This window comes from Lissotriton vulgaris, chromosome 7 (genome assembly GCF_964263255.1).
Source record: "Lissotriton vulgaris chromosome 7, aLisVul1.2, whole genome shotgun sequence".
In the NCBI taxonomy this organism is placed as follows: Eukaryota; Metazoa; Chordata; class Amphibia; order Caudata; family Salamandridae; genus Lissotriton; species Lissotriton vulgaris.
In genome coordinates, this window is record NC_141695.1 from 891628468 (window position 1) to 891772646 (window position 144179).

General features: G+C 46.7%; 1 protein-coding gene across 1 annotated transcript; it reads left to right on the top strand.

The window, feature by feature from the left end:
• Positions 1–16089: 16089 nt before the first annotated feature.
• LOC147702640 (uncharacterized) lies at positions 16090–109283 on the top strand. The gene is made up of 3 exons (XM_086929428.1): positions 16090–16132; positions 19480–20048; positions 109074–109283. The coding sequence occupies exons 1-3, from the start codon at positions 16090–16092 to the stop codon at positions 109281–109283; spliced, it is 822 nt and encodes a 273-aa protein (XP_086785554.1).
• The last annotated feature ends 34896 nt before the right edge of the window (positions 109284–144179 follow it).

Consider the following 144179-nt stretch of genomic DNA (forward strand, 5'->3'; position numbering starts at 1 on the left):
GTTGAATCCATCATTCCTTTGCTCACTATGCCACCCCAGTTTGGACCCAGCCATATGCAAATCAGTTTTGACCCTGCTCCTCATGGGAACAGATTAGCCTGAACTGCCAGGCCAGGTCCTACCTGGAATGCAAACAAGCAATCGGGGACCAGTTTCAGGGTATAACCCCTCATCAGTCAGGCTAACTTGAATCCAGTGGCACAGCTTGCAAGGGAACCATGTCCAAGCATACCCTTGGGCCCTAAGGACAAACATAGCAAACACAAAAAGATGATGGACAGAGTGCTGACAAAACAATCTTTATTAGAAACCTTAGAATCATCTTGCATTTCACAGATTTCTGATTAATGCACTCAACCACAGCCACCACATTATCAGACCAGAACACAACTAACTGGTTGCAAAACTGATCCGACCAAATAGAGAGTGCTATCAAAATAGGGAACAACTTTCAAGGAAGCCTATATTGATAAGCAGCCCCGATTGCACCCACTCTCGGGGCCTCTGCTGCGCACATCAAGCTGAACCTAAAATAGCTCTAGAACACTCACTCCCTGCCGCATCGGTGAACAGACCTAGCCCGTCGCTGCTTTTGGGTTACCCAGGCCACACCACCAATCCCTTAAAGTCCTGCAGAAATAACTCCCAGATTTTCATATACTCCCAGACTTCACTATACAGCCTGGTATGATGATGCTCAACCTTTAGGCCAGACATGGCTTGGGAGATTGATTGAGAAAAAGGGCGGCCCATGGGAATAATCCAAAGGGCGAAAGTTCAGCGGCCCAACCAAGACCTGCAATTGATGCAATGTGACCTCTGTACCCCCCAGACATGATCTCAGTGCTTAGGAGAAAGCTGTGACCTTCTCCACAGGAAGCCTGGAGACCCCAGCCAATTAATCCAATTCTATTCCCAGAAACTCAATTGTGGTGGTAGGCCCCAGTGCCAAAGGCACTCCGATCTTGCGTATCAGCTCTTGGAAAATATGCAGTGCCTCTGCACATTGCCCCAATCCTTGCAGCCCCAAGAAGAGGAAATCATCAAGGTAATGCAGTACCCAACAATGACCCCACATGCGTGGAATACCCATTCTAGGAAGGTGCTGAATTCCTCAAAGAGGGAGCCAGATACCAAGCTGCCCCATGGGCATACACATGTCAAAATAGAAGGCATCCTCAAATTGGAAATCAAGCAGACGAAAATCCTGTGGATGCACAAGCGGCAAGCAGAAAATGGATTCAATGTCAGATTTAGCTAGCAAAGTCCCAGGTTCCAGCTCTTGCAGCATCTGAATCACCAAAATGAGAGAGGCATATTTAACAGAGCACAGAGCCCCATTAATAGCCTTATTCCCTGACTTCCCTCTGAGTGCTGACAGGTTATGGATGAGCCTATACTAACCTGGCTCTTTCTTAGGGACCACCCCAGGAGGGGAGTATCTGAAACCATCCAAGGGGCTCAATTCCAAATGGCCCCCCACCTTGAAAGACCCAACTTCTTCAGGACTATGCCTGGGTGGTAAACTCCGCTCCGTTTGCAAAGTTTGTGGAGTTTTCTGCACTCCGCACCCTGCGGAGCATGCAGAGTTCTGAAACATTGTGCTCCGACCCAGCTGAGTTTTTTCCTCGCTCGCATTTGCCAACAAGTTGGTGAGCACGAGTGAGGGAAATTCACCTCTTGGTGAGATGTCTCAACACAGGCATTTCTCAATGCGGGCGGGCGCGGATGGCCGTGACCGCTCGCGTTGAGAGACCTTCCCTTCGCATTGAGAATGCTGCTGCTTGGGTAGAAAATCTACTTGAGTGGCAGGAAAGAAGTAGCACTGTCTTGCTCTGTGAATGGTGCAGTTCATGCTGATTTTACAGCACAGGACAAATACCCGGCGCTGAAAATCAGTTGAACGGAGTGAACCAAACGCATTCCACGGCTTGCAGAACTCAGCGTAGTGCGGCAAAGTTTTTGAGTTACTTCTCAGAGTTCCGTTTAGTGGAACTCTGTAAACTCCATCCAGCCCTATTCAGGACCTTCACACTGGCCACCTCTGGGTGGGGAACAGCGTTTACAACGCAACTTTTACCACGCAGTACCTTTACTACGCAACATTTACAATGCAAGTCGTTACAACGACTTGCGCTGGGGGGCGCTGTAGAATAGGGAATAGTTTAATTTACTATCCAAAACCTTCCCTACTATCCACGGGGACTGGAGTTGGAATAGTAAATTAAACTATTCACTATCCAGCGCCCCCCAACGCAAGTCGTTGTAACAACTTGCATTGTAAAACATGCGTGGTAAAGGCATGTGTTGTAAAAGCATGCGTAATAACGACATACATCCCCTCTGAGTTAGCCCTGAATGACTGCTTATTGTTACAGTAAGAGGCTCCCTATAACCCACTGCATTGCTCCTAAAACTTTCCTTGAAGCCCTCAAACAATATCTGCGCTGCCACTCTTTTATTGTACACATTGAGCCATGGAACCATTGTGGACAAGATAACTGGTGGGGAAGCCTAATCTAAGACCAGGGAGTAATCCTGCTTCTTGGCATCTCTGTTTCTGGATTTCTTAAAGCACTTGGATTCAGGGTGCAAAGATAAGCCACAGAAGGAGCAGCAATGCTTAAAACTACAAGTCCCTCCTGGCCTGGTACAGGTGAACTGACTGAAATCCCAACAGGCCTCCTTCTTTGCCCCCTGCCTCCCCCCACACTGGGCTGCTAGCAGACCCTGTTCTCACATGAAATAACTGACCGGTGATAGTGTCCGCCTGGGAATGCTTTATGTGATGGAGCCATGTGATCAGCTCAATCTGATTCCATGCCAATGCTGGAAGCCTTATCCCTCCAAAACTCATTATCATACTTTGCCAATATGGCCTGATAAATTGAAAAGCCTCTAATAAAATGCCCTAAAGCCTCCTGTACCCTAACCTTGTGAGACCAGTGATTACGATCCCTAAAGTGTGACACAACTTGCCCTGCTTGGCCTCTCTCTTGTCCAATTTGCCTACCAGTAAATCAGAGATATCCACATGAGCCCCCTTCCAAATTTTCTACTTGACCTCGAATAAAAAGTGACTTCCTAACTGCCACGGCCGGACTGGGAACCGAAACCGGCCCTGTCAAGCAGCTCGGTCGGCCCTGGGGGGCGGCTGAGCTTTTTGCCATGGCCGGTTACAGCCGCTTTTGTTACAGGGGGCCGATATTGCTGCAAAACCGGCCCTCGGTACCAGAAACGCCCCCCCAGGTGATCCAAAACCGGCCCCCACCCTGGCGGCCCACCAGGGAAACGCCTGGTGCCCCCTACGGCCAGTCCAGTCCTGCTAACTGCTCACGCTCCGACCCCACTTCATCCAAACTGACGAGCGGTAAAGGAGCCCCCGTACCTGGATGAACCACTGCCTGACCTGGGGGAATCATTACTGTCACTCTAAGAAATCCTGGGTGCGCTGCCCCCCAATGCAGGGCCCACTGCTGACAGCACCAGGCCTGCTGCCTGTGGGGACCCACCCACGAGTCCGGACTTGGCATCCATTGTGCTCCCTTGAGTCCCTGTGAAGGAGGTGCAACAGCCACATCCATGCCACTGCTCAGCGCCGGGCCCCCACAACCACAGCAGACCCTTGGGTCACCTAAACCCTCCCACCAAAGTGACCTACCAAGCGCCTGGCCTTTCCTAGGTCATCAACTAGTGCCAGCCAGGGCCCCCCCTACCAAAGGGGCTGACAACATCCTGACACTAGAGAGCCACAGCAACAAACTTGTTAAACTATTTACCAAGTGTGACTGTGCAGGTCCAGCTACTGGTGCAGCTCTGACGGCTGTGGACCTAGCCCCATTCTGGACGATGCCCCCGCCTGACGTCAGACCTATTATCGCGGTGACTACCACCTGCACTGAACTTTGGCCAGACTCACTAGGCCCTGGGGTATGACCCACCGGGGAACTCCTCAACATGGTGGGGTCTGGAACACTTGACAACCCAGTGGCAGTCACTGCCTGAACCTGCTGTGCTCCCTTCCACTTACCTTGTACCATGACCCTCTTCGGGACAGGGGGAAATGCCTCTTTGGGAGGCACGGCAGTCCTCAGAGGTCTCTCCACCTGCCTCTCCGGAGCCACCGCCCCCGAAGGCTGCGACCTCAATGCAGCAATTACACCATCCATTTTTTTGTGGGGGGGATATCTTTATTTGCATTTTGTCAAACATACAGGTAACAGAAAAATATAAAAGAAAACATATATGAGGCAGGGAACAAGTGACCTGTGCAAGTGCAACAAAAGTTGTAATACGTTTTGTTGGAGCAGTAGCAAACCATGACCAGTATTAGTTCTGTACAACAGATAAAGAACAGCAGAGTGTTATTGTCAAGCAGTGCATCCAAGGTAATCTCAAGAAGGGTCGCACTGTCATGGCCGTTCTGATGACGGAGCGTTCACTTTGTCTCGACCTAGCGTCGTTGCTGTGTTCATGTGCCCAGATGTCCTTCCACATGCATGTCTGCGCCTAAAGCAATCTCACCATCCTTAGCGCCCACCCTCCAGATCAAGGCTTCCAAGAGCGCCTCAGTCCTGGACTGCTTCATAGCTGTACGCGTTCCAGTCATAGTGGCCGCTCACGGAATGATACTCCCTGGATCACAATGCCACGGCCAACCAGGTAGGATTCCCAATCAGAAGCACCCTGCACACCCTACTATCCTGTTCCCAAATCACGCTTGGACCCAGAAAGCACAATGCCACCGCCGCAGAGCCACAATAATGCCACCCACAATGTATGGCCACAAACTCATGCCCCTCACCAAAGTACCAACATGCAAATCGCCCCTCAAAACAATTCCTCCAAAATGCTGCTCCGGCGAGTGCCAGTAGGCTTCCTGCGGAACACACAATGCACACCACCCAACATAATGCCCACCGTGTGCCCACAATGCACAGTGCCCCAGTCCAGTAGTGCCAAACACAATGCCCCTACCACTGCAGCCCCCCTCACCTGCAGGAACCGCGGGCCCTAGCCAGAGCCACCACCGAGCACAAAGTGCCCAGGTCAGGTGAGCTAGGCTCAAACGCGTGCGGACCCCGGACTGGAGAATGTCTGTGCTGCTGTCCTTGACGCCAAACAATGCAGAGCAACGTGCAGAGCGGTAGCGCGCTGAACCTGCGGACAAAGAACACACAAGAAAACAGAGAGACAAGGGAAAACAAGCATTTACAATGCAATGGTTTTGCCTTTGTTAAAGTTAGAGCTATTGGCATTGCTCTTGACATTATTTTTATTTATGTTTTTTTTAACATAAATAAATGGCATTGTCATTTACAATGCCACTAGCTTTATCTATCGCAAATGACACACACAAACACACACAGAGCCCCCCCACACAGAGCCCCCCACACACAGCTACACAGAGCCCCCCACACACACAGCCCCCCACACACACAGCCACACTGAGCCCCCAACACACGCAGCCACACAGAGCCCCCCACACACACAGCCACACAAAGCTTCCTACACACACAGCCACACAGAGCCCTCCACACACACCAACACAGCACAAGCAGGCAACAGGGGCACACGGAGGCACAAGCAGGCAACAGGGGCACACAGAGGCACAAGCAGGCAACAGGGGCACACAGAGGCACGAGCAGGCAACAGGGGCACACAGAGGCACAAGCAGAAAACAGGGGCACACAGAGGCACAAGCAGGCAACAGGGGCACATGCAACAGGGGCACGAAAACGGAGGCACAAGCAGGCAACAGGGGCACGAAAACGGAGGCACAAGCAGGCAACAGGGGCACGAAAACGGAGGCACAAGCAGGCAACAGGGGCACGAAAACGGAGGCACAAGCAGGCAACAGGGGCACACGGAGGCACAAGCAGGCAACAGGGGCACACGGAGGCACAAGCAGGCAATAGGGGCACACGGAGGCACAAGCAGGCAACAGGGGCACACGGAAGCACAAGCAGGCAACAGGGGCACGAAAACAGGCACAAGCAGGCAACAGGGGCACGAAAACAGGCACAAGCAGGCAACAGGGGCACGAAAACTGAGGCACAAGCAGGCGACAGGGGCACAAGGAGGCACCAGCAGGCAACAGGGGCACACGGAGGCACAAGCAGGCAACAGGGGCACACAGAGGCACAAGCAGGCAACAGGGGCACACGGAGGCACAAGCAGGCAACAGGGGCACACGGAGGCACAAGCAGGCAACAGGGGCACACAGAGGCACAAGCAGGCAACATGGGCACACGGAGGCACAAGCAGGCAACATGGTCATGAAAACAAGCACAAGCAGGCAAAAGGGTCACAAGCATGAATTGTAATTTAGACGGGGCTGAAGTGGAGAACGGTCAGTAGGGAAGTAGTGCGGTTGGTGCAGTGGTACCAGGCCGAAAGGTGAGAGGGGCTGTCTGCACCCCAGTTTGGACAGTTTCCACTACCTAACAGGGATTGGTGGGAGGGGGGGCGTACTTCTTGCTTGCTTTAGGGCTGTTACTTTGGCTGTTACCTGCAGGAATTTGTGTGCAAACAAGGAGAAAAAACCTTAAATGTAAAATACAATTATCTTCTTACATATGGGTTTTAGTGGGAATGTGTGGCACTAATATCTAGCCAGGGTGCTGTAGACCCTACAGCAAGCAAGGCGTAAGAGCCCCCTGCCCTTCTGTCGGTAGTAGAGACCACTCATTTCTCACAGATCTGGCCCCAAGTGCCACCGCGCCTGATGCAATAGCTATGCCCCTGGGCAATAATGCTCGCATTCTAGGACTCCGCAGACAGAAAAACCCGCAATCTAAACGGCACAAGGTCAGAGTGTCCTCAGAAGCCCGGCTCTAAAATGGAGCATTCGCACAGAGCACTGGTCCGAAAATAATCTTCAAAGGGTCACCATTTATGTCAAGCTTACCGACCAGCAGACCTTCGGAATCCGTGATTTGTCCAGTGTTTACAGACCATTAGATCTTTTTTGGGACTGCCTCCAAAACAAAGGTGAAAACGTATTTTTGAAAATATCCCTATTAATGTGGCTAAAATATGACGAATCACTGGACATCAAGCTGCTCTCCCAGAAGTAAGTTTACACCACCATTTATTTTTATGTGCCTGCTTTAAATAGTATAAAGTGAATCTATTTACAGATATGCTGCACGTTATGTAGGCAATGTTTATGTTAGCAACCACATCTAAGGATTAATGCAGATCAAGGGCAACGACAAAAGTAACAGTATCAACATAAGTTTCATTTTTGCATTTCGCGTAACATAGCACTACAGTGGCAAACCGCATTACTAACAGTTCAAGCGATGACAAGCAGGGCACGCCCAAATGATTGCTTTGAATTAATACTTGTATTAGCATTTTGCAACATTAGCTTCCAGGTACCAGCTTACTAGGCAGGCCTCACACTACAGTTAATGAACAATCATTTCTGAGGGGACGATTCAATGACACTGTCAGCGGGGGGGGGGGCGGGGGGACTAGAGGGCAGGCTAACATGATGGCCGCACTGTAGTGAGGCTCTGTCAGCCCTGGAGGGAAAATGCATAAATACCTTGAATTTGCGGAGGTACCTTCGCTGCAATCACCAGCATAAAGCGGTGGAAGGTCCGGAGAGTCAATAACACCCACTGGTAGTGCAACAGAAGCAGCAGCGAGCCTGCTGGGTGCCGGGACTGGTTGCGGCCTTGGCGGCAAGGCGCCGGGCGGTCGGGCTGGGATTGGAGAGAGCCTGCTGTCACCCGCGCAGCGGGTGTGCTGGTTGGGGTGGCGAACGGACGACATATACCTGCTGGGAGCTCCGAAATCTGGCTGTGGCGAGGCAAGTAAGGCGCAGGTCCAGCAGCGGGGCTGTATCTTCCTCAACACGCGCCTATGCCCTACATTGGCTTCGGGTCGGGGCGTCACGGGCTCTGCAGCACTAATTACCTTTCAGTGAGTCTGTGACGGTCTGAAATAAGGGCTCTACAACACCCGCTGCTTGCGTCGCCTACCCAGCCGCACAGTGGAGGTGCGAACGCACTGCCCATCTGCTGGAGGAGCCACATAACGGAGAACGAGAGACACCTACAGAGCAACCCAAGCTCGCCCGCGCAGCAGTAAAAAGCAAACAAAAAAATCAAGCACTCACCTGGACTTCTTCCGGGTGCCTTCAATGGCGGACCAGATTCGGGGGCGTTCATAAAACAGCAGATCTTGGTTCCCCTTGGTGATTTCTGCCCATTACCCAGTGTAACTTAATGGTCCACTTGTTGTTCTTCTAAGCCCTCCCAGGCTCATAATGCAGGAACTGGGTGCAGTTCTCTGACAGATTTATCATTATACTGGTTAAGGCTCATCAAAAACGGCATCGGGCTCTGTACCCAAGGAACGAATGGTAATGCTAGTATCTAATAATCCAAAAAGAATTGAGCCCCGTTAGATGCATGCAGTTTACAGCAATTACTGAAACCACCATCACGTTCAGACACCATCCTTCTTAACGCCATCTCCATTACACTTAAAACGCCAGTCACAGACTCGATGTAAAAACCTATCCAGGTTGACAACTTGTTTAAGTGTTTAGCCCTCTTGCTGCACCAAGTGACGTCACAGCCATTTTCTGTAGTACAATTGCAGAACTTAGCCCCATGTCCACCGTACCAATTTAAGACACATTCCCTCTGCCTGCAGCATTTGTTGTCAACCCCCAACCCCAAAATGATCCCCCTCACTTGTGCAGTATCCAAGTGAGACCCACAACACTTACAACGGAATCAGAGGTCGCAAGAATTTATCGTTTGAAAATTCGACTTGCAGGCATATCGCTGTAAATGAAAATGACACGTTTCCTGATGAGAACCATGTCGATGGTTACATAATCTACTTCACGTTAATGCACGGTTCAAGTTGAACGAATAACTGCACAAAAAAGGTGCACCTACTACAACACTTGTAATAACGGTTTTGCTTCCAACAACTCCACCGAAAGCAAGCACCACGTCCTCCACAGGACCTAGGACAGCAACTTCCTCAAACTCCCACTACTCCCTCCTCAACACACCCAAAAAATGCATCTCCATCCAGAACTCACGGCACTACACAAACAAAAGATGACGAAGAAGGAGAATTTCTGCAGACCAGCTGAGATGACAGCACCTCACCTCTCACGACATCCCTCCAAGGTGGTACTTCACACACATAAGCACACAGGACAACGCCTCTCCAAGGCAGGGGTGCACTTATACTAAGGCACCAAGGTCCAAAACAAAACCAGATAAACTGGCTTCCAGAAAGCAGTTCCCAGTCTGATCAGATCTGCTCTTTTCTGCCTTCCTGACCCTCCAGGTTCACCCAGTCTATTGCCATCTCACCCGAAGTGCCCCCTTCAGCCTCTATCCCTGTACGTCCTTCTTTCAGTCTCCTGTGGGTATGCGCTTCCAAGTCTCCGCTCCCTCTACAGAAACCATTCCGTTGTCCCGTCTCTCCCTCCCTGCCCCTTTCCCTAATGAAGGCTTACCTCTCCAGGATGCATACAGGCAGCGCTGGGACTACTGTGCTGCTGGCTGCGGACGACAGCCCCGGCCTTGCTACTGGCTCCAGTGCCTGCGCTGCCGCCGCCCCTCTTGTTCTTCCTGCGCTTGGCTCCTCGCTTAGCGTCTGCAGGGCTCATGATCAATGGCGGGGCGGGCGGGGAGGCTGGGATTCAGCCGGCTGGAGGAGACCGGACAGAAGAAGCTGTCAGCAGCCAAGGGTTCACGACAGGAACTTCCAGCCTCAGCGCCAGAAGCAGAGTTGGACTTCAATATGGAGGACACAAGGGGGAACAAGAACTACCGTGACAGGGCATCTTGGCTGATCTAATCCCTCGGGCAGCTCTTCGCACGGCGACGGCGAAAGGGGGAGGCCAGCATCAGGAAACAAGCGGGAGGGAGCGGGAAAGGGGGAGGAGAGACGCAGAAGACGGCCGGAGCAGGAAGGCGGGTGCCGGCAATGCCGGAACAGATTCGGGGGCGTTCCCGGCTTTTGGCTGACGTCGCGTGACGTAGCCAAAAGCCAAAAATTCTCGGGAACGCCCCCGAATCTGGTCCGACATTGACGGACAGGCCCGTCTTCCAATGGCTAGCCTCCATTTATGGAGCTAGCCAATGAAAGACGGAGGCCGTTCCTGTCTCCCGTATACAACTCAAGAGGTTTTCGCCTGCGCGAAAAAGATGCGCAGAGCGCATCTTTTCGCCAGGCAAAACCTAATAAAGGACATTCCGCTGGCCCTTGTGGCAGGAGCAGCAAGGGCAGTGTCCCTGCCAGACGGCGATCGGGAGCGGACAAACCTGACCGCTGCCTCTGGCCCACTTTTATGGGTGGGAATTCGTGGTCCAATCGGACAACCGTCCTAATGCATATCAAATGCCTTCCAAGATCACAGCCCCGCACAGAGGCAATCGCTGCCCTTAATGTTGAGGGGCGGCAGCCGGCCCGGCGAAACAACTCTTTTAGAGTGATCTTCAGACTTTGGGTCGCAAGCTTAGCATTGTTCTTCCACTTGGCCTGTGCTTGTCGACTGCCATGCCTTTAAGAAATAGCTAATGCCTCCCTGCCTCGTCTAATGACCATTTTAACTTTCAGTCCTTTCCCTTAAGAACCAATAAGAACACTCAAACATAAACAAGGCACCTGCATTCTGCACATTTTCAGAATGGCTCATCAAAGACCTCTACGACACTGGAATGAGCTGTACCACCGATGAGCAGGAGCGGTTCCTTTGCTATGGCTTTCAAGCAGTGCAAAGTAGAAACAAAAAATGATAATGACTTTGAGTTATTACCATTTTATGTTTGTGCAGCTTTGCGGGTAGACAGGGCTGCTCTGCTCTCAGAGCAGGGCAGGGGAGGTGAGGTTTGCTCACTCTTAAGTGTGCAATAACTGTTTGGTCAGCCCTCTTGGGTCGCCCAAACCAGTCATGCACACTTCCCTGTTTTCAATGCAAGCTACATTACAGCCTGTGTGGAAAACTTGCCCAGACCCCTCATTCCGTGGTTGAGCGTCAAATCAGGATGCTCTAAACCAAAGTCAGGAGAGCCTGGGTGGCTACTAATCACAATGCTGCATTGCCCGGCTGTGATTGGTCAGTGGGGCCTGGCTGGGCTTCCTGTTCCTCGAGGAGAGCAGGAGCATAGACGCCGGACCCAGCAGCAAGGTAAGTCCATTTTTTTATTATATGCACCCTCCAAGTCCACCCTCGCGCCCTGCCACCCACGAGCCATGCCGGCCGCCACTGCCGAGGAGTGAGTCAGTTGTACGACAGACTATTGCTAGCAAAGTTATCATCTGACTATAGAAGAAGACAAGTCTTCAAACCTAAAGGATGGTTAAGAGACTGTGCTCTCACTCTATGGAAGGGACAAACATAAGAATAGAAAGGCAAGCTGTCAAATAAGAAGCAAGCTTAGGGAGCTGCAATAAAGCCATCCAATGGTAAGCCGTTGGCTGGCTCTAAGCGCACTGTATGTTTATGGGATGTTTCACAAGAGGTCGTTCACCTCCAGGCTGCTAAAAACGGTCTTGTAGATGAGATGGAATGATCTAATGCTCAGTACAGAGAGTCTGGAGTGCGACCCCAATGCCACTTGTCTACTACATCTGGGACTGAAAGAACCGTCTGTTCCACGGCTGCAAGGACAACTTTGGCAGCGCAGTTGCCCTTCATGAACCTGATAATCAATATAAAGGAGCTTTATGATCTCTTCTGCCGCCTTCCCTTACTGAACTCATTTCAAATCCGAAGAAAGACCAAGACAATCAAAATTTTACAATCTTCTGCCAAGAGGTAGGGTGGAAACCCTACATTTGGGAAGCTCCCTCCTCATTTTGAGATGGTAGGCATCAGTGTTCGAAGAACAAAAATAAATGTATTGGAACTATGGTACAGGATGCAAAGCCGGGGGGGGGAGGGGGACATAGCATTTGCCATTGGGGTGGTATGTGTACATAGAGAAATTTATCCTGGATTTAAGTATTATGTTGGGCATGTAAGTGCACACAGAATATCTAACATAAAGCCAGAAAGAATGGTGCGGTTGCACATTGTTTCCACCCTTCACAGAATATACCAAATGTGCTTACAGGCAGAACCATGAGCTTCTTGTATTTTTGTTGTATGTCTTGTATCATCAGCATTTATCCTGCCCATGTATTTGTTGATGAATTGCTGTCCTATGCAGGCGATAGTCAGGTCTTTGTTAAAGCAGAAGGGGACAGTATGAATGCCCATACAGTTACCCAATGTTTTGAAGAATTACAACTCAGGATGGACTACAACTCCCTTAAGGAATACAAATGCAACAGAACTTCTGGTGAGAACTAGACATAGACTACAAAGCACAGATGCTAAAGTGGTGACCGCTACATTGTTTGACCAATATACCAACTCAAAAGAAAATGTGAAAAGTCTCGGAATTTGATTAGACACCCAGGTGTCAAAACAGGAACAGCTCCCACACGAGGTACAAAGCAACCCACCTAACAGTTCAGGAAAGTGTCATAACATTATGGGTGGAGGCAAGCTTCCCACAAGTAGAGGAAAAACTGTAACAGAGAGCATAGAAATAATAAAGACTGTGGGGCACATTTACAAGGAACTGACGCATCTGCGTAGGCTGCATTGTTTGCGCAGCCGTTGTGTAAACAAACTTGACTCAATGGTGGTGCAAAGAAGCTCAAGGGGCTTGTAAATCTACCCCTGTATTAAAAAGATGTCTGTATACTCATTTACTCCAGTCCTGAACCCCTTGAAGAGCAGCTGCACTCTTTCCCCCCTGGCTCATCACATGATCTTGGCTCCTTGAATGCTATATATCTTCTGCAACATTTCAACAAAAGGCTTTGTCCCTACTATTATCTGGTACTGCCCAGGCCGCCATCAGCAAGTCTGTCTGTAATTCGGCCTGACAGCAAGATGAGAGCCCACCAGATGACATCAAAGAAGGGATGCTCTTATGGGAAAAGAGAAAAACTGCAGGGTAGAACAGATGCACAATACAGCTGTAGACTTTAGCCCTCATACTGTAACCCCACCGAGGAACACCTTTAAATTCCACAGATTATGTTCCCCTAGATGCCTAGTGTGTTCCTTCCACCTCAAAACTATTGCTGCTTTATCGCCCCCAAAGCCCCTAAAATGTTAGAGGTTCAACTCATTTCCTTCCTGATGGCTCACACCTACCTAATGCGACACCTGCGCTTCCTTCGGTACAGCACCTTCACAATCACCCTCACAGACACCTTCAGCTCGAACTTTGAGGCCACCTCGTGCCCACCACGCTGAAGGTTGCAGACCTGGTGCTGAAACTCAATAGCTTATGTACTCCCTTTACCAGGGTATTTCTGTGATGCTGGAAAAGTGCTGGCACTCTCTCATTTAAAAGTATTGAACTCCCCTGATAAATGCAGGCACTATTCCTTACTAATTAAAGAACTGCAGTCACTCATTAAAAGCGAGTACTCGCCCATTTAGAGCTCTGTTGCAGAAAGTATCATGAACACTCCCGTGACACTAGCGTACAATGTTCACCGTAATTGCCTGGTAATGCATCACTCGCGCCCTCTTTTCAAAGTACCGGCTTTTGTTCCTCTGCGCTGCTGAGCACTTGTGCGCCTCTGCGATAAGGCATGTGCGCAGCATCTCTGTTTGAGAGGCACACCAAATAAATATTGAAAGCACTCATTAGAATGCTTCCTCCTGCTGCGCAGGCCGCCTCCCCCTCCCGCTTCCTCCGCGGCCCCCACCCCCGGGACTCGCTGTTCTCGCACTTCCCACGCTCCCCACACACGCCACGTGCCGAGGCACCCGGCGCTGCGGGCCCGAGCCGCCCACCCCTGCCCCAGCAGACCCTGTGCCATCCCAGCTCCAGCCCCGCTTCTCGGAGAATTCCTCGACTGCGGCTTCCGGGAAATGGGGGTGGCGGGAACTGAACGGCGCGCGAGGTGTGATGAGGCGCGCATTCCATCGAGAACCATACTGCCACCCACGAAGGGGAAAGGCGGGGCAGCGACACAGAGGCAAAACTCGTGGGTGGAAGAAACCGAAAGGAAATGTGGGGGCTGAGTGTGGGGGAGTCGTCCCTGCCACCCACCATTTATTGGCTGTAGTGGGGCGGTGCGCAGGACTCGGGTGTACTGGGTGTGTGGTGTGCCGGGCCCCGGGGGAAGCAGAGTCGCAGACTAGTCTTCCCCCGGGGTCATTCGCGCATGGGATAGGCCAGGTAGGGGAAGGGGAGGAGTTAGGGGGTGGGTATTTAGGCGCAGGGGAGGAAGTGAACTTCCTCTTCCTGCGCCTGGCACCATCGGGAGGGTTCAAGAAAGGGAGGTTAGTTAGTGTGCAATTTTTTGGGGAAAGTGTAGTGTAGTGGGGGCATTTTTGTGCGAGTCATAGGCGGCGTGGGCTGTTTCACGGCAGCCGATTCTTTCCTCACGCCGATAGCGTGCATTTTGGCGAGATGTCGGGCGTCTCAGCGGAGGAGGTGCGTCAGGCCTTATTGCTTCTTGCGCGGGCCGGGAGGGAGGACCTCATACTGCCGGGGGTGTTAGAGCAGGCCTGGGTGGGGGCCACCAGGGGCACGCGCGCTGCCTCGGCCGGTGTGAAGGCCGCAGTCGTGGCTTGCCAGGAGGATGAACAGGACGTGAGGGGGCAGGGAGGCGATCGGAGGGGGGGCGGAGCGCCCAGGGACACGGCGAGGGGGGGAAAACGGAGGAGCCTGCCCACGCGGGCTTTCCCTTCCCTGGAGTTTCTGCCTGGGGCCTCGGGGGCTGCTGTTGGGGCCGCGCCCCAGCTCTTGGGGCCTGAGCACGTGCCGGCCGGCGACGTGCAGGGTGAGGGACAGGCAGACAGCCTCACTGGGCAGGTGGTAGTGCCTGGGGGGGTTCTAGGAGACCAGGAGGCTCGGGATTTCGGCGGTGAGGCTGGCCCTTTCACACTGGGGGTTGATTTGTCTGTGGGCACCGGGAGGGCGGGGGTAGGGCAGGATGTGCTGGCCCCCATCGACCTGTCCACCAGCTCCAGGGTGGGCACCCCTGCCCCAGCAAGGCAGGTGCCGGCTGGGGACCTGGGGAACAAGGGTGGGCCTTCCAATTTTGTCACTTTGGGAGGGGGGCCCGGTTGGGCCCCTGTTTTCCCGCAGATGGGGTTTTACCCCCCGGGGCGTGAATTTTTTGGCTATGGCCTGCCCATCCCCCCCCCCCCAGATCTGGGGCGCCACTTCCTGGGAAGACAGGGCCCGGGGAGAGAGGATTTTGGAGCAGATTCAGGAGGTCAGGTGGGCCGAAGGGTCCAGAGCCAGGGTGGGCGCGGTGTGGCACCGGGAGGTGGATGAGTGCCCCTCCCCGACCTCTGAGGAGGAGCGGGAGGCGGACAGGGAAGAGGAACTTAGGAGAGTCAGGGCAAGGAAGTCGGTGGAGGACCCCCCTCCCCCGAGCAGCATGGCAGGTGTAGGGACGGCCAGGACGGCTACGAGGCCCGATGGTGCTGGGGCCCACTCAGGTTCGAGCGACCTGAGGGGCGGGAGGGGATCCAAGCCGGCTGCTGCTGGCAGAGCTCGGGGGTGCCTGGCGGAGCGCAAGACGGCTTCGAGACGCAGGACAGAAGCAGCAGGGCAGTCTGCGGCGGCTGTCCCTCCACCGAGGGCTCGGGCTCCTGCGGCGAGTGGGGAGATTGGCGTGCGTGTGCAGAGGAGTGTGCAGAAAGGTGTGAAGAGGGCAGTGAAGGAGGTGGAGAATGTGGGTGTGGATCTGGACCCGGTGCTTGAGTTGGATTATGGTGCGGAGAGTGATGAGCTGGAGGATGGGGAGGTGCGGGATGACCTGGAAGGCGTAGGGCGCGCGGCGGACAACGGCGACCTTGGTGTTTTACAGGCCCCAGCGCAGATGAAGCCTAAGGCGAGGACGGCGGAGGTCCAGACGACTGTGCCCAGAGGCCGACCGAGGGTCCGGACGGAGACACTCACAGGTGAGGGTGCCTGGTGGGCAGCCTGGGATGACGGCCCGCGGGGGGTGGAGGGGCGTAAGAGGACTTGCAGGTCGGTGGGGGTAGGCGAGGGTTCGGTGCGGGAGGCGGGGATGCCATCGGGCGGTCCACCGGAGGATGGTAAGAAGGTGGACGGTAAGTTGGTGACCTTGGGGGTGCAGACGGACAAACCGGAGGGGAAGGAGGAGAAAGGGCTGAAATTGCCAAAAAAGCTGCCATATATGGGTCTGGCTATGCCGCTGGGGTCCCATCTGACTGAAAAACTTAAGGAAAGGATTTGGAAACATGAATTTGTGGATGTCTTTAAGTTGCTACACAGGGAGGTGCAGGCTAAGGAGGGGTCCAAGGAGGAGGAGTGGGAGCGGACGAGGCGCCCTCGGGTACCGGTGACTATGGAGAACTGGACGTCCGCTTTCCTCATTTTTGCGAGTGTGTACTGCCAGAAGTATTTAGACAGGGCGATTGCGCTTTTTAAATACATGGACATTATTCGTAAGGCCCAGATGCAGTTCGGGGGTTTTGCCTGGCTGAGCTATGATGAGGAGTTTAGGGCCAGGGTCAGCGCTAATCCAGAAAAGTGTTGGGGTGAAGTGGATCAGGAGCTGTGGGTTCAGTGGATGGCGTCTACGCACTCCACTGCGTCCACGCACACGGCCAGTGGGCTGCCGGTGCTGTATCGGTCCTTTCCGCCGCGTCCCGCCCAAGGCGGGGCGGGGGGTGGATCTGTGCCCAATTCCATCGTCTCAGGGCAGCAGTCTAAACCAGGGGGATATAGCACAGGGGCCTGTTGGAGCTACAACAGGGGGTATTGTTCCCGTTATCCCTGTAAGTTCAAGCACGAGTGCTCGAAATGCGGCGGGAAGCATGCCCTTACACAGTGCCTCACACTCACCATGCCCTCGGAGCAGTGGAGGAATGCTAGAGGGCGGGGCCATCCTGGACAGAAGGGCTCCTACACCGGTTAGGGTGGAGGTGATGGCTCCTTGGCTCTCGTGTTATCCGGACCAGGAGGCGGCGGCGCGCCTTTTTTGGGGTTTCACGGAGGGTTTTCGGGTGGGCTATCAAGGTCCCAGGGAGCGACGTTGGGCTGACAACCTGAGGTCTGCCAAGGAATTGCCGAGTGTAGTGTCTGCTAAGTTGAGGAGGGAGGTTGAGGAAGGAAGGGTGGCAGGCCCGTTTACTGACTGGCCTTTGGAGGATTTGATCGTCTCTCCGTTGGGGGTGGTCTCGAAGAAGGAGGAAGGGGAGTTCAGGATGATACACCATCTCTCATGGCCTGAGGGCCAGTCAGTGAACGACTTTATTGCAGAGGAGGATTCTAGAGTGCTCTATGCGTCGGTGGACGACGCGATCCGTCTGGTGAGGGTGTGTGGGTCAGGGGCTGAATTGGCGAAGTGTGACATCAAGTCAGCCTTTCGCTTACTGCCTATTCACCCGGCGGATTTCTCGCTCCTGGGTATGCAGTTTGGGGGGGCCATCTACGTGGACAAAGCTTTGCCCATGGGGTGCGCCATCTCCTGCGCTCTGTTCGAGCTCTTCAGCACTTTCCTGCAGTGGGTTGTGGTGCGAGTCAGTGGGTGTCAGGAGGTTACGCACTATTTGGATGATTTCCTCTTCCTGGGAAGGGCCGGTTCCGGGGACTGCGGCAGGGCCCTGTCGCGGTTCCAGGAGATGGCCTTTCAGTTTGTGGTGCCTCTGGCGCCGGAGAAGACGGCTGGTCCCAGCTGTTGCCTCACCTTCCTGGGGATCGAACTGGACTCGGTGCAGTGGATGGCACGCCTCCCTGCTGCCAAGGTGAAGGAGATACTGGCTTGTCTGGACTGGGCAGTGGGGGAGAAACGAATTCCTTTGAGGGCAGTTCAGAAACTTCTAGGTTTCCTTAACTTTGCATGTAGGGTAGTGCGCGCAGGGCGGACGTTCTGCAGGCGGCTCGGCATGGCCATGTCGGGGGCAGTGCTTCCACATCACAGGGTCAGGATTTCCATGGGAGTGAGGGCTGACTTGAGGACATGGATAACATTCTTGCAGGACTTCAATGGTGTGTCCCTGGAGTTTGATGAGGAGAGGGCGGTCTGGCAATGCCAAATTTACTCCGACGCAGCTGGAGCGGCGGGGTTTGGTGTTTTCTGGGATGGGAGGTGGTGTGCGGAGTGCTGGCCGGCTCAGTGGACTAACCAAGGGAGGAGCATTGCTTTCCTGGAATTCTTCCCTTTATTGGTGGCTCTGGAGGTGTGGGGGGAGGAATTTCGGAACAGGACTGTGCTCTTCCACGTTGACAACATGACGGTGGTGGACCTGGTGAATCATCAGAGGGCGAGGGACCTGAGAGTGCTGCGGCTGTTGCGTAGGTTCATGCTGGCTTGTTTGCGGTTGAATGTGGTGTTTCGGGCGAAGCATGTCCCTGGAGCGAATAATGACATTGCGGATGCTTTGTCTCGTTCGCAGTGGCAGCGGTTCCGGCACCTGGCACCGGGAGCGGACGCTTGCAAGACCGAGCTGCCGGCCGGCATCTGGGCCTTGGGGGAGTGAGGATGATTGGACTGGTGGAAGGTTCACTTGCTGAGACGACGAGGAGGACATATCGTTTGGCATGGTCTGACTTTAGCGCTTTCATGGGCTGGAACCCGGAGTGTGTGGTGGGTGAGGATTCGGTGGTGAGACAGGGGCTCAGGCGCTTTGTGTTGGTATGTATTGACAGGGGCTTGACTGCGGCCACGATTTCCGGTAAACTGGCGGGGATTTCGTTTTACTGTGTTTTGTTTCTGGGGTTTGATCCAACTAAGGATATCTTGGTGAGCAGGATGTTGCGAGGTTGGGGCAGGGAGCGTGTGAGTGGGGGGGGCAGACTGCGGGAGGCAGTGACTTTTGAGCTTTTGGTCCGGCTGGTTGGGGTGTTGCCGGAATGTTGCTATGACCTGGTTGAGGCTGGTCTTTTCCGTTTGTGTATGGTATGGATGTTTTTCGGGGCGTTCCGAGTGTCTGAGTTGTTGGGTACGAGGGGACTGGCTGGCAGGCTGTTTGAGGAGATCCGGATGGATGGGGGCCGACTGGGGATATGGTTGCGGTGCTCAAAGACTGATCAGTTGGGTAGGGGCAAGTGGGTGTGGCTGAATGAGACGGAGGGCGGGGCGGTATGCCCGGTGGCTGAATGGCGGTCTTTTCTGGGGACGGTGAGTGTGGTGCGGGGGGAGATTTTTTGCCATGCAACAGGCGCGAGACTGACGGCGGGCCAACTTTTGGCGGTGTTACGCAAGGCTTTGCGGAGATTGGGTATGGATGCTTCTGGTTTCGGGACTCACTCTTTTAGGATTGGGGCGGCGACGGCTGCGGCTAGGCTGGGGTGGTCATGGGACAGGATTAGACGGATTGGGCGTTGGAAGTCGCGCTGCTGCGAGAAGTATGTGAGGAGGTGAGGTGGTCCCAGGCAGGTGTTGGCTGTGTTTATTTGTTGTTGCCTTTTTCTAACATCCTTTTCTTTGTAGGTTGCGTGGGTGGACCGGGCGGTAAGACGGTGACTTGGATTGTGGGGCACTCCTTCGTGCATTGGGCCTCCAAATATGCTGAGCGACAGGTTTACGGCCGTAACCTGGGACTGAAAGGACACTTGCACGAGGTACAATGGTGGGGCAAAGGTGGCATGCGATGGGGGGCACTACTGCCCTGGCTCGCGAAAATGGTCCCGCAGAGGGGATGCCCTGATTTGTTAATTATACATCTGGGGGAGAACGACCTGGTGCAGCTGTCCGGATTGGCGCTTTTGCAACTCATGCAACGGGACCTGGATGTTTTGAAAGGCAGGCTGGCTGGGACCTGCTTTGCTTGGACGGAATTGGTCCCCAGAAAAGTGTGGAGAGGGGCTGTGAAGCATGGGGCCATCGAGAAAGCTCGAAGGAAGCTCAATAGGGCCATGAGACTTTACTGCTGTGACAGAGACATTAAGGTTATTGCACATGGTGGGATTCGACTGGAGGAGCCTTTAGTTTTCAGGGACGACGGGGTGCACTTGTCCCAGCTTGGCAATGCGTATTATATGATGGAGATGAGAGACGTGGTGAGCAAGTTGTGGAATGAGGCTATCTGGTGTAGGAGGGAGTGACTGCGGGAATGTGTGTGCTGACAGCGGACCTGGAAGGGGGTGGGGCAGTGAACCGCCCTACAAGGGGTTTCACTGGTTGGCAGGATTTGAGGGGACAGGGGGGTCAAGAGCGGGCACACCCATCCCTTGGGGGGGAGAGTTCCTAGGGCGGATAGAAGTTTGAATGGCAGGACGTAAGGAGTGGGCTGGATGACAAGTGATTGAGGGGCAAGAATAATGGCATGGTTGGAGCCTCTAGGGGTTGATGATGGAGCGGAACGACTGAAACGAATGAGGGGAGTGTGAGTGGGGGTTTGTTGTTGTTATTATGTTGTTGTTACTGTTATGTACAGATTACGCAGTTCTGGTCTAATAAAATGGCCTTTTACGCTGACACTGCGTGGTCTGTTTTATTGCGCGATGCCGGGCCCCGGGGGAAGCAGAGTCGCAGACTAGTCTTCCCCCGGGGTCATTCGCGCATGGGATAGGCCAGGTAGGGGAAGGGGAGGAGTTAGGGGGTGGGTATTTAGGCGCAGGGGAGGAAGTGAACTTCCTCTTCCTGCGCCTGGCACCATCGGGAGGGTTCAAGAAAGGCCGCCCACCCACCCGGCAGTTGGAGGTGTGTTGGGTTGGTCCATAGCGTTGCCAGTTTAGGCCAGAGCTGCAGTAGGCAGGATTTGAGGGGACAGGGGGGTCAAGAGCGGGCACACCCATCCCTTGGGGGGGAGAGTTCCTAGGGCGGATAGAAGTTTGAATGGCAGGACGTAAGGAGTGGGCTGGATGACAAGTGATTGAGGGGCAAGAATAATGGCATGGTTGGAGCCTCTAGGGCTTGATGATGGAGCGGAACGACTGAAACGAATGAGGGGAGTGTGAGTGGGGGTTTGTTGTTGTTATTATGTTGTTGTTACTGTTATGTACAGATTACGCAGTTCTGGTCTAATAAAATGGCCTTTTACGCTGACACTGCGTGGTCTGTTTTATTGCGCGATAGGTTGCTGTACGGTCGGCAGTGCGTGGGAGGATTGGAGCACGGTGCAGAGGGATGACAGAGTTTAGGTGGGGTAGGAGAGGAATTGGGGGTATCTGGTATAGAGGAGAAGGGGGGGAGCAGTGTGGAATGAGTTGGAATGGGAAGCTGTGGGTGTCAGGTGTAAGGCAGAAGGGTGTGGTCTGCAGCGTATTGGGGAAGAGGAAAGCGTGTAAGACAAGGGAGTAACCAGAAAAATAAAATACCCCCACCATTTTGAAATCCATCTATCCTTCCACCCACCCATCTTTGAAGTTCTTATGCTACACACCCTCGATAGTGGCACCTCCCTCACCCATGCTTATGCTGATAAAGTGTGGGGGAGGGGGAAGGGGGTTTCCTGACGCCCCTCGTATGGTGAGTGGAACGAAGAGGGTGCAGAACTGGGAAGAGTCAGGGTCAAGGAAGCCTCAGGCAGGGCACAGGAGAGTCAGGATGCGTAGTGGAAGGTGCAGGGTATGGCATAGGGATGATTTGTACGGGAAGTAGAGAGTAGGGGCACTATGTGCACGACAGAAGGGGGACGGTGAAGGGGGAGCATGGGGCAGAACGGAGGGACCAAGGTGTGAGAAAGTGTGCACGTGTGAAGGGAGGCACATAGTGTGGGAGTGAAGGAAAGGGTGGAGAGGAGCAGGATTTAGGGAATACATGAAGGCAATGGGGATACAGGCCAGAGAATGACATAGAGAGGAAACGGGGGTGGGAACCAGGCCAGGGGTACAGGGTTGTGGGTGGAGGCACTAATAGCAGAGTGTAGACAGAGCTGGCCTTTGCTAAGATACTGCCCTGGGTGTGGGTGAAGAGAAAATTGTCACCCTTGCTGATAGTAGTAAATGACATGAGGCAGCAGGGGTTCCCTTTTGTGTTCAATGGCCAGTACTTGGATGAGCAGGGACTGGACCCTGAACACAAATATCCCCGGACTTCCCCCAGCTCACTTAAATCACTTAGCTGCCTCATGGAGATGATGGTTTTGTTGATGTGTGCCAGCAGGTGTCAGAGGGTAAACCAAGGGCAAGGAAAGGAGCCAAAAAGGTGTTAAAACATAACCTGCCATATAACAATGAAGGACTAAAACCAATTTAAACTGGCAAATCAGACAGAAACGAACAGGCAGGGTCAAGGAGATGACTGGAGCAAGATGAGATGGGCACTGCCTTAATGCACATAGCTCCATGCGCCCCTCAGAATATTGGCTCCCAGGGCCTGACGGAAGTCCTCATCCTGGGCTCCTCGCTCTCCGCTTGGGACGACTCCTGGTGGCCCCCCGCCCTGGGCACCGCACCCAAACCGACAGATCACGCACGCAACCTGGGCTTCATCCTGGACTCCTCCCTCTCCATGACCAGACAAGTCAACGCCGTCTCCTCGCCGTGCTTCAACATCCTGCGCATGCTACTGAAGATCTTCCGGTGGATCCCCACCGAGACCAGGAAGACGGTCACCCAGGCCCTCGTCACCAGCCGTCTGGACTACGGCAACTCCCTCTACGCCGGAACCACCGCCAAAATCCAGAAGAGACTCCAGCGGATCCAGAACGCCTCAGCACGACTCATCCTGGACATCCCCTGCCGCAACCACATCTCCGGACACCTGAGAGACCTGCACTGGCTCCCGGTCAACAAGAGAATCACCTTCCGTCTCCTCACCCACGCACACAAAGCCCTACACAACCAAGGCCCAGGATACCTCAACAGCCGCCTCAACTTCTACGCTCCCAAACGCCAGCTTCGATCGACCGGCCTCGCCCTCGCCGCCGTCCCCCGCATCCGAAGAGCCACCACAGGGGGAAGGTCCTTCTCCTACCTCGCCACCAAGACTTGGAACTCCCTCCCGACCCACCTCCGCCTGACCCAGGACCACCTCGCCTTCAGGAAGCAGCTCAAGACCTGGCTGTTCGAGCAGTAGCGGACCCCCCTCCCCTAGCGCCTTGAGACCCTCCGGGTGAGTAGTGCGCTATATAAATGCTTTGATTGATTGATTGATTGATTGAGCCTAGCTCGCCCATGCTAAAGGCCAGCCCTGTGTGTAGTGTAAGAGGAGGAGCCAAGTGTGAGAGAGCAGCATGTTGGACACCAGCGTGTAAGGGGACGTAGTGTCGAGTGGCAGGCAGAGCGTGTAGAAGAGTTGGGCTTTCGGCAATGGATTGTTGGTATGGTCCTGCAGGGAGACGGTTAGAGGTGGGAGAGCCAACAAATTACCAGGGGGAGCTGAATCAGAGCCAAGCCATAGGTAAGACAGGGCTCTTAGACCCTGTGTTCGAGAAAAGCCCTGAAAATGTTTGCCATGCAAATCCTACAAGGGGCATCACGTAAAATAGGATAAAACCTCTTAAAAATTAAAAGAAGTGAATTTCTTTAATATTTGGAAGCTTTGACATTAATACATCAGGTTGTAGCATTGCACTATTAAAAGTGATAGGGACAGATTTACAATAACTGGTGCATCCCTGCATATCAGCAGGGATGCGCCAGTTATTGTGCATCACGTCTCTGCCACCATGGATGCTGCACATTTACAATGCGGTGCACCATGGGGCAAAAATGGACAGATGTGTGACGCACATTGCTGGAGTTGCGTCGCAAGCGCAACGCAGCTCCAGCAAGTCTCGGGGTGCCCTATTCTTAAAATGTTGCGTCAATCCTTACGCCTGCTTCAAGCAGGCGCAGGGTTTTGACACTGCATGGTCTTAAAAGGGGTTGATTGAAATCCGGTAGATTTCACTCAGGTACTTTTAGGAGGCGTTCCTGCGCCGGAACGCCTCCCCCGTGCCGGAACGCCTACATGTGGCGCAGTTTTTACAACGTGACGCATCTCCCAGATGCGTGAATGTTGAGGTTAGAAGACTAGCCTCAAGACTTGGCGCCAAATTTACAACGAAAACGAGGTTTTCTTATCCAATTTGATCAAGTTTATTCAACTCATGAGTTGAATAAACTTGATCAAATTGGATAAGAAAACCTCGTTTTCGTTGTAAATTTGGCGCCAAGTCTTGAGGCTAGTCTTCTAACCTCAACATTCACTTGTTTATCAGGCACGTCTCTTGACTACGTGCGACGACTGGGGCACCTACCTTAATTATTTATATACATTGATAAATGCCACAGAAACTGAGTGCTTAGGATAACATTGTTTTTGTTCTAACTACAGGCATCTCCCAGATGCATCATGTTGTAGATACCCCGCAGCATGGCGCAGGCTTTGCGCCGCCACTGCGTCACAAAAGTGACACAACAGTGGCGTAAATGAGGGGCAAGGGTCTTGTAAATCTGCCGCCCCCAGTTTTCAAACATGAACTTAGCGCCATTTCTGTCCTTGCTCCCACCCTGGAGACAATGCCATTAGAGCGCTGATAGGCAAGACAGTGCTTGTGTGAACCCTGTATGTGGCCTGTAGTCTTATACTATAGCAACATTAGGGCCTATTTAATCATATACAATAGGTCAGCGGTACTCATAGTACGGCCCGCGGGCCGCCAGCGGCCTGGCAAACCTTCCCTGGCGGCCCACGGACAGTCCAAACATCGTACCCATGTTTTAATATATATATATATTTTTAATAGTGTCAGCAAACACCCCTGCGGCAGCGCGAGTCAAGAGACTGCTGCTCTGTGGGGGCCGGGGCGGGTGATTCCGTGGAGCTGCAGGGGCCTACGAGGTGAACAAAGCCTCATTAACATGGGAATGGTCTTTTAAAGACCTGTTAATTGCTCGGGTGTGTCTGTGTGTGTGTGTGCCCGGAAGCTGTCTCAGCCCAGGCACACACAGGCAGGATTTGAAGACAAAGGTGTGTATACATCTGGTAGGCTTTGTGCTTTAAACAAGGGGAAATCTAGTTGAGATTGATGCTAGCTATACCGGATGTACCATGTTACAACGCATACCATTACAACTACCTACTGTTACAACGCGACCATTACAACGCATACCATTACAACGCATAGCGCTTTGAGGTGCTGGATAGTGGTAAGTATAATTTACTATTCCAACTCCAGTCCCCGTGGACACTAGGGAAGGTGTTGGATAGTAAATTATACTTATTCCCTATCCTAGAGCGCCCCCCAGCGCAATGCGTTGTAATGGTATGCGTTGTAAAAGTTGCGTTGTAACAGTAGGTAGTTGTAAAAGTTGCGTTGTAACAGGTGTATACCAGCTATACCACCTATAGTTTGGCTTCTGAATCTAAAGACAACTATATTTGGTATTTTTGAGCAAACCGGCACCAGGGGGAGGATGGCTGGCTACCTGGTCTTAAAGAGGTACAATTCATCCCTGTCTGCCAACCTACCAAATGGCGCCATTTGAAAGTCAGGGGGAGCTAGGGTAGAACCAGTCACAGGTCAGCCTTGCATCTTTAAGGGAATGAGGGCTTTGGACGAGTGAGGCCCTGTAAGGCCGACGGGGCTGGGCCAGCGTCAGCCACACTTGTGCAGCTAAACGATGAAGAAAGACTACTAGGCTGGTCACTGCATTTTAAAAGTGCAGAAAGGCAGATGTATGCAGCAACATTATATCTATCGTCTCACCTTTAACACCTTCTCGGTTTTTACTGATAAATGACAACTCAGCCACGCTGTTTTTGTTATAGACATGCGCGGACTATTTTCTCAGTTTAGATCCTATCTGGAAATCAAATGAGGCGGGGCGGAGTCAGTCACGTCATGTTATTAGGTTGGCATAGAAGGATTTGTCATTCTGTTTGTATCTGGAAGAAAATGGAAAATGAAACACTATTTAAAAAGGGAAAAAGTGTTCCAAGAAATGGCCAACGTTTTTAAGGGAAGACAAAAGCAAATATATGTTATATTAAAATGTCTATATATGGAGAGGAATTTGAGTTTGATCCTTAGTCTAGATGGGGCTAATGAGTTTTAATTAAGGGTCTCAGTTAAGGTTTGACGGGTTGGGCACCAAACCATTGGGCTGGGGCTTAGAACAGATACACATCTCCTTTACCCTGACATACACTGGGGTGAGTGTTGGGGGGCTTAGGACAGACACACATCTCCCTCCCCGAGGGAGAGCGAGGGAGAGGCAGACAGAGAGAGAGTGAGGGAGAGGCAGACAGAGGGAGAGGCAGACAGAGGGAGAGCGAGGGAGAGGCAGACAGAGGGAGAGCGAGGGAGAGCACAGGAGAGTGATGGAGAGCGAGGGAGGGAGACAGAGGCAGACAGAGGGAGAGCGAGGGATGGAGACAGAGGGAGAGCGAGACAGAGGGAGAGTGAGGGAGAGCAAGGGAGAGCGACGGAGGGAGACAGAGGCCAAGGGAGGGAGACCGAGGCAGACAGAGTTAGAGCGAGGGAGAGGCAGACAGAGGGAGATCGAGGGAGAGGCAGACAGAGGGAGAGCGAGGGAGAGTGATGGAGAGCGAGGGAGGGAGACAGAGGCAAACAGAGGGAGAGCGAGGGAGAGCACGGGAGAGTAAGGGAGGGAGACAGAGGCAGACAGAGGGAGAGCAAGGGAGGGAGGCAGAGGCAGACAGAGGGAGAGCGAGGGAGGGAGGCAGAGTGAGGGAGGGAGACAGAGCGAGCGGGGGAGATGAGCGAGGGAGGGAGACAGAGCGAGGGAGGGAGACAGAGTGAGGGAGGGAGACCTCAGAGTGAGGGAGGGGGAAGGAGAGAGAGGGAGACAGAGGGAAGGAGGGAGAGGGAAGGAGACAGAGGAAGACAGAGGGAAGGAGGGAGAGGGAAGGAGAGAGAGGGAGAGGGAAATAGAGTGAGGAGAGGGAAACAGAGAGAGGGAGAGGGTAACAGAGAGAGGGAGAGGGAAACAGAGAGACGAGACAGAGAGAGAGTGAGACAGTCAGAGTGAGTGAGACAGAGGGAGTGAGACAGTCAGAGTGAGTGAGACAGAGGAAGAGCGGGAGTGAGAGGGAGTGAGACAGTCAGAGTGAGTGAGACAGACGGAGACAGAGGGACAGAGGGAGAGAGAGGTAAAGAGAGGGAGGAAGAGGGAGAGAGAGAGAGGGAGGGATGAAGACAGAGAGAGAGAGAGACTGAGAAAGAATGAGAGAGAGAGATGTGTGTATGTCGGGTCTGGTGGCTCAGTGGACGAAGGCGTTCGCTGCAGGGACCAGTGATCAACCTCATGGTACCAGTTTTTTTTGTTGCTCGAGCCCCGCCCCCTCCCCCACTGACCCCGCCCCCACCGTTGAGGCCCTCGGCCACAAACCACACTGTAAATTTGGCCCCCGAGAGAAAGTTTGTGAGTACCCATGCAATAGTTAGTTGTACAGCTGGTGTTCTGAACTCACCTACTGGAAAGTGCTTTCATATGTGATGATAAAAGATAGCTTGGTAAAATAAAACATTTGCCTTAGATCACAGTTTGGTTAAGACAGAAGCAGCGATTAATCCAGGTTTTCTTATTTCAATTTGTGCAAATCGGGCCACTTAATAGGTATCTATCAGTCTCTCCTTTACCGTCAAATGTTAAAGCTTTGTTTTTACGTCCATGTGCACCAGGTTAGAGCGTGGGTGGCAGGCAGAAGCTACATGAAATCTCTGCTCGCTATGGGCTCGGGGTTCCAACAGGACCTTGCGGTGCGCCAGAGCAAGACTTAAGCTCGAGGCTGGCTCGAGCTTTCAGTGGCTCGCGCACCTCAAGAGAAGCATGGGCAAGACTGGATTGTAAGGCAAAATCAGCCCCTGGATAAATGTGCAAACCAGCCCCACACTGCAAGTCCATGACAAAAATGAGGCTTTGGAGGCATGGTTTTGTCATGGCAGCCCCTTTCAACTCTGGCCCACTTGGGCTGCCTCCGTTGTGCTCTTTCTCGGTACTCGCACCACAACCAGTGCTTGAACCCATATCACCAGTAGTTTGTCTGCACTACAAGCACTTTTTGTGCAGTGTCATACCAAATCTCGGTGATGTAACACACGCCCGCTTCGTGTGACATTGTACTTCATTCTGTGAGCCTCTATCACTCCTCCCCATTCTCTGCGTGCATGTATCACACTCCTGCATAGTACCCTGAACTCACTCACCAACAAAGATGGTTAGAACTGGCTCACTGCCAGGGCGGTAGGAGGACTTCCATGTCGATTCAGCCATCTCCCTCAACACTAAGTCAACACAAAGCACAACCTGTGTTACATCATATGTGTCTTGGGAAGATAATGAACGCCTTCTGCCACTTCCTAAATGTCAATGTAGGCAAACATATTGGTACATACCCTCATTGATGGAGATAATGCCCTCCTTTGTGGCCTCCTCGATGAAAGTCCTGCCCCCTCAAGAGACAGCCTTTGATAATAGTACCTCGTTTATTTCATATTGTGCCTCATAACCTAGTTCCGATGCTTCTAAGCACTGTAAGTAACTTATCACGGTTATGATATGTAATGGAGCCGAGTACACCTACCTCAGAAGGATGACAGAAGAGTTTGACTTGCTGAGACTCAAACTCATGATCTGCAGGTCAAGGCAGATGTGATGTGATGTGATGTGAAAGGCATTTGTAAAGCGCAACGTACACTATACAGTTTCTTGGCGCTAAGATGTCAGCAGTGAGTCTTTAACTCACCGAGCCATATTGTCCGCTGCTAGTTAACTACAGAAAGAACTAGGAAAGGCAATAGTAACACACCCACTCTGAAGGAACTGACCTGGCTGACCTTCCCAGCAAGGGTCAAGTTTAAAGCAGCGGGCGTCATCTGCAGAGCTGCCATCATCGTGAAGCCAGAAACTGCAGAGCTGCCATCATCGTGAAGCCAGAAATATTTGCGCAAAAACAGCAAACTCTAGTGATTCCTGGCCTACCGGCAGCCCAGTGGCTCGTGGGACCGAACATAAAAAATGCCATACAGAGAAGAGGCTTTATTCTATTCTATTAAAAGAATGTAGGTCAGCCTCCTACTGTATGCCAGACCCCCCCTCCTCCAACATACACTTCAGGAAAAAACGAAAAACTCACCTATTTTGGCAACATCTCCCACCAAACAGCATCTGACAGCAAGACTCAAACTGCCTCCCATCTGATCACTCCGAACCACACAGACCAACCCGTGATCTGTGAACCTCGGGTCCACCCATGGTCTAGGGAACATGGCTCGGGTGCCCCCTCCCCTTATCGCCTCTCTATTACCTTGGTATACTTTGATTTCATCTCCTTAGGCTACCGCAGCCATGCACCTCGGCAATCTTTACATTGTTTACCATTACAGGTGTCATTAACAGTTGTCCATTATTTGTCCTTCCTAGCACACAAACCACCGGAGATAATAAAATATTGCATCACTGCCACGCCACCACAGTAACTGAGGAGGTTACACTTTCGTGGGGTATTCAAAATCCTTTTTTGACTGAATTGTTGAAATCTTTGACTAAGGTCCACTAAATTTAAAATGGCCTTATAGGATGCATATGTAGTTACATGTAAGAAGTTTGGTGAATATTGATCAAGGACTTCTTGATTTAACTTGTTCATAATTATGTGAACTACAACAATTGAAATCTTTGTTTTATCTTGAAACTGATATATAACGTGTTTTAGGTAGCATTTGTCACAGCATATTTTTTGTAGCACTGTAATTTTTAAGATAAGTTTAGAGTTTGGATTACGGCTAAGGCTAGGACAGTGCTTAATTTGAGCCACTGGTTGCAAGTGGGGGACACTGCCACTCTTTTTTTGGGGACCAGCACTTACATTTACTCATCAGACTTTTCCAGACAGCAAGAGAGGGAAAAACGGGCAAACTAGAAAAATGGAAGAAGAGAAAAACAAAAACAAAAATTCAGAAATGAGAAAGCAGTAACTTGCAAGAGTTAAATAACGTGCCAGGGAGTGCCTGGCAGTGGAGTTAAGAGGCCTTAGGTGGCTTCAGGACTACACAGGCGTGTTTCATAGCGCCGACCTTGGGCTTCAGAGCAATGTTTTGGGCACTGGTAACGTTTTAATTTCTAAAATAAGCACTGGGGTAGGGGGAGGCTAGGGATTATCAAATGGGCTATGGGCATGGATCGTATTGGGCTTGATGCTCCTTGAATATCGAATAAACTATATTGATGGACCCGAATATAAAATATAAAATATCTACAGCTAAGAAAGTCTAGATCGTCTATATCTAACCGCCCATATATGTACCTACACAGTACATATATCTTCAAGTTATGTAGATGTGGCGGTAGAAGTAGTAAATAAATATTTCTCTACATGCACTTACCTTTCGATATTTCGTCCCTCGATATTCTGTTGCCGATATTAATATGCCACCATATTGTTGGATTCGCTATTCGGTAGTACAATCGTTGGAGGAAGAAGGTACAGTGCTAGGGTACAGGAAGTGGTGCAACTGATGTGGTGCATCCCTGGGGCACGAATAGAGGTATGACTCCCTAAAAGGTGCAGCATTTTCTCTCAGTCTCCTTGCCTGCTCTAACCCAGGGAGTCCAGCTTCCTGTGAGCCTGGCTCACTAACAACTTTCTTGTAAAGAGGAGTTGAAAAGCAGATTGGGAAGAGCCGTGTTCATGATTTAAGAGTAGGTAGTGTTGGGGAGGCAGTGGTGTAGATTCGAGCTCAGCCCTTGATCTCTGCACTTTGACTTGACCTTGAACTATGCACCTTGGCTGTGCCCGTAGGCCTCCTGTTCCTCAGGACTTGGAGGTCTGCAAAGTTTTTTGCTTGGAAACTATCTCAATTTCTTGTGAATGCTATCATTCTTTTTCATAGATCACGACGTTTTCGGAATATGGGTTTTTCTACAGGGTGTGCGAAATTCGCGAAATGTATGTACCATTTTGGCATAGTTACTCGAGATTAGATATAATTACTTAAAATGCAAATCTGTAATTTCACACTGTATTTTAGTGCAAAAAGCGTCCTTGTATCAGTTTTTGACACAAGAGCACGTTTGTGCTAAAAAAAAGTGCTAAAAAAAGCACATTGAACAGCCACTCGTGTTCTGTTATTCTTGCGTGATTGTGGTATATTTTTACAGCGAATGGTGCTTAATTATGTGAAGTGGTGTAATAGGGTAATTTCAGAAATTTCACATAACAACAATCATAATGTGAAATTCGCTGGAATTGTGTGAATTTTTCCAGTGTCACTTATATTTGTCCCAGGCCTAGCTCTCATGTAAAAATCAGGACTATTGTGCCTTTTTTGAAGACTTTTTGAAAAAAGGCCGCCAACATCCATCCGGTTTCCTAGTGCTGAGGAAGAGAGTGATCCAAGCCAAACTCAAAGTCTCTTGCTATTTTGACAGCATAGTCTTTAAGCATAGGATTAGCACAGTACCATCCACTCTGGCTGCGTTGTACAAATGGCAAGAGAAGTTGTCACTTTCTAGCTCTGCGTGAATGGCATTGCGCTAATCCTATGCTAAAAAACTTTGCTAGAAAAGCAGACATTTATGGTGTGCAGATTAAGTGTCACTGGTGTAGGGAGCTCTCCACCTACACTTGGAACTACCCAGAGTTCCTTGCTAGTTTTTTCCATAATTAATGCAGTACTCTAAGCATGAAAGGATATTGTTTTGACTTATAATGGATGCTTCATATGTCTGTACATAGCTATACCTCTCATAACCAGAGTGAAACGTGTTTGGGTTGCTTTTATTCAACCCAGGTTGGTTTGGATGGGTATTTTACCAATCCACAGCTGTAATACTGTTACTGGAGTGGTAAAAGGCTTTGCAATTTTTCAGCTTGGCATGGATGGCACTGTGCTAATCTTCTGCTTAAAGACTTTTGTGGTATCTTCTAATATTAAACGTGGATGTGTCATAGAAGTAACAGCATCCAAGGCTGTTCTAAAAAGAGAATGTGATGTTTTGAAATGCAGAGGAGGAGCAACCTGAGGGTGGTGGCTGGGATGGTTCTTGAGAGGTGTATCTAAGATTAAACTTGGACAAACTCTCATTGTGGTTCCAGACTGTCCTTAAATGGGGGACCCCATTAGTTTACACTGGTGACCAGGTAAAACAACGTTTATTTTATATGAATCAGCGATTTTGGGGTCATCCTAACATTGATGTGAGGAGTGGGGTAGAGAACTGTGTCGCGGGACTGAGCTTGGAAAACGACACAAGCACTAAACGAGAAGAGAGTGGGACAATTGGAGTTGTGGGAGGAGATATTTGAAAAGCATATACTTGGGCATTATTTTAGAGATCGGCGAGTGCCCACCTCACTCTGCTGCTCGTGTAGCTGTTTGTGCTACTGCTGTGAATGGTTCTTCTCATGCAGTTCCTCTCGTGCTTGGCTTGGCATGTGGCTAATTTGCTCATCTCTGTTCAGCTGGGAGTTGTGTGGTGGGCACCGCTTCAAGCTCCTCCCTTGTGCTGCCTCACTGTTTATAGTTCTTGCGCTCTCTCGAGCATTCTTCCCTCAGGTGATGCTCTCTGAAAAACAAGCAGAACACTATCTAGAAAAAGATGTGGCTTGAATTACGTCATTTCAGCCATATTTGAGCATTGAGAAAGACCAGAGATAGAAACATACAGTTTACGACATTGTAGGAAGTGGTATTAACATCATACAGAGGATGCAATTTTAGTGCTTTCAAAGAGGTCTCCGGTGATAGGCACACCACCGAAGACTGTGTTTTTTAATAAGGCATTTCTTTTACCTTCTAAAACAACCCCTGTGACAGCCACACCACTGAAGACTGTGTTTTCCTTTTCTTCTTTAGGAGAGGATTATATGAGCATATGGTTGTGAAGTACTACGATGATAGGTACACCTAAACTGCTCAACAGGAGAATTTCTTTGCAGTTAATTATGGTGAAAGGCACACCTTGAAAGGTGGTGTCTGTTGAAGTACACAGTAATGTGCACACCTTTACACGAGTGAAGGTCAGTACCATATTAGGGAGGTACCACTTTGGCCGAAGGGTACAAAGAAGTGGGGAATCTGTTAAAGACAATGTCACAGATTTAAGTAGCTAGCATCTGCTTTCAAATTCTGAGGAACTGCTGATGAAAAAATAAGAGACCAGTTCATGCTTGGCTGTAATATAGGCATGGCGAGGGAGGAACAGTTGTTAAAGAATGATCCTGCACTGGAGAAGGAGCTGGTGTTAGCTAACATAACCAAGAATTCTATGAAATGTGTGGATGTTATCAAGAAAGATTCAGGGCAAGACGTACATTTTGGAAAGAAATATATAATGCACAAGACAGAAAACCAGAAGTTGAAAAGTACAATGTGCAAGAGAAAAAACTTCTGGTAGGAAAGAAATGTTTTAGATGAGGGAGCAAATGTCACTTGACTTTTCATAAAGAATATCCAGCGATAAAAGCAGTGTATAGGAATTGTGGGATAAGAGGTAACTTTCAGAGGGAATGCAAGAGGGATAAGGGAAATATCCAAGAAATTGACGTGAGGCAGGAAGAGAGTGATGAAGAGCTTGAATGTGGACAGATTGTTTTACAAGTAGAAGATGGAGAAAAAGAGGCCCATGGATGGAATTGAAGTAGAAGGGGAAACTACAGATTCAGTTGCAAAAATAACGTTGATGTCGAAAGCATTGTTTAATCAAAAACTACAAAGGAAATTCAAACTACAGAAACCAGACGTTAAGCTGCACGCTTATGGATGGAAACCAGTACAATTGGAAGGCCTTTTGGGGGGATTGGTTGAGTAAAAAGGAAGGCATGTGTCGGATAAGATCTATGTGTTGTCACAGGGCGGATAGCAGCATTCTGAGTTGGTTCCATCAGAAGGACTTGGGAGTAATGCTTGATCGAAAAGTGATCCTCACATAATTTTGAAAGACTTGGGGTTTCAGATTCAGTTGGTGGAAGAAGAGTAAGCCTGTGAGAAGAGTTAGCCTGTGAGAAGTTCAGGCTAGACATTATGAGAGTTTCCATCTGTAGTTAGAAACAAACTGCAATGCTTAAAAGGGTACATGCATAGGATTAAGATTAAGAAAGATGAACAACCTGTGTTCGGAAAGGTGCACATTGTACTGTTGTCAGTAACAGCAGATTTGGAAAAAGAGCTGGCCAAGGTTGGAAAAGGATAGTGTTATTGAAGAAGTGGAGGGGCAGAGTGGTTAGCCCCAGTGGATGCAGCAAGAAAAAGTAGTGGTGTGCTGAGGCTCTGCGTAAACATTAGCGAACTGAACAAATAAGTGGTGGTGTACAAGTATCTGATTCTAAAAATAGCTGACATGTTGACGCTGTTGGGTGGAACCAAGGTATTTTCATCAACTGACTTTAAAGCAGTCTACCACTAGGTATAGCTAGATGATGAGACAAAAGATTGGGTGGCATTAGTAGCACAGTTTGATAGATATGGATACAAGAGGATGACATTTGGACTAGTGTCTGTGGCGTTTGAGAGCTATGGAAAAAGTGTTGAAGAATGTAGAGGGAATCAAAGTTTATCAAGATGATGTGATTTTTGGTGTAGATATGGAGGAGAATGACAAGGGAGTGAGGGAGGTTTTGAGGAGATTAGATAAGTTGAATCTCACTATTAAAGGGGAGAATGAAGGTTCAGACGATCTGACATCGAGTATTTTGGACTTGATATCTCAGCGCAAGGAATAAGAGCCAAAACTAGTCTTGTTGAGGTTATTAACAAGTTGGCATCACCCACGAGCAAGAAAGAATTACAACTTTTTTGGGTATGAACGAGTACTATAACAAGTTTGTGCCTGATTTTGCCAGGAAAAGTTAAAAAATAAGAGCACTCCTGAAGAGGGGTGCAGAATTAGTGCAGGAACAGAAATGTGAGGAAGAGTTTGAAATGAGAAAGTTGAGGTTTGAAATGGCTCCAATCTTAAAAGCTTTGATCACAATGTAAAATTCACACTCATAACGGATACTAGTTTGAAGGGTTTGGGAGCAGAATTAGTGCAAGGTGGAGGTGAAGGAAAAATAGCAATAATGGTTGCCTCATGTAGTCTAAAGGTAACTGAGACACATTGCTCAGTGATTGAGAGGGAGGCTTTATCGGAAGATGAAGATGTTTCTCTGGGGCCGGGACCAACACCTCCCCAATGTTAGGCTGAATTTTTTTAGAGGGAGAGGTCCGTATACCCCCCTCGGCTGTTATCAGCCCTGGGGACACCCACCTCCTCAGGGCAGGTCCTGCAAAAACACAGGAGGGGGACCTGCAGCCCCGCTCCTGGAGACATTAATGGCTGTGGGGACTGCCACACCCTAGGGCCTGCTCCCTATGTCCTGAGGTGCCCACCCTCAGGAAAAAATTGTTTGATTTCATTTGGCAGGAGCTTTGACAGCTCCCACCAAGTGAGACAAACAGTAAGTCTGCTCCCAGTGGATAGGAGCAGGAAAACTGATCCAGACTGCTGGAAGTGGACTTTTCAAATTTTGGGCAGGAAAACAGATGAAAGAATTGTTTCCTCACGCAGGGAGCGGCATTTTGTGTTGCTCTCTGTGTGCAGGAGCAATGCTGGTTCTCGCTGGAGGTGGGGAGCCAGCAAGGACCATCGAAGCATTGCAACTCCTCCTGCGGTCCCCAACAGTGCACACTGGGTGCCCTGGGTAGAGAGAGGCACCTAGCAACAAGTGGCGAGCCCCGGGTCCAAAATGGGCCGGGGTAGGGTGGTTTGCTTGTAACTTTGGCGTCGTTTGAAAAATCTTCACAAAATTTGCCCAAAAAAGGACTCATCTGTGTCTTGTTGTGCAGGTAAATTTCAGGGCGATTTGTCAAGCGGGGCCGAGAAAAAAGGAGAAGCAAAAAATAAGTGCGTTTCCGATGTTAATTCCCATAGAGATTTTAGATACGATTACAGCTCGAACAACTGAACAGAATTACACCAAAGTTGGCAGAAAGCAAGAACTTGGTCCAGAAGGGTCTCTTTTTGTGATCTGGTGTAAATCCGTTCCGTATTTTAGAGTTATTAAAGAAAAAAGAAATATAGTTATCTAGGGGAGCGAATCCTTAGCGGATCCGACAAATCTCATGCTGAGATCTGATGAACACTTCAACCAGGAAGTATTGGCAGCCATTTTGGGACTCAAGCAAGTCCCCCCAAAAGTTTTTTTTTTTAAAGAGAAGGGGGCAGGGTAGGAATACCCGGACCCCCCAGGGCCGGTAGTAGGGTCCACAGGGACCTCGCAATGGCCAAAAGACATCTCACGGTGTATCCGTGGGCCTAGGAAAAAAAACAAGCATGGTTACCTGCGCTTGTTTATAGATGAGCCCCCGGGTGGGCCAGATCCTGGTGGGCAAATTTGATTAGTAATTTTGAGCAGGGGGAGCATGTGGCCCCCCCTCCCCATGACTGATGTCGGCCCTGGGGACTGCTACCTCTTTGTGGCCAGGCCATTGTTAAATGAAGAGGAGGGTGGCTGAGCAGCCTCCCTCCCCAGGCTGTTTATTGCCCTGTGGACTGCCACCTCTTGGCAAGGCCAAACTATCACAGGGGAAGGAGGCTGCATGGCCCCCCTCCTGGGGCACTTTACCACCCCAGGGACCACCACCTCCCGGGGCCAGGCTGATTTAGGAATAGGGGCAAGGGGTCAACGCAGCCCCATTCGCGGGCCATTTTTGGGCCCGAGGACCAACACCTTCCTGGTGCTAGGATGAATTTTTAATGGAGAGGGTGTCTTCACAGCCCCCCTCCTCAGCCCTTATTCAACCCCGGGGGACCACCACCTCCCCAATGCGAGCCCTGTAAAAACAAAGGAGGGGGGGGCGCACAGCCCCACTCCTGGAGCCGTTAATTGCCATGGGGACAGCCACACCCCAGGGCCGGCTCCTTTTGTTCCGAGATGGCCACCCTAGGGACATAGTTGTTTGCTTTCACTTGGCGGGAGCTTTGACAACTCCTGCCAAGTGAGAGCAAACAATAAGTCCGCTTCCAGCGGGAGGGAGCAATAAAACTGCTCTTGACCGCTGGGAGTGGATTTTTAATCTGTTTTCCTGCCCACTGTAAAGTGGGCAGGAAAACAGGTGAAAGAATTGCTCCAGCATGCAGGGAGCAGAAGTTTTTGCTGCTCTCTGTGCGCAGGAGTAATACTTGCTCTCACTGGAGGCAGGGAACCGGCAGGTACAGCAGGGGCACTGAGGTTTCCCTTGCAGTCCCAACAGTGCACACTGGGTGCCCTGGGTGGGGCCAGGGCACCCAACAACAAGTGGTCAGGCCCCGGGACAAAATGGGCCCGTGTAGGGGGGCCATGTGGCCGACCTCTCCTTCAATGAATTGGCCAGACCCCAGGGGATAGGGTCCCTGGGACCAAAATCAGCCAAGGGAGGGGAGTCACATTGTCCCCTTTCCATTTTAGTAATTAGCTCAGGGAAGGCGCCTTGTGGCCCTTCTCCCGTTTTAGTAATTGGATTCCCCGGAGGATGGGGTCCCCAAGGGCGAAATTGGCCCAGGGAAAGGTGCTTCAGGCCCCCCTTCCAGGTTGCCTATATATAAGGGTGGGCTACAGAACGTGCCCCACAAGCCAGACCCTGTGGCCGACCCCTTTGCCGGGCACAGCCAAAAGCTTTGCGAGGCATGGGTGCCTGTAGGGGGTTAGCAGCAGGCCCTGCAACTGAACCACCTCAGCGCAAAGCCAAAGGCAGTGCATGGAGCGGGTATAGGTGCCTGAAGGTGGGTTGCCCATAGAACCTGGCCGAAAAATCACTCATTAGCAGTACACAAACTAAACGAATTTATTTTTTGAGGTACCTTAGAATATATGTTTAACACTTTTAGGAAACACTCACAATCACTGGATGATCATCAGTGATCTCATTAGTGATATCATCAGCGATGTCATTAGTGATGTTATCAGCGATGTCACTGACTATGTCATGAGTGATGTATTATGTGAGGTCATAAGCAATGCATTGCGGGGGTATAAGTTATAGGTAGCTCAGGTAACTATAACTGCTGAATTTCTATGGTTTTGCATGAGTGAAATCTGAGCCTCACTAAAACGTCCCTGTAACCTTTGTTTTTTTCAGTGAATTGATAGATTTTTTTATGCTATTTCATAACTATGACGTCCTTGTAACATTTCCATCTCGGCCATTCTTTTCCTTCTGTTTTCTATCCCATCTCTTCCTCTTGTTTTGGGTTAAAGTCTGGAGAATGTGGCATAGCTAGAGTGCCAGTCACCCTAACATAATCAAGGAAATTGGGTCCCCTGAACTCCTATGAAAATAAGGCTGTTATTGGGGTGCAGTTGGCCACTCACTTTTTGCAGACATTATTGTATGACTTTACCTCTCAAATTAATTGTGAAGCTAGAGATAGTGTTGGGCATGAGTACTTGGATGTAGAGGGAGCTTGGTCCAGGTAGTAGAGCCAGTTGCTGGCAGCAGTCACTTGGTGGTGTCTATTGTTGGCGCCTGGCCAGCTGTGGTGGTACCAAATGGCCACAGTGAGTACCTTTGGCTATCAGGCATACAGCATTGTGAGGTATAATCTCATGTATAGGGTCAATGGCTGCATCATGGTTTGGAAGTAGGAGCAAAAGCTGATAAGCCAGATCTGCAGTTTGAGGATGGGTGACGATAAGAAGCTAATCTTACAAAAATGTCTACTCTTCACTGCCAAGGTTATCCTAATTAAATACACTCATCCTTGATTGCAACAATTATTTTGAAGCTTTAAAGTAATTAGCTTAATTATCAACTGATAATCACATTGACTCACTTCTGTTTGGTGCCTTTAAAAAACGAGCTATGATATTGCACCGTTATTTTGTTGGGTGTGCAACAGAGGGCGAGTTCTGTGTGAGTCATTACAAGCTGAAGGCTGTGCCAGTTCACCCCATGCCACCATAGTAATGTAAACACTGAAAAGACTAACTAGCAAAGCATACAACATGGGTGCCAATCACCAAAGTGCAAGGGGCAGCTGGGTGACTTCAAGGTGACACTAACTGATATCTGTGACACACGATAGAGAAAAGCAGCTGTGTGGTTTTCAAAGAATAGGGGATTTTTTAACTTACAAAGAAGTCATATGTTTCTTATGACTCGCCTTAATCTGGCCATTAATAAAGCCATCATTCAGAAATATGGTGTGTATATAGTATGCTGCAAAAGGTAAGCCCTGTCTGTTTTCTCCCAGTGAAACTCAGGGGTATATTTACTAGGAAACATTTGGAGCGCCGCATTAAGCTAAGAAGGCTGACGCCATGCTCCAACAGTTTCCAAACACAAGGATGCACCGTATTCACAAGAATGCGGTGCACCCTTGCCTTTCCCTTAGCTCTGGTGCTAAATGTAGCTGCCTAGCACCATTGTGCAAGGGTGCCTGCATTGCAGGGAAAGATTGTTTAGGTGCAGGAAAGTGTCTCTTCCTGCACATGAACAATCAGTAATGGGGTCTTTCAATTTCTATATGGTTTGGATACCCGACAACCCCTCTCAACACAATCCCCAAGAATGGGAAGAGGGAAACGGTTCTGAAGTTTTGGAAGGCGGGAGGGAGTTACCCTCCCGGCCGTATTTATTAAAATATGAAACAAAAATTAAAACATAAAAATAACAGTTTCATATCATGTACAATTTCATTTACACATTACGATGTTCATGGCTAACCTTAACACATCTCTAACAAAGGTTCTCCTAGCCGATACTAAAACATCCTGTAAATACATTTCTCAAAATTGAAATTGTACATCCTAACATTACGGGCCAACGGCAAGGTCGTAACCGGTGTCAGATCCCTAATACCAGAACTCCCCCCTCACTTGTGAGTGGCGGGCGCACAGAGGACTGTACCTCTGTGCCAACTACCAATTTCCCTTGTCTTAACGGGGGCCCCTGTTTACTCGACGCCATCTTAATGGTCGTCCGAGGACTCGTGTGAGGTGTCTAGAAGGTAGCGTAGACCCCCCTCCCACCCCACACTGCTTACCACATCTGCCGTCGCAGATATCCTGGCCCCGGGAAATTCCCAGGAGGGGGCCATAGCCCCTCCTCCCCAGGGAGGGGCCTTGACCGCCTTCCCTTTCGGCGTCCCCATCCTTAGAAAGGGACCGCCTCCCCGTTTGAGGGGCCACTGGCCGCCTCCCCCCGGGCGCTCCCATCCATAATGGGTGACGCCCCACCTCTAGGGATCTTCCAATTACTGCTCACCGATCATGACCTTACCGCCCGACCAAAAATAAATACGACATTTCTAAACTAAGAGAGAATAAAAGACAATTATACTGAGCACTTCAAAGTATAACTTCTACTACACACTACATCTAACTCCGCTGCAATTACTTTGCCGAAAACCATGTTAAAAAGATCAACCATTTTATTACATATCAAAATTATCAACTTTATTCACATTAACCTGTAACAGAAACAGTATCATGTCATTCGACTTTATTCAAAACAAATCGCTGTCATCAGGGGCTGGTGGGTGGGTCAAAATTGGCTCTTCGTTCCGTCTCGAGCTCACGTGCAACGGGGAGGTGCAGCTTCAGAGCACAGGAACAAGAGGATGCTTCCTTGGCTTGTTGCTCCTTTTATCCTTCTTCGGGCGGGCGTGGACCCTCCTCCAATCCGCCTCCGGGGCGTGGCCATCGGCGTAGGTGTCTAGGACAGCCCCCTCTTGGGCGGGAAAAGGCGCGCCCCGGCTACGCCGCTTCGGGCATACCAGCCGAGACTCGCCTCCCGCCCAAAATGGCTTCCCGGGGGGATCGGGGTACTCCACCATACGTTCGGGGGGACCGAGCGGTCGCCCCTTTCCATATGGTTGGGATACCCGACACCCCCTCTCAACACAATCCCCAAGAATGGGAAGACGGAAACGGTTCTGAACTTTTGGAAGGCGGGAGGGAGTTACCCTCCCGGCCGTATTTATTAAAATATGAAACAAAAATTAAAACATAAAAATAACAGTTTCATATCATGTACAATTTCATTTACACATTACGATGTTCATGGCTAACCTTAACACATCTCTAACAAAGGTTCTCCTAGCCGATACTAAAACATCCTGTAAATACATTTCTCAAAATTGAAATTGTACATCCTAACATTACGGGCCAACGGCAAGGTCGTAACCGGTGTCAGATCCCTAATACCAGAACTCCCCCCTCACTTGTGAGTGGCGGGCGCACAGAGGACTGTACCTCTGTGCCAACTTCCAATTTCCCTTGTCTTAACGGGGGCCCCTGTTTACTCGACGCCATCTTAATGGTCGTCCGAGGACTCGTGTGAGGTGTCTAGAAGGTAGCGTAGACCCCCCTCCCACCCCACACTGCTTACCACATCTGCCGTCGCAGATATCCTGGCCCCGGGAAATTCCCAGGAGGGGCCAATAGCCCCTCCTCCCCAGGGAGGGGCCTTGACCGCCTTCCCTTTCGGCGTCCCCATCCTTAGAAAGGGACCGCCTCCCCGTTTGAGGGGCCACTGGCCGCCTCCCCCCGGGCGCTCCCATCCATAATGGGTGACTCCCCACCTCTAGGGATCTTCCAATTACTGCTCACCGATCATGACCTTACCGCCACAGGCCGGATAGTTGACCGGCTATCCGGCCCCCCACAAAACTCCTACCTAAAGGTCATGGCTGCACAAACTCTTTAACCAGGCTACGAAGTCTCCTATGAGTAAAGCATTCCCCTCCCGGGACAAATGGACCCCATCCTCCAGGTACATATGGTCCCCCCTGATACATCCATGAGGAATAGAATGCAATGTACATGTACGAAACAATCTACCAAGTTTGTTATTCACCTTCTTCACCGAGTGATTCAAAGCTGACACTGAAATAGACCCCCGCCACACCTTCCGTGGAATCATGTGGGACCATGCAATCGTGCACCCTGGAACCCTTCTCGCCAACCAACTTACTGTGGATAGTATTAATTCGAGAAGTACTCGTCGACCCGTGGTCACCAAATCATTGCCCCCAAGATGCACTATGATTACAGATGGCGGTGACCTTGTCCGCCCTAACAAACCCTCCATAAAAGTTTGAAACTGGTCAATACAGAGCCCGCCCCTTCCGTAGAAGGTCACCCTGTACCCGTATTCCCCAGCCATGTGAATCATGTCACCTGCTTTGAATACGTCTGCGGCGCGCCTCACGTATGAGTGGCCGACGACCCACACCACTCTTGCCTCAGCCGGTGATCTTTGACCGCTGGTCCCCAGGTGTCGGGTCACTTGTACAGTCCGCCCCGCAAAGCCTGCTCGCGAAACTGAAAACCAAACAGAAAAACAAGAAGCGTGAGTGCATGACATTAGCTTCACAACATGTGCAACCGCACATACCTCTTATAACAATTCGAGGACCAGCGCCCCAACTGTTTCACTTTATCTACACTCAAACCCCTGGCTGTAGCCTCTGTAGCAGCACCTATCCGGAATGAGTGTGTCCCAAAATCGCTCGGGTTCAAGCCCGCTGCCGCGATTGCCATTGTTAACACCCGCTGGAACTGAAACCTGGTCAGTGGGGTGGCGTCGGTGTGCCTCAGCAAGGTTCCCCCCCATGATGCCGCCCTCTGCGCTAAATACTCCTCCACGCATTTTACCGGGCACATGGGAGACCCTGGAATCCGCGGTACTACCACACTGTCCCCGATCGCTCCCTGATCGGTCTTGGAACTGACAATTGAAACCACCATTGTCTCCCCCTTAATTTGGATGTGCTCTCGACACAGACCTCCCCTTGTATCCTGCTTGTTCCGTGCTACAAGTTCGCTTACCCGCATAGCCCCATGGAATGCTAATGCAAAAGCGGCCCGGAATAGCACCGTCTCTGTTTGAGATGAACATGTCGCCGGAAGTACGGACAGCAACAAGGACAACCTTTCTAAACCTATCGGGTGCCTCTCATCCACTCTGCGACCCTCAAGGCGTTGCCACCCTCGCAGCGCCTTTTGTACCAAAAAGGACGATGTGGGGTCCTGAATGCCATGAGCCCTTGCCATAAAAGAAATGGCGGCCCGGTGCCTATTGGCCGTAGCCACTGACTTGCCTGCCTGATGTAAAGATACCAGAAATTTCAGAACATACTCCTCCTGCCCCCAGTGCTCCCCCCTAGCTGAACCCAAAAAGGACCAATAAGAACGGAACGCCCCTTCATAAGCCTTCCTTGTCCTGGGGGCTAGACTCTCGCCCACGAGGTTTTGTAATCCGGGGCACCGAGAGACCAGAGAGCTTCGGGAAATGGTGCCGCCACCGAGTCCGCTGAGGGCAGAAAACCCCGGAAGGCCTGCATATGGGAACGAGAGAGCGCATCAGCTGCCTGATTTAGTACCCCTGGCACGTGTCTTGCCCTAAAGTGGACGTTTAGTCTCATACATAGCAGGACAATTTCCTTCAGTAATCTCAAAATCCATTTGCAGCGTGCTGCCTGACTATTGATACACTCAACCACGGTCATATTATCAGACCAGAACACCACAGAGCGATCACGAAACCCCTCTGGCCAGGTTTCCAAAGCCACCATAATGGGGAACAGCTCCAGAAACCCAATGTTACTAGTGAGTCCATTATCGTGCCACCACTCCGGCCAGGTTTGTGCCGACCATTGATTGCCGAATATGGCGCCAAAACCTACACTCCCCGCCGAGTCGGTCCACAACCCTAGTTCTTCCGAGGACACTGGCGGGTCGGTCCATACCACACGACCGTTGAAATCCGCCAGAAATGCCAACCATATGCGCATATCCTGGCGAACCTCTGTTGACAGTCTTGTGCGGTGGTGCCCTTCCCTGAGGCCCACCATGGCCTGTGCGATAGAACGGGAGAAGGGGCGAGCCATTGGTATTACTCTCAGGGCAAAGTTAAGCTGACCCACCACCTGTTGTAACTGATGGAGAGATACCTTTCTCTCGCCGAGACATGTTTTTAGCGAGGCCCTGAACTTCATAACCTTCTCTTCGGGCAAGCGAAAGCACCCCTCTACAGAATCGAGCTCTATTCCGAGAAACTCGAGTGTAGTAGATGGCCCTACCGTCTTACCGGGTGCCAGCGGCACGCCAAATTCCTCCATCAGATCACAGAATTCCCTCAAAGCCTGTGCACATTCCCTGTCCCCGGCTGCCCCCAGAAACAGAAAATCATCAAGATAATGCATAACATGTGTAAAGCCCGTGACCCTTGTGAAGGCCCATTGCAAAAAAGTACTGAATTTCTCAAAATACGCACAAGAGATGGAGCAACCCATTGGCATACATTTATCCATGTAATAGCGTCCCTGAAACATAAAACCTAGGAGACGCTGATCATCGGGGTGTACCGGGAGCAACCGGAAAGCTGACTCGATATCTGATTTAGCCATCAGCGCTCCGGGCCCCAGGCGATTCAACATGGCGACGGCCTCATCAAAGGATGCGTACCGCACCGAACAAACTCCTGGGTCAATCGCATCGTTCACCGAAAGGCCCTTAGGAGCTGACAAATTATGTATCAACCTGAACTCCCCTGGGTCCTTTTTGGGAACCACTCCCAACGGTGAACAAACAAAATTGCCAACTGGTGGTATGTCATATGGTCCAGCAACCCGACCTCGGGCCACTTCCTTCCCAATCTTTGCCTGTACCACCGCCGTATTCTGTTGAACCGATAGTTGGTTCTTACATTGTGCGTCCCCCCGAAAATCCCCCGCCGGGATGCGGAAACCATATGAGAAACCGTCTCGCAACACCCCGGCGGAGATATGATCAGGGTATTCGTTCAGCCAAGGGATCAATGCCATGATATCAACCGGGGTAGGTAATGGCGCCCCTCGGTCTATTTTAGACCTGTTTGGCGCCCCCTCTACCTCCCGTATCACCAGTCCTGGCTCTGCACGCACTCTCGGGGTGTGAGGACTGTCCGCACCCTGCACACTCATGCCTGAACCTGCACGATCCCTGTGGCCTAGAACACTTGCCTCTGTTAAAGCTCCAGCAGACCCCTTTCTTACCCGGGTTGCCATTATTCTTTGTGTTCTGATCGTTGCTTGAACCCGCCCGAAAGGGGGCCCCAAAAGAATGGCGGGAGGGCTCCACCCCGTCCCCGCCTAAAAATGGCGACTTCGCCGTGCCCGACTTCTCAATTTTCTGCCAGGAAATGGAGTCGAAACAATCCCACGTCAGAGATGAGTCGTACTCTTTGGACTTACGAAATATGCTATCGTAACAACACCATTGATTGCCCCCGTATGATTCATAAAAGTCCATGATACGTGTCTGATAAACGGCTAACTCCACCACTAATTCGGGCCTACGTTCTCCCATAATTGCAGTGAACATTCCAAACGCTCTGGCCCAATTAGAGATCGTTTCATCTACTCTGAAACCCGCCATCTTTGCGCGCCATACACTAGGGTGCAAAAACTCTTTCTGGTTTTTTACATGCTCAATCTCATAGTGATCGGTCAACAGGGAAAACATGTTCACATATTTATCCGCCCAAATCCTCTCTTTCACCTCGATCGGGATATGTTGAACGACTTTTTCCCTTCTTGAGGGTACCGATCCCTCCCCCGCCATCGGCAATGGCTGCTTACCTGAACCGGTAGCTGTGACCGTTGTCGCTGCCGAACCAACGCCCGATACTGGTTGTTCCACGGGAGCCTGCGGGGAAACAAGAGGACACGGTGCCTTCGCAGCATCTTTCGATTGCCGCAACTGCTTCATTATCGACCTGGCTTCTTCCGCCGTGGCCCCCTCATTCCCTCTGCCCAACCATGCCGCCAACTGGGCAGCCAGCTCGGGAGGCATATCCTCCTCGTTCACAGGAGTGACCACCACAGGGATTGGTTGACCCGCGTTCGGGACCGGAACTGGGGCCTCGATCGGGGTGACCGGGTCCGCTGGAGGTGATTCGGGAACCGGGGCCTCCCCACCCGATGCCCCCTTCTTGGCCCTCTCCCGTTAGGGACCACTCCCGGCAATGCTGGTCCGATGACTTTCTTTGGTCCACCCGCACCGTTCATTGCCGCCATCTGCTTTTTCATGTCCGCCATGTCCTTCACCAGCATACGAAGCATCTGTTCGGTTCCGATCCTCTTTCCGACCTTCTTGCCCGGCATCATCCAAGGGTAATCCGCAAGGTCCTAGGTCACTCGCTGAAAGAAGAAACACAAAATTAAATTCTCAAAATTGGCTCTTCGTTCCGTCTCGAGCTCACGTGCAACGGGGAGGTGCAGCTTCAGAGCACAGGAACAAGAGGATGCTTCCTTGGCTTGTTGCTCCTTTTATCCTTCTTCGGGCGGGCGTGGACCCTCCTCCAATCCGCCTCCGGGGCGTGGCCATCGGCGTAGGTGTCTAGGACAGCCCCCTCTTGGGCGGGAAAAGGCGCGCCCCGGCTACGCCGCTTCAGGCATACCAGCCGAGACTCGCCTCCCGCCCAAAATGGCTTCCCGGGGGGATCGGGGTACTCCACCATACGTTCGGGGGGACCGAGCGGTCGCCCCTTTCCATGTGTGCTGCAGAATACAGCACAAATAGAAGTCGCAACTCGTAATTTTTAAAAAATATTGTTTATGTGCAGGAAGGGACACCTTCCTGCACATTAACAATTATTCATGGCGTTTTGCTCTTTCTATGTGTCCTGCAAAATGCACACATAGAAACAGCAAAAACGAGGGGAAATAACGCATTTCTCCTTGTTTCACCATGTTATGAACAGATTTTCCCTGGCCTTAATTTTGGCGCTGCCCCATATTTACGCCACCCTTGTAAATATGGGGCAGTGTCAAACTCATTGGGTGTTGCGGCAGAACACCCACCGCAACACCCAATGCCCACCACTTTCACGCTAAGTGGTGCGTGAAAGTGGATTCATTCACAAGGTGGCGTTAAGCAACCTTAAGGGGAAACATCCTTTACCACGAAACTTTTACAACGCGGTACCATTGCCACGCAGGTTTTACAACGAAAGTCGTTACAACGACTTTCGCTGGAGGGCGCTCTAGGAAAGGGAATAGTTTAATTTACCATCCAACACCTTCCCTACTATCCACGTGGACTGGAGTTGGAATAGTAAATTAAACTATTCACTATCCAGCGCCCCCAACGCAAGTCGTTGTAACGACTTGCGTTGTAAAACCTGTGTCGTAACGGTATGCGTTGTAAAAGCACGTGTTGTACCGTCATACATCCACATTAAGGGGTTTGAAGCCGCCTTATGAATAAGGCAAAGCCCCTATCACCATAGAGACATCGAAAAAAGTGCCATCATTAAATAATGCATAGCCATATTCTGAATCATGTCGTGAACTTAATTTCAGCATCACTCTTCAGAATGTAAACGATAAACATTACAAATTCTCTACTAAAATAGCTAATGCTACCACAGATTATGGTCTTAATTGCAAAAACACGCAACCTTCTTGCATCACAAGGTTGTATACGGTACTGCACTTATGGATATCTTACAAATAAGTACTATAAAAGGAGCAGCAACTTTTTTTTACATTTTGTGCCATTTCGTTTAATGCCTTCAGAAATCTTCTTACAGGCTCATTTCTGTCTCACTCCACCTGCTACATGGTTCAAGGTTAAAAATGTGTCTTGTTTTTAAGCTGATGCATGCAGTGTGACTGCTGTCCCAAATTCTGATAAGCTTCACATTGGACTGGCGCTTTCATGGCTTCTGTCTCCTTACTAATTGAATTCTGCTGTGCAAGGTTTATTTGTCTTTAAGCTTGAGCGGGGCTGTGTGAATCTGTCTGAACCAAAAAAAGACAAAAAACAGCCATTGTCACATGACACTGTTGTGTAGTCTTGCATGTGACTTATGTTACGCGTTGGTGTCCCTGATTTAGGTGTGCCATCTGACAAACTGGGGGGCTAACACCTGTTCTGAGTGAGCTCTCACCTTCTTTTCTCAGCACGTACAGAACATTGTCAGCATTCTCTCTGCATCCCTAGAATATCAGTGATAACTCAGTATCTGCAACATCTGAACGCAGCGCCGCCAATCAGCACCCCGTGGTGTAGTCTATTTCCAAAATAATCACGGGTGCCTGTGCTTGGTTTTTTTAAAGACATTTGCTGTGAATTCACAAAAAATGTTTATTTGACCTGCTAGGGTCCCTCTGGAACCCCAGGACCATGGATTGTGTCAGGGTATTTCTACTCTGCCCTATATTCTTTTTTTCACTGGCCGAGTCCCAAAATAGCTAGCATCACTTCCTGGCTGAAGTGTTGGCAGCCAGTCAGAGCTCTGCAGATCTCCACACGAGCTGGTCATTATTCACGAAGGCTGCGCGATCGTAGATGTACAAATTTGGACTTCCTGTAATTTCTCAACAACTACTGAATGGACTTGCATCAAATAACCAAAATCGTGATCTGTGTAACCAAATCTAACTATCTGCCAAATTCGGTGTAATTCTGTCCAGCGATTCAGGCTGTAGTCATGTTCAAAACTCTTATGGGAATTAACATGGGAAACACACTTGTTTTGACACCCCCTTTCTCTCAACCTCTGCTTGAATGGATCACCCCGACACTTTCCATGCGCAACAAGAATCACCAGCACACTTTTTTGGGAATTGTGAAGATTTTGATGATTTTGTTGGAGGCTTACAATATCGCTATTTTGCACCATCAGCTGCTGTGGATACTTCTCGTGTTTTGTGCTGCTGTACCACAAGTTGGGAAAAGACTACATGAAAGGTTAGATATGCTTCTGACTGCAAACATACTGCACATATATGTGTGCAGTCAGAAGCATTTAACCCAACATGCCCTTTTGGTTAGGAATTGCAATGCCACAATATTTTGGGGGCAGTAAGATGGCTGTAAGATGGCTGTTTTATTATATGATCATCAAAAAACATGGGTCATATTTTCAATTTTTTGGCGTAGGGCAGTGCCGTAAGCCTTCTAGCTGTGTTGCCCTACATCAAGAGAAAAGGGCAAGAATGCACTTTATCTACAAGATACAGCACATTCCTATCCTTTCTGCCAGGACCAGGGCACAAACTGCACCCTTGTGCCGTGGTGCAAGGGTGTCTATGTTGTTGGCATGATTGTTTTTGTGCAGGAAGGGAAACCTTCCTACACAAAAACAATCAAAGGAGGTGTTTTCCTCATTCTGTGTGTCCTGCAGAACGCAGCATACGTTGATAGAGGAAAAAACACGGTGAAATGTAAACATTTCTCCTTGTTACGCCTACATTGGGAAAGTGTATAAAAAACCATGGGTGTTGCGTGAGAACACCCACAGTAACGCCCATGGAACGCCCCTTCTCAAGCAGAGTAAGGCATTGCCTTAGTCCATATTTACAAGGCCATGAAAAGCCAGGCAGGGTGGCTTTTCGTGGCCTTGTAAATTTGGTCCGGCCGACTGCGCCTCCAGAGAGTCACAAAAGTGACGCCCCTTTGCATAAAAGTGCTGCAGGGGCATAGTATGCCCTATACTGTTTTGCATTATTGCAACTTCTAAAAAATATTGCCAAACTACCCTTATAGCCAGAATCCAAAATGTAAATGAAATTAAGCCAAAATTCTATGCTGCAACTGTTCAGGAGCAGGCCTCTCTGCACCTGTTGAAGCAACCATTCTCATCTCCTGGCCAATGGACTTGTTATTGTTATTGTTAACTTCGGTTTGTATAGCGCCAACTCAGCCTACAGGTCTCTAGGCGCTCTAGACCGATGACAAACAGCAATGATTGAGAATGTAAGGAAGGCAGAGAAAGGCCAACAATACAACTATTTAGATGGGCCAAATGCCTCCCTAAATAGAAGCGTTTTTAACAGCTTCCTAAAACGCAGGAGATTTGCTTCTCTCCGAAGCGATTCTGGTAGTTATGGACTTGCCCATATACCTAAAAGTTGGCTAAGCATGGCAAAAGGTCCTGATCATTAACTTTAAATATCTAACTCATATACCCACGTTCAAAGAATAAGACATGCCACCTAACAGGGAATATAAACAGAGCACAATACCTGTAACATATTACCCAAGCTGAGTCGCTTTCCCGTCTTCGATGCTGCTGCAGAACCGTCTGGGAAACTAGCCACAATACTGAAAGTGCTACAAAGTCACAGATCGGCCAGAATGTATGTCACAGCATAGCTCTGGTGGCTGTGGCATGCTTGGGATTAAGTGATGCTTCTTGTTTGGTTTGTCAAATCAAGACGACAACATTCCGCCTAAGGTATATTCTCAAAGAGCATGAACTGTGGGGGCTGAGGGGCCAATTCAAGAAAAGAAGGTTGCCGGAATGTTAAATAGAAGAACAGTCTGCTTTTACTAATCTTCGGAAACATCCGGTGGCCTTTTTTGTTGAAAAGCTGGTAGCAACCTGTGACCCCTTATAAGGACTGGTGATACCAAACACTGCGAACTATGGGCCTCATTTACAAAAAATGACGTAGCGTGGCGCTGCAAGCCATTTTGCTGCGCTGAGCTGCATCATTGTAAAAGCAAGGGATGCATCATATTAACAACAATACAAAGCATCCCCTGTGCTTTCCCCTGTTCTGGAACACAATTAGCTGCCATGCACCAAAGCAAGCACCCTTGCGTCATGTTGCAAAGGCACCTGCATTGCAGGGATGATTGTTTTTGTGCATGACGGGACACCTTCCTGCACAAAAACAATAATTGATGACATTTTTCTCTTTCTATGCTTGCTGCATGCATAAGGCAGCATGCATAGAAAGAGAAAAAAACGAGAAGAAACAAAAGTATTTCTTCTTGTTACACCACTCATACGCTTCCCCTGGGAGGTATAGGATTCCCATGCATTCCCAGCTGCACAAAAATGTGTAAATCTAGGAATGTGTCAAAATCCATGGATGTTGCGTGGGAATACCCACAGCACACCCATCGAATGCCCCTTTCATGCATGAAATTGACCCATATTTACAAGGTCCATGAAAAGTCACTATGGGTGACTTTATGTGACCTTGTAAATATGGGCTAGCACACTGCACCGCCAATAGGTAAAAAAAAGTGACACACCGGCAGTGCAATGGCCTTTGAAATGAGTCCCTATAGGTTATTGCAGTCAAGACTCAGTGGGTCTATACTGTAGTTATTGACCTTCTGAGGCCCCTGGAAACAATTCTGCGTCTCTATGAATGAGGCGAGGCGATACTGTCTAAAGTGACACCCCGAGTGACAGGGCCCTCAGACGACAGATACCCCTCTCTTTTGCTTGTTTTCTAACTTCTCAATACCCCTACACGTCACCTTGCAAGCACAAAGCAATGCAAAAACAAGGGCACAGCGTTCAGAAGACGCTGATCTGCATCACAAGGCTGCGTATGAAACCATGCTCTCATTTCCATATCATTAATTACTTGGAGATTGTCCTAAATTTCTGCACAGTGATTAATATGAGCAAATGATGGAAGCGCGTGTGAAGAAATTAAAATTCATGGACTCTGCTGCTGATCCAATTACAGTGCTGGGCATTCGTGTTTTCAGAAGTAGCAAGCAAGGAATGTGAACCCCTCTCTGTGAAAGTGCTAAGACTCTGCCCTATCTGGGTGAAAACACTGCAGCGGACTCACCTGACCCTCTTTTTCACTGGCTCTATTAGTGCAGGGTCTCTGCTACGACATCACCTGTACTGACAGGGCATCAGCACCAAAGAATATGTTTCTTGCAGTAAGGGTCACTGGGCTTGTGGGGCAAGTAAAGTATAACTGTGCGGCAAGGAAAGAAAATGTATGCAGCGAATCGTGATTAAAGGTAAATTATGTGGTATATAATATGGTTAAAGGCAATTTTATGTGGCACATTCTGTGGCAACTATCGAGCTATTTTCCCAATTCATTACACATAGATATAAAAAGGTTACCAATTCCGTATGGTATAATCTACACACATTCACCATATCTTATTCAAGCTGGATACAACAACATTCATGATTTTGTCTTGCATTAAAGCAAAATAAAACTTCCTTTCTACGACCTCTCAGAAAAAAACTAGATTCAAATAATCATAAACAGTGTTGCACTATACTCAGTGCATCGCAGTTGTGTTCTAAAACTTGCTTTGGGGGCATTAGAGGGGCAGGGTGGGGGGTAGTAAATAACCCTGGGCGTAGTGTGCGGAGTGGGGCTACGCGGAGCTACGCGAAGTGGGCACAAAACTACGCCCACCCGCGCACTCCGCGTAGCCCCAATACGCGCCGCCCGCCTCCCTCCCGCCCTCCCTAAATACTTAAATAAAAGGATAGAAAGCTTTTAAAAACACTTACCTTGTCCGCCGCGTCACCGGGGCTCCCTCTCGCCGTCCCTGGATTCGCGCCGCCGTTTCGAATACTAATGCGCATGCGCGGGCGCCCGCGCATGCGCATTTCTCGTGAGAAATGCGCATGCGCGGCCGCCCACGCATGCGCATTAGTATTCGAAATGGCGGCGCGAATCCAGGGACGGCGAGAGGGAGCCCCGGGGACGCGGCGGACAAGGTAAGTGTTTTTAAAAGCTTTCTATCCTTTTATTTAAGTATTTAGGGAGGGCGGGAGGGAGGCGGGTGGCGGCCGGCTACGCACCGTCTGCGGAGCGCGCGTAGTGCCGCCTGGCTACGCCCGCTACGCAAAATGCGTAGGAGACGGCACTACGCGCACTCCGTGCACGGAGCGTAGCTGGCCGCCCACCCTTAGTAGTAAACTCCGGCATACGGCCGAACCGAGTTAAGTACATAAATAAATAAAACAAATTACATTGCTGGCGCTGCACGCCGATTGGGTTGCAGCGCGCGCAATGTAATTTGTTTATTTATTTATTATTTATGTACTTAACTCGGTTCGGCCGTTTGCCGGAGTTTACTACCCCCATCCTGCCCCTCCCCCATCCTGCCCCACAGCACTCCTTCGAGGAGCCGCCACTGCTCAGAATCAGATTACCAAGAAATGCCTCATATTTATGATTCTGCTTAAATCTGAGAGCCCTCTTAAAATAACTGCAGTTTGAGAACAGTACCACAGAAGTATACATGAATTTGTGTTTATAATGATGTAAAACATTTTCGAGATATAGATGGAATCCTTTTTAGCCCTGTTCAAACTACATTGAAGGTTTAGATTTTTGTTTCAGACTTCAGAAAAAAAAAGCCGTTCCATTAGTTCATCAGTTTGGAACATATCCCCAATTGAGGCAAAATTGTCAAATATGTTCATGCCTGAATACAACAATGAGCATCTGAAGGCTGACCAGTTAACTTTGGCAACACGATGGCAGTGTTATAGCAACCTCTGTGCAGCAATGTACATTCCTTTTGATCCAATTGAGAACAAGTATTTTCCTGTTAAAATCCGGAAGTTATGCAGCAGCTGGCCGGTTATGTGGCAAGCGTTTCTAATCCCTGTTTGTGTGGGGAAAGCTGCAGCTGTGAAATAACATTTTTCCAGGGACTCTGATTACAGCGTGCACATCCAAGGCATCATCATAGGACTAACGCAATTCCCTCTGCCAAATGCACAGCATTACCAGAGAAATTGTGCACTATTCTGTGCCAAATCATTTACATTACTTCACGAATATTGTACTATAGCTTTCCAAATCCTTAGTATCACTGTATGAATAGCAAACCATTTCGTATTGAATCTATAGGTTGATGGTATGTTGTTACACTATAGAGTGCACCAACTTGTAACAATATCATATGTGTATTGTACTAGTGTGTCAACTCTACAACATGAGCAAAGAAAGAGAGCACTATAGTGTGCCAAATCCAAAGCATCAATTTAGCACACCAGATACAAGAGCGAACGGAGCAGCATTATCAAAGAACCACCACACAACTGAGTGCCTAGGTCTCAAGATTAATATAAGGATGCTGTATGATAATGCGCAAAGTTCACATCATTACCCTTGGCACACTACACTATATTGTGCCAAATCAAAACCATTGTAACAGGAAAAATGCACTACAGTAGTCCTCAAACAGTGCATATTCAGGGGCTATTCCCACCCCTTAGGTGGGATTTAAAAGGGCCTTCTGGTGACCTGCCTTTATACCCGAATGAGAATATACACACTTCTACACCTTGATTTCACAGATACACTTCATATACCAGGCCAGGCTTCTGCACTACCTTCCAGATGCCTCACGGTTCCTGTAGTCCTTTCTGTCTCCAAACCCTGTCCAGATCACGCCCTGTTGGTGGCATTCGATTCTATATCTTGATTCTGCATCCCATGGCCTGTCTGACATCTCTACATCTGCTTTCTGGACTTTCCACTCTCATGGTTCCGACCTGTATTCTGTTCCTGGCTTTCTTGTGTCCTGTCTTGTATGTGATGGTTTGCCTTGTCCTCCCCTTTCCATGGCTCAGTTTTGTCTTCCCTTCCCTGGTGGTTCATTGGTTGCATGCACCTGGCTCTCTCCTGCACCTGTGCTTCTCACTTGAGCCTCCTGCTATTTTTGCCTGGTGAGCCCAGAGTGCAGAAGCAAGCATCACACCTTGCTGCTGAGCGACCTTGAACCCTGTTGATCCTGCTACAATACCACAGGCTTGCCATTTGAATTAGTTTTCATTGTTAATTAGTTTCATGTTCCTATTCTGAATAGTTATTGTGTCTGTTGCCTTTCTCTTGCTGATCCTGCCTCTTTGTTCCGTTTTTTTCCCCTTGTATCTACTTCTGCCTGCAAATACTCAGACCTGCCTTGTATATGCAGAATCCTTGTTATTTTGTCTTTCTGTATTTCTTACTGCATATTCCTGTCCTATCCTAGCTAGTGTGCAGGTTTACAGTATATTCCGTTTTGTATATTCTAGTCCTGATCCTGACCCTTATCCCAGTCCAGATCTCCCCCCCCCCCCCCCCCCCCCCGGAGCCCAGCGCTCGTCTTTGTCTTCTTGCATGTTTATGTGATTACTATGATTTATCATTTTTCCCAAGGGTGATAGTCAGACTCCAACGCTTGTACCTTTGGCACAGAGAGCCACCCATCACTCCTTCTCCATAAGAGCTGCTGTGTGCCTCCCTGAACTTTGTGAGATTAACCCACTCCTTCCCTTCTTTACCTCACAGAGAGATCACTTTTGAGGAGCAGACAAACTATAATGTGTGATAGTTTGTCTATTATCTCCCTGCTGTCCCCTTCCTGTTGTTTGTTTGTACTTGTTTTATATTAATAGTTTACCCTGCAATCATCCAGTTCCTTATTCTCTTCCTGTTCCAGCCTGCTTCTGGCCTGCTTCCATCCAGCCTTCAGGTCCTCTCTTCTTTATGTTGAACCACTTCCCTAGAACTCTTTTGTCCCTGCATAGATAGATCAATGAATACTTGCAATAATGCTTTAGGCCCTTGTCATGAAAGTGCTGGGACTTTGCTCTTGCCGCTGGTACAGTGTATTTATTCTCTTCCTGTGTGATGAGTGTTCAGGGGCTTTACACCCCTATGATGAAAGTGCTGGGACTTTACTCTTACTACTGGTACCGTATATTGACTCTCTTCCTGTGTGATGAATGTCCAGGGGTTTTAAACCCTTGAGATGAATGTGCCGGTACTCAGAGGTCTTTGCTACTATCTTGCACTGGCTGTCTTCTACTGAGATGAGTGCCCAGAGGCTCTAACCCACGCTGTGAAAGTGCTAGGATCATATTTCACAGCTGACACAGTGCACTGGCTCTCTTCCTGTGTGATAAATGCCCAGGGTCTTTGAACCCCTTTGATGAAAGTCATGGAACTTTGCTCTTACTCCTGGTACCATATATTGACTCTCTTCCAGTGTGATGAATGCCCAGGGTCTTTAAACCTCTATGATGAAAGTGCTGGGACTTTGCTCTTACTGCTGCTACCATATATTGACTCACTTACTGTGTGGTGAATGCCCAGGGTCTTTAAACTCATGTGATGAAAGTGCTCGGACTTTGCACTTACTGCTGGTACCATATATTGACTCTCTTCAAGTGTGATGAATGCCCAGGGTCTTTAAACTCCTTTGATAAAAGTGCTGGACCTTTGCTCTTACTGCTACTACCATATATTGACTCACTTCCTGTGTGGTGAATGCCCAGGGTCGTTAAACTCCTATGAGGAAAGTGCCTGGACTCTGCTGTTACCGCTACTACCATGCACTGGCTGTCTCCTACTCCAGCTTTGAGGTGAAAGTGCTGGGACTGTGCTCTCACTGCTGGTACTGGGTATTGACTCTCTTCCTGTGTGATTAACGTGCCGGAACTTTTCTCTCTTCCTCTGCGATGACTGTCGGAATGCTCTAATCCTTTTCAGTGAAAGTGCTGGGACTCTGCTCTCATGCTGGCTCTCTTGCTGGACGACGAATGTCCAGGGCTATAATCCCCCTGCTGGGGGGACTTCAACCCCCCCCCCCCCCCCCCCCCCCCCCCATAATAAGAGATCTGCAGGGCACAAGTCCTAAAAAAAGAAGTGAAGACGGAAGGGGCGGCCAACGGGAGCAAAGGTGAGAGCTTCGCCTGCAGTCGCGAGACATAGCGCACCATCCCCCGTGTAACGCCTTGGTCTGAGGAGTGGGCCTGAGTTCTCCGAGCGGGATCCGTGCCCCGAAGCCACATGTTCAGTGAGGTGAGTCTCTAGCCTGCTTTGGCGACTTTTGGGCATCGCTGGGAGCACACCCCGCCCCACCGCTGCCGAGACCCTCAATCGGGTGCCGGCCTGATTTTCGATCTGCCCCTGCAATATTGTTTTACTGTATTGGGGATCAGAATGCTAATTGCTGTGAGGTGCCGCTGGAGGAGCCTGGGGCCAACGAAGAGTGCTGCGATGGACTAAGTTGTCACGCTATTATTAGCCAAAAAACAACTTTGATGATTGGGGACATGGAAGCTGCAAAGCGAACTAAGATGGAGTCCGCCAGTGTGCCCTGACCGAACATCGGAGAAATCACACGCAGGCAAGATCCTGAATGCTATTTATGCGAGAAGTGAGTGTGCGCAAGGGAAAGCGGAACTTTCACGGATGATAACTGCGGGGTTTCAGCTTTGTGCCTCATTGCCGATTGTGGTGCGTGCCCTGTGGCGCGACCCCCTCACCCGGGTAAAAGGAAAAAGCAAATGGCTGCGCGGAGATAAGTCAAACTTTATTGAGACGCTTGTTGCAATGCAGGTCATGCACTCCCCCTCATCCTCCCTCTCCCCTTCTATTCTTCATTATAACGCTGTCCATCACAGCCGCACTGAGAGCTGTTGAACCCCTGCAGTGCAGTGAATATGCCAACGCGAATTGGCAATAACTTCCATACCCCGCTACACGCTAGGAACACCATACAGACTGAGAGTGGGGCACAATATTGCAAAAAATACGCTGGATGACGTGCAACCGAACGCACTGAACACCCGCACTGCTGTGGCACCTATTTGAAGTAGCGCCGGTCTGCACCCAGCTTGATGCAACCTCCCTCCCCGCTGATATCTTTGGAGTGAGGCCTCCCAGCGCCTGCCAGATGGACTGAGTTCCTGAGGCGCAATCCATCACCCACGCATTGAGTACCCACGGGGAAGTGGGGAGTGGACTACGCTTGACCGGAAGTGACTACTGAGGGGGAGGCCACACACGATTTTCTGAGCTGGGGAACTGCACAGACAACAAACAGTGCACTTCACTGGACCATCAGGTGACACCCGCTCCACGCAGCATAATGGGGAAACCAAGGTTCTCAAAGAACGCAATGGGACCAGAAACCACACCGGAAAACCTACCAAATACCCGCGCCTCCTCAAAACACCAGCGACCCCCTCGGACCCATAGTGGTCCTCTACCACGTTGTGCTACTACTATTGGTCATCGACCAGTCCTCAAGCATATCCTCTATCCGGCTCACCCATCAAGACATTGAATCTGCGAACTTGCCGCCGACCGCTGAGACCTAGCAGTTTGGCCGATGCCCGGTGGAGCTACCTTGATAGCTATAGAGGATATGGGCTGTGGACTTCCCCCTCGGCCGTCACCTACCCAGCCTTCGTCTCTCCGCTGTATCTCCCTCCTCCCCGCTCTACTCCTCTCTACTATCCTGCTACCGACCTCTGCCCTCTTCTATCCTGGCCCTTAGTCCCCACCCTGCTTATCTGTGAATTTTCCCTCGTCATTTGAGACTTAGCTATTTTGTCTGATGCCCAATGGAGCTACCTGGTCTAGCTATAGGGAGATGGGCCGTGGACTCCCTCCCTTGGTCGTCACCTACCCAGTCGGCCTTTAGACAGACTTCGTTTCGTCTCTCCTTGTTGTCTCTTCCCCTATCCTCCCTTTCTCACCTTCCCTGCCGCCTCCCCTCTAAGCTCCATTTATTTTGCCCTCCATGTTCTTTAAATGTTTTCCCATTGAGACCTAGCTATTTGGCCAATGCCCGTTGGAGCTACCTGATAGCTATAGAGGAGATGGGTTTTGGGACTTTCCCCTCGACCGTCACCTACCCATCCGGACTTTGGGCAGACTTTCCTCCGTCTTTCTACCGTATCTCCCTCCCACCCCTTTACCCTTACCCGCTTCCCCTCTACACTTCACTTATCTCGTCTTCTGTGCTCTTGTAATTGTTTGTCTAGCAACTGATGTAAATTGGAACTGATGTAATCTTGTAATTTTGTGGAACCTCATGTAAAGCGCTCTGATACCTGGATCTAGCCAGCGCTATATAAAACTCTTAAAATAAAATAAAATAAATTAATAAATACATCGACTCCCTTCTTTTGCAGTGACTGTGCAATGCCTCTTAACTCCTTGCAATGAAAGTCGAGATAGCGCAGTGACAATGACGACTCTGTAAAGAATGTACAGTGCTCCTCCTTGTGCAGGACGGAAAGTGCAGGGGCTACTTCCTTAAGGAATAACGCGTCACGTCGGAGTCTTCACCGTGCAGCAAAAGAAGTACCAGAAATCGTCCAGACTATAATGTATTTAATGTTAATAAATAAATAGACAGATACATGAATAAAAAAATAAACAAATAAATTCATTCTTAAGTGAGTTCTGTCATGCATATCTGAACAATCTCCAGAGGTTTATGGTACTGCCAGGGTCAGAGGAGGAACGCCGCCCCCTGATTGGTCACGCCCTTTGGAAAGTAATCACCTGGAGACGCATGCCGCTTTGGAGAACCCAGTTGCCATGGCAACCTCATCTCTTCAAAGATGCCCAAAGATATACCAGCCGGGGAAGCGATAACAGTGCAAACCGATCTTCATTTTGATTTGAGCTGTCCTCTTTTTATCACAATATTCACCTTGATCGGGCTGGGCACTTCTTCTGCCGGAAGCATTGAGTAAAACCACAGCGTTGTGTTCTCTTCAAGCAGCAGCTTAGTCAGTTTACCAATGTGCATTTGTACACTTTCCATTCGAAATAATCCAAACCTCTGAATATTGTAAGAAAATGGAAAATGCAATACTGATGTATTTTGTTAAATGGTTAGTCATTTCCAAGGCTGGCATCCGAGGTGGGCGAGAAGCTCCACTTAATGTAGGAGGCACTTTATTTTCTTTATGTATCAAAAGGCTTCTTGGTCACAGTAAAGTGACAGTGAAACATAACACATGCATGGAATGTAAATATCTCTTAATGCCTGCATCACTGTAGGGTGTGGCGGATGAAAACTCCGAGAGGCAGGAATTGAAAAACCATCACCTGGCAAGAGCTACTTCAATATCCGAATTTCACCTTGGAATACTGGCTGCCAGCAGGGTCATAGATCCCTGGCACAATAGCCTTGTGCTATACTGCTCCTCGTTTCACCTTTTCGGTTAACCCAGTATGTGCTAGATGTGTTTGGTTGTTGCCCCTTAGGAGAATACTAGACTGTGTGGGAGTGGGACCGTAGGACTCCACACAAAGCGGTACTCCTTTCATTATGGTTAATTAGCATCCCTGTGGCCGGCTGCTAGCGGATAAGGTTTAGAGACAGCCGATCTGTATGTTTTGGGGTACAAGCTTTTTACCTTCGCCCCACTGAGGGATAGCCTCCTTACTCTGCCTGTTTAAAGCCATGTAGTCTGTCGTGACAGGGGCTCCCTCAATTCTCCCTGAGTGTAATAGTGCGCATGAGCAGTGCTTGCACGCATCAGAGGTGCACTACTGCAGTTTGAGGGCATGCATGTATATCCTTGTACATAAGGAGCCCCAAGGTTGTGGGGTGCACCAGGTGGTTCACACTTGCCCTTAAATCCCTGAATTGGCTCACACTAAAAGAAAGAGCATCATTGAAACACTGCCTTGTACGCAATGTGCTCCATGGAAGCGCACCAAATAACTTTGCAAAACGGATTGTCTCTTAGCACCCGTCCGGAAGGCTCAGGTCCACCTACCAGGGCATGCTGTCGAACCGACCACTTAGTTACAGAGGATATGATGGTCAGTCTATTGACATCCAATGCTCTTCAACTGGGACTGAAAAATAAATCTGAACCCTTCACCCTGGTATTTGTACAATCATGCCTTCTCCATGACAGTCATCTTATCCTATCCCACATCTAGGGCCACCTTGACCTCTTCATCCAGGCCTTCAGGACCAGACGCGGTCGGAAGTGCGAGTACCTGCAGGGCAGTGACATGGGGAGGGGGAGGGGCAGGGTGGGGGGTAGTAATCTATGGATTACGGAGCTTTACAGGTAAGTAAACATATAAATAAATAAAACTCATTTTGTTGCGTGCACTGCATCCCCAAATGCGATGCTGTGCTCGCAACAAAATTCGTTTTATTTATTTATATGTTTACTTACCTGTAATCCTCCGTAATCCATAGATTACTACCCCCATCCTGCCCATCCCCCTCCCCTCCTAGCAAATTTACAATAATGCAACAGATCGCTTCCAAAGTTCCAGGAGGCCTCCTTTTGGTGGTTAGCAATATTTTATAAAAAAAAAAACATTCTGTGACACCTTACCATAATTGGTCAATTTTCAGTATGGCATGTAGTTTAATGCACATGGCAAAGTTAATGATAATATGAAAACATATAATGTGTCATCATTTTGGAAGTAGGCATTCTGTTATTAAAATTGAGTAATTTTCTCGGAATGTACATCGATTAGCTGCTGCAGACTAAAAATAGCTTAAGTAGGCAGTGGTGAGGTGTGGCCCAATGGCCAGGGCAGCTGACTCCAGAGCTCAGGGCCCACGGTTCGATCCTGGCACTGGCGGCAGCTCAGCACCATGTGACTCTGGTAATAACTCTCTTAACAGCCCCCAGCGCCTTGAGATCCTTAGGGATGAGTAGTTTGTGCTTTACAAATTTTGGATTTAGATTTAGTTTTGTGAGGAATATTAACACAAATAATGTCCAAAATCTGTTCTCAAACAGTGACTTCCCGACTATTTCTAACTTTGGGAACATATAATAAAATGTGATGTATTCAATGTAATAATGATTAACCCTTGACGTAGCACTATGCTAAGCTCGCGGAGCGTGCGTAGTTTGTACTGCTACGCACTACGCGAATTGTACGTAGCACAGTGCAAAAACGAGTAGTGTAGCGGGCATTTTTTGCTTGCTCGCAGTCCTCAATGTCATGTTGGCGACCGCGAGCGAGCAAAATCAACATCCCAGTGAGACTTTTTCCTTGTTCGTGATCAGCAACAGCAAGTTGCCGATTGCGGCCGTGGAAAGTAAACCTCCTGGCAAGATTCTCAACTCGGGGAGGTCAGTTTCTCATTGTGAGTGCTCGCGACCGCTCACAATGAGAAACTACCAGTCCGCGTTGAGAAAGCTGCCGCTCGAGTACAAATCTACTCGAGCGGCAGAAAACGACCGTATGCACTGTGCAATGTGCCGTATGCAATGATTGGACAGTGCGGACAAGCATCCGGCACTGTGCAATCAGTGCGAACAGCATTTCCCTACCACACTATGCAGTTCGCATAGCTATGCGAAGTGCACTTTGCATAGTGCGAAGTGCACTTCGCATAGGTTTGCATAGTGCTGCTACCCAATCTACGCCCAAGATAAATAATGATTTACATAGCAGTATAAACTCGTCAATTTTGAAAGATGAAAAATATATAAATGCCTGCAAATCAATAAATGCGTTACTACAGCTACAGCCTATTCATTTGACAGCAGCAACAAACATTACAAGTGTTAGTTAAAAGTAAAGCCAAAGCCATCATCCTTTGAAAATAAAAACACAACTGAACAGGAATACAAACCTAAGCCTGGAGAAAAAAAAAATCTATTGCGCTTGTCTAATGAGCATAATTTTGGAAATTTTGCATTATGCTTATTTTGCGAAATTCCATTCAGCCACGTCTCATAAGTACGCCACCATTCTCAGCAAAATTACAGCAAAGAAGAGCAGGACCAAAGCGAACAACCAGAACCTGAGCAGCTGTTGTTCGCTGCAATTGTGTTTTTCACTTTCTTTGTTATTACGATGAGTCTGTAGTGTTATAACTCAGACTCTCACCTGTTTGTTGGTAAAACTATGAGTCTTTTTCTTCGGTGTGCATTCTGTGTGTGCAGACTTGCAATGCAACATGTCTGTCGTGAAGAACAAACCTGTGAAATGTAGCTATGGCTGACAGAGTCCGTCTCTATCAAGTGAGCTGCATGTTGTCGGTGAGGGTGCAGGAACCAGGACTCAATTCATAAAATAGAAACTTGAGGCCTACATTAAAAGCGTTGGGTCAGCTCAACTGCTCCTTCAGGGCCGCATGGATGCGGATCTTCACGTGCCTCGTGGTTACCACGTTTATGGTACACCATTGTGGCGAAAGCTGCGCATTTTAGACATCTCCCGTGTTGTCCCTTTGGTCTCCTATGTGCCTCACCAACATAGTCTTGCAGCGGTCCCTCAGGAACACAACATGCAGGGCTGCAGAGGAAGTACTGTTGGGTCTTCTCACTCCAGCACGGGGGCATATTTATCAAAATAAGGTAGCGCAAGGGTGACGCAAAACATAGAATGATCTTTACCACCAAGCAAGGCCCTGTGTGGCTTGGTAAATTTGGAGTAATGCAAGACAAAGCGAGTCACTGCCATGCATCACTTTGCCCCAGGGAAGTGTTCCGTGGGTGTTACACACGTTGCACACATTGATTTTGATACATTTCGAGATTTACCAAGACCGGTAAACATGGGAATGATTCAAAATACTATGCCTTTCAGGGGAGACATAACTAGGAGAAATAGCTTTATTTCTTCTTGGTTTTTCCCCTTTCTATGTAGAAACAGGAAAAGGCCTAAGAGGATTGTTTTTTTTAGGTGTCCCTTCCTTCACAAAATCATTCCTGTCTGCAATGCAGGCACCCTTGCACCTGGGAGCAAGGGGGCCTGCATTGACTCTAGGCAACAGTTTGTGCGCCAGCGCAGCCAGAGAGCAGGATCGCTGTATATCGAGATAGATATGGCACATTCCTGCTCTCTCTCTTTTGTGCAGTGCAGCAAGGTGTCTTGTTGCATTGCGTTGCGTGAAATAATGATGAATATGGCCCTGGGTGTTTTTGACAACATGAAAACAAAGAGCACACAACTTGCAATTTACTCTGGTCCGTCTTGTCACCGGCAGTGAGCTGCCAATGGGGACGGGTTGTGGTGCTGTACCCTCCCCGCTGACTCCAGAGGGCATCAGCAAGCCTCTAACTGTATGTAATGCATATACAGTGCATCATACCAGCCTGCTCTCACAAGATAGCATGACATTATGTTTAACCTAAACTGAACTCAGTGACTCACCAAATTTCTAACAAGTTCCAAACTTTGCAATGATAATCTTTCTATTACTCATAACAACACGTATAATCAGGGTTCTGTTCTCTCACTTTTTTTTGCTAATATAACTGTAAAACTAATAAGAAGATGGAACCTGATTGAAATTCAAGACACTGAAATATAAGTCAGAGCTGTACACAGCAACGTAGCCCGTGTGTCATGGTCGCTCGTGCCAGGAAGGCAATGGGCCCCCTGGCCACTGTTTGAATTATAAAATGCAGAAATAATAGGGGTTCAGTGGGCATCTTTGACACTAAATCTGCTGCACCCATGGAAGCTAGGTCCCTGATCCTACTCTGGCTTGGTAACAAAGATCATTATCTTCTCTTAGCTAGAGACACCTCTAGAGACTCGCATACCTCAATGTCACACCTGACAATAGACACATTCCTACAGGGGTGGACACACTGTCAATATTCCTCATCCTCAATCCCTGCTCTCCACAACATTGTTGTGAATCAATGCTAGAAAGTAGTGGGATACTGGCAGATCCGGGTACGGCAGCTATTCTGGGCTGCATCTGGGATATGGCCAACCCAGGGAAAAAAGGCTGAATTTGTCATGGTGTCATTTTCCTACACTGTGTAGCAACCTGGACGCAGTGAGGAATCTTTCTTAGTTTTAATTCCAGTCAAGCACAAACAAAGGCCTCACGTAAAGGGTCATCAATGATCCTTTTGTTCAAGTAGCATCCTGGCTGGGACCCATTTGGAGCCTAACCCCTCACGCCAATGTAATGGAAGGAAACAAAGACACAGCTTAACACTTAACAAGCATTTTAAGAGAAACTATGACTTGGAGGCAGGTTTTTAACTTTGTTCAACTCTCAATTTTAGAAATGTGCGTGCACTGTAAGGATGCAAGATGTATCTATCTTTATTGGTCGGTGGGTATTTGCAATCTTAGAATACAACAGATTGAGAAAAAAATAAGGACCTAAACCCAAGCTCTTTAATGCCTGTAAACAGATTACAGTGCTATATCAAAGGCCTTGCAACTTATGAACTGATAACCAATCTCAGAGTCAAAAGCAACATCTTGCTTACCTATCTAAATAAAATACAAATATGTGATCTATGTTACACAATGTGCTTTGCAGGAGGCACATTAACCCTTTATTCTACTTTATGAGTCAAAATTGTGACTGGACAAAACAAAGAATTCTCACAGGAATGTGTTAACCATTAGAGTTACCTTACCAGTATTATAACCCCTCCCCCTTAAAATCTCCAGGCACACAAAGATCTCTGCAGCAGGCACCTTAACCCTTTAAGATATTTGTAAGTTCACTCCCTGTGACTCCACTCCATTTCCCCTTTCTCACCTTGACTCACCCCCCCCCCCTCACTCACCCCCCCCCCCCAATTTATAGGTTCCTGGAGAAAAATATTTCCAATTCCAGCACTGGTGTGAAATTTGAAACACAGCTTAACTGCTGTGTGGTTTGTTAAACAATAAGAACCATGAATTGATCAGCCTGCTAGAGAATCCTCCCTTTGATCTGCAACATGAATTTCTCGTGACCACGGACATTGCACCGCAATACGTGCATATATCTCATGGGCAAGCACTTATGATAGCAGTGGACTGCCCGTTCTTAACACGTTAATATGCAAACTCTGGCACGAACAGATGCACAAAAACTAATTGTTGTTTGTCTCTGCCCAGTCTGCTTCTTTATATGCCTCCTATGTATGCTCTCTGTTATTTTGGTGTTTCCCCAGGTTGCAGTGACACTGTGTTTTATTTCTTAAGATTCCAGTGCTGCTGGCGTGCAGCACCACAAGCATGGGAACAAAAAATAAGGCTCAGACATAGAAGGGTCAGAAAGTGGGTGGTTTCAAAGAGATACAACACTAAAAATCCCTGTGCATCTCTGCATTTCTGTGTTAGCACATTAATGCTAGACCTATTGGCTTTGCCAATGCTTGTTCCTCTGTGACATCTTCCGTTATCCCTTCCTCTTTTCCTGTCACAGGGGTGCCCACAGTGGGGGTAAGGAGGAGGTGGCTTTCACAGGTGACTTTATTTTATTTTTGTTTTCACCCCCATTCCAAGGCAGTCGCCACTGCTCTCCTAATGCAGTTTGGGAGGGATACACGTGTTTCTATTTCCCTTGGCAAATGCTGCTACTTTTTGCATTGGCAAACTGCACAGTTTTAGTATACTGGACAATCTCATCTAATTAAAATTCTGACATGCGCTTTTTGCAGTCTACATTTGAACAGATTCTCGTTCTGGTGATTGCCTAATTGGATAGATCATCTTGTGATCTACCCTAAAATAGGAGGCGTCCCGCAGTCCCACAAATGATCAGTGGATCTGAGGTAAGGTAAGTCCAGTCCAAGAGAGTATAGAGTCCATTATAGCGGCAAAGACTTATACATCACCATTGTCTTCGACAACAGTATTAGTGACCATGTGAAGAAGTGTAGTAAACTCCCCATGGCAAAGGAAGACATTGAACTGCTTTGTAGGGTCTTTAACTCTAAGACCTTAAACATTCCATTACACTCTGATGGACAGCCGGAATGAGGAGTGTCCCTTTCATGAAATTGGAGGTTGTACTATGGGGATAAAAGTGGTTGCGTCAGTGCTGCTCTCTGCTCACAGTCTGTTTCGCACCAAAGGCAATTCTTGTGCTCAAATGATGAAGTCTAACAGGAGAGTCTAACAGGATTCTTGGACCCTTTACCTTCACTGCTGGGATTAATCACACTCGTTTTGCTGTGACACTGGTCCCTCATGCCTTTTTAGGTCTCGCCTTTACCATTTCGCAGGAATGGGAAATGGGGAGAATTCAAGTCGGCAAAATCCTCTTCAAACCACGGGCTTTCAGCCGCGGTTTTCTTTAAGTTCACGTGAATCACGTGATTAAACATGCACACGCATCGGCAGCATTTCTCCTGCAGGCTCGCAAAAGGCTCTCCTCCCTCCCCACATCAAAGGCATCAATCACCCTCCCACAGGCTTCCCCAGCGCTGCCCCGCCCCCTGCTTCACAGCCAGGCCATCTGTTCCCTGCCAGACCTCTCACACCTCCGTCACAGCATGCCTGTGTACTTCAAAGGCTTATCACTTCGCACGGCCGGCCGCAGGCCGTGCAACCGGAGCACTTCAGTTGGTGTGCAGCCCCCCTCCCAGCACTGCCTTGTTACTCTCGGCAGCCGTGAGTCCCTAAAAACTTTTAATATTTAATTAGCAGCAGCAGCATTTCTCCTGCGCCAGGCCACATCAAAGGCTCTGTGCCACTTTCACCCACACAGCAACACTTACAGACACGCAACGCCACTCACACCCATGCAAGCCCACTATCATCCACGCAACACCACACTCACCCACGCAATGCCACTCACTCACTCACTCACTCACTCACGCAAAGCCACTCACACCCACGCAGTGCCACTTTCACCCACACAGCACCACTTTCAGACACGCAACGCCAGTCACACCCACGCAAGCCCACTATTACCCACGCAATGCCACACTCACCCAAGCAACACCACTCACACACGCAACACAACTCACCCACGCAACCCCACTCATCCACGCAACCCCACTCATCCACGCAACGCCACTCATCCACACAACGCCACTCATCCACGCAACGCCACTCATCCACGCAACGCCACTCATCCACGCAACGCCACTCATCCACGCAATGCCACTCACACACGCAACGCCACTCACCCATGCAATGCCACTCACCCACGCAACGCCCCTCACACACGCAACACCACTCACACACGCAACGCCACTCACACACGCAATGCCACTCACACAAGCAACGCCACTCACACACGCATGGCCACTCACACACGCAACGCCACTCAGACACGCAACGCCACTCACACACGCAACGCCACTCACCCATGCAACGCCACTCACCCACGCAACGCCACTTACCCACGCAACGCCACTCACCCACGCAACGCCACTCACCCACGCAACGCCACTCACACACGCAACGCCACTCACACATGCAACGCCACTCACACATGCAACGCCACTCACACATGCAACGCCATTCACACACGCAACGCCACTCACACACGCAACGCCACTCACACATGCAACACCACTCACACATGCAACGCCACTCACACACGCAACGCCACTCACCCACGCAACGCCACTCACCCATGCAACGCCACTCACCCACGCAACGCCACTCACCTACGCAACGCCACTCACCCACGCAACGCCACTCACACACTCAACGCCACTCACACACGCAACGCCACTCACACACGCAACGCCACTCACACCCACGCAGTGCCACTTTTACCCACACAGCACCACTTTCAGACACACACCGCCACTCACACCCACGCAAGCCCACTCTCACACACGAAACGCCACTCTCACCCATGCAATGCCACTCACACATGCAACGCCACTCACACATGCAACGCCACTCACACACCCAACGCCACTCACACACGCAACGCCACTCACACACGCAACACCACTCACACACGCAACGCCACTCACACACGCAACGCCACTCACACATGCAATGCCACCCACACACGCAACGTCACTCACACACTCACTCACGCAAATCCACTCACACCCACGCAGTGCCACTTTTACCCACACAGCACCACTTTCAGACACACAACGCCACTCACACCCAAGCAAGCCCACTCTCACACACGCAACGCCACTCTCACCCATGCAATGCCACTCACCCACGCAACGCAAATCACACATGCAACGCCACTCACCCACGCAACGCCACTCACCCACGCAACAACACTCACACATGCAAGGCCACTCACCCACGCAACGCAACTCACCCAAAGCCACTCACACACACGCAGTGCTACTTTCACCCACACTGTGCAGTGCACAATAGGTCTCGCAGTAGGAAAGTTGGAGCTATTGGTTTTGTAAATGACAAAGCCCTTTATGTTTTTAAAATGAAAACAAAAATAAAAGGCATTGTTATTTGCAATTGTAATAGCTCCAACTTTCCTACTGCAAGACCTATTGGCAATGCCAGTGCTTGTTTGGGGGGGGAGCTTTCAGAATTCTTGACTACATAGCTGGCAAACACAGTTCAAACACATGGGGATTCCACGCTATAGAACTAAGTACTGCTCCACCCACTCAGGACAAAAGATGGTCCTTCCTGATGGTTTGCCTTTTCTTCTGCCCCCCACCCTGTATTTTCATGCATAATGTTAGAAAGGTGTTTAGTGCCCAACCAGACAGCTGTTTTGGAAGGGAGATGGTTTCTTAAATGCCCTGCAGTTTGGCTTTAGAGCAGGTCATGCAGTCTGCTTTGTCTCAGGAGTCATGACCTGCTGATGGTTTAGGGAGGGGCTCTATTTCAGCACATGCCAGGTGGGATATGTCAAAAGGCATCAAAACAATTGATCATGGAGTGGTGCGCCACCTGAGGGGCCTGGATCAATGGGACCAGTGCCACCTTATTCCTACATGGCAGACACAAGAGATAGAAAGAAGCAGCTTCTGGGAACTGTCCATTTCTTGCAGAGATTAACATTTTCAACAGGTTTCTTGTGTGTGTGTACATAGTTTAGGAGACTGAAGGTCATAATCGGGGGCATGTTCTGCAGTGCCCCCATCATGCAGATGATGTTGACATTGGTTTTCTTCAAAGCCCAGGCACAGGCTGCCTTTCCTAACAAAAGCCCTGGCTAAAATGGCCACTTGGATTAACATAAATGTAATTGAAGCATACTCCAGACAACTGTAACTGATGATTGTGAGATGGTGCATTGCCTGCCGCTGGGAAACTGGGAGTGTTGGCTACCAATAATTCCTTAATGACATGCATCCACTCCACGTAACCTTCCAGACTGCAGCCTGGCCATGCATACCCTAGAAGCCAAAGTAGTCATAACAAGTAGTTTGTTGTATCTGACATAATTCTCGGTTTTAACCCATGATTATTAGTTTAACCCATTGATCTATGGTAATGGTACCTGCTTTGTGTCGACATATCTAAGTTACACATAAGCTGGATTTGCCTAGCCTGCACTACATGTCAGAACTACAGGGCAAAATGTCCATATGCAGTGTTCCTCCTTGTCTCTCAAAAGCCAGACTAAAGCAGAATGTGGTTGCTAGGCAGTTTCTAGCTTTGAGCATATTACTAGAAGTATATAGATTCCATATTTTGGTAGTATAGTTATTATTTGCGGTAAACTTGTAGTTTGCAGATTTTCCCATGTTTTCTATGCCTACAGCCTTTATAATTTTTCTCTTGCGTGTTATCTGGTGCTGCTAAATCAGTGCTTAATTTTAGCCTGTGGTTTTCGGTGCTGTACACCAGAACTTGATTGTCAACACCAGCACTTCTGAGAGTGTGCCACATGGTGGTGATGTTTGTCTAATTTAGAGATGAGCACAACAACAGTCTAATACTTGCCCGCTAAGCCTTTCTTATAGCTTTGGGAGCCTGGAACAGTCTTAATTGTCACACTGAGGATGGTTAGTAGTTGTTTTGGTGCTGTGATTGGAAACACACTGGCTGGGGCAATGGGTGGTGCAAGCTGAAGTGGCTCCTGACAAGAGACCAACACTTATTTTGGTACAAATAAAGCACTGCCAAAACCATGTACATCCCTTGCTTAGGTTTTTCTTGCAAATACTTTGAAATAGAGTTGCGCCATTGACTTGCAAACATTCTGTGCACAATCACTCACGTTGCTTTGCTCATCGCGAAACAAATTACATTTGCATACAAAATACTCTCAAAGTCATGATTTTCACAAGAAAGCACAACTCGCGTGGAACTATGTGACTTTGCATATTTTTAATTGCTTTTGTAAGAAATAAAAAGGCTCGTGAGAAAAACCTTCACATCCTCGCAGACTCCTACATATGACCCTCATTTATCTTCCAGATTGGCTTCCAGTTGGCGGTATTTGCCTCAGGATTTGGAGGGCACTGGGCCTCTATGACCTCAGAGGGTGCCTTCTTGATTACCTAAGGATTTATACAAGACCTTCAGAGGCCACACCCTCTGAACTTCTGCTTGTTCTTTATCCACATATCCAGACTAAAAATAATTGTAAATAATTTAGAACCAGTTTTAAAAGGCACTCTTACCTCACTATGGGCCAGATGTATCGCATTTTTTGCGGTCGCAAATGGTAAATTGACCCGTTTGCGACCGCAAAATCAGTCTGCCCTATTTACAAGCCTATTAACGACTCGCAAAATAGGGCTTGTGGCTCGTTAGTTTTGAAGGGCGTGCCAAGCCCCTTCCTAATAGCGAATCACAATGGTATGTATCTTTGTTTTGAGACCATAGTTGCAGTCGCAAAACACTTGCAGTTAATCACTGATTTCAATTCGGTGGTGAGCCACTCGCATACAGGAAGAGGTCCCCTCCGCTTTGTGACTGGCAGCGAAAATAGTTTTTAGGATTAGGCAGTGGTTCCACTGACTACTTTTAAAAAAGGAAACAGAAACGTTTCATTTTTCTTTTTTAAATGCATCCTGTTTTCCTTTAAGGAAAACGGGCTGCATTTGAAAGAAAAAACTGCTTTATTTAAAAAGAAGTCACAGGCATGGTGGTCTGATGACCCCAGCAGGCCACCATCCCTGGGAGGACTAGCCATTCCCAGTGGGCCGGCATATTGCGACCTGCCTCATGAATATTAATGAGGCAGGCAATTTGCAACCCATTAGGAATCGCAAACAGTTGTACTTTCTATTTTACGAGTCGCAAATTGCATTGATTTGCGACTCGCAAATTGGAAGGGTCGTACAACAGGCCCTAGGAATCTGATGTAACCTTAGCAGCAATGTGCAATTGTGATGCTTTTCCTATAGTGGCAATGAAATAATTGTTTTTTTGGTTGTATTTGCTGTATTTATTAGTTGTATTCGAGGCTCAGATAAGCTGGTACTTTGAAAAGCCAATTAAGGCTGTGGTAGACGTAGCCATGTTTAAGGCTATCAAATTCTGAAAATCTATGAGTATATTTAAAATAAAAGTCAAGGAAGTACTAAATTTTAATTGAACTGGCCATTTGCTTATGGGTAAATTGGAAGATTATTTTTCTGCAAAAACTTTCTCCTGATAATTTTCCTACAAAATAGTAGGTTTATGAGATGTCACTTACTTTTAGTTTAACAATTCTCCTAAGTTAACATTGTTTTTAAAAAGAAGACTTCCAAGCTCTGCACCCATAAAAATTATCATCAGAAATGATCGACAAGGCACTTGAAGGGATTTATTGAAACATTTTAAGTGTTAGGAGGGATGGGTTGATGTAGCCCACAAAGGTCTTTAATACAAACTCTTTGCTCAGGAGGACTGGCACTGCTCTTAGAAGAAGACATGTGAACGATGGACTGCTTGTTGAAACCGTAGCAAAGCTCAGGGAAGGAGCAGGCTCCGAAGGAATTCCTTATGAAACATAAACTCTGTTCACAACAGCGATCAGGGTGCACAAATGTGAACAAGGTCTGTCCAGATCTTGCCCATGCACACCAACGCTGAGACTTTGCAATTCCTGAATTAGAGATATTTCTTATGAAAGTTATTTGTTCCACTCACTTCTTTATATTTTGGAAGTCGTCTCACTTTTTGGATGTTTTAATAGTTTACTGCTTGCAGTTTTAGCAGAAATCAACTTCTTGGGCAAAATAATGGAAATCAACAGTTAGGTAATAGTGTAGAGTAGACAGACTAATGATGCTCTATGGTTTTCAATTCAGTGAGCAAAAGCCAGGGAAGAGCAACCAATGCGACTGGTAAGAGTGCTGGTCTAGGCCGGGGGTCTACATTGAGGGTCTCCTGGAGACGTCACAGGGAAAATAATACATTTTAATCACTTAAGAATACCACTGATGCTCCAAATCTGGAACACACACATTAAACACAAAAAACAAATACAAGTACAGTTGGGGATTTACATCTTTGCCTTGCTGTTGTTTTCAATCCACAAACATTTCTTGGCATATGCTTGGAAACCGGCACCAGATGCCGGTTTGCAGTTAAACTCCTGGGAATGGCCTGTGACATCACCAGCAGGTGTCCATTCCCGCAGAGCGGAAATCTACATTGCATAGACTTCAGTACAGAGAAAATAAAGCCAGCTGTACAAATGCCTATTTTTTATCTGTGGGCAAAAGATTATTCCCCATGAGGAATGCCCTTCCCTTTAACCTCCACCACATGTGTGTGTGATCCATTTCTCTTCCAATTATGGAAGGGAAGTTAATCTTACTCTTAGCTGGAGCAAGATTCCCACCACTTCCAGGGTGTAATGGGGTCAGACTGGAGCTTGTTAATGCCTTCGAACATGTATAGCTGTGGGAAATCACAAACTTAAAAGGCAAACCAAGCTGTGTAACTCACACTACCTTTCCTTTCATAGGATTTAACATTGCTAGTCTCGCTACACTGTTGCAGGGATTCTGCTCAGAAACACAGGGCATCAGCATGTAGGGGCTCAGTCGGCATTCAACATCAGTACCTATGTGCCCAAATCCAGACTCATAGTGCTTTACCTGTCCTCCTAGCCTTCCAAAGGGACAGATAAATTACCACTCCAGAATACAACACTTGGAACTCTCACAGAAGTCACAGTAACAGGTCATCACCCTTCATGCTCTCGCTCACGCGTGTCTACAATAAAAGGAAAGAGGCACGAAGAAAGCGTACAATATTTATTGAAACTAATGTGCTCTATCATGAATAAATTGTGAGGCAATTAGGAGACATTTGCAAGTCAATAATATGATTAGCACAATTAATAAACTGTACACAATGAAAAGCCCTGTCAGAGCGAATGTCAAACCAGCCTAAGCCCACCCCTGCTATAAAAGTACAGTGTAATACTAAAGATCTCTGGGATTAGTGTTGTGCCCCATTCCTGAGGGTCATAATCAGTTGGTCCACATCGCAAGCGTGCAGCTCTTTTGTCCCAGGAGCTTTTCTCTGCAATTGACGTTAGTCAGAAAGAAATTCCCTTTGGGTAAAGTAGCAACAGTACAAAAGTGCTAGTGAGTAATGCGCTAATCATGTGTATATATATAAATATTTTTTCAGCTTCCAGTCATTTAGCTGGAGTACTGCATGAGTTGGAAAGACGTATTTACGCCTCTTACCATTACAATTTAAATAGTAAGTACCTGAAGCACAATTTCTTGCGTAACTGTACGAACTCGTTGTATATAAGGACACGGGCCAAACAAAAGACATTAGGCCGGTCTGTTAATTATAAACATTTATTCGCTTTTCTGCTGGACGTCAGACCAAATGTAATGAGACATATGACTATTTGCGAATGCAATGAATAAGGGGCATAGCAAAACAGAAGAGAATATCGAGTAAATCACAGCCTAAATGGTTGTGAAATAAAGGATACATATCAGTCAAAGTTCTGTGTGAACCCTGTGCCATAGCATCCAAAGGGCCACCCGTTAATATATTCATTTTTTCTGACCAGGTGTCTGAACACATAGACAAAAGAATTCGCTGGACGAATCTCTTGATCTGACGTTAAGGAGGCGGAATACCCCTTACAATATCTGTCAGACTTATTTTATGTCTGAGGTAGGTGATGTATCAGTGCTCTCCTTTCACGCCACCCCCATGTCTACTAAATTTGGGAAATGTAGTACATAAATACTAGTAGAAACCCAAATGTTCCTGGATTCTTATCTAGGCATGAACATGTATATCCTAATGCCTTTAAGGTTGTTATGAAGAACAAAAGTCTTGAACTATTGCTGTCAAACTATGAATGCTGTATATTTATATGAGCCTGATCAATGTATTATGTGTTTTGTTCTGGAAGCAATGTATATATGTTAGTATAATGAGCTGGAAACATTACGTTTTTTAAGGATTGTGATTTTAGATTTCTGTATGTTTTCAGGAAGTAAGCCTAAGATTGGTTTCATTTAAATTTCAGAATCTATTTGGGAAACTTTATTGTTTTACTGTCCTGATGAAGGCGGATTAAAATGAATACACCGCCGAAACGCGTCGACGCCTAAGGAGCGAATCTGGGAATACAAACTAAGGAGGAATTCAAAATTGTTGTCTTTTGATTGAGTTCTATCCTTTTTCCCTGTATACTCCTTTTTATTTGAATGTGGTTTTTATTGATTATTGTACCGTCCTTGTGTGTTTCCCAATTTCTGTTTTTATCTAATGTAATGTATCCTTAATAAATTGTTTTTATAATTTGAAATATTTTTAGAGTGTTTTCACATATATTGGCAAATTTCATTTATCTACATTGCTTCCTTGTGATATGTGGGTGTCTTAAATGGTCGTTTGTATGCTTGTGAGTACTTTTGTACTGTTGCTACTTTACCCAAAGGGAATTTCTTTCTGACTAACGTCAATTGTGGAACCCTATCCCTTTGGCTTCGGGGTCCCTCTCTCTTTTATTAGAGCTTTTCTCTGCAAGCCTCGTTCCTGTCTGTTTTTAGTATGGCAAGTCTCGACTTATATGATAAGACTTGTCCTATTCAAAAAACAGCAGCTGGATCTCTCTATTATGTTAGGTGTTAGTGTATGATCCCCGCACCCCCCCCCCCCACCGCCGATCAAGCTGTCTCTGCCTCTGCTATCTCCGCTATGGCTGCTGCGCTGATTCACGTCCTCAACAGCCTGACGCTCTACAGTTCGGCCAGCCCTCCTCTGCCGGCCCGCGCTACTTAGGGGAGACACAGGTCAGTCCTCGAGGCTGCCAGAACCGCCGCCAGCAATCAGCCGGTGCTCCACAGAATCTGCAGCATCCATGGCAGCACGGTCATCACAATCAATGTCCAAGTAACCTGTAGTGGGTTGTGGACCAGGGCAAGACCTAAAGCGGCGAAAAGGTGTCGTGTCAAGCTGCTCGTAGAGGTCTAGCGTGAGCCGGTGGGGAGAAAAAGACCTGGACTTCGACAAAACTGAGCTGAAATACAAGTAAGAATGGCGGGACATAGGGGGGCAGAGTGCGTGCTAGCCAGTGATCAGGCCAGTGATCAGGCCTAGGTATTATTATACGAGAGCTCACAAGAAACACAAAAACCATTGAATACACAGAGCACACAGAGACGACCCGAGACAAGGGGGTGCAAAAATAAAGAAGAGAAAGACAAAGACAAAGACAAAGAGAAGGATAAAGACAAAGACAAAGATAAAGATAAGGATACGGAGGGCAGCGATAAAATGGAACTGCTTGCTAAAAAAGCAAAGAGACTGCAAACAATTAAAAACCTGAAGTCGGGAGCCAAAAGTAGTGGGCAACCAATAGAGTCTCAACCAAGGATCTCCAACATCTTTAGCCCTTTGTCCAGGGAAGGAACGAACATTTCTTCTAAATCTGAAAGACGGAGAGCTCTGCTCAATAATTCGGCAACCCAAATAACTAAAGCCAGCGGAGCAACTGAAATCACAGCATCAACATCAGAAGCAGAATTGGCGCTAGGACCCGTGTGAACTCTGTAATCCCAGTCTCATCCCCCATTCAGAAAAGTATTGCGGATACAAAAGCAGTTGCCACTAAGACAGATGTAGGCCCAGATTTAGGTCCAGGACACATTCACGATCCAGGCACAGTAGCACAAGTTTCAGAGATGACTTCAGAGATAACTTCAGACATGAATCTGTCGCAAGAAGGTTCAGGGGAGCACATGTACTCAAGTCAAACTCTACTATCAAATCCCTCCTCTCCCTCAGCAAAAACTTCTCTCGGTAAGAGATCACAATCTCAACCCCAAATTGCCTCTGATGAATCAGACTCTGAAATATATACGAAACAGGCATCTCTACCTCAAGTGAGGCAAGTGAGGCACAGAGACTAGAGCAATCAAGTGCTGAGTCATTAGACTCCCCAGATCCAAACGAAAGGAAAATGAACAAGTCTTTGCAAGATAGCACCCCAAGAAAGAAGCTGGAAAAAAAGAGAAGAAGACACAAAAGACAAAGTAAACTAATGTATGAAGATACTACCGATCAGGGGAGTAATACAGATCAGATTAATCATACTCAGAAGAACCTGGCTTAAAATCTCGCGACCAAATCAGACCTTAATCTATGCTTGTCGAGAGATACCTAAGGGACCGATCATAAGCAATATGACAATGTTGGTTGCTCTGGAAAGCAAGCAGAACCCTCCCTGAGTGATGAACTAAGCTCTATTAAGAACTTTCATGAAGACGTTAAAATGGACAACAAGAAGAACCACGTCGCCATCCAAAAACTTCAAGGAGCAATTAAAAAAGTGGGTCAGACTTGTTTGGAGATCTCCAACAGAATGGCTTCAGTGGAACTACGTACCGAGAACCTGGTGAAAGACGTCTCTGCTCTCGAAGCATAGGGGAACGAGCAGGAGGGAATTGTAAAAGACTTGATGCTGAAGGTCGAAGATCAAGAAAATAGAGCTAGGCGAAACAACCTACGCTTTCTTGGAAATCCCGAAGGAGCAGAGGGGAATGACCCAAGGAGCTTCATGACTTCTCAGCTCAAAGAAGCTTTTCCAGAACTGCAATCTTGGGAAATGGACAAAGAAGCACACTCACCGCTTTCCTTTAACCCTCCCAAAGCGACCTCACACACCAGCACAATACCCAAGGGCAATGCTGGTATATTTTGGAAACTTTCTCTTGCGTGAAGCTATCTTCGATCTTGCTCGGCCTACTCATAAAAGGGAGCATAAAGGCTTCATGTTCTTTACCCGACCAGATTATGTCCATGCCATGGTGGAACGAAGGTGGAGGCTGAGACAACTATTTACTCCCTTCGAGCAAATCGGCGCTACAGTTGTTCTACACAACCCGGCATGACTAAAGATAATCTTTAATGGAGTGACACAAAGCTTTACCAGTGAAATTCAGGCACAGGCATATTTAAAGGAAATTTCAGACTCAGGAAAGGACAAATATAAAAATAATCAGAGTAATAAGAAAACATAACTACTTCATCATAACTAAACCACCAGCGATAATATCAGAAGAATAAGAAAAGGATGGGGCCGAGTAGGAAAGTTGAGGGGGGGGCAAAGAAAAGACTGAAAAACAATCATAACATTATTTTATATATGGTTATTTGCAAAATGTATTGGGAAACATCTATCTTTCCTATTCGTTGGATACAGGGATGGGGGCGCAGGGCGGGCAGAGGCGTGCTGACTATCCCGATGCCCACACCTGGGTTCCTCAAGAACCAGGAAGCCTCTATGGGTGGTAATGTGCGGGGTGGGTTTCGGGGGAGAGGGTTCAGGGTGTCGTAGGGGGTGTGCAGGGGAGGGGGGAAGGGGAGGGTCTACAGGCATGGAATTATGGCAGTAACCTTAGTCAGGGCAATTAAGACCAATGTCCTGGAATTTAAACTCATAACAGATAAGATCTGCAAAAAAAGAAGGTCTACTAGAATAGGCAAAATTTCAAAATTAGGCAAGGCAGAATCTATTCACATGAATGGCTAAATTAAAAATATTAACGATAAATATCTGTGGTCTCAACGATCCGAAAAAAAGACAGGGAGGGCTTAAATCAATTGGGGCAGATATTGTTTGTCTTCAAGAGACACGTGTGGAAGGGTCCCAAATGCATCTTTTGAAAACCCTTGGATATAGATTGGTCACTGCAACAACTCAGACAAATAAAACACGAGGGGTGGCTATTTTGGCAGGAGGAGGGGGGCTCCAATTTAAACGATCAGCTGCCGATAAATTGGGACGGTGGGCAATTACGGAGTGTCTATATGGTGCCGAACAAAAAATAACTATCTGTTCGGTATATGGGTGTGTTACAGACAATCCAGACCTCTTGGAATTTATGTCCAACAAATTAGTACATTGGCCAGCCCCAATGATTGTATGTGGTGATTTTAACCTAAATCTACCATCTGACTGGTCATCAAGGCACAATTTTTTTATCAAGGTAGGAAACCAAAAGTATTCAGTGCCCTAGAGGTATTATGCAATACACATGGGATATCGGACTGTTGGCAGATGAAATTCCCAAATAATCCCGGCTTTATTTTTTTTTCTCACCCACATTCTAAATTTGCCAGACTAGATTACATATTTGCCTCCCATACCATCATAACTAAGTGCTCTATAGATCGATTGCCCGGGTACTATCAGATCATAATCCTCTAATAGCAAGCATTGATACAGGAATGATACAATACAAACAAAGTAGATGGACATTCAAAAGGGCATTATTGTTAAATGAAACCTATTGTCAGTATATTGAAAATTGGATCACAGAATTTCTTGGGTGTAACCTGGGTACTGCTCCATTGGAAATGGTTTGGGATGCACTCAAGGCGGGAATCAGGGGGGAAACTCTTAGATTCTCAATTAAAAGTAATTAAGAGGCAAAACAAAACCTTAAAAAGCACAGGAGAATTTGGTATCAAAGGAGGAATATCTTATAAGAGCAGTTCAGGGAGGCACAGACATTGTGGGTGCAGTAAGAGCGATGTAGCAATTGCAAAGAACAAAATAATAGAGATCTTTACAGTAAAAGCAATACATAAAGCCACCCTGAATAAAGAGAAAATCTACGAACTAAGCGAGCAGGTAGGACATCATCTAGCAGTCCGAACAAGACAGCAAAGCTCGGAAAACATGATTAAACAGATCAGGGACCCCATTAATGGCCTTACACACGACTCCAAAGAGATTAGGGAGGCGTTCCATAGCTACTATGAGGAACTATATACTGAGACAAACAAAAACCAATCTAAAATTGAGGAATATCTGGACTCAGTTATAGGGATACAGCTCCCGCAAACCGATCAAGAAACTCTGGTAGAGATACCGCAAGGGGTAGAAATCCTTCTCTCAATAAACAGTCTGTCACCTGGAAAAGCTAGATGGGATCCCTACGCAATTTTATTCTAGATTCCACAAGCAGCTGAAAATGATCTTAACAAAACTAATGACTCATGTTTACCAAGGAGGGCGCCCACCAGAATCCTGGGCTTGTGCTAAAATCATTGTATTCGCCAAAAAGAACAAAGACCCCACAGAACTAGGGGCCTATCTCCCAATCACACTAATAAATAGTGATTCTAAAATGTATTCAAAATTGCTAGCTAGCAGACTCGCACCAGTAATCCATAAAATCATCTCATCCAGACAACACGGATTCGTACCGGGCAGATCTACTACTGACCATATCCAGAGGGTGATAACACTCTTTGACATAGCAGAAGTGGCAGGATACCCTATGGCACTTATGTTGCTAGATGCCGAAAAGGCGTGCGATAGGGTATTCTGGCAATACTTATGGACTGCTATGCCAAGGAGTGGAATTGGGGAACAATTTATTAACGCGGTCCGCATGTTGTATGTGAATCCGGAAGCTGTGGTTATGATCAAGGGGGAACTCTCAAATTAGATAAAAGTGACCAGAGGGACAAGGCAGGGTTGCCCGTGCTCCCCTCTACTATTCGCCATATTTATAGATCCGTTCATCCGTAGACTAGAAACCAACTTAGCTATAACACCAATGAGGACTTCTAACGGAGAAACTAAGACCCTGGCATATGCGGATGGCATAGCAATAGTCACACCCAACCCAGAAGAAGCAGTTAACTCAATGGAAGAAAAAGCAAGCAGTTTTGGTAAAATCGCGGGCTACAAACTGAATCAAAATAAAACCCAGATTATAATCAACAACAAAAGCAATTATAATGATGCCCGGATAGTAGACAATGCTTTATACTTAGGAGTTAATATTACCTCAAAATTAAATGACCTTGTTAAACTAAATTTAAACCCACTCATGAAACAAACAGAAGAGAGCCTTAGTAGACTGCACAATTTGCACCTAACAATCGTTGGCAGATGCAATCTAATCAAAATGTTATTTTTTCCCAAATTTTTATATTTTTTCAGAACTTTTACCAACAGATTTTTAAAGAAATTGATAATATTTTTTCCCGTTTCCTTTGGGGGTATAGCAGGTCACGAAGAGCCCATAGATACATCACCTTACCGAAGGAACTAGAAGGTCTCTCCTTGCTTAACTTTAAAGCTTACTGGTGGGCCACAATACTTAAATATAGCGGGGCACTCATAATTCCAAATTGGGAGCCCGATCAAGAGAGGGGGGTTCCAACTCCACTGGAACTTATCCTAGGTAATGAAACAGGGGAACATCTCTGGAGATTGACATATGATTGCCACTTTAAAAAAGTTTAGTTCAAAACCCTAAAAGGAATCTATAGTGCATGGAATAATATACGCAAACTTCTAGGGATCGGAGGGTTTTCTTATTATACAACACTGCACAGAAATAACAACCTCCCAGAGATCTTTAGGGACACATGTATGATGCGTTGGGTCAGATCAGGCATTACTCAATTTGGATCATTTTATAAGTCAATTGGTTTAGCTCATTTGAAGACTTAAAAAATAAATTGGTCTAGAATATAGGGATTTCTTCAAATATTTACAAATCAGAGATTTTATAATGAAAAAGGGGGAGGCAGAGTTGCATTTCAGAGAAATCAGACAATCGAATCAATTGTTGGAAATACTAGAGTCAAAATTGGGGAAATATATAATAATTTAATTACCGGTTTTCCTGATGACTTGGATAAATACATCTGTAAATGGCAAAACAAATTAGATATACCGGAAACCTCAATACAGAGGGCGTTCGAACTTTCCCAATCCCTATTAATGTTGACCAAATTGCAAGCTCAGCACTATAAAACCTATTTCCAATTGTACTATACCCCCAAACGAATAGCCAAATGGAGTACGGGTGAAGGGGCGCAATGTCCACGATGTGCGCTGCCCGAAGCAGACCTAATACACATGTTTGCTACATGCAATACACTCAACCCCATTAGACAGGAAATCTCTATTTTCCTCTCAGGAATCTTTGCAACAAGAATAGAAATCTCAACGGCAGAAATTATATTAGGGGTAGACAGAGATATTCGACCAGATAATGTGAAAGGACATTTGTTTGTTTCACTGGCAGTGTTTAGAATTTGCCTGGCATCGGTTTGGCTTGACCCACTCCCGCCAACATTCCAGCTATGGCGAGCACGACTTCTAGCAACATATAGTCTAGAGATAGCTATCTATAGCAGGAAGGGAAGGAATAAGAAAAATAAAGGATTAGAAATATGGGACCCCCTTACACGGTGGAAAGAAAGAAGCGACTAACAAATTCTCCAAATTCACTGGTATTTATATGATTGATTTAATATTGAATTTGTCTATCAATATGTTTACACCTGGTAATGTACGTATATATTGTATGAAAATGCCTGTATTGGGGACGGGAGGGTGGAGGAGGGACGGGCTGGCTTAAATAACTGTAAATACCCTAATAAAGAACTGTTAAAAAAAAAAGGAAATGTTTGCTTTATTCATTAATTAAAAGTGTCTTGTTTTTACTGGACAGAAAGCACTACAAAATTGGACTTAATTTAAACATTGTCTGTATTTTGAAGCACTCCCCTTTTCATCAGCTCACCCACTTTCCTCCGTGCAACTCTGGTGCAAGGGTTTTCAAACCTTTGGGGCCAGTTTATATTTGAATGTTTGGGCATCACCAGTCCTTCAACAACAAGGCCACCTTTGAGGCAATTTATTGTGATCTGGTACTTTCTTGTCGCTTCTTACCTTAGTGCCCTAAAGGCAGCTCTTACAGTGCTTGCAAACGCTCACTGATCTCTTACCATTTTGTTTTTGTAACTAAGGAACTCATTTATATGTTGGGGCGAGGGACCTCTATCGGAATGGCAACGGTGTTCCCTTCCCACCATCATACTGGACTGCACGCCTGATTTAAATGCGGGCAGACCATAGTTTGGCCATGGCGGTGACTACTCTGTCCCTGCCATTGCCAAACGTCTCTGTTGGCATGACGAGTAAGGGCCATTGGAGAACAGTCTATTCCAATTAGGCTGAGTGGTCATATAGCCATTTTCTTTACTCCCTATGACCACGATGCAACCCTGGTGGGAAGGGGCAGTAACACACACTAAATTTCGCAGTCACCATGGGAGAGGGGGCATTATATTATTTGTATTTAAAAAAAGAAAATCCCACTATGGGATTTTCTATTTGATAAGAAAAAAGAAAACAGTATGGTGCAAGGCTCAGTCATGTTGATGAATACCGGCACAAAACTGCAAAGGCATTGACAGGAACTGCTGTGACTGTGGTCTCTGATAATGCTTTCGAAATTACCCCCTGCTTGGCGGCCATTTCTAAATTTGGCAGGCAGCATCTCCATCAGGGAGACAGAATAGATTACTCCTCCCTGGTGGAGAAACGGACGGCCCACCAACAATTAAATTAGACCCAATATCTGGTGAGCAATTACACCTTGCCAGCTATATACTTTCTTTCACTTTTAGATAACTGAACTGGATAGACAGAATCAAACAACGAAAACCCTTCTTATTCAAATCAGCTAAGCATCTCCATGGAATATATTCTGATGAGCCAATAAAAGAACAGTATTCACGTTTTACAAAGACAATACAGAGACAATACTGAAATACGGGTACCATCTTGCAGCGGCATCTTTAGGATTGCACACACCATCACAGGGGCGCTTGTCTAAAAGGAAGCAAGAATGAACAAGCTTAAGTGAGGGCTTAAAATAAGAAGACGACGCTGTTATCAGATCACACAGAAATGTTCATTTGTCAAGCAGAGTTGCTACTACAAGGCATACAAGCCAATTTAAACTGCCTAAAGATATACTCTCCAATGTGCCTAATTAGCAGCAAAAAGGCAGTAGCAACAACGTTTTGGAGGAATATTTGTGATGAATTGTGAGCTTTTGCAAAGCAAAGCAAGACACACTTCTGGACTCTCTGCCTCCAGGCCATCTCAGGGGTCTCTTTGGTGCACACTGTGACTCTGTTGATGAGCGATGGTGGACAGAGGGGTCAGGGTGAAGATGCAGTCACGCCGCCAGGGAGCCTGGTACCTTACCAAGAAACGCCGTTTTAGGCGCCATTAGAGAACTGATTAGTCTGCCTTTTGTTGACAGTTTCAGGACCCTAACAAAACACCCTCTAATTGGTGCTCTTATAAGGCCTCTGGTGGACATGCAGCACTGTGTAAGACTATAAAGAAACAAGTTATACAAATTACCAGGTAAACTCTGAAAATATGTATTCGGGCGGAACACTTGCTATATGAACCATAATGTTTCATATTTCCCTGGAAGAAACCTGGTGAGCGGTTGTTTTCTACTCACTAACAAATAAAGGGGAAAGGCATGCCGGGTAATACTTTATCAAGGGAGACATACAAAGGGCAATTTGATTCTGATTTTAAAAATCTTCCCTGAGTATAATTGTGGATGATAAAGCTCTTTGAGGATTGCAGAGTTAATGCTTTCTCGTGATTTTCTATCATTAACAAATTGACAGTTTACGAAATGGGCTGAAAACCCACCAGATTTGGAAGATTCGCCACAATTAATACTGTATGAATGATGAGAAAATGAACACATTTGTAAATTCAATCAATAAAGAATTCTTTCAGTTGTAAGGTATTTGCTTAAAACTATGCCGGATAAGTGAGTTTGGTATAACTATTTCAGAAGTACCAACGTTTGCAGCGTTTAATCGTAAATACTCCCTCTCATATTTTATGTGGAGAATATCTGCTACCCACATTTTGAATATTAAAGCGCTCACATTTTAAAATCCACTGAATTTAGAATTTTGAAACACATTGGTTTATAAACATTACGGGGTAGATTTACAAGCCCCTTGGCTACTTTTGCGTCACTTTTCCCATGTTAAAAGTTATACAAAAGTGGTGCAAGGGGCATGTAAATCTGCCTCAACATATCCAGGTGGGTCGCACTTATCAGGCCAATGCATCGATACACGTAAAACCTATATTTGAAGCATAGAGGTAAAAGATTTTAAAAGATGGTTAAAAATAAACCAGGAGCGCACAGTGTAGTGATAAAGTCCCTGCGCTGGGATTTACCCACGCGGAAAAAGACAGCTCAGAGCCTCTGCGCGCTGTTCTCATAAAAGCAAATGTCTACTTTGTTCACCATCAGAGCGGGAAGCAGTTCTTTAATACAGAGTTAATGCCTCGATTACTTACACATAATCCTCATTACTCGTTGCACATTTCTTACCTCCGAGGCAAGGATTTGTTACGGTGGTTTTCCTCGCCCGCCTTCGTCCCAGCCCGCTCACAAGTAGGTCAATGCCAGCCACACGCCTCCTGGTGATATCAAGCTCGACTCCAGTGGCGAAGGAGAATAGAACTACAGGAAAGATGGCCGCCAGCAGGTAATCTAGGTAAAAATCCGTGCGAGGACTGGTCTTTAGGGTGATTTATTGATGGGAGGGATGCAGCAGTCCTGTCTACATTTCACGTGTTTCTTCATCTTACTTTACCTAAGAGTAGATGTTTTTACCAGATGTATTTCTGTAGTTTATTTCCATACAACAATGTGCTCTTGTATAGTACAGAAACCATGGTCGGACTGGCCTGTAGGACAATCAGGCAATGCGTGATGGGCGGGTCTGACAGGTGAGTGTGTGGGCAGGTTTTCTGGCCATTTCGTGGTCTGCTAGGCCAGTTTTTTTACTGTTTATTTTCCTGCTATTAAAACTAACATTGCCTGCAGCAAGCTTAAATAGATGCGGTCTCCCATACCTTGCAAAATTACTTATGTATCATTCATTTACAAGTTAAAAACTGCCACAATTTGCAAATATGGGCCACTCATTTAGCTTTCCAACTCACTAAAGGGGCCACTTTATTTTGGTGTCCGGGCCCATTTTCTGTCCCAGTCTGACCCTGGCATAAACTGTGGATGGAGTCACCTCTATGTGCCTGGGTGAGTTCATGTTATTGGCTGGTGCACTTGACTGGTCACGACTGAGAGCTCTGGAGTTGAAAATTAAGTCAGTGAGACTAACTCACAGTCCCGGTTGGTTTGGCATAAAGTTGTTCTGATTATGAGCCTAGGATTGCGATTGATGGTCCATGACGCCGTGACTCTGCGCGTTAGTAGGATTCCTATTCTCCGAGATCTACCATGATCTCCATTGACTATTGACATAAGGACCCACAGTACAGACTTCTCTGTGGTGTGGCCCTCTGGAGTTGGAGGTCTTTTTGGCCCATAAAAGCTATACCCGTTTTTTACAAAGACGCCCGTATACAGCTTTTATAAAGACAGATTGAATTGGCAATTGACTATAAATAAAAAGGGAACAGAAACGAAGGAATTGTAACTAATATGTCCATGTCGAGTACTCTGGGTCTATTCTAGGAACCCAGCTATTCATCATTTCTTGCCCTGAGGAAGTTCCTTGCATAGGAACGAAACGCGTCGGCTGTTGTCAAGTGTTCGTATGAAGCAAAATAAAGAACTTGTTCCATAAAAAAGTGACCAGTTTGTGACTTCCTCCCTGGTGCTGCCTCCACTTTTGCATTGCATTTCGTCTCTGGATTCCAGTGGGACCGAGCTGCAGCAGGTTCCATGGTGGACTAGCACAGGACTTTACTCAACAGGGGATTTTTATGATTGATGTGCTCATCGTAGAGTCAGATGCAGGTTCATTTTTGTTGTAATTGTTCTGATTATGCGCTCATCCAATTGCTGGTCTCTCTGCAGAGTGCACAGAGCGGCGGTAACTCATGTGCAAATTGCAATTATCATTTTATGAGAAAGTATGTGAAGGAGGTACATAGCTGTCAAAATATTGGTGTGTAGCTACATGTAACGCTACTACGCGAACTACGCCCAGGGTTACCATTCAGTATACCTTTTTGAAGTAAGCATCAGTTCAGGAAATCTAGCACTCACATTGTACAAGCTTGGTAATGGGACTATCTAATTTTACCTTTTCTACACTCTATTCTGACTATTTTTAAATAAATCTCTTGACAATTGTTTTGTTAAATTGAAGGCATAAATATATATATATATAAGATTAGTTATTTGTTGTAATTTCAATTGAAAAACGTATTTCTCAGTGTACTTTTAAAATTACTATTTTTAGGTAACTTTGTGGCAATTCCAGACAAAGGTGCAACCGCGCCAAAACGCGTGTCGAAGAAGATTCAATTTCTGCCACTATTGGTTTTTACTGTTGGTTTTTACTGTGTTTTTTAAAATGTCGTTAATATATTGAACAATATTATTGATCAAAGATTCCATTTGATGTTTCTTGTGAATTAAGATCATTTTTAATATTATTTAATTCAATCAATGTGAAATTAAAAAATATTTTTTTATTGCATTTTTTCTTTTCTTTGGGTCTTACACTGAGGGTGTGATTCCGACTTGGTGAACTCCCTTACAAATAGCCGTACAGAGCATATTTCCGGTACGAATCGTACCCTTAAACGTCCCCGTACGTACAATGAAGTACGATTCGGACCCAAAGCAGATCTCCGTACGAATCATACAAAAGACCACGACTTAAAAATCCATACGAATCAATTTTGGAACACGCAGTACGCAACGTCCGTACTGATCGAAGCAGCATTTTCAGACCCAGCAAGTACGATTCGTCTTGTCAACACTCCGTACGACTCTTTTTCTACGGGAGCTCAAAACGTCTGGAAAAGCAGATTTCGACTCGAACTGCGTACGAAACGGACCCCCCAGGTACGGTGCGTACACCCCATGATTGCAGGGGTACGGTGCGAAGGGGTACGGTGTGTACATCCCATGATTGCAGGGGTACGGTGCTTAGGGGGATGGTGCGTACACCCCATGATTGCAGGGGTACAGTGCGTAGGGGTACGGTGCGTACACCCCATGATTGCAGGGGTACAGTGCGTATGTGATTGTGTGGCTGTCCATACGAATCGCTCATACGCAACGTTTTCCGTACGAATCATGTTCTCATTCCCCGGTCCGGATCGTACTTGTTGGGTCGTACAGCATGTTTACGATTTGTACGGTTCATTGTGAGGGTCCATGTCGTATGGATTTTCCCTTGCTTTTCCTACGATTCTCAATGATTCGGTCGTATATATTTCAAACGAATCGCACTATGCGATTCGGACGGAATTGGAAAGGGCTACGGATTCGATTCGGTCGTACGATTGGTTTACCTAATCGGAATCGGCCCCTGAGTCTCGTTTTAATGATTACCTATTCTGTCATAGAATAATGTTTGACAAGCTGTTTATTGCCTACGAATTTATTTTCAATTTCGCTATATTGTAAAAACAGTGCATGCATGGCGTCACTAGGGCATTTGTGGCAGGCGCAAGAAGTCTGACACATTGATGCCGAAGACTCAGTTCTTAAAAATATGCCCTGTGGTGTCTGTTACAGTGCAGCTCAAGTCCTGTGTTGAATTTTCCTTTTCTCTGTTTTCTTCCGGTAATCCTTTCGAAGCTGCAGCTTCTCAGATGCCACTCTTGTGCTTTTGTTCTTTCCCAGTTTCAATTTGTCCTTCACACTGTTGTTCTGCACATTTCTTATATTTTCATCTTACAGTCTTTTTAGTTTTGTTTACTTTTTGGTCCACTATTTTTTGCTCGTTAAAATTGCCAGGTCTACTTTGTTTGCCATGCAATGTTTTGGTCTTTACTCTTTACATTGCTACCTTTCTCTCTTCTGTGTTACTGTTATTATGCTGCCTGCGCTTGTCCAGCTCTGTCCAGTCTCTAGTTTGTGTCTGCTGTTGTGAGTGGAGCAATCGTTAGATTACGTATGCTTTTTTTGTTCAATGCAATCTCCACTTTTCCCTAAAGTATGTATGATTGTGTTTTTGTTTCTTCTGCATTATCACCTGTCAGTTGTCTTTTTAGGAGAGCTCTTCAGTCCAAGCTATTGCTCATGGATTTAGAGTGTGTCTTGAACTTGTTTGAACAGGGAAAGAGAATTTGATGCATTATCACATTTGAATGACCCTGAATTCCCAGTCATCCAAAGTGAATTCTCCCAGGTCTTCTTGATAATATCCAGGCCCTTCCTTTTGGCCACTGCATTCACTTTTACCAGGATCGGTGAGTTTTGCGGGTGGAGGTGGGGCAGGAGGGGTGGGGTTGGGAGGTCTCAGAGAGCCGTCAGCCCATGTTTGAAGAGCCCATGGACCTCCTTCATGACTCCTGTGTGAGCCAGTAGAATGATGGCCGTGCGGCTCAGGCACTTTTCTGCTCCTGGTGGACGTTTTATTCTGATTAGTGCATTCTTGTTCTTCTTTACTTGTAAAATTCAGCCGGTTTAGTCTACCATCTACTTCCAGAACAACATTTTTTTCTGGAATGGAATTTTTGAGGCAGTATTTCTCTGTGCCAAACCTGTCTGCAGTCACAGATGTGCAGATGTTATCCGGGTGCCTCACATGCCCATGCTACCAGTGCATTTACACACTCCCCAATCGAAAGGGCCTGTGTGCTTCTGAATCCAATCCAGCAATGCTGAACATACTGTCTCTTAGCCCACTGCTATGAATAATCCCTGAGATATCTAGTGATGAGGAGAGACTGTAAAATACAGCTTGAGATGCACTGTTTGCATGGACTGCTTTGTTACCCATTATGTTTGTTTGGGGTGGATTCTCCTGCCAGTCCACTGGATCTTCCCTGCACTAGAGTCTTCTGTTGACATGGAGGTCAGCCCAGCTCACTGAAGAGAATGAACATTCCCGGGGACTGCTTCTTCCTTCCCCTACCCCACAGTGGAATACTCAATGGTATACTCAGTGGCATACTCAATGGTATACTCAATGGCATACTCAGTGGCATACTCACTGGTATACTCAATGGCATACTCAGTGGCATACTCAATGGTATACTCAGTGGTCTACGCAGTGGTATACTCAATGGTATACTCAGTGGTAAAATCAATAACGTACTCAATGGCATACTCAATGGTATTCTCAATGGTATACTCAGTGGTAAAATCAATAATGTACTCAATGGTATACTCAATGGTATACTCAATGGCATACTCAATGGTGTACTTGATGGCATACTTAATGGTATGCCCAATGATATACTCAATGACATACTCAATAGTATATTTAAATGGCATACTCAATGGTATACTTAATGGCATACTCAAAGGTATACGTAATTGCATACTCAATGGCATACTCAACTGAGTATACCATGGCATATTCAGTGGAATATTCAATGGTATACCCAGTTGCATATTCACTTGCATACACAATGGTAGGCTCAATGGACTTGGACCTGGGATTTAAAATTTATTTTGAGTCTTCCCAGTCATGATAAATCGCTTTCTTGACGGAGTTGTGAATGTGCAGCCCCGTTGTAGAGATGACTGAGACTCTGACGAAGAACTGGGTGCTCTGGGTATGGGAAGCAATGTTCTTCCTGACCTTTGCCAACGCTGGTCCCATGCCCATTCTTGAGATGAATTGCCCGTATTCATTCTCCTTTGGTGCTTCCTGGGATTCACTCTGGTTCTTAGCAGAAGAACCTGATGATGGCTTCTATCTAATTACTGCCTTCTATTTGTTCTCAAAGGCCATGGCTATCGATGGCATTGCAATCACCTGCACTGTTTATTCTAAATTGGCAGCGGGTGGCAAGTGCTCCTGTTTATATTGCTCCCAATCTGACATTTTAAAGGACACTGATTTGAAACTGAAAGCACGGACTGGAGCCAAATTTTAAAAATATATTTCAACCTTTCCATTACCATCACTTACAGTGCCAAGCCCCTTTCCCACGTTGGTTTCTTCTCACCTCAGGTGATGGATCTCTGTCACTGTATTTTGATTCAAAGAGCTAGTTCGTCCTCACAAGGAAATTTCAAATACAATTAAAGTTCAGTCAATGATGAGAGTATGGCTAAATTTTAAAAGCTTTATTCTCATTAAGAGATTAGTAGATTTCTTTTTATTCTTTTACTCAAATAGAGTCATTAAATTTTCAGTAAGGTTTACAGAAATCTCATAAAAAGGTTTGGTTGGTACAGATATTTAAATAAGGCATTAAGCGTGTTCCATAAAGGAATGAAACCCTATTCTAAAGAACAGGACTGAATTTTCAAAGTTAGTAGAACTCATGAAGAGTTCAAGTTCAAAGGAAAAGAGTGAGATTCAAAGAGCATAAAGCTCAAAGCCAAATTAAAGCAGCAGAACTTCCCATGAAGAGTTTTCATGAGACTCAGCCGCGTCTCAGAAATATGAGCAAATGATCATACAGTTGCAGTAGCAATCTGAAAAAATATAGCATCAAAACAAAAAGTAAGGATGAACAGAAGCAGCAGTAGCCACAACCATCAGTTTAGGAAGTGTTTTGGGGCTGGAATTTAGAGTGTTGTATAGATTCTTAATTCTTGTATTCCACTGGCGCTGGTTATTCTCAGAGCGTTCTTGGTCTGACAGTTGATTGCTGTCTGAGCCTGGAGCAGCTGCAAAGAGACACCAGTGCTGATTCAGTGGCGTAACAAAGACCCCCGCAGACCCCGCAGCACGGGGGAGGCCCGAGCTCCAGGGGGCCCCCTCAGCAAAGTATGCAGGCCCAGGGTCCCTCCATGTACTTTGCAGGGGGGCCCCCTGGAGTTTCGTTACGCCACTGTGCTGATTCTATCAAGAATAACCTTGGGCCAGATGTACTACCCACCGATTTGCGACCCGCAAATTGCGTCGCATTTACGACTCGCAATTTGCGACTCGCAAATTGGGATGTATAACAGTGTCTCAGACACTGTTAGGGATTCCTAATAGGGTCGCAAATTGCATGCCTCATGAATATTAATGAGGCTGTTGCAATTTGCGACCCCATTAGGTATGGCTAGGACTTTCACGGATGGTGGCCTGCTAGGGTCAGCAGACCACCATGTCTGTGACTGCTTTTAAATAAACTTGTCGACTTTTTTTTTTAAATGCAGCCCGTTTTCCTTAAAGAAAAATGGGATGCATTTAAAAAAGAAAAATTAAACTTTTCATTTGATTTTTTTTTAAGGGCAAGCAGTGGTCCCTGGGACCACTTCCTGCTATTAAAATATTTTCTTACATACTCACAAAGGGGAAGGGGTCACCTGTGGACCCCTTCCCGTTTGCGAGTGGTTTACCACCTACTTGAAGTAGGTGGTAAACTGTGAGTCTTATGCAGCCGCAAATGCGGTCGCAAAACACTTGTACATGGCATGGTGGCTCGTTATTAGGAAGGGACACCTCTTCATAATAGCGGGAGTCACAAATGCTATTTTACGAGTCAGTGACTCGCAAAATAGCATTTGTACATGCCAATACGCTTTTTTGCGGTTGCGAATGGGAGGATCTCCCATTTGCGGAAGCAAAGAAGGGTTGTACATCTGGCCCTTAATCTTAATTTGAACTTCTACTGCCACCTCTGCTTGTGTGTGTTTAAAACGCAACATTATTTGATGATGAGTCAGTGGCAGGAGTCAGCACCTGTGGAACAGAGCCTGCGGTGTGCTCGTCAACCCTTGTTTATGTTTCCCCACTGGCCGGCCAGATTCCTGCTCAGCTTGTGTGTGTTGTCATTGTACACCAGGGTAAGACGATGTTTCAGTTTTGAGATTTTCACCAGTTTCTTCAGTGTTTATTGCTGGATTTTACAAGACACAAGCCTCACACAGCAGATGACAGTGCAGGCACTTGTATTCAGTGGCCCACTCACTTTACAATGTACGCTTGCCCCGCACAAGAACGTAGACTAATTTAGATTAATTGCTTCACTGTGGACAAGCAAAAAAATACGTTGTCGAATTTCAAAAGGCCATATGTAACTGACGACAGCACAAGCACTGAGTGAAATACTTATCTATTGTTTCCGCGACTCTGAGAGATATATACTTATTCTTGGGAAACAAAGTTGTCATGTTTATGCCTTTGTCAGAAACTAATCCCTTCTTGTGTATTCAAGAAAGTTTCTATTGACCTCTGAGTTAGCTGGCACACACACAATTAAGTTTAGTATATTCGATAGAGACCTAGTTGACCTCAGTCCTACGTCAAATCTATAGTATATATCATTCCAATGCACAGAGCCTATTAGGAATGTAGGAACTACACTACATGGCACCCAACGTTTGGTAAGGCACTAATTTAACTCTAGATACTAAAGTAACTCAGTCGTGCTTTTCTCAGAGACCCCTTTTTCCGTAAATACTCCAATAGACGTCTGAAGTGGGTGACGGGATAATATCCGCCATAACTGAGTAGGACGAAAATCCTATTTATTAGTTTTTGATTTATTCAACATTGAAGGATACAGTGTTCCAAAATATTGTGCATCTTATCTTTGTTTCCTTGAAACTTGCTTTGCAAACTTTCAGTCAACAAAAGGTCCCTCGATAATAATACCAAGGCCGGAGGAGCTACAGGCGATGACGCCGCACAAGCTTTAAACTTTACATAAAACGACGAGGATGCTATATATATTTCAGAAACTTTAAGGAAAGCCATCACTATAAAACGTATATGAAATGGCAAGAGGTGGTAGGGTAGTTTTGTGATAGAGGCACATGAATATCATCGGACAGGTATTCTATTCATGGATAATCTTCCCTGAAGCAGATCCAGGAACAAAAGAGTTTCACTTCTACAAAGAAGATGAACCACCAGAGGAATACATTCCTTTCGAGGACATTGAAATTCCACTAACATACCAAGAGCATGAACTCTGGTTTAAAGGCTCTCTAAAACATATACATCACATTACCAGGCTCGGTCCACTAGGTAGACCAGAAGCAACATGGCTAGCTTTAGCCAACTACAGACCTGACCCTGACATTGAAGCAATGTCAGACGATGAATTAATTAGTAATATTCAAAATTTAATTGAATTATATAGTAAAAGGTCTTTATTAAAAACACTCCTACTCCTCCTAAAAAGAAGTGGGAGAACACTAAACAAACTTCTAAAGAGAAGCGTTCTCAATCCTGAGGTAGGTCTCCTCAAAAGGAGCCCTCTGAAAGGAGGTATAACCTCAGGAATAGGGATAATTTGAGAAAACCTGATAGATATCAAGATACTGATACACGTTCCTCTCGTACGTTTCAGACTTCATCACAGAAATCCGAAAGAAGAGGACGGTCAGAACTGAAGGAAGAACTCATGAAGTCCAAAGACAATCAACACGTTCAGAAAAATAAGAAAACTGAATTCACCAAAAAGAAGGTAGCAGGTCTAAAAATCAGACATGCCGAGGATCTTGAGGACACAACTAAAGAACGGGGAATGGGCTCAAATGATGTTGGACAGCGCAGCAGAAGTCACCATAGCTTGCAAGAAATTGAAGGATCATCTGGAGACAGTGGACTTGAATGAGTACATCCAAGTTGAAATTGCAGATACCAGGGTTAGTGTCCCACATAAGTTATATGAAGTAACACTCCGGATGGAGGGGGACATAACTAGAAAAATAAGAGCACTCTTTTGGGAGAAGCTCTCTCAGGGTTATGACATTCTTCTAGCTGAACAAGACTGGCCACCTGAATTTGTCAGGGAGTGCCCACATGGCGAAGAAATCATTATGCCAGCTTTCTCCAACCACATTCTAATTCATTTAAAATATACCTATGCCAGGAAATGGGCAGTAGCGCAGGCTCCTGCATTATATAAAAATCATGTAGGATGGGATGAAGATTCGCCTCACCATAAAATCCAGTTAAAAAATCAACCAACTGCACAAAGGCAGTATCCAGCTAAGCAAGAAGCTAAACAACAGGTCAGGGAGATCTTAGATCAGCTTGAATACCAAGGGGTGATTGAAACATGCACCTCGTCAATGAACAACCCCTTGTTTCCTGTTTCCAAACCAGACAATACATATCGTCTAGTATTGGATTACAGACATCTAAACTCTTTTTGCAAAACTTTTGCAGTACAAAATGCACACAGTAGAGCACTAATGAATAACATTGTGCGTATAAAATACAAAACCACATTAGATAGTTCTAATGGTTTCTTCTGTCAAAACATTGCACCAGAAAGTAGGTACTTGACCGCTTTCTCAATTATGGGGACACAGCATCACTTCTGTCATCTCCCCCAGGGATTCAAGAATAGTCCAGGGTTATTTTCAGCCAGAGTAACAGAGTTACTACAAACCTATGATGATGATGCATTATCATATGTCGATGACATCTATCTAAAAGACGATGACTTGGATAGGCACTTGAACAGGGTGAACACCATAATATTGGGCTTCGCCTCTGAAAGGTATAAATTCAATTTCAAGAAATCATGAATTGCCCACCTCAACGTCCTTTTTCTAGAATACGAGTTATCAAGTGAAGGCAAAAGCCTGGCAGTAAACTTTCTAGAGAAATGTGTGCTGCTCCATCCTCAAAAAACACTGAAAAACTTAGTCGATTCTAGGTTTTCTGAATTTCATAAGAACTTACATTCTAAACTACGCTGAAAGGGTTAAACCTCTCTACGAATTAATCCAACCTGATTCCAAAACAGTTAATTAGACTCAAAAACACACAGAAATGTTGTGTTAATTGCAAACAGAGATGTTAGCAACAACACATTTACAAACACGCGTAAACATACACAACTTAGTGATCCGAATCATTCCAGGACAATGCGGATTCACATACTTAACCTTTAAGGAAGGAGAAAAAGTACCAATAGCTTGCAAACAACATTTGTACACACAAGCAGAAATGAAATTCACTTCAACAGAAAAAATTCTGACAGTGGTTCAAACTGCAGTAGCGAAAAGAGAGAGCCCTCGCACAGGGTAAGCGCATTATGGTCGTTACACCAGTACCTGCCTTAGAGGCAGTGACGAAAGCGAGCATTCCGAATGCTAACGCTTTACATCTGAGATGGACACAATGGGTTAATTCTCTTGCTGCAATAGACTTTGATTATGTTTTTGACCCTTATTTGAAAACACAAGCATTTCTACAATACGAAAAAGAATGTCCTCTGCCTACTGAGATTCTGCTTCTAGAGCTTTATGAATGTGTAATTTATACTGACAGATCAGCCCAACCCGCTACAGGGGGTAAACAAGCTAATAGTGCTGTGTGCGTGATTGTTAAAGGTCGCTGGTGCGATGGTAAATTCCGACCAATGGTCACTAAAATACAAACTCTAGGAGATTGTACAGCTCAGCGAGCTGAACTACAAGCATTGAAGATGGCGCTTGAAAATACAGATCGCGAATTCCCCACACTCATAGTGTGCGATTCGTATTATTGTGTTCAATCTTGCAATGAATACTTACAAAACTGAGTTCAAAACAGTTACAACGATGCTAAAGGTGGCACAATTAAGCATAAATTGATTTTGGAACAAGTAGTTCAGTTACGACAAGAACTACAAACGGCTCACGTGATACATACACTGAGTCATCAACGTGATGGCGTTCACGTTGCAGGGAATTCATTGGCTGATGAAGCCGCGAAGGCAGCTGTGCAAACGGCTTCCGTAGCTGCAATCACTCGTTCAAAAACGAAAATAGACGGCGAAATATGCTAGCTGTCAATGCGACAAGCAAAGGCAGTAGTGTAGCGTTACCTCAAAACTATCCACTCAAATACTCATACATAATTGACTCAAACTCCATTCCTTTTACTCGAATTCCTGGAGTGGGGGATAGCGTGATTCCAAAGAGGAAACGTAGAGTAGCTTTGATGCACAAAAGCACATTTGGGAGCGGGTCTGCTACATCAAGGAGTCTCTAAGTCTATACTCGAATTAAAAGAGACATATTGGTGGCCAGGGATGAATGCCCACATTCACACATTTGCAATTAATTGCCATGACTGCAACAGAGATCGCAGCAGGGAAGGCCACCAGATACCTGACTACAGTGTAGCCAGCCTATTACAGACACCAGTATTAGACAGCATTAGACTTTCTGCACGCAGATGTCCCTATGGACAAATGCGGTCCCACAAAAATTAAGACAAGATTTATTTGGATGTGGCCTCAGCGCTCGGCTGGCGCTCAAACTGTTATAAAAGATTTGAGAGTCTTTATCGGCACATACGCAGTCGGCACACTACATTCTTACCAGGGTCCTGCGTTTATCTCTCGAGCTTACAAGGAGGTCATGGTCAAATTGGGCGTTGCATTGCGGTACTCTAGTCCATTCCATCCTGAGGGAAATTCGGTAGTGGAGAGAAAAAACCAGGACATAAAACAATCTAAAACAGCTAGGGTATTAGGCTCGGGTGATGGGTGGGCCAAACATCTAATAGGTGTCCAAAGTAGTCTTAATAATCTGCCAAGAAGTTCTCTAGGGGGAATCACTCCATATAAAAACCTTTTTGGAACAAGAATGATTATTTCGGATCTCGATTGTCAGACTTCAGTGGTAGAACAAAAACCCTTTGATATCAAAGATCGTTTGGCTGTTTTACAGGACTTAAATGAAATAAGGAAAAGCCAAAGTAACGTGTTCCTGAAGTCAACAACCACTGAAGAGAAACCAACCTATCCCAGCAAGACCTGTCTGGATTCCAAAGATTGGGGATCTATTCAGAGAAAAGATCGTGGACAAGAAGGAATTTGGGCCTTCTTACAGACAACCAGTACCTGTCCGAGCAATCCACATATCAAGAACAGTATTACTGCCACCCCTTTCTGGTAAAAAGGAAAACAGGTTTGTGTCCATCGACCTGGCAAAACCACATCATGTGGCCGATCATAAGCAGTAGGCCAAGTGGACTCCAAAGATGTAGCAGATGCCCTAATCTGGCTATTGTCCAAGAGGTTCAAACTGAGAGACTCATCACCTTTGAAGAATCTACAGTGCGAAAAGAAGGACTATGCAACAAAGCCATGGAACTTGTACCTCTTGAGACCCAAATAACAGTTCATCAAGAAACACCTGTCTACAATGAAATAGCATCTGACTATACAAATGTAACAAGTGATCTAGTGGTTCCAGCGATTTCAATGAATCCTGATGCAATCCCTACAATTGACAGAACTGCTTCTGGCTATTTCATTAACTTTGATACGATTTCCGAGGATCCCAGTGAACCTGAAACAACGCCAGTAAAAATAACTTATAAAGAACAAGTAACAGAACTTTTTCATGACCTGGAAAAGACTTATCTGGTTTCACCATGGTTTGAACTTTGGATTGTGTTGGGTGTACTTTTTCTTCTACTTTGGTTGACTCTTGCTGCATGCAAGTATTGTTTCCAAAAACCAAGACAGACCGGGAGTCGCCGTTATGGCTTTCACTGAACATCTCTTCTATACGAATTGATACTTTAAGCAGAATTTACAGAAAACTGAGACACTGACCTCGGCCAAAGAGACCTATGATCTGCAAGTTGCAAGGACTTCTGCAGAGATATAGACCCTCTTAACTACAAATTGCCCTGTACATTTCACAGAAATGTTAGGTCGTATCTTAAACATGTCTGATACAATTTGTATTGTACATGTATTTAAGACTGTTTTTTTGGGACTGTTAGCACCTTTTGAAGCAGTCCTAGGCATATTTCCAAACTTTGTGCACTCTGTGTTTGGCGGATTGCCTCTCATTTAGGGACTCACTGCAGGGATACCATTTTTGCTCCTACTGCTTCGATATGGCAAGCCAATCCACAGCGGAAATCCAGATCACTGTGGAAAATACTCTACTGGCGATGAAGTGTCGTGAGCTCATAGTCCATATTTTGGGATTAACTACTTTAAAAGAATTGAATACCACATGTTTTATGTCTTTCAGACCAATCTGGCAAGATTGCATCTTACCTGTTCTACGATGCCTGCTATGTGGAGAAGAATGTGTGTTTCTCCATTTCAATTCATTGAAGAATGTGTGTTAGACATCTGTCTCACATTCCCATCAGTCCTGCCAACGGATGTTGATACTTTGCTTGGACCAGTGACGGCTCATGCACTGTGTTGTCCCCAGCGGCTACCAATCCTGATGACGGCATTCATTGAGATCTCACAGACGCAAAATGCTGACGGTGAGGTACGAGAGGAAAGCGGCACACAGGTACCATCCAATTTGAACATTGCTAATGCGACCAACGCTGATGGCGATGCTTCACATCAATGTGCGATTAATCTTCTTAGCGAGGTAATCCAACTTTCACCTACAATGGTAGATGAATTCTATAAATCCTTTGATGCTCATGACGAGCTCAGCTCATCATGAGGCACGGTTGAGCTGTGCTGATGACGAGCTGAGCTCGTCATGAACAATGGGAAAACATAATAGTCAGCACAGGAGGAGAATTGCTGCAGCAGCGATGGTGTTAAAGACTTAGAAGACTTGATGTTTTCTCCAAACAATAAGACTGACTTTTGATTTGGCATGCAGTGTTCTGAGCGACTCTGAATTCGACTTTCATTTTTTAAAACAAAGTCCTAACTTTGGATGATCAAACTTTTGTTTTTCCAAATTTGTATTTTTTCATTTTTTGGCAAAAAGTAATCTGCTTAAAGTAGAACTATTCATAGAGAACTAGAATTCTTTGAAAACTTCCAAGAGACAATATTTGACCTTGTCCACAATCAAACAGTTTATATAATCTGCCATGGAATGGTCTCGACTTTTTGTTCTGTAATTAAGAGCCATTTCATAAATGTGTTTTCGTGATTCATTCAGATAGCATTTTCAAATGTCATCTATATGCTTTGAATGAAACATTGCTTTAAATGCGTACAGCATAAATGCTTTTCATGTACAACCAGTACCAACGCATTTTTAGGTATTTTGGGTGGGTTTTTACACATCATATTTAGATATGTTTTTATGTGTTTAGAACTTAGTAATGTCATACATAAGAAAGTGGAGTGGGTGTTGCGTGGCGTTTTAAGCTCCGAGGGAATTTTCCAGATTCATGCCCTTATATAGGTACAATTCACATTGCTCTTATATAGGCATAGAAATCAAGCCCTTATTTAGGTATAGCCCATGCTACCCAAATACAGGCATGGCTACTTCCACCCGTACCAAACGTCACAACGACTTCTTGGAAAACCTGCTTAAGCAGTCAGGGACTTTCCCTTGCCTGAATATTGATTTGTCCAAGAACTCAGTTACTTCACAAAGAACAACTATTCCCTAGGGGTTCTTTCCTGACTTTCATATGCCCGACTTTATGTCAAACTATGGCATTCCTAAACACCTTCAAGGTATAAATATACCTTCACTTGCTCTAGCACGATTCAGTGGTTCGGAGCAGTTCGAAGACCTACTTGCCCGACACAGCTTGCTACAGCAAGTGCAGAAGGAAGCCGACTCTCCAGCTGCCGCACTGAACAGGAAGCTGCCCTTCTCCTGCCGAGAATCCAGCTCCAGTGTTTCCGGCTCCCCTTTCGGGGTGTTGGAAAATCGAGTCCCGAGACAGAGATACCAGACCTCCTTCATTCTAACCAAGGTATGGAGCTGATTAGAACCTAGAGAAACCTTTGGTAGATTCTTGGCAAAAACTAAACCTATGCTACACAATACTTACTTCTTCCCTTGTACTAGACTTAGGTTAGGTACATTTGGGTAGGCGTATTTTAGAAGCACCAGTTGAGTATTTTAGTCAATGGTATTTATGTATGTATTTTTATATGGCTTAGAAACCATACGATGCTCTTACAGTATTATTTCATACTTCTGTTTACGCTGTACGCTTTATACTTTGCAGTCTGCATAACAATTGTAGCAGTTCACCTCTCTTGCATGAGAAAGAAGACTGTTCAATAAACCCTTTTTATTGAAAACGCCTGTCTCACTATTTCTCTGGAACTCTGTAGAAACGAAGCATGCACGATTGACTGAGTGAAATACTTATCTATTGTTTCCGCGACTCTGAGAGATATATTTTTATTCTTGGGAAACAAAGTTGTCATGTTTATGCCTTTGCCAGAAACTAATCCCTTCTTGTGTATTCGAGAAAGTTTCTAGTGACCTCTGAGTTAGCTGGCACACACACAATTAAGTTTAGTATATTCGATAGAGACCTAGTTGACCTCAGTCCTAAGTCAAATCTATAGGATATATTATTCCAATGCGCAGAGCCTATTGGGAATATAGGAACTACACTGCAGTACAGATCACTTGAGAATTATGTACTGATGGTCTGAACTTTTCAGCAGCCAGGAGAAAGCAATTTTGTACAATTGCCTTGGTGTAGAATGACAAATAATATCTGACAATTTTAAGGATAAGCCTAGCATCATTGTTGAGTGAAATAGATTTTGTTTTTTACAAGGAAATAGTTCCAACACAAATCTATTGATAGTTTTGTGACACAGTTGAGGTTGCTAGCATGCAAGCGTGAATTTTTAGATCAGTACCTGAGAAATCAATTGGTTGTACATTTTTATGACAGCAAAATTCAAGAAAGGATTTTGTGTTGCGGGAATCTCACATTGGATAAAACTGCTAGGGGCATCCATCATTCTATATTAGCATCTAAAGAATTGTGAAGAAGAAAGGTCATTTCACTCGTGTATGCAAGAATTCACAAAACGTTATGTGAATAGAAACTCAACAGGAACCACAGATGCTTAACGACGTTGATGAGAAATTCTTTAAAAATAAACTTATATTATCTGTTAATATGTTATCCACTCCAAAAACGCAGACTGTTTTAGATATTGAAAATGGTGGCGACCCTGGTTCTGAGGTGAGAATTGGTGAGGTTGAAATGCTGGTTAACGTGGATTCAGAGTTACCCATCAACATTGTGTCTGATAATCTATACCACATGAAGTGGGGAAATGTCAATTTGTTGCTCCTGATATTCGTGCAATAGCCTTTGGGAGGCAAGAAATTGACATTTTGGGTTACTTTGATTAACAAGTCAGTTATGAGCATAAAACCATATGTACGAAGATGTTTGTAGCTAAAAGTGAATATAATATCCTAAGTTAGCGGGACCAGGGAAGGTTTGGCATGGTACTCAGACCTGAAACTGTCCAGCCTATTACCCTGGTGAAAATAATTGAAGTGGAAGTTAACTCCTTGCCTAATGTCCTAGAAATAAATAAAGCCATTTTTAAAGATAGATTGGTATGGTGAAGCAATATAAACATAAGATCATTCTTAAGTCTGCAGCTATCTCTGTGGTGCATAAAGTGCGTAATGTTCAGCTGAGTGTCAGGGGGAGGCTAAAAAGAACATTTGCACAAGCTTTGTGTGGAAGGGGTCTTTGAACCCGTAGACTCATCTCAATGGGTGTCTCCGATAGTGGAGGCAATTAAAAATACGAGTGACCTTAGGCTTTGAATAGATTTAATATCCCATAATAATAACATACATGTGGATTGTTTTCCTTTACCAAGGAGCCAGGAAATGTCAGCACAGTTGGGGTGAATGAGAGTTTTTTCCACCATTGACCTCAGAGCTGCTTACTATCAGGTCGAGCTCATTCTCATTTGGTGAATTTTGCTTCCCTGAAGATGCAACATCTGTTTTTCAAAGCTAATGTGCCAATTGTTGGGGGAAGAGAGTGATGTGTTAGCATATCAGGATGGCATCCTGATATGTTCTGATTCTGCCCAGGAACATTTGATCAAGCTTGATTCAATTTTTAGTATTCTTGAGGACCCTGGTGTTACAGTGAAAAAGGAAAAGTGCAAATTTATTGACTGAAGAGGTGGGGTACTTGAGACACAATTCTCAGCTCAGGTGATATTGCACAAGTAGGATCTCTTGTCGGCACTTAACAAGTGCTCATCAGCATCTGATAAGGACCAGTTGAGGTCGTTCCTAGGGCTATGTGTGTATTACTTCCTCTTTGTGAAGAATTTTGCGCTTCAGGCAAAGCCTTTTTGAAGGCTGATGAGGAGTGGGGCAACATGTGTTTGAGAGGAGGCGCAAGAGAAGAATTTCGAATGCTTAAGTACTTGATCATAAATGCTCCAGCCTTTTAAAGATGATGGTCCCTAGAGTAACAGTGGATGCCAGGGGAGAGGGAATTGGAGCAATTTTTAGGAAAATGGTGGAAGGCAAGGAAAACATGATTGGCTTTGCATCCAGGTGTCTTTCGATGACTGAGAAGAACTAGAGCACCATTGACAGAGAAGCCTTGGCTTGTGTGTGGTGTACACTTTAATGACCATAAGCCGTTGCTAGATCTTTAGAATGACAAGACTTTCAGTAATACTCAACTTTTGTCCAAGTGGTAGGATTTTAATATTAGAACCAAACATGTTGTGGGAGGAAAGAATTGTAGGGCGGATTTTCTTTCAAGATGTCCCACCCCAACCAGCCAGCAGGAAATGAAGAGTGAGGATTAAGAAATTTTAATTGGCCTAGAGGATGGGTTGACTGTGCATGAAGAGGTTATTTCACGACAGTGCTGGAAGGAGTTTGTGTGCAGAGACAGGTGTTGGGTAGCACTTAAGAAGTAGACCTGCAAATGTTGTCCCAGAGAAGGTATGTTGAAACCATATTTCAAGATAAAAGAAGAATTGAGTGTAGAGGATGATCTGGTGATGAGAGAGTCAAACATAATCCCGCCAAATAGTTTGAGGGGTAGATTGGTAAAACTAGCTCACAGGGGACATGTGGGTATCACTTGCACTAGGAAAAGGTTGTTCTTGTTTTACTGCTGGCCAGGGATGGATAATGCGGTGAAGGTTACTGTCAAGAGTTGTGGTGAATGTCGTCAAGTGGATAAGATTGTGAGCACCCATAATGTACCATTGTGTCCCGTACAATTTCCTGACCAACCTTGGGAGAAAGTGGGAATGGATTTTATTGGGCCCATTGGTGGATTGAGTGATGGGAAAATATACATGTTGATTGCTGTGGATTTTCATTCCAAATGGATTTCTTACAAGTTTTTGAGGGAACACAATACAGAAAGTGAGTTTTGCTTTTTGAAGAAGAAATTTCATGGTGTGGGTATTCCTGGGTTCCTAGTCACTGTCAATGGGGTGCAATGTGTTTTGCATCGCATGGTTGAATTCCTGAGGAACTTAGGTGTTAAGCATTTCACCACTGCATTGTACAGCCCGCAAGGGAATGGTGCGTTTGAGAGAGTAAAATGAATGTTCAAAGAGACCATACAGTTGGCTAATACTGCAGGATTGCTGGTTTAAGATGCTATTGCTGAGAGGGCTTGGGGTTATAACACACCACATTCTACAACTGGGGATACTCAATGTGTGCTATTGAAGGGGAGACATTCCTTCAATGACTTGTCATAAATGCCTTTGGGTGTATAGGAGACATTGGCGCTCATATAGTTATGTACACAATTAGTCCTTAGTAAATAATAAGTCTGGTGCATCCAAAAGAGGGGGAAGGGAACACCCTACTTCCTTTAACTCAATCTAAGATTGAAAAACAGTTAGAAAATATTTTTGGAGCACGCGCGCAATTTTAAAGTTCAGTTTTCAGAAATGTCCAAAAAATCAGCAAACAAGTCGATTGGGCTCTTGTTATTTTCTTCTTTAATTCCATCAAAATACAATCCCTCGTGCCAACGCGTTTCGCCGTGGTAGGGTCAACCTACGGCTTCGTCAGGGCTTAATATTTCTCTGATATGATCCTCACTAAAGAATTAATGCACCGCTATCTCAGTGTTCTTGTCCATAAGTTCCGTGCGAATCACAGCACGGAACTGGTCATGCTGTCTATTCTGGATGAGCTCAGGAATAGGGCAGATAAGAAGATACCTGGTGCCCTGGTGTTGTTAGACCTCTCCGCGGCGTTTGACACCGTGTGTCATAAACAACTCTTGTCGCGGTTGAGGGATTTCGACATTCAGGGCACAGCTCATGCCTGGTTTGCATCTTTCCTACAAGGGAGGACGCAAAGAGTACAGCTGGGAGAATTGCTCTCCACTGTAACACCAATTTCTTGTGGAGTGCCGCAGGGGTCTGCCCTGTCGCCCCTCTTATTTAATATATATCTCCAACCATTGATTTCACTCCTCAATCAAATGTATTGTCAGGTATATAACTACGCTGACGACACCCAAATCATTATCCAAATGGATAATGCTCCTGGGGCATCAGCAAGGCTGCAAAACATTCTCAAGCATACAGCGAATTGGATGTCGTTGAACCCTGACAAGACGGAGGTTCTACCTATCACCATCGCTGGTAATCCATGGAACGACGGGTTTTGGCCAAGGGAACTTGGGCCACCCCCAGAACCTGCAGTGGAGGTAAAAAGCCTAGGCATCCATGTGGTTGATAAACTATCCATGCGGAAGCAAGTCACCACGGTGGTAGAAACCTGTGTCGGCCTTCTCCGACAACTTAGAAAAATTGCGCCATTATTGTCCTTCTCCACCTTGAGACGGGCAGTGTCCGCAATGATATTATCAAGGTTGGATTATGGCAATTCGCTTTATCTTGGACTGCCCCAAAAACTCTTGGACAAACTTCAAGTGGTGATGAATGATGCCGCCAGGCTCATTTTTAATAAACCAAGGAGCTCGCATGCGTCCCCACTTATGCGCGAGCTACACTGGCTGCCAGTAAGGCAGAGGGTGCTCTTTAAAGGGCTCTGCATCGCACATAAATCGCTCTATGGAAAGGCGCCAAGATATATTAAGACCCGCCTGACTCCATACAAACCGGGTAGGTTGTTAAGATCTGCTGAAGCAACTTTTCTTACCCAACCACGCTTCAGATTGGCTACAGTGGGTGGCCGCGCCATCTCCAATACTCTCCCAGCAGTCTGGAATAATCTATCGGCGGATCTGCGGAAGGAATCTAATTTGATGTCCTTCCGGAAGAAGCTGAAAACTGTTCTTTTCCAGAAGGCCTGGGTTGGGCTATAATTCCTGGTAGGGCTTTTTAGGAATTTCTGCTGTGCTTACCTGACAAGCGCTTAGAGACCCCTGGGTTATAACGCGCTATATAAATCGAATAAAATAAATAAAATAAATAAGTCTGTTAGTCATAAAGTAACTTAAATTCTCAGTACAACTCTAGTTGAATCTTTCAAAATAATCACTATGACTTTACTTGTTCCCAATCAGCCTATTCAGATCATGCCCACTTTTCTCGTATCTAAATCAGACTCCCTGCAGTCTGGGAACCAAATATACACCGCCGCCGTCACCGTACCAAAATTAGGGTTACTCTCAATATCCTCAGTGTTTATTCTCCGTTTTCCAAAAGAAACGTCTCCTCATTTGCTGCACCCGAGTACAGGCAAGCAACCCCTGTGTTCCGGGTTTCGCAGTAAAATAATACTTCAATGAGTAGTCTCTAAGGGTGCAGGAGGGGATCCTGAATCTTAATTAATTAAGAGCAAGAGTGGAGGAATCTCAGGCTGTGAGCAAAGCAAGATATGATGCTCTCAAAAGAGTGTAGGATGTACAATTTCATATGGGTGAGAGAGTCAGAGTTAGGAGGCCCCAAAGTACGAGCAAGACTGGATCAAAGTACTATCCTGATACCAATGTGGTTTGTGTTTCTAAACATTCTGTCAAGGTTGAGAATGGGTAGTGGTTGAACATGAGAGACATACCCAAAGTTGCTGAGGAAGATGTTCGGTCTGAGAGTTGTGCTAAGTTGTTACTCACAAAAAGTATGTCCTAAAAGAAATATATAACAGAAAGAGCTCTGTAACTTGTATAAAAAAGGGGATTAAGTGTACTATCGGAAATAAGAAAGATCTTCTCTTTAAAGACGAGAACCTTCACTCAACCGAAGGTGACATGCTTCCTCATATGGTTCCCTCCTCACACTTGGGCCACAAGGTCCAAAGTGTGGGCTTCAACTCTCCCCAAACATTTTTTGAAGAGGAGCTGAGGCGTTTTAACTAGAGGGGACCAGAAGTTTTGGTGAGTGAGGGGCAGAGTGCAAAATGAAAAAAAAGTTTTTTGTTTGTGAAGAAGTTAAAACTGTCCTCAGGAAACCAAATAACTTTATCGGACGGTATCCTGGGGCTGGGTTAAAAATTCAGAGGACCAAAGGTTAACAACAAATATACACAAAAAATCAAAAGAGGGAAGCGTAGAGGTTGAGATAGAATCACCCTCCTGAACATTTCATCTAAACATAAGGATTCTATCAATGTGTGGAGGTGCAAGATATTTTTAAGGATTTTTACAAAAATTTAATTAGAGTGAAGTGATAGACTCTCTCTTAGAGATGGAAAGATGAGAGCACATGTGCTTGTTTAAAATACCCCTCACACACTAAAAAAATCCGTTAGTGTCATGCTTCATCATAGGGGTCTTCCCGTCCCTATAACGGGGCGGGGCGTGCTGCGACCAGACGGACTACGCGGGAGCACTATAAATCGTGACAGAGCTATGTGTAGGTGTAGTGATGAAAAGTGGAGTGTAGGGATCTAACTAGTGAGTGCAAAAAATATAAAAAAATAAAAATTCCCTGGCTAGTAGAACAAATACACTTTATTGGAGTCTCTGGCTGGGAATGTTAAAAAGGGGATGTAGGTAGAGCAATTACTGACTACCAAGTCGACATGTTTCATAGGCAGTCCCCTGCTGCCTACTCATCAGGACCAAATCGTGATCCCTACTGTGAATAGCTCAGTTCTAAAGAAGTAGGCCTACTGTCCTACAAATATACCGGCAAAAATAAGCTGGATATTTGTGCCTCAGGGCATGAGCTGGCCCGGGTGAAGCAAGGCATCAAAAAATAAGTGCCAAAAAACGGTGACCCTTGGTCTCTGTAAAGGAAAAGGAAGAAAACGAGGGAGAAAGCACAGACATATTCATGTCATTACTGCTGGTCATGAAATGTGCATCGTTGATACGCTTTGATATTCACAACCATAGCCAGTTTGGTAGAATTCGTAATGCTAGGTACAATTACCTTCACCGCAGGTTTGAATATATTAATCAAAATGCACCTCTTGTTGTTGGACAGAGTGTACGTCATATTGACCAGAACCATCCAAATGGACGTGGTTCATTCATAACCCATCATACATACATTAGTGGCTCAACACATTCATACAAACGATCCCAAAAGCATCAAAAAGGACATCAATATTTCGTATTTTTTCAAGATCGATATTCTAGACACAGTATATCGTATTTTCTCAGCATAATTATTCTAGAAATAATGCCAGTGTAGATGGTCACAAAATACACTCGTTATATACATACTTTTTGGTAGTTCTCTCAGTGCCCCATGAGCTGGCAGGAGGAGGGAGATTAGCGCGGTCTACTGAAAAATAGAAGTGGCCGCCCCCACTGTTAGATGTGGTTCGTTCGTTTCCTGACAGTGAAATGGCCCAGTAACCCGTTTATTAAAGACTCGGGGTCTGAGTCTATCACTTACGTTACCGGCTCGAGCGATTCGCCTGGCATTCCTCCCGTCCGAGCTCCGAGGATAGGTAGTCGCTCGTCTGCCGGTGGAGTTATATTGTGCCTTCCGTCATGCTCATTGTTACACGGAGAAACGCCCAAAATGAACACTGGAATGGGCAAATCCAAGATAGCCGCCGCAAAACGGCTCAATGTGAGGATTATGACCGATAGTCTTTTCTCGCTTTCTGTCGCCAGCGTGAGGGACCCGGATTAACTTAATGCAACTAAATACAAATTGTATACTCGTGCTATGCCTCATTATTAAATACTATGCCTCATTGTTAAATGTTTTACTCTTTGGTGTTCACAGGTCAGACAGAAAAATAAAAAACTAAATGTAATGTATTATCACATTCACAGGACACCTCATTGTTGATGCTTGTTAATTGGTGTTCCTAGGTCAAAAAAATAATAAAATATAAAATAAAATGTAGTGAATAATCACAGTTTCAGGAAACAAAAATGTTGTCACTCTGATTATCATGGGTCAAATTTGTCATTCAGCTGGTGGGTTTTTTTTTGCGCAGGGTCCAGTGTTATTGCATTCCTGCTAGATTGGTGTAGCCCAAGGGTCACAGGATTCAGCTCGCAGATTACCCAAAAAGACAGATAGATTCATTATGTATCTATTGCATGAGGATAAACGGATGAGGTTCACACCTATCCCCAAGGAAAGGCATTGTTCCAGAGTTCATGTATGTTGATTACATCAGGTTGGGATACTGGCTTCAGAAAAACCAGGGGTCACAGCTGTCCCCAGGGTATGTCATCGTTCAGTCCCTTTTTATGGGACTGAATGCGAAACACCCATCTCTGTTCTTTTTCCAGGAGGTACCTCTCGTTGTTCACTAGCTCAACTACAGTCCAAGATATTTCGCCAGGTTTGTGGTTCATCTCTAGGTAGTGATTCGTGAGTTTCGTGCTGGTCTTCTTGCATTTGATGGTGCTCTTGTGTTCACCTATCCTGACTTTCACTGCCCTGCTCGTCATACCTATATACTCCAATCCGCAGGGGCATATGATTAGATAGACCACATTGGTACTATTGCAGTTGCTGAAGCCCCTTTGCTCCCAGGTTGTTCCATCACTAAAGGTCAGATTATTGCTTTTCTTCGTGAGACAACATACTTTACAGTTTCCGCATGGATGATGGCCATGTACAAAGTCGGGATTCTTCTGTACAGAATTGCTGTTTGCTTTTGGTCTGGTGTGGACTAAGGCATCCCTTATGCTCTGTGCTTTTCTGTGAGAGAACAACGGTTTTGGTATTTGCAACCCACCGCTATTCAGAATTTTCCAATTCCTGTTGATAATCTTGGTCACCTGATTCGAACAGGTATTATAGGTGGTGACACAGATCGGTCTCTTCTCCTCCTCTTTCTGTATTTTTTCTTCCAGAAGGCTCTCCCGGCAATTGTTTTTTGCCCGTTTGTATGCCTGGTCGATGATCTTATCAGGATACCTTCTGGCTTCCAGCTTCTTCTTCAGATCCTTAGACTGCAGTTTGAAGTCTCCAATTTCTGTGCAGTTCCTGCGAAGGCGCAGGAACTGACCATACGGGAGATTATCCCGCAGATGTCTCGGGTGAAAGCTGTTGTACAAAAGTAAACAGTTCTTCGAGGTGTCCTTGAAATGAGTTGTCGTCCTCAGTCTGCCTTCTTTGGGGAAGATATTCAAATCTAAAAATACCAAGTTACTGTTGGAGGTGGTACTGGTGAACTTTAAGTAGTTGTCTTGCAAGTTCAACCAGCTCAAGAATTGTTTAGAGGTCCTCTCATCTCCATCCCAGATGATCAGGATGTCGTCGATGTATCGTTTCCATACTTTGATATTGTCTCTGAAAGGGTTGTTTGGATGAAGTATTTTAGTCACTTCTAAGTGGTGCACATATAAACCAGCTATGCTGGGAGCAAATGTGCTTCCCATACTACAACCGTGTTTTTGTAGATAGAGGGTACCTTTGTGCTCAAAGAAGTTCTCTCTAAGGGCTAGGGAACAGCATTCCATCACCACGTTACGTGGTGTTTGGTATTCCCAGAAGTCCTCAAAAAGGACGTCTTCCACAATCTCACAATTCCAGAGGGTGGAATAATTTTCAACCCCATATGGTATATCCGCAACAACCACAATTCGGTCCACAAGCCCCTTTTCAACACCCACAAGGCCCTTTTCCCGTATGGGGGTATCAACAACAGGATTATGGCTACTTCGACCAATCGGCGCCTTTTTTAGGGGGGCGCCAGGGACAGACGAGAGGAAGAAACCGGAGGGGTACCTCCGTACACTGGAACACAGGAGAGGAAGAAACCCCACGGGTAGCCACGAGAAGCATGACAGGCGCCAAAAAGAGCCAGAAGTAAGTCTGGTGGTAAACCTCTCTGACTGTGAACTCACGGAAGCACAGAAAGCAGTACTGGAGAAAGGCTTGGGGTATGTACCCACTGCTAACATGGACAAGTTTCATCTATGCAAGGAAGTCCAGGAGTTCATGCGACGTCTTAAGTTGCAAGTCTTCTTCAAAGACAAAAAAGATGAGATTGAACCTGGTGATACTAAACTTAGACCAAAATCTACGTTCACACCGATGAATAACACTCTACCAATCGAATTATTAACTTTCGAAAAGTCGGTGATGAGAGAACTTGAAGACATCAACCCACGAGAAAGGAGTACCTTCCAAAACACGACCAATGCAGAAAGACAGGCACTACGGGAGTTGAGCAACAACAAACGTATAGTGATCAAACCGGCTGACAAGGGCGGCGCAACTGTCATACAAAATGCAAGCCAGTACGATGCAGAATGCATGAGACTGTTGGAAGATGAAAGAAACTACGAAATTCTCCACACGGATCCAACACAGAGGATAGCAACAAAAATTAGCACAATGGTAGAGGAAGCTGTGACACACGGCTGGATCACCAAGAAGGAGGGAGAATTCTTGTGTCAAAAGAACCCCAGGACCCCGTATCTGTACACACTCCCTAAGATACACAAGAACTTACAGAACCCCCCAGGACGACCTATCGTATCTGGTATTGGGTCAGTGTTGGAACCTCTGTCGAGGTTTGCAGATGCTTTCCTCAGACCGATTGTTCAAAAAACGTCAACATATCTCAGGGACACGAAGGATGTCCTGAACTTATTAGAAAACATCACCTTTGATCCCGACAACCAATTACTGATCAGCTGTGACGTAGAGAGTCTCTACACCAGCCTGCCACATCATGCTACCCTAGAGATTGTGGAAGACGTCCTTTTTGAGGACTTCTGGGAATACCAAACACCACGTAACGTGGTGATGGAATGCTGTTCCCTAGCCCTTAGAGAGAACTTCTTTGAGCACAAAGGTACCCTCTATCTACAAAAACACGGTTGTAGTATGGGAAGCACATTTGCTCCCAGCATAGCTGGTTTATATGTGCACCACTTAGAAGTGACTAAAATACTTCATCCAAACAACCCTTTCAGAGACAATATCAAAGTATGGAAACGATACATCGACGACATCCTGATCATCTGGGATGGAGATGAGAGGACCTCTAAACAATTCTTGAGCTGGTTGAACTTGCAAGACAACTACTTAAAGTTCACCAGTACCACCTCCAACAGTAACTTGGTATTTTTAGATTTGAATATCTTCCCCAAAGAAGGCAGACTGAGGACGACAACTCATTTCAAGGACACCTCGAAGAACTGTTTACTTTTGTACAACAGCTTTCACCCGAGACATCTGCGGGATAATCTCCCGTATGGTCAGTTCCTGCGCCTTCGCAGGAACTGCACAGAAATTGGAGACTTCAAACTGCAGTCTAAGGATCTGAAGAAGAAGCTGGAAGCCAGAAGGTATCCTGATAAGATCATCGACCAGGCATACAAACGGGCAAAAAACAATTGCCGGGAGAGCCTTCTGGAAGAAAAAATACAGAAAGAGGAGGAGAAGAGACCGATCTGTGTCACCACCTATAATACCTGTTCGAATCAGGTGACCAAGATTATCAACAGGAATTGGAAAATTCTGAATAGCGGTGGGTTGCAAATACCAAAACCGTTGTTCTCTCACAGAAAAGCACAGAGCATAAGGGATGCCTTAGTCCACACCAGACCAAAAGCAAACAGCAATTCTGTACAGAAGAATCCCGACTTTGTACATGGCCATCATCCATGCGGAAACTGTAAAGTATGTTGTCTCACGAAGAAAAGCAATAATCTGACCTTTAGTGATGGAACAACCTGGGAGCAAAGGGGCTTCAGCAACTGCAATAGTACCAATGTGGTCTATCTAATCATATGCCCCTGCGGATTGGAGTATATAGGTATGACGAGCAGGGCAGTGAAAGTCAGGATAGGTGAACACAAGAGCACCATCAAATGCAAGAAGACCAGCACGAAACTCACGAATCACTACCTAGAGATGAACCACAAACCTGGCGAAATATCTTGGACTGTAGTTGAGCTAGTGAACAACGAGAGGTACCTCCTGGAAAAAGAACAGAGATGGGTGTTTCGCATTCAGTCCCATAAAAAGGGACTGAACGATGACATACCCTGGGGACAGCTGTGACCCCTGGTTTTTCTGAAGCCAGTATCCCAACCTGATGTAATCAACATACATGAACTCTGGAACAATGCCTTTCCTTGGGGATAGGTGTGAACCTCATCCGTTTATCCTCATGCAATAGATACATAATGAATCTATCTGTCTTTTTGGGTAATCTGCGAGCTGAATCCTGTGACCCTTGGGCTACACCAATCTAGCAGGAATGCAATAACACTGGACCCTGCGCAAAAAAAACCCACCAGCTGAATGACAAATTTGACCCATGATAATCAGAGTGACAACATTTTTGTTTCCTGAAACTGTGATTATTCACTACATTTTATTTTATATTTTATTATTTTTTTGACCTAGGAACACCAATTAACAAGCATCAACAATGAGGTGTCCTGTGAATGTGATAATACATTACATTTAGTTTTTTATTTTTCTGTCTGACCTGTGAACACCAAAGAGTAAAACATTTAACAATGAGGCATAGTATTTAATAATGAGGCATAGCACGAGTATACAATTTGTATTTAGTTGCAATAAGTTAATCCGGGTCCCTCACGCTGGCGACAGAAAGCGAGAAAAGACTATCGGTCATAATCCTCACATTGAGCCGTTTTGCGGCGGCCATCTTGGATTTGCCCATTCCAGTGTTCATTTTGGGCGTTTCTCCGTGTAACAATGAGCATGACGGAAGGCACAATATAACTCCACCGGCAGACGAGCGACTACCTATCCTCGGAGCTCGGACGGGAGGAATGCCAGGCGAATCGCTCGAGCCGGTAACGTAAGTGATAGACTCAGACCCCGAGTCTTTAATAAACGGGTTACTGGGCCATTTCACTGTCAGGAAACGAACGAACCACATCTAACAGTGGGGGCGGCCACTTCTATTTTTCAGTAGACCGCGCTAATCTCCCTCCTCCTGCCAGCTCATGGGGCACTGAGAGAACTACCAAAAAGTATGTATATAACGAGTGTATTTTGTGACCATCTACACTGGCATTATTTCTAGAATAATTATGCTGAGAAAATACGATATACTGTGTCTAGAATATCGATCTTGAAAAAATACGAAATATTGATGTCCTTTTTGATGCTTTTGGGATCGTTTGTATGAATGTGTTGAGCCACTAATGTATGTATGATGGGTTATGAATGAACCACGTCCATTTGGATGGTTCTGGTCAATATGACGTACACTCTGTCCAACAACAAGAGGTGCATTTTGATTAATATATTCAAACCTGCGGTGAAGGTAATTGTACCTAGCATTACGAATTCTACCAAACTGGCTATGGTTGTGAATATCAAAGCGTATCAACGATGCACATTTCATGACCAGCAGTAATGACATGAATATGTCTGTGCTTTCTCCCTCGTTTTCTTCCTTTTCCTTTACAGAGACCAAGGGTCACCGTTTTTTGGCACTTATTTTTTGATGCCTTGCTTCACCCGGGCCAGCTCATGCCCTGAGGCACAAATATCCAGCTTATTTTTGCCGGTATATTTGTAGGACAGTAGGCCTACTTCTTTAGAACTGAGCTATTCACAGTAGGGATCACGATTTGGTCCTGATGAGTAGGCAGCAGGGGACTGCCTATGAAACATGTCGACTTGGTAGTCAGTAATTGCTCTACCTACATCCCCTTTTTAACATTCCCAGCCAGAGACTCCAATAAAGTGTATTTGTTCTACTAGCCAGGGAATTTTTAATTTTTTATATTTTTTGCACTCACTAGTTAGATCCCTACACTCCACTTTTCATCACTACACCTACACATAGCTCTGTCACGATTTATAGTGCTCCCGCGTAGTCCGTCTGGTCGCAGCACGCCCCGCCCCGTTATAGGGACGGGAAGACCCCTATGATGAAGCATGGCACTAACGGATTTTTTTAGTGTGTGAGGGGTATTTTAAACAAGCACATGTGCTCTCATCTTTCCATCTCTAAGAGAGAGTCTATCACTTCACTCTAATTAAATTTTTGTAAAAATCCTTAAAAATATCTTGCACCTCCACACATTGATAGAATCCTTATGTTTAGATAACAACAAATATACCCCTGGTCGGTGAGTGAGGGTTCTCGTCCTTAAAGAGAAGATCTTTTTTATTATGGATAGTACACTTAATCCCCTTTTTTATACTAGTTACAGAGCTCTTTCTGTTATGTTTTTTGAGGATGTACTTTTTGTGAGTAACATCTTAGATAAGGACTAGTACATATCCTGATTGGGTGGTTTCTCCTTGTGATCTTTGGTGCGGATTGAGTTGTAATAAGATGCCCCCGCTGCGGGAACATTTTCTTATGATGGAGTCACAAGCACGTTTGAGGCTGGAGTTGGTGATCATGAAGGTTGAGTGTCCCGGGGTACCGGCAAAGTTCAGTTTTTCTGACAGGATAAAGTCTCAAATGTACAAGATGATATTGGAATGCAGGATCTTGTTACAACGGATCTAAATGCCAATGACATTAGTAGTCCTGTCTGAGAGGATGCACAGTCTAAATATCGACTTTTAAATATCGACCTACAGAAAAATCGAGTTGCAAATATCGTAGAGACAGAATATCGAAATCAAGAATATCGACAACCAGAATATCGACCTGAAGGTAAGAAATATCGTTTTTGTTAATATCGTTGTTAGTAATATCGATAGCAAAAAAAATGGTTACTAATATCGTAATTTATATTAGTGTTATGCATTTTATTATGTATTTTAAAATTATTTGTTATATTTTTTTGTTAAGTATTGTAGTACTTGTTTTTAAATATATGTATAACATTTTTAGAAGTTAGTAATGTTTTTTATGCGTTTTAGTACTGTAGCGGGTTGTGGGTTTATAAGGGAATAGGGTGTGAAGTAATTTCATTATAGTAAATTAATTAATAATTTTTAGGAATTATTGATTATTTTTAATTAAATTATGCATTTTAGTACTGTAGCGGATTGTGGGTTTATAGGGGAATAGGGTGGGAAGTGATTTAATTGTAATTATTTTTATTTATTTATTGGTATTGATAATTAATGTATTGTTAATTAATTATTATTTGGTAATTAATGTGTATTTATTGTTAATTATTTTTATTAATTTATTAATTGATAATTATATTAAGTGTATTAATTTATTATTGGAGTGGGTTGTGAATTTATAGGGTAATAGGGTGGGAAGTAATTTAATTCTAAATAAGTAATTATTAATGTTATTTTTTGGTATTGATAATGAATTTATTTTTTATCAATTATGAATTGGATTTTTTTTAAATAATAATTATTTTTTGGTATTGAAACTTAGGGCCCCATTAGGATGGCGGGAGGATCGCCCCTGCCGGGCCGGCGATAGCCGCCGCCGGCCCAGTGGGGGCGATCCGCCCACCATCCGTGCAAAAATGACCCCTCGCCATATTATAATGGCTGGGGGGTCCGCGGCGGGCAGAAAGACCATCCGATGCTTTTCCCCCCGGTCGATATGTCGACCAGGCAGAAAAGGGTTCCATATGGTGGGGGTGTCTAATAGACACCGCCAGCCATATTAGAATGTGGCTCAGCAGATACAAATGGTCCCCAGGGACTCCAGTGGGTGGGGGTACACATGGGGGGTAGCTATGGTACCCCACTGCAGTTCCATGCACAACATAGCAGGCACCACGCGGTGCCTGCCATGTGGTGCATGGAAGTGCACAACATGCCTCCCTGGCATTGTGGCGAGCGGTGCTGAGTGCACCACCCGCCACAATGTTAGGGATGCAGGATGCGCCCGCCACTGTGGCGGGTGCATCCTAATGGCACATACGGGACCCCCCGCCCCTTGTGCTAGTCCCTTGTTACGACAGGCACTTTGTCCGCCCGCCATCCTAATGTTCCCCTTAAAGTATTGTTCATTAATTATTTATTGGCAATTCATTTTTAACAATTAACATTTTTTGGATGTATCATACATTTTTTGTTAATTCATTATTAATTGGTAATTACTTTTTACTAGTTATTGTTTTTTGGTTTTGAAAATTAATTTATTGTTAATTCATTTTTCTTTGGTAAATAGTTTTTAATAATTATTAATTCTTGGTATTCATCACTAACTTATTGTCAATTAATTATTACTTGGTAATTAATTTCCATCAATTATTTATTGGTATTGATAATTAATTTATTGTTATTTAGTAATTAAAACATTATTTATTAAAAACAATTATTTTAATTATAAGTATGTTATTTTTAACCTCTACGCTATTCAACACTTTCCCTCCTTTTGCACTCTCTGGAGTGGGAATAGTAATTTTTACCCCCACTCTATCCAACACTTTCCTACTGTTGTACTCATTGGAGTGGGAATACTAATTTTTACATCTACGATATCCCACACTTTCCCTACTGTTGCACTCACTGGAGTGGAAATAGTCATTTTTACCTCTACGCTATCCCGCACTTTCCCTACTGTTGCACGGTCTGGAGTGGGAATAGGAATTTTTACCCCTACGCTATCCCACACTTTCTCTACTGTTGCACTCACTGGAGTGGAAATAGTAATTTTTACCTCTACATGATCCAATACTTTCCCTACTGTTGCACTCACTGGAGTGGGAATAGTAATTTTTACCCCTTCGCTATCCAACTCTTTCCCTACTGTTGCAGTCACTGGAGTGGGAATAGTCATTTTTACCCTTACGCCATCCCACACTTTCCCTACTGTTGCACTCACTGGAATAGGAATAGTAATTTTTACCTCTACGCTATCCCGCACTTTCCCTACTGTGGAACGGTCTGGAGTGGGAATAGGAATTTTTACCCCTACGCTATCCCACACTTTCTCTACTGTTGCACTCACTGGAGTGGAAATAGTAATTTTTACCTCTACGTGATCCAACACCTTCCCTACTGTTGCACTCACTGGAGTGGGAATAGTAATTTGTACCCCTACGCTATCCAACACTTTCCTTACTATTGCACTCTCTGGAATGGGAATAGTAATTTTTACCCCTACGCTATCCAACACTTTCCCTACTGTTGCACTCACTGGAGTGGGAATAGTAATTTTTACCCCTATGCTATCCAACACCTTCCCTGCTGTTGCACTCATTGGAGTGGGAATAGTCATTTTAACACCTACGGTATACAACATTTACCCTACTGTTGCACTGTTTGGAGTTGGAATAGTAATTTTATTCCCTCCGCTATCTAATATGTTTTGTATTATTTTAGATAATCTAGTATATAATTAATTTAAAAAATATATTTGTTTTTAATTTGTTACATATATGTATTTAATTTTTATTTATATTATTGTTTTGTGTCTAGATGTATTTATAATTTATTCATAGAATTAAATAATAAAGGTATTAAAATAATTATTTATACATATTAATAAGTAAGTGTATATATTATATGCATATATTAAGGGGTCAATTCCGATTCGGGAAACAAATCCGTACAATGATTCAAATTCGTAGCCCTTTCCGTACGAATCGTACAAATCCGTCCGAATCGCGTAGTACGATCCGTAGGAAAAAAATACGTCTGAATCTTTGCAAACCGTACGAAAAGCAAGGGAAAATCCGTACGATACGGACCCTGAAAGTGAACCGTACGAATCGTAAACATGTTGTACGACCCGACAAGTAGGATCCAGACCAGGGAATCAGAATGCGATTCGTACGGAAGACGACGCGTAGGAGTTGCGATTTGTACAGTAAACATCATGTATGAGCGAGCCACAAAATCAAATACGAGACAAACCCACACTGAACGAAGTGCACGCGAACACCCTAAAAAGTCACGTATGAGCGAGCCACAAAAACAAATACGAGACAAACCCACACTGAACAAAGCGCACGCGAACCCCATAAAAATGTCGCGTATGAGCGAGCCACAAAATCACATACGAGACGAACCCACACCGAACGAAGCGCATGCAAACCCTGTAAAACAGCACAAGGAGGTTATAAACGACCCGTACTACGAGAACGTCGCATTGGACACACAAATAAACAGAAGCAAATACAACTATACGAGCCTTACTGAACCACGCAGACACTGGAAAACAGCACAAGAAGGGTGAAAACGACTCACACAACACCACAAAACATGTCTCCAGTGTACAAACCATGGAAATGAATGTCCTGGGCAGATCCAAACAGGCAAACAGAGGGGCTAACTCAGAACCACCCCTTATAACGCACCCACCAAAAATTCAAACTAAGCCACGCCCACAAATGGACCAATAAAAAGGGTCCACACACACAAACCATGATCCTTTGCAACAGACCCAATTTGCAAGAGACACTGACAACACATCACCAACTGCACACATCCACCTTCACACATACCCACAATCACATTCAGACCCACACACACCCCCATTCACATTCAGACTCACACACCCACATCCATACACAGTCACCCCACACCATGTCCGCACAGAAGAATCCAAAGTTCACAAAGGAGGAGATGGAGATCCTTGTATATGAAGTCATCAGAGTCGAGCCACAGCTGTTTGGCGCATTGGTCAGACGGACCAGCATAGCTGAGAAAACACACCTCTGGGAGAGGATAGTCAATAGGGTGAATGCTGTTTCACCCATCAGACGCACAAGGAAGGAGTGCCAGGCCAGGTGGTACGATCTGCGGAGAATGATCAAGCAGAATATGGACGAGGAGTACCTACAGAGCCAGCACACTGGAGGTGGTGGTCCCCACAGACCAGTATAGTACCAGCCCTGGGAGGAGAAGGTGATGGCCCTGCTACCGCCGGTGGGAGTACATGGAATTGAAGGAGTCATAGAGCCTGGTGAGTACACAAGCAACTCATGTAACATGGGGGTAATGGCATCCACACCCCAAGTACAAAAAATGCCCGCACCAACCCCCAAGCATCCACCGCCCACAACTGCATCCAAAAACAATGCTAATGCCACTAACATGTGTATGCCCCATTGAGAAAGCAAGGCCATGCTAAATCCCATGCTACAGGAAGCACAGACCCAAAAATGGACGTCTGGTATGCTGGGAGGGTGGGTGTCACAAAATGCATTGTGGGACTCCAAATCAGACCCAATTGCATGGGCGTCTGCAGTGGGGGTAAGGGGGGCTCTTGCCCCCCCCCCCCCCCCGGATCACCAGTGCATCTGGTGTGGGCCCAGTCAGGGCCAGACCTAGTCCATCATGCTTTTGAAATGGTGACATTGTTCCTGGTGGCAGCCCCCTCCATTGGGTGGGAAGGGTACAAGGGGCTATCCGAGAAGGGTGCAAGGCAGAGGGCGAGAAGGGTGCAAGGGGGAGGGGAGAGTGTGCAAGACAGAGGGTAGAAGGGTGCAAGGTAGAAAAGGGTGCAAGGCGGAGGTGGAGCAGGGTACAAGGGGGAGGGGGAGAAGGGTGCAAGGTGGAGGGCGAGAAGGGTGCAAGGGGGAGGGCGAGAAGGGTGCAAGGCAGTGGGGAGAAGGGTACAAGGGGGATGGTGATGAAGTTAAAAATGTGCCCACCCCTATAAACATATCTGTGGACGACCATGCCCAATTTCCCTCATCCCATGTGGCCCCAGGAGACACCCATGCACCATGCTCAATGCACAGGGGGTGGGAAAGTACTGACAAGATAGCTGACACTGGGCCCTGGTGTAGGCAGCACAAGGCCCTCCTGTGACCAGTGCAAGCACAAACACCAGGACAACAAGGTCAGATATCTTGGACAGGAACTCACAACCACTGTCATGGCAGCATGCTCCATGGGGGTCAGCCACACCACGAGGGAGCCCCAGTTCCAAATCAGACTCCAATTATCAGCATGGCCTTTCACACACACACACCCCTTACACAAAATAGCCTCCTGTGACAGGCAATGGAGTGCCCCACTGTCACAATGCCCATGTAACACAACAAAACCAATACAGATCTGCTGAATCATCCAAGCAAAAAACTGCATGGTGCAGATTCCGAAGCCCCTTGCGCTTCTTTCACGCTGTCGTTGCGTCACTTTTGAGACACAGCGGCCGCACAAAAGTGGCGGCATGGTGCTGGGTATTTACAAGGGGACGCATCTGGGAGATGTGTCACGTTCTAAAGCCCTGCGCCAGAAGTAGGTGTTCTGGCGCAGGGGTGGGGTGGGGGGGGGGGGGGGAATTCTGGCGCATCAACACCTCCCAAAAGTGGCTGAGTGAAATCTGCAAGATTTCACTCAGTCGCTTTTAAGCACATGCTGCGTCAAAACCCTGCGCATGCTTGAAGCAGGCGTAAGGATTGAAGCAGCATTGTGCAGATAGGGCCTCACAGAGCATTGCTGGAGCTGCGTTGCGCTGGTGACGCAACTCCAGCAATGCGCCACTTCTTTGGCAAAGATGCATGACGCAGCTGTGCCATCTTTCCCCCATGGTGCTCCGCATTGTAAATGTGCCGCATCCATGCTGGCATAACTGTGGTGCACAATGACTGGCGAATCCCTGCTGATATGCAGGGCTATGCCAGTGATTGTAAATATGCCCCCACATGTCAATGACTCCTGAGCATAGATCTATCTGACCCCACAACATACCCATCCACAAGTGAACATTGAGGACAATCCAAAGCATAAAAAACTACCAGATGGAACTGTGCCAACTACAATGTGTATGAAAAATGGATGTTGCATTAAATGACATTAACATTGTATGTCTCTCACACCCACAGGGCAACATGCATACTCTACCCCCAACAATGGGGGAGATGATTCACAGTTCCAGGCTACGCAGGACCCTCATCCCACCGACAGCGACGCCTCTCACCACTCCATGGATGACCCCGACCAACCTGGCACCTCTGGTGCCCAAACCCGTGGATCAGCTGGATCAGGAACATCTGCGCCAACCACCACCATTCCTGCCACATCCCAGCAGACATATTGTAGCCCTGCCCACAGTCAACAACTGAGCCAGTCTGATAATGAGGGACAAGGTTAGCCGGGCACCCAGGAGGTGGCAGACAACACCATCACTGCCATCCCTCATGGGTCCCGTCGACCCGATGTGCCCACAACGGCAGGCCAGGCTCGTGTGGGCAGGGGTGGTGGGAGTGGCGGCAGGCGGAGGAGAGAACCTGACCAGCCAGCTGTAGGGCACGGTATGTCTCAACTACGCAACATCATGGAGGCATACCGGCGGGACACCAGGGAGATCAGCTAGGTAGTGGGGACCCTCACAGAGATCAAAAACCTGCAGGCCAAGCAACACGCCAGTCAACAAGAACACCAAGGACGGATGGAGGCAAGACTGGCTGAGCTCCTGGCGGTGCAAAGGGACATAAGCCATTCACTCCGTTGGATCGCAGACAACATGGAGCACCCTCCCTGTGTCACCAGGCAAGACACTTCTTGGCGAAAACCCCCACCAGGCACAGGGAGGGAGGAGGAGGAGGAATCGTCGACGGAGCATCCCATGCATCGTCTAGGCCTGCATATGAGGGTCCCCCAAGGAAGGTGGGTCGTCCACGGAAAAGACAGTGAGAGGCAGCGGTCCATGCGCATCTCCCAGGTCACCTGGACTTTGTGTGCAACAGCATCACCTCATTGACTGTCCAACTCTGCCACATGGACTTGCTGGTTGCTGTCGGATCAATGATGCCAAGCACTGTGGTCTGGATTCTGTTGACTCCAACTGCAAGGCATCACATCTCCCTCTGTGAACTTTGGATTCCCGGCATTGTTGTATAGCACCTATCACTCACGATTCACGCACCTCACAGATAAATAAACAAAACAACCCCAAGGAAAATTGATGTTGCAGTCATGTCAAAGTATGCCTGAGTGTGGAACAAACTCAAGCCATCCATACACTGGGATCGGAGTCATGTCGAGGACACACATAGGTCACATTGTATCATCAAAAACATATATGGAGCCCAAAACTCACCCATGATGTATCAAGCTGCTGATAGAGGGGTGGGGGGGCTGGCCATACTGCTCAGACAGACAGGTTTTGAAGAGTATCATGAAGGCGTAGAGGTCATGGGTCATGTGGAGGTGCCCGGGGAGGGAGTCCCAGGTCTGTTCGGTGAGGTGGAAGATCTATCTCCCGCATGCAGTTGTTCTGTGGATGTGATGAATGGTAGCCAGGGCAACGTTGGCTGGACGGAGTTGGGGCAATGGGGTATGGGATGAGAGACGTCCATGGTCGTTTTTGGGTCTGGGGTTGTGGAGTGCCTCCTGAGTGTGGCAGAGGAGTCTGAAGGTGATCATGCAGTTGACAGTGAGCCTATTTTAGGTATCTCATTGTGGACGGTCATGTGTCTGTGGCAGGGAATGTTTAGGATGAGGTGTGCGGATGCACCCTGGATGTGTAAAAGTCCTCCTGGAGTCTGGCTGTTGTTCCTGCATAGAGGGTGCTGCCATCGTTGACCCGGCTGGTGTCGTGGACCTGGGTGACTGTCTATCTTGCCTAGGAGTGGATCTATCTGAGGATCATTTGCAGCATGAGGAGGGTGTTGCAGCATGAGGTAGAGATGGTGTTGAGTTGCATTGTAATTGTGAGAGAGGAGTCTACGAGAAACACCAGCATGCGTGCGTGGCCACTGGGTGCTGGTGCGCGGCCCAGGCCGGTGGGACACAAGGAGTTGTCCCAGCCGTAAGGGGACAATCCTTAGATGATGACCTGGGTCTTTGCTGAGGGTGAGGAGCAGCTGGGTGTCAATGGCATAGGACATGATGATGAGGTCGTGTGCGCATGTGATGGTGGAGAGGGGGTCATGGAGACATTGAAGATCGTCACGCTGATAGATGAGCCCTGGGGCATGGGCCATATGACCCCAGTGTACTACGTGCTGAAGGGGGGAGGCGGACTCCCTGGGCCTTGCTGGTGAGGTACCTGGCGATTAAATCCTGGGCCCTCCTCTGGATCCCAATGTTGGAGATGTGTGATTTGACAGTGTGGTAGCACATGGTGTAGAATGCCGTTGAGAGGTCGAGAGAGTGAGGGTGGTGGTCTCACCATTGTTGAGCAGGGTCCAAAATGTTGGTGGTGGCAATGAGGCCAGTTGCAGTGGTCTGACTATTGTGGAAGATGGACAGGGGCGAGTTGCCTGGATGTGTTTGCTTGGAGGGAGTTGGTCAGTTGCTCGTTGACTATCTTCGAGATAAAATTTGCCGGGTAGGGAAGCAGGGTGATGTTCCAGGAGATCCTGTGGTATTGCCGTCCATTGTTTAAGAAGCGCCTGGGTCTCTACATGCCTCCAGCTACCATGGAATTTGGCGTACTCAAAGGAGACATTCATGACGTGCTGGAGGTGGGCTTCAAGGATGGGGCATGCTGTGATTGAGATGTTGTGTGGGAAGGGTCCTGATGGAGAGCCGGAGTGGATGGTGTACATGAGCCGTGTGGTGTCTTTGCTGCTGACGGGAGTCCAGGACCGGAGGCGGGTATGTCCCATGAAAAATAGCGCTGTCTGCCTCTTTGTGGCGAGGCTGTTGTGTATGTCCACGAGCTTGCAGTGGTAGAATGTTGCGAGGGATTCCCCTGGCCTTGCAATGGTGGGATGTCTTTTGGATGGAGAGCTGGAGTTAGATAGTTCACTCACGATGCTGATGGGCTCCTTGATGTTGTGTGTGTTGGTGCCTATGCCCTACCTGAAGGATATCCTCTTGTCCATGCTGATGATATGGTGATGTCTGTGTGTGGCGAGTTTCAGGGCTGAAAGGTAACTGGTTGATTGTTTCGCAAGGTATGCACGAGAGTCCGTCTACATCTGTATGAGTCCAGTATGTCTGCCTTGTCCCAGGTGGCTTAACTGTTGCTGTGCTTCACAGGAAAGTCCGCCAATGTGGCAAGAGTGTTAGATCTGTCGCTGATCCAGTGTGTGAGGTTGCAGGGAGTGGCGGTGGTGTTGGTTGGAGTGTCATGGGCGAGGGATCCACACAGCTCGTCTGTGGTGACTTAGATCAAGCATCTTTGGGGGATCTGTAGCGGAGTGTGGGGCAGTGTGTTGCTTGTCGGAGAACTTGATGCAAATGTTGATGTACCAATGAAGGATGGTGGTGTGGTTGTCCTCCAGCCAGAAGTTGCTGTCCCCAGCCACATGTAGTCTGTGGAGGTGAGGGCCTGCGTGTAGATGTATTTGTTGATGGCTTAGCGAAATTGTGGGTGGAGGCCTGGAGATCTGTGGATGACTGTTAGTTTGAGGGTGGTCAGGGTGTTGGTGTGAAACCTGAAGTGCAGGTGCTTGACAATGCTGAGTGTGTCCTTGGTGTTGTATGTGACTCTGAGGGTGTACTTCTGAATGAATTGCAATTCATCCTCCTGGATTGATGGTGCGGTCCCTGCAGGTGATCTTGTATCCGTCTGTGATGGCAATGTTGAAGTTGTGTGCTGAGGATGTGTTCAACCAGGTTACTGTATTGAAGGTGATGTGTGGGGCTGTTGTGTTGAGGAGGTAACAGAGTCCAATGGCGTGCTGGTGGACGGAGCGGGTGTGAAGTAGAGGCACATGACCTGGTTGTACGAACATGGTGTGGTAGGCGGGGCAACGTTGTGTAGGCAGTAGGAGTTGCACACCCAGCATGCAATGCTGTTGTGTGTGCCCTTAGGGGTTGCCTGATAGCAGGTGGTTGATTGTCTGGTGCTCATTGCTTCGAGGGTGGCTGGAGCATGAGTCTGTTGTGTTACGTGGGTCATGCAAGCACCAGAGGGTCTTGCACTGTGCACGTTGCAGGCGTTGACGGTCCTGCCTTTGTCATGGCGTTGGTGCAACAGTGGCACAGACAAGCTGCTTCCTGCATCAAGAATGGGTGGAGGGAGGGAGGAGCATCTGGGAGGCGTGTGTGTTTCAGAATCATGGCCCTCGGTGGGGCAGTACCGCAGGGGAGGCAGCAGCAGGAATGCGTGAACACCTGATGATGGCAGGGGTAAGAAACTAGGCAAAAACTAGCACACAAAGACAAGTAGGTTAGAAAGTCACAGTGTAACAGGTGTATGGAAATGAAGGAGTGTCTGGTTCCTCATGGGTCACTCAAAGAAAAAGGATGAACAATAACCAAAAATGACGGGCACAGGATCAGGCTCCAAAAGGCCAAGCTGTGCACAGGACACACAGTGTCAGCAGGTGTTGCCTGCCCGTTATGGGTAGCAAGCAGCACAAATACATACACAACCAAGTACTTAATGCACAATAGGGATCATTAGGCATGAAGAACTGCATGCATATTGCCAAAGTACACATACTCCTATATGCACTATCTTTGACAGTTATGCCATAGATGACGCATGCAAAGTGGCAAGAGATCTGCGGTGACAGAGATGAGGCACATTGTACTGTGGTGAACACGTTTACTACACCAACGGATCAAGTATGTGTTTTTGGCCATGCTGCATGAGCCAATGTCCATGGCCAGTGCCATTGGTCAGCGGAAATTAACAGTCATGTAATGAGTCTACCTGTACGAATGCACGAATGCTCACTGGTACTGCCAAAAGATCCTCAGCCAAGCCTGCACTTAAGGCCTTGCATTGGCTTCCAATCCGAGCTTGCATAAAATTCAAATCCCTCTGCATTGTGTTTGAAGCTTTGCAAGGATCGGGCCCTCCAATTCTTAGGGACCTGGTTCGCCCTTATAAACCAACGTGAGCCCTTCGCTCGGATGATGGTAACTTTGTGGTGATACCCAGAGCAAAAAAGGTGAGGTCCGGCGGCCGCCGGTTCTCCATTAACGCAGGCCAATTATGGAATGCTCTACCGCTGGCCCTGCGGAAAGAACCTAACCTAGCGAGATTCCGCAAAGCATTGAAGACTCACCTTTTCCCCCTGTAGGCTTTCTCTTCAGTTACATTTGGTGGTGGTCCTGTGTTTCGTTTTAGCGCTGGGACGCTCGAGGGCAGCCATGCGCTTTATAAATTCCTTTTCATTTCATTTCATTTCATTTCATTTCATTTCACTGCTGGTGATCCAATGTGCACAGGACTGCCTGTGACTGTCAGGGCCTTGAATCATCGGAAACGTGTGATGCTCAAAGGGGTCCATCTCCCGATAGCCCCTTGGACTGAGTAGAGATGACAGACTCAAAAGGGTGATCAGGCGAGGGAAGGAAAGGAAGGGAACAGCAGGGAGGGAGGTCTGAACCAAAGGTAAACAAGCATAAGGATTCTACACTTCTTATCACTGAATCACAAAATACCTCAGGACCTATACTGTAACAGTAACACCTGTAATGGAAAACAACAGCCACTGTATCCTAGTTGGGATCACATAATGAAAGTGCTAGTGGATCTGAGGATTGAACAAGGAAATTACTACACACTTACAAAGAAGGCAGTCCATACGTTTCCAAGTATTTATCCAGCAGTTAGCAACATACCCAAAAAGGTCTTAAGAGCCACGTACCTGGGGAATTGGAGCTTTTTTCCGGATGAGCACTACAAGTCCCTGCTGTGAAAACAGAGATGAACAATCCACATCAATTCATAGCACATGTAAAGTTGATGAAACACCATAACACACCAAAGATAATGCTGTAAGAGTTGCAAAAGAAATGGCCAATAGTATCATCCTGTTCCAAGGATTGTGCAACTAGCACAGGGATCACAGGAAAAACCTAAAAGGTAGCAGAGTATTGCAGCGATATGAGGGGGTATAACGCTCTGCAGGCTGCTTCAAGAAAATTAAAGGCATGCGGTAATCCAGAAATTCATAGTGTATTAATAAAGTCCAATAAACAGAAATTCAAATGCGCTGCTGCGCGTCTCACGCAAAGCCAACAATCCGTAGTTCCCCCAGGGAATCAGGTAGGGTCAAGAAGGGAAATTACTCAGCCCCCGCAAGAACCTTAAGAAGCTTGTCCAATGAGGGAGGGAATTAGGTAAACACAAGGAAGCCCCACAAGAGCCAGTCATCGGCTCGTCCAACTGGGCTCTGAAATGCCAAACATAACAAGCTGCTGGTCCGGAACTCAACAGAGAGTAATGAGGAGCGATGGCGCAAATGCACCCCTACCATGACCAGGATATGCAGGACGCCACAAGAGAATCCTGGAATTAACGGCACCCGACTGGTGCCAAGGAAGCGTTTACATTCGCTTCCACGCAACGTTGTGATGTCATCAGCACCAAGGTATTGGCTTCATGGGAAATTAAATTTATCATCCACTTACCGAGAAGGCTTGCACCGCAGTGTTCTCCACCGACCCTGAGGTAGCGACGTGACAGTGACATGACATACTGGCACAAATGGCAATGCATCCATACGAACAGACTCACTGGACAGTTGACAGAACATGTGGGGCATACGCTGGCCCCCACCTTCACAACATGGGTGTTGGAAATCCAATTGTACTGGCACACAAGATTAAGTGGGTGAGCCAAACACATCCTGCTGAGCACAGAGAGGCTGCAATTCCCCATAGAGCCTGTTGTTGTGATGTCCCACACAATGTCAACCCGTGGCATCCGCAAATGTGTCAGGGTCAAGGTTTGCACACATTGATGCCTTCACCAGAGTCCACACTCCAATACAGATGACTGTCACGAAGGGTGATTGTCATGTCATGGGAGTGGTCCAATATTTAATTAGATCCATGGTGATGAGACATGTATGCATGGTACTACAACATGCACAGAAACAGTTTCCACAGATTCCCAAAGCGTACCAACACCAAAAAGCCTGTTTGGATCTCTTACCTGAACTGACATTTACACATGTCCGTGCATGGAACGCTGTTTCAGCCCACATTGCAATCATCATGAGGAATAGTAGGACAAAGATGACACGAGCAGACAACAGGCACAGCAACTTCAGGTATGACAGACTCACCGGTAAAAATATTTGCAATTGACATGGGCAGTGACGAAACATGAACAATGTAGGACACATGCAAATTTCAAAGATAGTCATTGCGCATTACTGTGTGGCCTTACATCAGCTCTCGAGTGACACATCAGAACACACATCAAAGTCACTTTCAGCTGGACACACACATTGCAACACATGCCACTCAATGCTACAAGCTTGCTCACTCATACCCAGTGACTCACAATTATGAGAAGAAGTTGCGTATAAGCTGACTCTGGATATCATCCTCCTCCTCCTCATCACTTGCATCGTGACCAAGCCCTTGATCCTCAATGGGTAGATGTTCCTGCTCCTCAGGATCCAGGATGAGTGGCACTGCCTTCTCAACTGCCATGTTGTGCAGCATGCAGCACACAATGAAGATCTTACAGACCTTGTCCGGTGCATATGGGAGGGATCCGCCGGTCTTATCGAGGCACGGAATCGGCTCTTCACGAGGCCAAACGTCCTCTCTATCACTCGCCTGGTCTGCCCGTGTGCATTATTGTACCGCTAATCTGCAGCTGTTCTTGGGTTGCGGAGAGGTGTCATTAGCCATGGCATGTTGGGATATCCCGAGTCCCCTACATAGATACATCATGTAAATAAGTGGCTCAAGAGATGCCGTAAGAGCAAAAGATAATGAAACACACAGGACAAACAGAGTTTACCCACCAACAAGACATGCCCGCTCGTTGCGCAGCTGCAGCATCATTTGTGGCACCCTGCTATGCCTCATGATGAATGCATCGTATGCTGATCCTGGAAAATGTGCACAAACTTGGGAAATCAGCATGTTAGCAAGACACACCATAAGGGCATTTACTGAATGGTAATGTTTACGGTTGCGGTAAGCCTGCTCCTGTGCCTGTGGTGGCACCAAAGCCACATGTGTCCCATCAATGGACCCAATGACATGTGGCATCCTTCCCAGGGCATAGAAATCACCCTTGACATCTCTCAACTCTTCAGGAGTTGGAAATTTGATGAATTCATCAATGTGCTACAACATGGCTGCCTAAACATCACGCAGGACACGGCTGAACATCATCTGTGACATTCCACCAATATCAGCTATGGTTAATTGAAATGTACCTGTTGCAAAAAAAGTAGGGCTGCCATCACCTTTATCTTGGGGGTCAACGCAGTAGGATACCTGTGTTGTGGTTGAAGATGTGGTGCCAGCTTGTTTGTCAACTCCTGAATCAAATTTTGAGTGAATCTGTAACGTCGGATGCAGGCACGTTTCCTCATGGTCACCAAGTCTGAGAATGGCCTTGGTAGAGGCGGTGCCCTGCAGGACATATTTGGGAATAATGGAGATTGACAGTCAGCCAACATCAATGGCAATGTACATAGCACATGCAAAACTGCTACTAGACATCAGGTCACTATGTAGTCTGGCATGTGCAATACATCCAGGACACATATGCCAGCTTGCTATCACTCCTACGAAAAGCCAGATACACCTGTTGATTGACAACTCAACATGACATGCCCTGAAACGAGCTGCTAGGCCGGTCTGAGTGAACAGCCCGACATATCACCGGAGTGACACACATCACAATACCTGCAGTGGAAGGTTGTCATCCCATACAGACAGCTGACTGCAAGGCACACGCACAGGTCACATGGAATGTCAAATGTACATATCTAACACATTGCGATTAAGGTGTACACTTAATAACAAAACAACACAGCCATTGACACGACGCAGACATGTATGCCTGGGGAAATATGATGTCTAATGCACTCAGACCCAACAGCTGTGGGAATCCACATGTGGCATGGTGTGCGTAGATGTGAACCATTCCCATGTCAACACAGACCCATGTTAGATGCACCAACAGCAGATGCAGTTTACGGAACACAAACAGCAAGCTCAATATAACACATGACACACACCTGACATAGTCACATAGGGTCATGCTGAGCGTGACATGTTAGTTGATAAAGTGCCCCAGTCCTTGCCATCATGAGACAGGTGCCAGTAGTGATGACTGTGCCATCCCAGTGTTGCTGTGCATGACACAATAGGACTAATGATACACATGTGACAAGTGTCATGATGATATGTGCCACATAGTGCCCCATCACACATGACATGTGTCCACAGGTCATCACACATCGATTGTGAAACAAGATTAGAGGCCCTGTGCTATGTCACCGTCTGCCACACCTAGGGCCTGCACATGAAAGTATGCAATGACAAGTACTTGATAGACATCCTTGTGCAAACCGTACCCGTGCATTCGCATCAGTGTATGAAAAGCACCGTGTGAAACGCAGCATACCCCTGCATGTGAAACGCACCATGTGAAACGCACCGTACCCCTGCATTCGCATCAGCGTGTCAAACGCACCGTACCCCTGCATTCGCATCAGCGTGTGAAAGGCACTGTGTGAAACGCACCGTACCCCTGCATGTGAAACGCACCATGTGAAACACACCATACCCCTGCATTCGCATCAGAGTGTGAAAGGCACTGTGTGAAACGCACTATAACCCTGCGTGTGAAACACACCATGTGAAATGCACTGAACCCCTGCATTCGCATCAGCGTTTGAAAGGCACCGTTTGAAACTCATCGTTCCCCTGAGTGTGAAACGCACCATGTGAAACGCACCATACCCCTGCATTTGCATCAGCATGTGAAACACACCATACCCCTGCATTCGCATCAGCGTGTGAAACGCACCGTACCTCTGCATTCGCATCAGCATGTGAAACGCACTGTACCCCTGCATTCGCATCAACCTTTGAAATGCACCGTATCCCTGCAGGTGAAACACACAATGTGAAGCGCATCATACCCCTGATTTCGCATCAGCGTGTGAATGGCACCGTGTGAAACACACCGTACCCCTGCGTGTGAAACGCACCATGTGAAACGCACCGTAACCCTGCATTTGCATCAGCGCGTGAAACGCACCACACCCCTGCATTCGCATCAGCGTGTGAAACGCACCATACCCCTGCGTGTGAAACGCAACATGTGAAACGCACCGTACCCTTGCATTCGCATCAGCGTGTGAAACGCACCGTACCCCTGCATTCACATCAGCGTGTGAAACGCACCGTACCCCTGCATTCGCATCAGAGTGTGAAACGCACTGTACCCCTGCGTGTGAAACGCACCATGTGAAACACACCGTACCCCTGCATTCGCATCAGCGTGTGAAAGGCACTGTGTGAAACGCACCGTACCCCTGCACGTGAAATGCACCATGTGAAATGCACCGTACCCCAACATTCGCTCAGCGTGTGAAACGCACTGTAACCCTGCATTCGCATCAGCGTGTGAAACGCACCGTACCCCTACTTTCCGGGCGTGTGTGCGCATTGTATCACTATTGTAATGGTGCCATACGCGAGTGGGTGAAACGCACTGTACACATGTGTGGATCTCAAAATTACTTAGGGGACACATAGGGGACGAGTAGTAGTCCCTGAATGCATCCTGGGTGTCATGGATACTGAGTTTTGAGTAGCTATGTGTCCAACAGGTGTCCTGCAAAAGTCAGTTGGCCCAAAAAATACAATGTTGCAAAATGATTGTTGAGCTGAAGCTCAAATCTTAAACGATGCGAATGCGTGTCAGAGCCGTATGTTTAAAGGGATTGGAGAAAATGTACGATGCGAACTAATCTGACCTATCACTCTGTACTCCTCCAACTGAAAGCCCCTCAGCAGCACTGATTTAAGGCAGCATGAACCCCTGAGAGGGTACTTGCCTGCACAACATTGGAGTGGACCACACTGCTGCTGTCTCTGCATCCTCTGTCTCCTGCAATGGCACGTACTATGGTGAGAACCCCAGCCTTCACAGAGGAGGAGAACCAGGCCCGCTGGACATCCTCCTACCACAGTACCTCAAGCTGTATGGGAGACCAGAGGAGCAGGTGAGTGCTGACTCCACTACCTTTGACTGTGCAACTGTTGTGTGAGTGTCACAACCGGCATTGTGTATTGGTGGGACAGACATGCAATGTGGTTTGGAGTGAGTCCCAGGGGGTGTACATGGTGGTGTCTCTCATGCAGAGCATGATGTAGTTCATGTGTGTTCACTCCTCACTTGCATTGTGCTTACTGTGACATTCGCGGCATATTGAATGACACATTCAGCCGTGCCAGACCTTGGTGGCTTTATTTAAAAATGTCCTGAGGTGGAACAGTGGTCCCCCCGGTGTGACAGGTGACTGTACTCACAGATGTTTATGACTTGAGTGGACCTGTGCTGAGATTGTTCAAATGATGTGTACAACCTCATGGACATTGATGTGTGTGAATGTGCCTTGTTATGTGGGTGAGTGTGTATGTGATGTGTTTCACCACTGCTGCATGGTGCATGCAGCAGCTCTACCCATCTGGTATGACAAGTAAGCAGTGCTGTGTACCTGACTTGCAAAGCTGGCATGACACCTGTGACACCCCAGTCGCAAATGGCACATTTGCAAAGTGAGGATTGTATCCGCTGTTGTCAGTGACAGGCGAGTGATCAGTGCCAGGGTGTGTCTGTCTGGTCTGCTAAGGGTTCTTCAGTGGAGTGGGATATGTGACTGCTTGGCACGTGCTGTCCCACACCCTGCAGTTGCATGAGTTGCCCAGTGTGTGTCATGATCAGTGAATGTGTTGCACCCATTACGCCATCTGTTGGCTTTCAATGCCATGTAGTGCATTGGGGCTTGCACACAGGCCAAATTCACATGGACAATGATGCAGGCCCTGTCAGCATCCTATGCCCTGTTCATATTATCAAAGATGTGCAAGTGTGTGTCTTTGGGACAAGGAGCAGGTGTAGTGATGTTGTTTCACTGTGTCTTCCTGACAAGTAACTACCTACGAGTAGGGGGAAATCTGGCAGGACATCATCAGGGCCGTCAGGTGTGCGGGGGGCCCTCGCCGGTGCCTAAGGAACGTACAGAAAAGGTGGCAGGACATCCAGTGCTGGACCTGGCGTATCGCCCGGATCCAGCTGAAGTTGTCACGTCCACGCCGGCATGGTGGACGCCGTCACATGACCCCCCACATGCTCTGTGTCCTGGCGGTGGTGTTCCCAGACCTCGATGGGCAGTTGCAGGAGAGACAGCAGCAAGGAGGGGGTAGGTACATGGCTGTTTGTTGTGTTGTCTGTCACCTGCTTTTTGAAGTGCTCTGAAGCCTGGCTACACTTCCACAGTTGGGGTATCAGCTCAGACAGGTTATATGTGCAGTGCCTTTTAAGCGCCCCATAGTCACCTGGTGCTCATATCCATCCCTTCCCCTCCTTAACATGTGTCCCCTTGTCTGTGTGTAATCACATTTGCACATGTTCATCTAGGTTGCAAGAAAATCAGACTGCACATTGATTTCAGTATCATGTGGGAGGGTGGTGGGACCTTGCCTGTGCCATGACATGTGCACTATGTTGGTGCTCCATATTTGTTGGCACTGATGATGACTCTCAACATAGGTGTGTAAGTTTTCAACTGCACACACTTGCAGCATGCATGACCTATGTAGTGTCCTCAGACATGATGTACATCAGTGGGAGATATGCATAGTGCCATGACGGTTGCTCATGGTACAGTCAGCTCATTCCAGACCCATCGAATCAGTGTACCCACTGCAGTCCCCTGAGACACCCTGGCCTCCTAATCATGTGTGTCATCCAACACTGTGCCCATTCTATGTGGGTTCAGCATGGGTCTGCCTCTGTGGCATTGGTCCCTGGCATAGTTTGTATTTTTCCTGTGTCTGCTACATGTGTCCACTGGACAGGGATACAACATTTGGCTTGTGCATACTCACACTGAGCAGTGCCTGTGTGCCTATTCACAACAATCTGTTGATGGTTGCTTGTCACAAATATGTATTGCCAGCCCCACAAGGTGATGTTGGGTTACTTTTGGAATTGTTGCTGCACAGTTTTTGTAACCCCGATTCAGAGGTCTCACTTCTTGAGCTGTATCAATCACATTGACTGAGGCATGGGGGTGTTGTGCGGAAGAGGTCTACATGCGCCCACCTGATTTAGCCTTGCCAGGTCTGACCTGTGGGAGAGAATTGGTTGAACAATGATTCACCATGCACGGCCCCTGTGATGGTGGCCAGTGATTTCATTTGGAGCTTTGCAGCCTATGTTGCTTTGTTCCAGACATGATTCAGACTCATACATTTTTGCCACATGTATGTAGTTCAGATGCAACACTGTTTTGTCTTTGTGTGCAGACATCTGTGTCGACATTTTGCCTGGGGATAAGGGTGTGTTCACAATGCAGCAATGATTTTGTTCATCACAATTGCAGGCCCATTAGCTTAAGCATTTTCCTGAGTTGGGACATGTGTGCCACTCCACATGACAGCCAGTATGTTTTATGTGCAAGCAACTGTGTCATCAGGGAATGGATGCCCATGTGAGGACTGACATATTTGAAGTTGTGTCACATGAATGATTGTACCTTGGCACTCACAACACTTGTTAAAAGTTGTTCATGTTTATGTGTTAATATGACGATTTGTGTAAATAACACTTATGTGCCTTCATGATAGATGTCTCACAAGGTAGTGCACACAAAACGACATTTCCACTTTCATGTAAGACGCTGGCACCTTTTCAAAGAGGCCAGTGTTAGTGATAAATGGTGTGCCTTGATCTCCATATACATGTTCCCACAGTGGTCTTGGGGTATTGAAAGTCCTTTGTTGTCGATTACCCAACCTAAGGAGTGTCAAGACATCAAGACATCCGTTGGCCCATGTATATGGACAATCTGCAATGCCATTTTTTCTAACAGTGTTTTATTTTGAAGGGTGCCAGCTTTTTCAATGAATGTTGAAATGTTTTTAGTGTGCATTTCCTTGTGAGACATCTTTCATGCAGGCACATAAGTGATCTTTTAACAAAATGGTGAATTACCACATTCAATACATGTCGATTGTGTAAAGTTTCGTGAGTCCCAAGGTACCAACATTTATTCAAATTTAATTTTTGACCAATGTACTTACAGGGCTCTGAGTGTAGTGATACCTTGGGGAGTGAGGTTATTTAGTTTACCCTGAGGGGCACCACTACTGTTTCTTTCTTGGTGAACAAGAGGTGGCATCACTTCATTGTATTGATCTGCTCTCCTGTAAACAAACCCTAGCTTCTCTGTGTATTTCTCATTCAAGTTGTGGCTTGGTGTGTTCTTTGGATCCTTGTGTCCAAGTAGAATTGTGTCTATACCAACTGGGCAGTACAAGGCTCAAATATGTGCTGTAACTCATGATGCATGGCATGATTTGCAGTGTGACCTATTGATTTTGTGCTCATGTGTCAGATGTGTACAGGTGACTGATGAATTTCTGTTTCTTCTCCTTGCCCACAGCATCCTCGTCCGAAACTGGAGGAGCCAGTTGCACGGACCAGGAGGAAGGACCCAGCCACAGTGCCACCAGCGTGGAGGAGGCAGAGGGAGCCAGTGGCACGGAGGGTGAGGGGAGTCAGTCTGCGGACCTGTTGGAAGGCGACACATCTTACCACACCGATGGATCCGATTCTGACTCCCAGGAGGAGTCTGTCCCCGTGCCCTCCAGCACCATCTCCACCCTCCCAGTTGCTCCTGTTCCTTCTGTCCGTGCAGCCCCCATGTCTCCTTCAGCCCCGGCACCGCAGACCCTGCCCCTGTCACCCCTGCTGCCCTCAGTGCAGAGTCTGTGGACTTACTCCACCAGTTACAGGGTGGTCAGACAGCGAAGCTGAATGTCCTCCATGTCCACACACAGATCCTGACACTGTTGTTGTCTTTCATGGAGGGCATGTCAGCAACGCTGTCTGACCCACGTCGGATTATGCAGTCCATGGACTCATCACTGATGGCAGCAGTTTCTCTCCTGCAGCGGTCCGTTCCCCCCTTCTTCGGACCCATCCACACTCCCCTCTCCCATACCCGTCCCACGCACACGCAGGATGACACCATCACACACCCCAACAGACACAAGCAGCACACTCCCACAAAAGGCGAAGCGCACACCTCCTGGCATGCACAATCAGGGGAATGCAGGCACACCCACAGGGACTGGGGTTAGATCGCATACACGTAGCCAGAGTCACAGTCTGCAACCATCACAGCCCTCTCCCTCCACCCCCATAGTGTCCTGCAGGGGTTGGTCTGGACGAACTGGCAGCAGTGTGCAGCGCAAAGTATCTGTCCACCTTTTGCGCTCCACAAGCCACTGAGGAGGATACGTCCACCCCTGCACCTACCACACCTACCCTTCCTACTCCTGTCCCTGCGGTGCCTGGTCCTGCCCCCGATGATGCCCCCAAGGGTCAACATCCCATTAGCTACTCCATGTGCAGGCAAGTTAAGGGTAGACGGCCTATCCAACGTCCCCCTACAAGGACATTTGTGTGGACTGGCCATTGGCCTTATTTGAGAAAGGACTCATTTTTGCACATCGTATATTTTCCAGCTGAATAAAGCCTTTTATTTTACGTTCTACACTATTGCATTTCAGGTACTTGATGTTGGTGATGAGGGGCCTGGAGTTGGTGTCATGGTAATGTTTTGGGGTTCTGAAAGATGTTTTTTGTTGATGGTCATGAGTTGGACCATGGTATCTGTGTGCCATCACAATGTCTCTGCAATTAATCATTGGTTGTGTGTGTTCAGTTTGGCTAGAGACATTGTCCCAAGGAGTGTTCCTTCCTCTGTGGTACCTGACATCTTCACTGCAGACAGTTGCACAATTGTTGTGCTGACACGTGTGCACATTTCCTTTTTTGGTGACGGTTCCCTTCAACAATGGCCATGCCTGCTCACAGATGTCTACTGCTCATTCGTCTGTGCCATGCTTGCAACTCACTGTACTTGTGTTTTGAGTATGTACAAATGGCTTTAGGGACACATTCACCCTTTTCACCACTATGCATGTGTGTAATCACAGCCTACCCCTATGTTGAGAATGGTTATGCAGTGTATTTGGGCACATGACTCGCAATTTTGTGCATTTTATCTAAGAGGTTTCAACCCTATCCCTTCAATGAGAGACTACATCTTGGTGGTCTGACCACCACGTGGACATTCATGTCAGTCCTGGGATGTGCGTGACAGTGTGTGTTCCCTTTCCCTCTCTTTGTTTGGTAGGCTGTTACATCACTATACACTATTGTGTCATGATGGTCGGGTGTGTATTTCGCCCGCAGCCTCCATGGGTGGGTATGCATGTGGAATTTGACATCACACCCACATGTGGTGTATCACGCAGTGTGTGAAAGTAAGCCATCCTCCAGGGAGTGAGACACTGCTGTAAGTGATGTGTTGCAATGGCACTATCATTATAGTCACAAGTTAGGGATGTGCACATACCCCCATGTAGTTGTGGTATGCTGATGATGAAGTACCCCCCCCATATATCTGAGCGCTGCTGGTAGTCATATCCACCCACCCCTCATATGTCTGGGCAGTGCTGGGAGTCATATCCACCTACCCCTCATATGTCTGGCCTCTGCTGGGAGTCCTCTGCACCCACCCCTATACTGTTGGCCTCTGCTGGGAGTCATATCCACCCACCCCTCATATGTCTGGCCTCTGCTGGGAGTCATATCCACCCACCCCTCATATGTCTGGGCACTGCTGGGAGTCATATCCACCCACCCCTCATATGTCTGGGGACTGCTGGGAGTCATATCCACCCACCCCTCATATGTCTGGCATCTGCTGGGAGTCCTCTGCACCCACCCCCATACTGTTGGCCTCTGCTGGGAGTCATATCCACCCACCCATCATATGTCTGGCCTCTGCTGGGAGTCCTCTGCACCCACCCCCATACCGTTGGCCTCTGCTGGGAGTCATATCCACCCACCCCTCATATGTCACCCCTCATATGCCTGGGCACTGCTGGGAGTCATATACACCCACCCCTCATATGTCTGGCCTCTGGTGGGAGTCCTCTGCACCCACCCCATACTGTTAGCCTCTGCTGGGAGTCATATCCACCCACCCCTCATATGTTTGGCCTCTACTGGGAGTCATATCCACCCACCCCTCATATGTCTGGCCTCTGCTGGGAGTCATATCCACCCACCCCTCATATGTCTGGGCACTGCTGGGAGTCATATCCACCCACCCCTCATATGTCTGGGCACTGCTGGGAGTCATATCCACCCACCCCTCATATGTTTGGCCTCTACTGGGAGTCCTCTGCACCCACCCCCATACTGTCGACCTCTGCTGGGAGTCATATCCACCCACCCATCATATGTCTGGCCTCTGCTGGGAGTCATATCCACCCACCCCTCATATGTATGGGCACTGCTGGGAGTCATATCCACCCACCCCTCATATGTCTGGGCACTGCTGGGAGTCCTCTGCACCCACCCCCATACTGTTGGCCACTGCTGGGAGTCATATCCACCCACCCCTCATATGTCTGGGCACTGCTGGGAGTCATATCCACCCACCCCTCATATGTTTGGCTTCTACTGGGAGTCCTCTGCACCCACCCCATACTGTCGACCTCTGCTGGGAGTCATATCCACCCACCCATCATATGTCTGGCCTCTGCTGGGAGTCATATCCACCCACCCCTCATATGTCTGGGCACTGCTGGGAGTCATATCCACCCACCCCTCATATGTCTGGCCTCTGCTGGGAGCCCTCTGCACCCACCACCATACTCTTGGCCTCTGCTGGGAGTCATATCCACTTACCTCCATACTGTTGGCCACATGGGGTTGATGGCGTGTGTGTGCCTCGTATCACTATTGTGATGGTGCTATACGCGAGCCCATGAAACGCACCGTACCCCAACATTCACGGCGTGTGTGAGCATCGTATCACTATTGCAATGGACCCTGCGCTACGTGCGAGGCCCGATCCGGCCCTTCACTGCACTCTCCCCAGGCCTCCAAAGTCCACCTCACATCAGCGCTGGCGGGGGCGTGCACTGGCAGTCTTCTCCGAGCATCAGCGTGCTCACCAGGCCCATCCGCCAGCTCAAACCCCCCAGTATCCCCACTCCTCTTTGCAAGGATCCCGGTGCCAGGGAAGGTCTCCCACGGGCCCCGCAGGTTCTGCCATCCATGCTCCACCTCAGGTGAAAAAATCCCTAAAGAGAACTCCCTTCCTCTACCGTCTCATATTGAAAATGGATTACGTTTTCGACATTTTCCTGGGTGAGAAATAGTCACAGAAGAGTTATACCCACCAAAATCTACCATTCAGGAGCGGCTTCCACTTAGCAGCTGTAACCACAACAAGGGTATACAGGTTTCTGCCCCGCCCTGATTGAGATAAGAGGGTCATATTTACACTCACTGTTTCATGTGCACCTCACATTTTTAACATGATGGTCCTGATGAAGTGCTAACGACCTATGGGCGACTGTAGCGCGAAACATGTTGGCCTTGATCATTGACACCTAGGCAAAGTAGGTCTTTTGAGTCAATAGTTTATGCAGTATTGACTGCCAAGGGTATACTTTTGAATCTTATCGCTGCATGTTTACCCTTGCATTAATTTTGCTCTACTACACGTGCACTAACTTTTATTACCCTCCTTTTGACCCACTCCCCACACACCCGCATGCACCATCCGGCAATTCTTCCGTTGTTGCAGTACGTTGTTCTCACCGTATGCACCATCGTCCGTTTCTGTGCACCAGCTGGTAGGCGTACTGGACTGGGATGACACGGACGATGTGGTTTATGGCGTGTATGTCGCGTACCGGGGATACGGTTCGGGTTGGACTCTGCTTTTACGGACGTTTTGAGCTCCCGTAGAAAAAGTGTTGTACGGAGTGTCGCAGAGACGAATCGTACTTGTTGGGCCAGAAACTGCTGCTTGTTTACGTACGGATATCGCGTAATGCGTGTTCCCGATACAATTTGCACGTATTTTCTTGTCGTACAGTGTTTAGTACGGTTCGTACGGAGATCTGCTTGGATACGAATCGTACTTCATTGTACATACGGGAACGTTTACTGGTACGATTTGTATGGGAAATATGCTCCGTACGGCTATTTGTAAGGGATTTAACCGAATCGGAATCGGCCCCTAAATGTATTTATACATTTTATATATAATTTATCATTTTTGTACATTTTAAAATAATTTTATTTTAATTAAAAGTATTATTTACTTTATTTTACATTCTTTTTTTAAGGTTAAAAAAACAGTATTTTTAACGATATTTTTGACAATGATATTTTTTTTCCGATATTTTTGTACTTACCACAATGTAGATAGGATGTCGATATTCTTGACTTTGATATTCTTGCTGCGATATTTTTAAGGTCGATATTTTGACCTTCTTTATTCTGTCAGTGATCTGTCTGAGAGTGTGTTCGTCATGACGTCACTAGCCAGGTTTAAAAGCCTAGAAAGTTTGTGGGAAAGCTGAAATATCTGAGCGATTATGAAGTGTAATGAGGGTTTTTGTTGTTGTTCTTTTGGTAACTTTAGTGGGTTTGGGTATTTGCTGTGTTGAATGTTTTTGTTTTATCATTTGGCTGGTGGCTCAGTGGACTAATGCATCCACTGCAGGGGCCTGTGTTTGACCTCATGGTCACAGATTCAAATCCCGGCGGGTCCACTCAGCCTTTCATCCATCTGAGGTTGATAAATTGAGTACCATTGAGATGGGTAACAAAAACTTCTGTTTTTCGGCGCCACGATGCCCCGTCAGGGGTGAACGTGCACTTTAAAAATACACATGTTATGTTATGTTATTTTGGGGCATGCTTTTATGTTGAATTGTGTTCGTTTAAAGGGGGTAGATGTGTTAGGGGGCCTGGAATTCTGTGTTTGTATAGGTTCTGAGTTCTTATATTTCACTTGCTCTGGTGATTCTCAGAGCGTTCCTGGTCTTACAGTTAAATGCTTTCTGAGCCTGGAGCGGCTCGAGGAGACACTGGTGTTGATTCTATCGAGAAGAAATATAATCTTTATTTGAACTACTCCTGCCGCCTCTGCTTATGTTTGTTCAAACTCATGAAGAGCTCCAGTGGAAAGGGAAAGCGTGAGATTCCAAGAGCATAAAGCTCAAAACCAAATTAAAGTAGCAGAACGTCTGATGAAGAGTAGTTCCTGAAACTCAGCTGAGTCTCAATAATACGAGCAAATGATCATACAGTTGCAGTAGCAATCTGTAAAATAAAGCATCAAAATTAAGTAATATTGAATAGAAGCAGCAAATGCCACAACCGTCTGTCTAGGAAGGTGAGTAAGGAGTGGAGAAAAAGCAATCTAAATTTAACTAGAAGCATGCACTAATATAAAAGATATGAAAACATGTTGTAGACATTGTAGCAGGCTTCTTCACCTCTGGACCAATCAACTGGCAGCACTTGACAGTGAGCAGGCTCAGCTCTTCCTTTCCCACAAAATAACATGCAGCTTGTAAAGTTTTATCACAAAGTTAGCTACAGACATTCTTTAGTAGTTTAGTTGTGGAAACATAAGCTTAGGTTTTCTTAGGTATCAAATGCAGGTTGGCCTTCTAAATATATATATATTTTTAAATATTTTTAAACTTCTCATCTTACAGTTGTGGGGTTGCGAGAACAGTGTACAATACGATACATTGTAAAAATTGAAACAAAACAAGAATCGAATCAGAACTTAAATGCAGGGGAATTCCGCTATTTCACACATTGTAACATTATATAAGCAAACATACAGCATAGTAGTAATAGAAAAGAAAGAATATGAATCACGGTGCAGTGAGAATCTGAAATGATCAGAAATAATCAGTCTTCTACATCCATATATGTTCTAACCGGACCCCAGATTTGTTGCCCCCATGCTCTTTTCCGCCTTCCTTTCAGTGCATACAAACTATATTCCATATTATAGATAAAAAGAAACCGGGTCCGCCATACTGCGAATGAAGGGGGGTCACTTTGTAACCAGCACGAAGCTATGCATAGCCTTAGAACCGCTGTAGTTACAAATATCAAATAGCCATTATTGTCAGTAGGCACGTCTTGTGCACAACCCGTATCTATACCCAATAATATCTGCGTGAGAGTGAGCTGAAAGGGGGTGCCCAGAATCTCAGATAGGAACTTATTTACATGCATAAACAATTCCCTCAATTTAACACAAGTGCCAAAAATATGCATCACGTCCGCCTGTTGAGCGCTGCACCTAAAACATTTCCCATCCGGGTCCCCGCCCCACTTTGAAATTTTGTCTGGAGTACGATACAAGTAAAATAAAGTTTTATAATGTTGCGTGATGAGGTTGGCAGACATAAGTACTCGTCCTGCAAGATCAATTGACCTTTCAAGCAGGATCCCTTGGCTTCCCAGCCTATTCTCACATTTGCTTGCTTGTACTTCTAAGTCATTTGGCATTGCCTCTAGCATTAAATTATAGAGTACCCTGATACGAGCTCCTTTCCTATTGGCCTCTATGAGAGGTTTGGGTGCCTTGCATACAGTAGCTTTTAATAAAAAATCACGTATTTGCAAATACTTGAAGAAGTGTGTGGTTGGAAGTTGATATTGTTCCCTTAACTGGCTAAATGATTTTAAACTATCCCCTATATATAAATCATCCAAAATAATTAAACCTCTCGTTCGCCAGTTCACCATTATACGATCCCAACAAATATTAGGATAGAAAATCTGTTCAGTCACCGGAGTATATCTGGAAAACTTTTCAATTTTATAGAACATTTTAATTGCCTTCCATGCTTTATAAGCTGCAGCGACAACCTTAAATCTGGTGCGTTTATAATAATTCCAATCCGTATTGAGGAAAAGGCGATTCCTAGCTTTCCGCACCAAGGAGTAAGTAAGTAAAATATTCATATGCTGAAGCATGCAAGCATAGTAATATAGAAGAAAGTCCGGTACCGCCCACCCTCCTACAGCCCTTGGCAGGACCATGTATTTTTTTGCACGCCGCTCCTTTCCCCGAGACCATAAAAATTTAATACAAATCGACTGCAATTGTATAATGTAAGCAGAGGGGATCTCTAGTGGTACTGACCGATAAAAAGAAAGGATCCTAGGTAATACCATCATTTTTAAAGTATTACATCTACCCACTAGCGTTAAATGCAAGTATTCATATTGATCCAGTTTTTTACGGATCCCAGTAAGTAAACTCTGCCAGTTAGATTGTACCGTAGCGGAGGCCGAGGCTCTTATCCGCACCCATAGGTATGTAACCTCTGTTAAAACCCTAGCATCTAAATAAGACTTGATGTTGACACATAAAATCTGAGTCTTAGCAGTGTTCAATTTGTACCCAGATACCGAGTCATATACCGCTGCAAGGTGTTCAATCTCAGGCATCGCCACGGCGTGTTTTGGAGACAGCTCTGCAACTTTATCGGCATACGCTAGAACCCGATATTGTTGCTGTTGCACCAAAACTGGTGGGATCCAAGGACTATTCTCCAACATTTTTAAAAACGGATCGATGTATAGGGCAAATAGCAATGGGGAATGCGGGCAGCCTTGCCTAGTCCCCCTTTGTATTGATACCTGTGCCGATTGCAGCCCCATTACATAGATCTGTGCACTTGGTTGTTGGTACAACGTCTGTATAGATTTTATATACTTTGGCCCAAACCCTCAAGACTTCATCACATCCCATAGGAAAGACCACGACACTTGGTCAAAAGCCTTCTCTGCATCTAGTAATATGAGGCTCAGTGGCACTTCCAAACCGTTTGCATAGTCTATTAAAGCAATCACCTGGTTGACATGATTAGTTGTGCCACGTTTAGGGATAAACCTGTGCTGACGGACAGAGACCAGCGGAGATATCACACCTGAAAGCCTTGCCACCAGTATTTTCAATTAGATTTTTCCATCAGTATTTAACAGTGAAATAGGCCGGTATGAAGCTGGCTGATCTGCAGGTTTACCCTTTTTTCTGAAAACCACTATGCTGGCCTCATCCTACGTTTTTGGGTAAGTACCAGTCTGCGCCATTCTCAATGTGGCTAACATGTCATGCTTCAGGGCTTGAAAAAAACATTTATACATCTCTAGCGGAAGCTTGTCGGGACCCGCTGCCTTGCCTGCTGGAAGTCCTTTAATTGCCGCTTCGAGTTCCAACATCGATATTGGGGCCTCTAACTTCGCTACAGTTTCCCTATCTAAATCTTGCTCACAGATTTGTCCAAGCATAGAAGCAGCTTTACTACTATCATAATCTTCTCTAGTATATAATTGAGTATAAAACTGTCTGAAAACTTCC

Excerpts from the sequence above, each read along its gene's own strand:
- LOC147702640 (XM_086929428.1), top strand. The coding sequence starts at position 16,090 with ATGCCATCGGGCGGTCCACCGGAGGATGGTAAGAAGGTGGACG. Across the intron at positions 16,133-19,479 it reads GGATGGTAAGAAGGTGGACG|GTTGCGTGGGTGGACCGGGC; the intron begins GTAAGTTGGTGA and ends TTTTCTTTGTAG. Across the intron at positions 20,049-109,073 it reads TGATGGAGATGAGAGACGTG|AAGGCTCTCCCGGCAATTGT; the intron begins GTGAGCAAGTTG and ends TTTTTCTTCCAG.